A 131,977-nucleotide genomic window follows, 5' to 3' on the forward strand; every position below is an offset into this window, starting at 1 on the left:
TTTAGTAATGCATTCGGGGACGAATGCAGCTAGAGGGGGGGATGTCACGTGGTCAATGACCACGTTATGTGATCCAGTTAGTATGCAATGCTACCGGACGTGTGACGTCAGTGTTTTCCCCCTTATATAGTCCCCCCGTGGTCGTGTATCGGAGCTCAGTCTTAGTCTTGTGAACCCTCAATACAACATACTGTTACAATAGCAACAGAAAACCAATTGCAGAACCTTTTAAGGAAAAGAGAAGAAAATAACATAGCCGTTGAAAGAGAAGGACAAGAAATAATTAGCAAGTTTGAAGGTGAACGAAAACAACTAGTTTCAAGATTAGAAATCGCAGAGCAACAGATAAAAGAAGTCTTGGAAACAAACAAACAACTTCGGACAGAAACAGAAGAGACAAGAGAAATCCTTGAGAAAACCTTAACCGAAAAAGTCGGGTAACGAAGAAGCCGAAAAGGAATTACAGGAGTTAGTCATACAGGCAAGAAACTGAGAAGAAAAAATTAAGTATCTGGAAACAAGAATAATAGAATTTAGACAGCAACAGGTAACATTCGCCGAAACTGAGGACTTAAACGTTTCCAACGAAGCAGGAGAGATACAAAGCTAGTAAGTGGGATAAACGACCTAACTTCGTTAACAGAAGGAGGAGACAAATCCCTCCACTACGAGTTAGAATCCGAACAGATCGCCGAGCTACAGCAACGCAACGACGACCTAAAACACCGAATATAGATCCAAAACAATGACATTCTCCAACTAGAACAGATGTATGAGGCTCTAGAAAACAAAATGGGACTTACACACAAAGAAACTCCGATAGCTGACCGCGACACAACGGATGCAGATGACGGACCAGTATGGCTACAACCCAACCCATCGTGAAAGCGCTAGGAGAATTATTTTCGAGAGAAGATAAGAGTCAATTCCAGTCTTCAAAGGAAAAAAGTACTGATAAACTAATAACAGAATGGCTGAAGGACGCAGAACATGTAGCACGCAACAACGACTGGGATGACAGCCAAAAAACACGATTCTTCTCCGATAGACTAAAAGGTGATGCCCTAGAATGGCATGGAAACTACGTAGAAGAACAGAGTTACGAGTTAGACTACGATGAGTGGAAAAAGGCCATCATTGCAAGGTTCCAGGACGCTTATGACTTAGCAGCACTAGGGAAAAAGTTGTCCACATTAAAACAGAAACCTGAAGAAAAATGCAAAGCCTTTATCTCACGAATCAACAGCCTCTACGAGTCCATTGAAGGCAAAGAAGAAAAAACGGATCGCAACCAAACCATCGTAGAAGGCCGACTTATAAACACAGTCAAGGGAATGAGAGACTATACCAAAACCAAAATCCTGATGTAAGGCATTTTACCAAAACTGAGAGCTGAACTCTACTTTAGAATGCCCGAAGATCCTGAAGATTTCGACCAATTATGTAAACAACTGATTATATCGGAAGGCATTCTACATAGCAAAGAGATTGCAGAAGACAAAGAAATAAAGGCGGTAATCGCAGGAATAACGCATCACGAGAAACAACAAGACAACGAACTCTCACAACAAAAGACAGAAATCGAATTTCTAAAGCAAAAAATACGTGAACTGGAAAATACTAATAAAAATCGTGAATCGTCACAAGATACCGATATAACCATAGCAGCAGCAGATCGATACGAACAAAGATCTTCGCGATCAAACGATCGATATTCGAGACCACAAAATCCGGGAGTTCGATTTCAAGGAAGACCGAATAGCAGAGGTTCCAGTAGGGACAGAAACTTCAATCGTAGCAGAGAAAACAGCCCATACCGCACCAACTATAATTCACCACGAAGAGAAGGTACCTCCACGGGGTATAGACAATCCAATTATCACACTTATCAGCAATCACAAAGACCACCGTACAACAACAGACCGATACACTACAATCAACCAAGCTTTCAACCACACAACAATCAACAAGTGTATCATCAAAACCCAGCCTATTCTCATCAATAACAACAGCCACGACAAAATCAACCAAACACCACCGACACCCTTGGGAATAGAATTATTATCTGCCACGTGCAATAAAACAGGGCACATTGCACGAGAATGTTGGATATGGCACGTATCAACAATCCGAACCGCCGTCAAATGCAGTAAACACAATATCCCTACCAAACAATTCCTCAACATGTAATTTAGAACCAGCGATACCCAAACTAATACGCATACCCATTCGAATTTTTGGAAAAGAAATTCATGCTTTAGTAGACACAGGAGCCGCAGGCAGTTTAGTTTCAGTCAGCATATTTTTAACCTAAAGAAGAGGGAAGAACTTAAATAAATTAAAAACACTCCCTCGCCAATATTCAGAACGGTGTCAGGAGAAATACTAAAATCAATGGGGAAATTTCAATTTTCAATTATCATTAACGACAATCACGTCATTAACCATGATTTCTTTATCATGGAATACTTAAACGAAACTTGCATCTTAGGATTAGACTTTTTATCAAGCAACAATGTAAAACTTAATACCAGAAACAGGCAGATCAATTACGACCATTTTGGAATAGAACATAGCTTTGGAACCAACATACACCCAATATACAGCCTAACATTTGGCAAAGCAGGCATTCATATCCCAATTCTCCCAGACCGTTCAACAGAAAATAATGACAACAATGACCTTACCGAAGCAGATTACCGCAGCCTAGAATCTTTCTCGCAATCAGACAATACCAAGAAATGTAAGCGGATTAGACAAACCCAAGAAAGTGAAATGAATAACATCTCTGACGAGATACGCATTAAAATCGAAATTCTATTGAAAAAACACGAAGCTCTATTTGCAGAAAAGGAATCAGATTTGGGTTTAGCAACTGATGTAAAGCATCCCATTAACATAGGATACAACGCCCCAATTACTCAACGGTTGCGCAGGACCCCAGAAGCCTTAAAACTTATTGTCAAGACAAAAATCGAAGTGATTTTGAGTAACAAGATTATTAGGGAAATTCACAGCCCATTTGCAGCAGCAATTGTAATGGTACCCAAAAAAGATGGAGAAATGCGTATGTGTATTGACTAAAGGGCACTGAACAAAATAACCGTAAAAGACAAATATCCTTTACCAAGAATTGACGACACCATTGATGCATTGAGCGGATCAGCTTCCTTCTCGACATTGGACTTACTGAGCGGCTACTGGCAAATCGAGATAGAAGAAAGCGACAAACACAAAACCGCCTTCATCTGTGAATTTCAACAATACGAATTTAATAGAATGCCATTTTGATTAACAAATGCACCAAGCACTATTCAACGAGCAATGAATAACATCTTGAAATCAGTATTATTCAAATTCGCATTGGTTTATCTAGTTGACATCATAGTGTTCAGTGATAATATTACAGAACATGTGACACATCTAGGAACAGTGTTTAAGCTTCTTAAAGACGCAGGACTAAAGTTAAAAAGAAAGAAATGTGAATTCTTCAAGGAAGAGTTAGATTATTTAGGGTACATCGTCTCGAAAAAGGGAATAACACCAAGTACGAAAAAGCTAGATGCAATCATCAAATACACAACTCCCAAAAACGTGAAAGAATTGAGCTCATTTTTAGGGCTGGCTAGTTATTACAGGAAATTCATCCGGGCTTTTGCTGATAAAGCCCACCCACTGACAGCGCTAACGAGAAAATCAGCCGAGTGGAAATGGGGAGAGGAAAAAAGGGACGCCTTTAACTGTATCAAGAACTGTCTCATAACTAGACCTATCCTAGGGTATCCAGAATTCACGCGCGAATTTATCATCTACACGGATGCTTCAGGATACGGAATAGGAGCAGTCTTGGCTCAGATACAGACTCTACCTCAATCAGCGGATTCAGCGGAGTCCGACGTACAGGAGCCCCGTGAATCAGACGGCGCGGAAGTCGACATAGCGTACAGCTCTAAACATCTTAACGACCGCGAGGCCAAATGGTCAACCACAGAGAAAGAGGCTTACGCAATTATCCACGCAATTGACGTGTTTAGAACATATTTATACGGACGCAGATTTACCGTATTTACAGACCATAGACCTTTAGAATGGCTAATGAGCAAGACAGAACCCACAGGAAGATTAGCTAGATGGGCACTAAAACTCCAAGAATTTGACATCGCAATTGGGTACCAGCCTGGGATGTAACACCAAAATGCTGACACCCTAAGTCGTATTCCCATAGTGCCACTAGCACGAGAAGAAACAAGGGCAACGGAAAAAGAAAGTGTCATAAGAGAGCTTGAAAATATTCGAAAGGAAAGTGAAAGATTAAAGAACAAATTACAAATCGAAAAATTAAGGAAACAAGAACACCTTGAGAGAGAAAATAAAAGTATTCAAAAAGAAAGCGAAAGTGTGAAAGAGAAAGTCCTCAAAAGGAAAGCGAAAGTTACGAGAGGGAAAGTCTTCAGAAGAAGAGTGTAAGTTTCGAAAGAGAAATTGGAAGTGAAAGTAAAAGGTCTTGGAGAGAAAGCAGATGGATAGAACTACAGCAAGCAGATAAATATTGCCAAACATTAAGGAAGAAAATACAAGACGATAGCCAGAAAAGTAAAAATAGCAGATTCGAGAGCAAATTTATAATCAATGAAAAAGGTCTATTAACAGATAGGCAAGGAAAATTAGTAGTCCCTATACCGTTAATCACGGGGATTTTACGAGCAAACCATGATCACATGTTAGCAGGACATTTAGGAATCGAAAAAACAATAGCCAGACTTCGAGAGCAATACTTCTTCCCATACATGCGACAAAACGTAACAGAACACATCAAAAATTGCCTTAAATGCGCAAAACGCAAGGCTTTGGGAGGAAGTAAAGCACCATTGCAACCTATGCCCCCAGGCGAAAGGGTGTGGGAAAGACTTGCGATGGATATTGTGGGTCCAGTTCAAGAAAGCGCACAGGGACATTATATTTTAGTCCTATCAGATTACGCCAGTCGTTTCGTTTTTACAGTACCAATGAGAGATCAAACTGCCCAAACAATTGCTAGAGTCTTGGTTAATGATATTTTTACCAAATATGGACCCCCGAAGTTGTCTTAACAGATCAAGGGACTTTCTGTCGAGCTTAATCCTAGAAATTAGCAAATTATTCAAAATCAAACAAATCAGAACAACAGCATAGCAACCCCAAACGGACGGATTAGTAGAACGATTCAACAGAATCCTATATGACATGTTAACTTGCTACGTGACAGATGAACCAGAAAATTAGGACAAATATCTCCCATTCGTCACATTTGCTTACAACACAGCGAAGCAATCGACAGTGCAACAAAGCCCATTCTTCCTATTCTTTGGGAGACATGCAGTGCTCCCTAGCGACATCAAAATAGATAGACGGTACGAAACATACGAAGACACCAGTGTAATGTACTCACATCAATGGAAGAAGGCTCAGCAACTAGCGAAGGAACACCTATTTCGGGCACAGACAAAACAAAAAAGATATTACGACAAAGGAACAAAAGCAATCAAATACAACATCGGTGACTTTGTGCTACTGAAAGACCCACCAACTGCCGGAAAATTCATCAACAGGTGGAATGGACCATTCAAAATCACCAGAAGTTTTTCAGATCTCACTTACGAGATTCAACACACCAACAATGAAAAACTAAAATCGATAGTACTTGTCAACCGCCTAAAACTTTACGCCCCAGGAAACTTAGGAACAGAAAGAACATCACATGTGACAAGCGAACCAAAAAATGAAAAAGTACGACGAGGACCAGGAAGGCCAAGAAAAAACTTCAGTAGCTACGAAAGACGACTTCCTCCTAAACCACGTATATTTCAAGCAACAAAAGAGGAGTCTTGTATAATCATCGCGCCAAACATACCCGGTCCCATACCAGATAATCCTGCGCACAATAGAATGATGAATCTACGATACAACTTACGGCAACGCCACGAAGTATCGAGATTCTAAAAAAAAACCTTCAAAATTTTCTTTTCGTAGATGGAACTGATACTATTATTCATCCACTTACTCACCATCATTCCATCCACATACCCCATCTATTCAACCGTATGCGACTGTAACAACGTAAAAACCAGAGGAATTTTAGATATAGAAGCACCATATTACTGCAACAACAAGGAAACAGATACAGCACACTTACCTAGAATACCCACGTTGTGCACTTTAAAAACGACGCAGAAACCAGCAGCCTCCTGGAAGGCTGGACATGCAAACAATGGATAAAAACAAAGAAAATACCAGGATCATTTTGGATCGGATCCTTCACCACAATATATTCACAAGAAACTAAATTAATAACCCCACTGGAATACTGGAAAATGATGAACGACAAGAAATGTGGCGATAACATTATGCAGACCGGACCATCATGGCTAAGTTTTACAGCAACTCCAACAGATGAAGGAAAATGGTACGCCATCAAGGAATACCACACCCTCAATTGTGTAGCGGAACAAATCACGCTACGGCAGGAAAAACCGGATGACCCAATTGAAAGCCCTTTTGGATCATTGAACACCACCCAGCAGGAAGGACACTTCATTCAGAATCAAAACACAATTGTGTGGGGAGACAGAATAACAAATAACTCATACTCACAAACGCTGCTTAAGGGAAGCGGATATCTGGAACTTCCAAGGATGCTGGAACACGAAAACACAGCCGTCTCTATGACACCAATCGACAGATAGAGATTTCGTTCCTAAACAAACCAGATAGACATCACACCACAAGGTTACAAAGTTGTGGGTATACCGCTCACATACCTAATTTTTCCAACGGAAACTACAAGAAGACTGTACGAGATGCTCAAAACAACTATAAATACATGTATGCACAATACTCACCTGGATACATCAGTGTGCAAAGATTATAGGGAACTCTAATTAGCCAAACGGAAACGATCCATTCAGCAGGAAGTTACATTCTTGCTTAACGCTCCTGTCGGAGAGTCAGACGCCAGTAAACGCCTATACAGCATTTCGTAGGCCTGGGGATCAATAAGAATGGGATATCAACAGGCAATCGGAATCAAGGAAAAAGAACAGTTAATAGTATACAACGCCACGATATACGTTACCTACAAACCCGGAGAAAGTAACACAATAATGGCCCATTATCGTCTAAATAACAGTGACCCACTGCCGTCAGGATCAGAATTCGAATACATCGTAGATCAAATAATAAGACTTCAGATAACCAATATTTGCATCACTGAAGCAGAAGCAGATCGTCTAGTTGCAGCTACCTGTTCTGACTTTTCAACACGCTGGATTCTCGATCAACAAAATTATTAAATTAATTAAGTTAATTTCACAAGAATCGTATCTATGCATTACCTTAGGCATGGGCCAAATAATCAAACTGGCAGAATGCAAAGAAGGTGAAGCAAGTGAATACGCAAAACAACAATGGATCTTCGAAACTGTAAACACCAATCCTGATATCCTAGAAAATTTTCCAGATAAAACATTAGCAGAAATGCAGGAAATTCAGCAAGAACAACGGCAATCAAAACGGCAATCACAACCACGATTAATTGGCCACTATTCGGAGGAATTTAAAAAACTAATCACGGCAGCGGAAATATAATCTGGGACATGATTGCCTGGGGATTATTGAAAAATGGAAAAGCACCGAATGAAAAATGTCTAACACACCACGGAGTAAACAAACAAATGACATAAGAAGAATGTGACAACGAGTGGCCGAGATGTCAAGAAGAACTAAGAAAACTGGTGAGCAGCAACGATCCATTAGTGCAATCACAAACTACGGTAGCCAACTGTAGTAAAACAACAGAAGGAGGACAAGCTTTTGAATATACATCTGATTTCACCATCAGACCGTTCAACGCAAACACCTGTGTCAAAGCCAACACGACAATGCTAGTCCTTCAGGAATGCGCTAACACTAGCTCAATCTGGGGCACATTCGAGCACACAGGACAGCTCATGGCAACAGATAGAACTGGGTTACATTCACCTTCATCAGACAGGACACAGAGAGTAGGACGAGTGAGCCTGGGGCATTGTCACTGCTCCAGCAAGAAACAACATTTCAGCTTCGAATATCGGAATCCACACCAGCCAAAAACGCTTTCAGCGGCAGCCATCATTGCACTACACACTCAACAGTCATTGGACGGAAAAACACTTCCATCTCTACCGCCACTAATGAAAAGAGAGGTAATCAACCAATCAGAGACGCACAAAACTTTGGCCACTCCCCCTGCCACGCCCCCAACAGAAAAATTCCCAACAACGACAAGCACTACGACGACTACAAAGCCCACAATAAAAACAACATCGGGAACAACAACAACAACAACGGTAAAAACCACAACAACAATTAGGCCAGTCACATACACAGCAGCCAACAAGCCCACGACAACATATAAAACTACAACTAAACCCAGCATGACATCAACTTCGATAAAACCCCCACCAATTACAAAGCCAATAATCACGTCAACAAGCACTAAACCCACCACTACTACTAGAACTACGACAACAGCTAAAGTAACTTCAACTTTAACAACCATTACAACCACTAAGCCTACGTCAACGACGACAACGCCCACTACGACAACATCCACAACAACAGTGACAACGACAAAGCGCCAGCCAATATCAACTACACCGAGTAGGGCGACAGTGAAAGAAAGTTCGACGACCCACGCAGTCATAAACACAGAAAGCTGGAATGATTCCATTAGCTACAACGGAAACAACGTCTACAACAGAAGAAAACCTAATCCAGGCCATCGAGGACAGCAACAGCATCCAAAATTCGGAATCCCTGATAATTTCAATGGACCAGAAAACTGAAGATTCCTTAAGTGATGAAAAAACGGAAAATGGCCTACCCAAAAACATCGAAGAATTCAACGACAAAATTAAATACCAACTAAACAAAATGCACGAGCAATATAAAATTAGCATTGAAACAGAACACGAGAACAAACTTGCAAAAGAAATCCGAGACGTTTATTGTCAACTATTAGCAATCAAAAGAACACAAGCAGTCATCTTAGCTCTAATTCTAGCTGAAGCAGCAGTAGGTTTACCAATCGCACGAGACTACAAGGCTTCGGCCAAGCAATGACACTCCAACAATGTGAAGCAAACAGAATTTTTATATCAGGAAATGAAACCAAATGTGGATTTCAACCGTTCTTTACTTACGAAGGAAAGAACTGTACTATCGGAACAGATGGATGGTCAATTCACCCATACTCCGATTGTTTTTGGAAGACACCTTTAGTCAATCTAAATGGAAATTCACACACCTGGGTACACAACTCTACAACAGGAGATTGGATACGCCAAAAACCTAGCATTCACATGCCGAATTTAGACCTCATTACATAATTTGAAGAGCTCCACCTTAATGATTTCGACTTCTCGCTGACGAGTCATCCAGCACACGAAACAATGGAGATGGAGCAATTGAATATCCTAAAGGACCTAGTAGGAAAAATGCAAGAAGGAAATTCCAATTCTATTGGAGATATTGTTATGTCAGAACAACAAGATAATCAAATCGGTCACATATTCTCATGGATCGACAAACTGAAAATAATAAGTCTATCATTGGTTGGATTTGTGCTATTCCTCGTATGCTTACGGATCTTTATCGTTTGCAACCCTTTCTCAAAAATTAAAGAACGTATCCGTAGAAGTCGGAAATTTACAAGAAAATACGACGACAGCATAGAAGAAAAACATGAACTTTCATCAATGATACCAGCACGAGAGATCAGAGCTACCAACCTATCATTCAGGCATAGCTATCGAAGAACCATTCATACGAACATCTGCCCCGGCACAACTGACAACAGAAAGACATGTACACATACATCCTCCACGACCAAGTGCACCAAATCCATTAATCGACCCATCTATTGAAGAGACTGAACCATCCGAACGATGTACCGGAAAACATACTACTTGCACTTACGTAGTTGGATATGGTATGGTCTGGGAAGACCTATGTCGTTGCATGCCAGAAACAGACAATAGTAATAAAGCCAAAAAAGTAAATCCCCAAGGTCATTGAAATTAAAAGTAACCATTAACAAGCATCCATTAACTAATTAGTTAACGACATAATAAATTAGCACCCCTACAGTAAATACGAACTTACCAACAATTACAAGCTTCAACAATTAACTTGATCATTTTTTTTTTAAATCCACCAAATCGAAAAAAAACCCAGCCAACAAATATGTACAGATAATAACTTTGTATTGGAGACTAACACAACTACAAAATGAACAACAGAAACAAAACCAAAAATCAATAATGAAATCCTCAGGAGCAACAGCGTCCAAATAATCATGCTCAAAACGACAGGCGTTTTGAAAAAGGCTTGTTATCGGCAGCCAATAGTCATCGTGCTCTTGCTGGAGTTGCTCCTGCACCAACCAAGACGAAGACGGAGTAGGATGAAAAATATCAATCCCCGACTCCAGCCACCAGAGAAAGCGAGCAAACCTTAATGGGTAGCGGACGCGATAACGCGCATACCCAGGATGGTTCCTGGAAGAAATCGGATTATTATTATTATTTTAAAAAAATGTGTTAAACAAACACATACAAGTAACAGTAATCGTTGATCCATGGACGTTTGTTTTTAAAATGCACAAAATCCCCAACTCCAAAAAACATTCGAAATGAGCCAAAGAACATATCACGATCCCCAGGACGAAACCGCTGGAATAGGCTCACGGGAGTAGGGTATAGCACCTTATCAATGCTATACAACGCAGTTTCGACTTGTCGTCAATACCTAGAAACGTAGTTATAGTCAAAATTCGGCATAGCAAAACGACAGAAAAGAAAAACAGTGTTCACTACAAGAGAACGACGAAAACTAACTCACGAAGAAGAATAGAAAACACAAGAACCCCTATAAGAAATGACAATGACTAAACAAGGAATACAGAAAGTTCGAGACGAACGAGATAGCCGTAGAGTCGCCCTGCATGTCAGTGAGACATAAGAAGTAGACAACGATTTTTACTAAAACAGGTTATAAAACAGAAAAAGGATGATATGAAATGCATATTACCAAATTAAGAACACAGAAACAAGAACACAAGAGAAAACGAAAAAGCAATATGAAGATCTTTGAGCAAGCAAGTTTTTGCAAAATGCAAAAACTAAACCCTTCCCAGTGTCTCGACGACATAACTCCAACAAAGTTTCGCAAAGTAAAGTGCGCATTACAAACCAACAATTCATCTCAAAATGGCCCATAACAACATCGCTCAAGAGGAAGGACATACGCTACTCCACACAAGCCTACGAAGAAGTAGATACGACATCACAGATCTCGTACTATCTTTTGGAGCGAATCCAGAAATCCTATGTCACGGAAAGACAACTGGGCATATAGCAGCAGCTGAAGACGATCTAGTATTACTACGAATCCTAAAGCATAACAACTGCGAATTTACAGCTCGCAACACAAGTGGAGAAACACCTTTAATGTTGGCGATTTCACATGAAAACGAAGAAAGTGCGAAGTTGATATGGACACCAATAAATATCAACTTTACAAGACCAGATGGCAGAACCGTTTTGCACTATCTAGCCATGTATGGCCTAGAAAATCTTGCAAGCCAAATTTGCGCAAAGAGAATCATCAACATCAACCAACAAGATGATTCGGGCGAAACCGCCTTACACGTAGCAGTCGGATTCAACCGAATCGACATGATTGAGATATTACTTTTACATGGAGCAGATGCAAGGATAAAAGACTCCCATGGACGCACGGCTGAATCAGAAGCATGCAGTAAAAGAGTGCAAGCCATATTCCAAAAATGGGAACAAAAATATAACGGTAATTCCCTAACCGAGACGAGAAGAAAAGAACAATCACAATACCGCCGCGAGGAAAACAAACAAGCCATAATCAATACAGCCGAAATACTGGGACGAAAGAAAAACAAGAATAAAAGAAGAAAAGAGAGAAGACAATACACCAGCAACTTTATTCAAATCACATGCAATTCTTTTTCTTAAATTTTAGGTGGAGGAACAAGTATATTATTCAACCATAGCAGCAACTGCAGTCGGTGACGGAATATACAAATTGGAGGACCAATTCTTCTTATCGAAGAGGGGAAGGAATGTAACGAGCCCAAAGGCTATCCAAAGGAAGCCACACCTCATACATCCCTCAAGCGTTCCACAAGTGAAAGTGAACGTATCTCCTCCCCCTTTACCTTCATAATTTGTGTTCTGTAGTAGCATAAATACTTCATGTTTTGTTACTTGTAAGGCGGAGTTGTTAGGCAAATCCACTGACAATACACGAGGTTTAGGAAACTTTACAACATTCTGGGCACGACTTTGAATTGAAATCGTGTGAGAAAACTGTAGAACCAAGCTTGCGCCTATAATGACTTCAAAGGGAAGCCGAAACGTTTGATGATGAAACAAACCAACTAGCATTTTAATCGAAATGAAGTTGCTGGCTCATTTATTTTTAGTTTTTTTCTTTTCTTTTAATTAGTTTTTTCTTTTCTGTAGAAGAAATAGCTTGTTGTTTCTAGAAAACTATCCTTGCTTAGAAATTTTGATTATGTTTTGTGATTGCGGTTTTTTCAGTTGCGTATAGTACCGCTATTGGGTTTAGATCGGTCGATTTGGTGGGGTTAAGCTGGTCTATGTCTTATATAGTTTTCCCAGCTTGTTAAAAGCTTGTTAACCGGTGACCTTCGAATTACTTCGTTTACTTCCAGTGATGAATCATGACATGGTGAATCATGATTCATGATGCATCGGCATTCCTTCAGCTTTATGTTTGACTTGTTCTTAGAAGAGGCGAAATTATAGGCCAACTCTGTCCGACCTGACGAAGAGACACTTAAGCGGGTCATGTCTGCCCTATTATGTGGCCAAATGACACCACGACAAGCAGCAGAGACATTTTAAGTGAAGCGTAGTACACTAAGTGACTAACAAAAATGTGCAATGTTTTCATGGCAGAACTTTGCTTCCTTTACTTAAGCGAACGGAACATCGCGACAACTTTAAGCGTTCAAGGGAGGTCGAAATGGTGCAATATTTAATGCAATGTGCACGGTTAAATCATGGATTAACTCCAGTGCAATTCCGAAAACCTGCTTTTCAGTATGCCGAATCCAACGTCATTAAATTTCCAGAGCAATAGCGAATTAATGGAATGGCAAGTGAAAATTGTTTTTCCGAATTCCTGAAACGTTTCGGATAACTTTTAATCCGAGCACCGGAACCCACCAGCCAAGCGCGTGCATCGGTCTTTAACAGGATTTTCGTTGATCGCTTTTTCCGCCAACTGGAGCAAGTCTACGAGAAACATGATTTCGCGCATCACAAATTTGGAATACGGATTATATAGGCATCTCAACGGTAATGAAACCACCTCGCGTAGTCGCTCCAATGAAAAGAATCTACTTTCTGCTAGATAATCATGTCAGCCACCTGGATATCGAGTGTATTGGATTTGCGCGGCAGAATGGTGACGCTTACATTTCCGCCCCATTGCTCACATAAACTGTAACCGTTGGACGCGTCCGACTTTGGGCCGTTCAAACGTGCTTTGCGTAGAGAAGAACAAGACAATTGGTTGGCCACACATCCCGGTGAAAGAGTGCGGATCGATGATATTGCCCTCTTGACTCCAGCTGCTTTTATCGAAAAGTTTAACCCGGCCAACATCATATCTGGATTCCAGTCAATTCGAATTTGGCCCTTCACGGCACGTCTTTTCCGACAAGGGCTCCCTGCCATCACATGTCACTGGTAGGCAAATAGATAAGTAGAGTTTCTCCAAAACTTAATTATTAATTATTCAAATATCATTTGTTTAGTTCCGATTGCGGCTCCAACTCCAGCTACATCGTTAACACGAATCCGACCGAACCTACGTCGTCAACAGTATCATCCGCAGAAGCGCTCACAAGCTAATAAATTGTAGTTCCACATTTTTTTTTTTTTCCAAAAAATTAATAGGGAGCTTTAAGGACATTTCCCGCGCGTGAAAGCCATAGAGGAGCCCACCATGAGTAAACAAACTGGTTCATCGCGCGTAATAACGTCGAAACCAAAGAAAAAAACAGCGTAAAGTCTTCTTGTGTCAAGTTAATGATGACGAAACACAAAATGTAGCCATGCTCATTGCTCCGGTTTAAAAAACCCGTCCTGATCGGGGGGCCTATAAGTTAAAAGGACCTATTTGTAAAGGCTTTTTGCTTTTTTAAGAGCTGACCGGCATAACCCCAGCAATGGGGTTAGTCCGGTCACTCTATGCAAAATTTTGTATGACAATTGTGATTCAGAATTTTACTTGAAAAATATTTTTAAAAACCTGTTAAAGCTTGTTTATTTCTTCATGTTCTAAAACAGAAATCCATAAAATATCTGAAATAGTTGAAAAGTTATTGAAAACAAACAAAAACCGACCGGAATAGCCCCGGCCTCCATTAAGCACAATCAATAAAAAACGCAAGTAGATTTCAATTTAATACTTCTAGCATCAGTCATTTTTATCTGATCTTTGCAATGACACAGCTAAGCCTACTAGAGGCCCCACGTAGCAAAATTTTTTTTTATCAATACCCTTTCCTAGTTATTGCGGTTGTCCGATCTCGTACGTGTCCAGTTTGGGTCCACTTTCCTCAACTTATGATAGATTTCCGACGGTCGTACTTGAAAAGTATCGTTTCCTCTCCGTCCATACCAGCTGAAGTTTTTTCCGAGCTCTTTGCTGAACAAGCGCCTTATGATGAGCCAAACGATGGTTTTTATTTCATGCTCATCAATCCCGATGATGATTGTTCTAAAAAACCAAGTAGCAATGAATAAGTGAGTGGGCTAGCAATAACAAGAAATGAACATATCAAGCAATTTTTTAATCAAGGGTTTTTGAGGTCGTCGTAATTTGTTTTTAAATGTAAAAATGTTTAAATCCTCCATTGCCGTGAGAGGTTGCGTTTCTGGATACAGTTTATTCTTGTCATCTTCTTGATGCCTTTGCTTAAAAATTTTTTTTTTTTTTGGTGAGCCGGTCTGGAGCAGCTATTCCAAGAGAACTCTGATCGCACATCTCATGTAAAACAGAGACTTATGGAGTAATTGCTATAGTGAGCAATTACACAGCATGCAATTATACAGCATTCTGCCTGGTTGAGGCGCTTTGTTGTAAGTATTTCCAATAGGTGGTGATGGTCGCCCCGGATTATTCCGCATTGCAAGAATTCATCACGAAATTCTAAATTTAGAGAACTAGAGGATACAATAGTAACAATAAAAAATGTTCTTCGGAGAGATTCTTCTTCTAAATCAACGCTCACGAGCGAAAGGACTCTCTTTTCGACGAAGGGTTTTGCCTGACAAAACTACTGTTGTAAGATATTATGTTCACCTTCCCGATGCTCCTAGATCTTTTTTCCCTTTCCAATATGTTTTAAAAATTTCTCTTTAAAGTTAGTTAGTAGTAGTAGTTCTCTTTAAAAAATTCATCTTTATAGTTTTTGTATTCTTTTTTGCTTCTCTGTATGCTTCTGAATGCTTAAATAATAATTAGAAAATTACATTTGACGAACGATTTTACATTACGAAGGAAATTTTTTATGTGATTTAAAAACGAAACCACTACCTAAGCCTTCCCCAAGAGGGGCATGATGTTCTTTCCATTTTTCCTATTTTAGCTTGCACGCCGATTCTAAAAATTTTGTCAAATTTTTTAATTTCGGTTGCCACAAGCAGACTTCGGTGTAAAACCAAACTAGGCTATAGACACTGTTGCAACCCATAGATCGTCGCTAACTCCAAAATAAGAATTTTTTTGCATTTTGGAACGGAACAGGAAAACTACAGTTCATAAACATTACTCTATCTTCTAACTTATTGTAAGCAGTGGTTTTAAAATTAAATTCTAGTAAAGTAAACATACCCAAAATGAAATTGCGCAACTGTACAAGAGACTATATTTCTTTTCATCTAATAAGGTTTTCAAAGTTAAGGATCAATTTAACAGCGAAATTTTTGCCTAAAATGAAATCTTATTATATTGTGTATAAAAACAAAGGGGAAATCTTTGAGAAAGACACAATTATTGGGTACCTGGCAGCTAATAAAGCAGATGCCAATCCACATTAGCTTGTATTCTACAGCTGGTCTACAGCGCGGCTATCGTGTTGCAGCCTGCAGTAATGACCCCGGAAATCGATTTTAGATTTTGAGGGGTTAAATTTAAATTTAACCCTTTTGTAAGCTCAACTAAGCGCTTACAGTTTGTTGTAAAGCTTGGCTAGATTTTCGTAAAAGTTATTTCAGTTTTGGAAGAAAATTTCCTTACATTCATTAACAAAGATGATGCATAACATATTCATCTCCGGAAACCGTTGACGGGTCGGATAACCAAGATATCAGCAAGTATATCACGGCCAACATAATTGTTGAAAAGTCGAAATTTGGTAGCCGTCAACATATCTATATATTTGAAAAATTTAGTCCTTCTATTGGATTCTCGAGAGAAATATGCTCTTGTTATTTCTAATCAGGAGCTAATGGCTTCTGTCAGCTTTGCTGCTACGATAATTATTTTATCTTGATCGTCCATCCGCTCACGTTTTGTATCTGGATCGGCGATCGTATTCTGCTGATCATTTTTTCCCTATCATTTCTCAACGACATCTAGTGTTCAAAATGCTCTCTTGAATGAATTTAGTATTTTACAAATGAGAGTGAACGCTAAACACGCTATGTCCTTTGGCATTGATAGCAATAATAGCAAAATAATTACTTGGGATACAAAATCTACCGCAAGATGGTGAAAAATTTGATCGCTGAAAATGATCGTATCGAATCAAATTTTTGGAATAGCCGTTAAAATATTTTAGGAATTAAAGGTTACACTACGTATTTGGGATGTCCAATTTGAATCAGCTGGTCTATTATGAGAAAAAGCGGTAATTTTGGAAAATGACCGTGATATGCGAATAAATATTCAATTCGCAATCGCATTTACGAAGAGTATTACAATGGCAATTCCATTCTGAAAAATTTTGATATTGATTTCGTTTTTATTTCTTAACGATCTGATACATTTGTTAGATTAAATTGCCACTCGAAAATTGCTCTTTATTTGGATTCTAGTCAACTTGAAAGAAGATTGTCTAGAACGTTGATAGAGGCCAGACTTACCCAATAGCAATCGAAAATTAATCGTGATCCTGATCACGATAAGAAAATTTATCCGAATGGGAAAAACCATTTTTTGTTTCGGAAAAGCTTTCTCATCACCAAAAAAAAAATTCCGACTGATACACAACATTGATTTAATTGAAACTACTTTTAAGGGGAAATCTTTAAAGGATGTTCCATCAAACACTTTAGAAATCGTGTTAAGAAAAAGTTCCTTACATAAAATTGTTTAAAATAACATGGTTATGCCATAAGCCACCATGTGTTCGAATGTTTGTTGACTAGCATGCTACTCAGCAACCACTAGTGATAGACATTTTTTTATGGTCAGAAATACCCTGTTCTTAGATCAGCGATCGACCAAACTCTTATCAGCATGCGCCGATTCTTTCCACCCGTTTATTCGCCCACGCAAGAAATCCGCTGCCGGAAGAGTCCGCGATAAAAAATCTTTGAAAACGGTGGGTGTTCGGACACTAAGGGTGAATGCGGTATAAATTGTAGATTATCTATTTTTTTTCGTCCGCCGATATGTTGTGATGATGATCGTTTATGTTGCACAGTGGTTCGAGGTTTTACAAAAACCAAGGTAACTGTTGACGAAAAGAAACTAACTAAAAGAGACTTACTGACGAAGACTGAATGACAGAGACTCCTGCAATGCAACGACAGAAAAGAGACTGACTGTAGAGTGGCTGGACAGAAAAGACTGACCAATGAAGACTGACTGCGACAACGACTGAAATGAAACTGACTAACAACGTGAAAAAGGAGCAACATTTAATCGAAGAAGCAAGGTAGTTTAGGGTTTCGTGTTGCAAAGGGAACTGATATTCTGCGTGTAGATATGACACCAGTGCGAAGCATTGACAAGTTTGAAGCCCAAGTAGAAGGAAGGTCGAAGACTAGAGCCATTGGCAGATGATCAATTGACAGAGGAGCGGAAAGGGTAGTAAGCGTAGGAAAGGAGAGCGTTTTTAGGATAAAATTTTTGCACATCCAGTGGAATTCAAATGTGACTAGCTGACGAACACTCCTGGAACTACCCATAGGGGATGGGATATCTAAAGGATATCCAACCATAAATCAGGCATCCGACAGTAGAAATGTGCTATGTGAGAGAATGCTACTAGGAATAGGGAAAAATCTGACTATTGGGCATAAGAAAAGTTAATGCAGCTCTTTTTTGAAGATCTTGCGCGTCTTCGCAGCGCTAGCCGGTAAATCACAAAAGAAAGCCAAATTGGCCATATTTGCATTAGTTCCTATCGGTTTTCCCAAGACTTTAACATCGTATTTTAACCTAACCTTCCTATTGAAATTCGTAGAGTATGAATGAAAATACTAGTAGGAGGAGAACCGCGAAAACGACGTTTCTGCATTAGATGCTCTCTGGCTTCAAAAGCCTTTTGGTAGGTTCTGTATTACAATTTCCGTACTGTACCGACTATCCACCTGCTCAAGATGCCCATCGCTGTAAGAGCCCATGTTAAGAAGCTCTGAAAACGGTGGATGTGGTACGGTATGACGTGACCCGAAAATCTCAGTGAGCTACTCTCATGTACTGCACAGCAAGGAAATGTTTTTTAAACAAAGCCCGGTGTATTACAATTCGTTTATTTAGTTCATAGATAGGCTTCTTGCACTATCTGAATGCGACTTCTCAGTTTGTCACCATCGGACACACTCATTTTCTCCATATTTTTCATAAGGAAATGGTGCATGAAAAGAATTAATCCATCTTTAAGGAGACCGAGTTTGGGTGAAACGAGACAACCAAATGCTGATTTTACTGCAGTCTCCGACGGATGCAAAAGTATACCTGAAAGAGTTGAATTAAATTAAATTTTGCGAATTACGGGAAACATTTCCAGTCAGACTTCAAGACAATTTACCTAACAAAACCTGACGCAGAAAGCGGACCAATACCCGATCCATCTCCGAGAACTGAATTACTTTAAGTACAGAAAGACTAAGAGAACCTTCCACCGTCAAATGCACCACCAGTTTCGACAAATGAGTGACTTGCAATTCAGACAGTAACGCAAGATTTTGAAAGTGGTCCCAAAGAGCAAACTGCGAGGCAATTTGAAAACGTCGGTGGAAATGACATAACTTCTGAAGCAAATAAGCATAGTATTGGTTGAAGCTTTTTTCTTGTAAGCAGCAATCCATGACTACGTGTACAATTTCTCGTTCCTGTTGAGTTTTCAAGCCAAGACGCATTAGCCTATCAAAAGCTTCAAGGAAATCCTCTGCCGTCATAAGGATACAGAATATACTACGTCGGACCTGTTTTGTTTTTTTTATGAAAAAAAGAAATAATCATGAAAGAAAATGGACGACCAATTATAAACTTATAACAAAAAACATAATAAAAAATAATAATAAAAACGTACATAATAATAAGAAGAATTAAAACAATAAGTATAACAAATTGTAATAATAATTATTATTATAGTAATATTCTTACTTCGGTATTCATTCTCTGCTTGCGTGCCATTTCCAGCAATTCTGCACTGTATTGCGGTTCGTCTGAATTTTGTACTTCCGATTTAGTAAGCGAATCGGTAGCGTTGGGTCCTTGGCCCATCCATGCTGACCCCACTATCCACCACCTGCCTCGGTTAGTTGCGGCCAACAATTCAGCGTAAGATATATTCAGCTTGCACAATGCATCTCCTTTCTTCGTTATCGAACGTAATATTTTGCGCAGGTGTTCCGTGTGACTAAGATCAAAATTTGGTATTTTAGTCATATTGTTATTGCGGATGGCCAACAAGATTTCAAGCATAAAACGAATTCTGATTGGCTGTTCCGTTGATTGTCCAGCTTTTGTTTGTAAGGTAAAAATTATTTCCTTCAGCGATACTGGATCGTCTTTTCTCAATCCAAACCCTACCGTTCTCAAAATTATTAAAATTATTTCGATGTCTTTTTCCTCGAATCTTTCGGCAAGCATGTGAAGGATATCTTTTAGAAGAGAAGCGGTTACAAGTCCAAAATTATACAGGTGTGCCACAATTAAGATCAAATTATCCAGTTCTTTCGTTTCAGCCACATTAGTTTTATAAGCTGCATCGAATCTTCGTACAACAAGTTCTAAGAACTGGGCGCCAACTTCAGTTCCTACATTCGCATGTAGCGCTGCGATCAAAACGCAATGTTCCATTATAAGGCGTTCGGGAGAGAGAGTCTGACATACCAATGACTCAATAATAAGGGCGTTTATCGCCTCCTGCATATTATGTCGGGAATGGTTGAGATATAGTTTTTCTACAGCAGAAACGATACTTGGTAAATTACTTTCGGCAAGCCGATTAAATAAGCCTTTCATTTGGCGTTTCAGTTTGTGTGCGTCTGCATTAAACTCATTCGTAGTAGCCAATCGCTTTCCTGGAGGGATATATTTACTGGTCGGTTCCTCTGCTGCTGGAATTTTTATCAAATTCCCTTTTTTGTCCCGTACGCGACCGTATATATCTTCTTTGTACTCTTCTTCGTTGTCATTTGAAACCTTTGCACTAGTATTTAAACTTCCTTGGGAGTCTTCATTTTCTGATTGATTGCAGCTTTCGCTGGAGTCCCATTTTTCAATTTCTTCGTCCGTTTCACAACTAGTGCCAGATTCATCCAAGTAAGAAGAATCTTCTTGTAGCGTAGTCTTCGTCCTGGGTGCAACGTTATTCGTTGATGACGGCTTTTTTACCTTTAGATTTTGACATGAATCTTTTTTATTTGTCTTGCCTTCACTTTTTGCCTTATACAAGGCTAAATCTTCTTCAAACCCTGCATCATTATCTGCAAAATCAAAGTCTTCTTTGGCTAACTTACCCCTAGATTCAGGGTCACAGATTTCAAGAAGAAAATCTAGCCCATCATCTGTAAAAGATTTTGGAATACCCTTAGATTTCCGCTTGTGCAGTTTTAACTGCTTTTCTATTTTTTTTATGTTTTTGTCTTCCAGTTTATTGGCTATTTTAAGCTGTGTTCTTCGCTGTTTTATTCTTTCCTGGTCGGCTATTTCTTGTTGCTTCCTACTTCCCTCATTTTTTCCCTTAGAAACTGATCCCTTGGCTGAACTTGGAGCTTGGTATGATGTGTTTTGTTTGTGAATCTCAAAATCTTCCCTTGAGCAGTCATCTTTAGGTGCATGACTAAGATTATCATCTTTGAAGTCTGTTGTGCACTTATAACCTTGCTTCTTCTGTTTTTTTATTTTTCGGAGATTTTTGCGGAGCATTTTTCTTGTGACCAATCTACCCGGGCCTAAAAAATTGATTTTAAAAAATATTGGATCTCAAAACACGATTGACTTTCTCACCTAATCTCTGTCCACCAATTTTTGACAAGCCGCTTTTCTAGAAAGAAAGAATCTGAATACGAGGATGAAAAAAACATACCATAGACACACAATTACCGTTTTAGTTTCCACTGTTTCAGCTTTTCTGAGTTCACGTGGGGCCATTGTATCATAAAAGTTCTTATTGCGATATTGTATAACTATTGACTATGACTAACCAACTGAGATCAAAATCGTCTGCGTGACAGCATTTCCTTACTCAAGGCCTACAAGTAGGGATCGGACCCAATTCACTGTGATCGGGGTCCCCGCCCCGAAAAAAAAACTTTTGGGTTACAATCGATGTACGATTTCGTCAACCAGTGCAAGGCGGGGCAAAAATCAGAGGTTGCCTCGAACTTTCTTTAATTTCTCCCTAGTTAGGACTGAATACACAAATAAATAAAACAATATGCTTTCCAATATTTGCAAAAAAAGGTGAACAATAAACAACGCAAAAATTAGGGTTTCGGTGGCTGCGCTAATAACGAAAAAACAATATGCGCTCTGTGGCTTAATTTTTTTTTTAATACTTAAAAATTTTTAAAGAGTAGAATAAAAACGAATATGGTACCCAAAAATGCGCCGTTTTCTATTATTTAACATTTTTTTTTTTACTAAAGATGCCCTGAAGCAAATATTAAAGTTACATCATAAAACTAGGGTTCTTTCATAAGAGCCCGTGTTAAATTCATTATTTCGTTTTAAGTGCCTCCCATGATCCTGTTGCTCAGCGTAGGCGAGGCCAACGGCTCTCTTCTCGGGCAGCAGCGGCAACCAGCAGCTGATCTCACTTTCGTGGTTAATTGTTATATGGTTGATGATGCAAACGCCATCTGGTGACCAAAACTTGAGATGCTTGGCTAAATTTCGGGGCAAAACCCATGGTAATCGGGTAAATATCGGTGCAACTGCCTTTTATGGGTGGTGAAACCAGTTTGACATTCTCGTTACACACACCTGGAACTGGGACAGATTATGGGCAAAACAGTAGAAGAACCATTACCCATCGGATCCCATTCTTAAGACGAAAAGACCTTCCGCTATTGCCCAAAGACCTACCTGGACTGCCCAAAAACCTACCCGTGGGACACAGGGTCGAGCCCTGAACTGAGGCCGCCGTGTTCCTTGTCCTACGATCTACGTCATAAGTCTGTTGGATAGCCATGAGTCTCTAGTAGACAAGGCTAGGAAGCCCACGCGTAGCTGAAGATTATTACGAAACGAAAATAAATAGTGTCAAGTGCCAACCAAAGCCATCTCGTTAATTTTTGTATGAGTTTGCCAGTGAAGTAACATGGTGAGTGGAGGCTCTAATTTTTTAAGAATACTCCCTGTTTTTAAGCAAATTGTCTTCTGTTTCAGTCTGGAAGTGGACCAACTTCATCCAGTATGCCAACACCGGTAGCACCATCAGGATCCTTCACATCAGCATTACCGCCATATGCAATGCCACCTCCAGGTTTCATACCACCAACTCCTGGAATTCCTCCGCCGTTCGGAGTAGCTATGCCAAGCATGGCACCCCCTTCTGTATTTGGTGTATCACCTTTTGGTGCTCCGTCAGTCCCACCGTCAGGTTTTCTAGCATTTATTTCTACATGTTGCTTATCCCTTAAAACATTGTTTGGTTTGGTTTTTCTATAGGTTTTTTCCCTCATGGTATCCCAGCACAAGCAACTGTTGAGGGGTAAACTTAGAATTTTTTTTTATTGTGGTTTTCTATTATGCACTGATTCTGTATCATATATAAGAGGAGAAAGCAAACAAACTTGGACAGAACACAAAGCACCAGACGGGAGGACATACTATTATAACAATTTTACAAAACAAAGCTTGTGGGACAAACCAGATGAACTTAAGACAGCTGCTGAGGTATGAGTAATATAATAACAGTTTAATTTGCTACTCAAATATCATCTGTTGCTGTAATTTTTTTTTCTTCTTCTTCCTTTCTCCATGTGTAGATAATGCTTTCACAATGCCCATGGAAAGAATACAAAACAGAGGATGGGAAAATTTACTATCACAATGTATCAACTAAAGAGTCAAGTTGGACTATTCCACCAGAACTGGGAGACCTAAAAAATAAAATTGCTTCTGAAGAAACAACAAAGTAATTTTGTTATTCTTTTGGTCTTAATTATACAACTTAAATTCATTTTTTATTTTTTAATATGCCTTCTAGGACCACAACAAATGGCCAAGCAGTAGGTGATACTTTGATGCCTACCATACAAAGTAGCACAGCAACACTCACAATTTCCCAGTCAGTTGTGACGAACACGGAAAGTTCGGCAGCTCCCACCCGTGCCCCAATATCAGCTCTTGATCAAGCGATGGCGGCTACATTAGCAGCAATAACTGTGCCATCTCCACAAAATGGTAAGTCACTCATGTTGCAATTAAAAGTGTTGAAGAATTTCTACATTTTCCGATTTCCCGTACAGAAGATAGTATGGATGCCAAACCTAGTCCTACCAGCGACAGCAGAACGAGTACACCTGAACCAAAAACCACGTTCAAGGACAAAAGGGAAGCACTAGAGGCATTCAAAGATCTTCTGAGAGAAAAGGTAAGAATAGTTACAAGTCTTAGACGTAGATTGTTCTGACTATAATTTAATTTAGAATGTACCAAGTAACGCCAGTTGGGATCAAGCGTTAAAGTACATACAACGAGACCCTCGGCTAGCTGCATTGGGGAAGTTGACAGAGCGGAAGCAGGCGTTCCATGCGTACAAAACACAAAAACAGAAAGAAGAGAAAGAAGAGCAAAGGTTGAAAGCGAAAAAAGCAAAAGAAGATTTAGAAGCTTTTCTTCTAGTAGATTCAAGTATCAATTCAAGTACGAAGTATTTTCGTTGCGAAGAAATCTATGGAAACCTCGAGGTTTGTTCTGCTAGTGGTTGTCATCTGAAACCCAAGCATTTTGTTTTACGGTTTAATGTTCCCTCAGGTATGGAAAAACGTCCCAGAAGGCGAGCGTCGGGATATCTACGAAGATGCCATTTTTCACTTGAGCAAAAGAGAGAAAGAAGAGGAGAAAGCTCTGCGTAAACGTAATATGAAAAATTTAACCCGAGTGTTAGATTCTATCACCGATATTACACACAGAACGGCATGGACAGAAGCGCAACAACTTCTTCTTGATAACCCTACCTTTGCTGAAGACAATGACCTATTAGGTGCAGTTTTTTAAGGAATTTTTCTGTGCTGGCTTATCACTTTAAGACGTTTTTCTGGTGTTTTTCGTTTGTAGCCATGGATAAAGAAGATGCTTTAGTGGTTTTTGAACAACATATCCGTGAATTAGAGCATGAAGATGAAGAAGAAAGGGAGAGGGGGAAACGACGAATTAAACGACTGCAACGCAAAAATCGGGATTCATTCCTGGTAAGCCAATTGGAAATTCCTTTAATGACTTTAGAAATCATTTATCATTGAGTCTCTTTCTTGAATTAAAAAACCAACAGAACTTGCTCGACGAACTTCACGAAAATGGAAAATTGACTTCGATGTCTTTATGGGTAGAGCTTTATCCTATTATAAGTACCGACCTGCGATTCTCTGCCATGCTAGGACAGCCAGGTGCGTTGTAACGAACAGGACAATGATTCTAACGTCAAAGACCCAATGATGGCTAACTTTTGTTTTGCGTCTTATTTTAGGTTCAAATCCACTTGATCTCTTTAAATTTTACATAGAGGACTTAAAATCTCGATTTCATGACGAAAAAAAAATCATCAAAGAAATTCTTAAACAGAAATCTTTTGAAGTTGACGTAAGAATTAATTTCGTATATGTGTTATGAATGAAGAGTTTCCATCTGGACCGTCGACTAATTATCTTTAACCATATTCAGATCAAAACAACGTTTGAAGACTTTGCTACAGTAGTGTGCGAAGATAAGCGATCATTGACTCTTGATGGCGGCAATGTCAAATTAACCTATAACGCCTTACTTGAAAAGGTAGGTACATTTGCTGGCACATTGCCGGTGAACAGAGCTGGAAATGAAGTATCCCTAAGTGTTTTGCTTTTGTATGGTTAAGGCTGAAGCCCGAGAAAAAGAGAGGCTAAAGGACGATAACCGGCGATCCAAAAAATTGGAAAATGCATTTCGAAACCTTCTGAGAGCCAAAGAAGTGGATCATTTGGCTACGTGGGAAACCTCATTACCAAAGTTGGAAGGAGATCCTGCGTTTGAGTCGATCATTGCCGAATCAGACCGCATTCGAATTTTTAAGGTAATGGTTTTGTCCAAGTGTTATTTTAATCATAGGTTAAAAAAAAAATGCAATTAATTATCCCTAGGACTATCAACGTGACATGGAAGAAACTTGTGGCCACCATCATTCGAGATCAAAAAAAAATAAGAAAAAAGAAAAAAAACAAAAAAGACGATCATCGTCGTCTAGATCTCCATCTACCGCTAGATCGGAATCGAGATCCAAGTCACGGTCGAAATCTCCCTCCCGTTCCAAATCCGAAGAAAACGACTTGAAGCTGATCGAGGAAGAATTATTCCCGTTCTCTCATAAAAAGAACAAAAAGAAGAAGAGCAAGAAGAAGAAGGAACGTAGTCGTTCGGTACGAAACAAAAACATAACTTTTTTGATGCATTTTTTTTATTTTTATGGCACAAATGCTAATTTTTCAATTTTTTCTTTTATTATTAAACAGCCGTCGTCGGATTCCGAAGAGAATCGGGCAAAGGAAAAGAAAAAAGACAAAGATAGAAGAAATAGAGGCGACAATAGCCATGACAAGAAGAGTAAAGAAGACGGCGAATGGAGCGAGGATGAACTGGAAAGAAGAAGAAGACTGCTTTTGGAACAGCTGGCAGAAGAGCATCAATGACCGTGACCTACCTTCTCCGTATTCCTGTTGTAATTCTGCTTTTGGGTTCGTTTTCCTATCCGAGTTCTCATTAAAGTTCGAAATAAAGCGACTCGTTCCATCATTTTGCGGATTCCAATTCTAAGTTAGCGATTCATTTTATTTTCGTGTCATTATTTATGTAGTTTGATGACTTGCAGCTAGCCTTCTACGTGTGCTTCACCATTTGATTCTCAAAATTCTTCCAAAATCAGTGGAGAGCAATGGCGCATTCAGTTTTCTTGTTCTGCGAAACAGGCATGGAGAATTCTGGCACGCTGGTAGCCTACCTACTGTACCTGTGCTTATTGCACATACAGAAGCCAATATGGTCAATGGGTCCTAGGCCAAACGCTTAGCCCTGGCCGTTGCTGGAAGAATGGGATTAACCAAGGTGTTGCCATCATTGCATATTGTCATGTCAAAATGCCTCTGCGATTCGATTCATTCAGTATTTCGTCATTTCTTATTTAGACAAGTTGTCAAAGTCATTCTTGGTCTATCCACAGAAAGACCTTGGCTACCATTAAGATTAAGTTTAATATTAATGAACTAACGGTTCTCCTTTCCAGAATCCCAATCCCATTCCATCTAAGAATAAAGAAAATCGCGTTTTAAGAGAACTAGTCTAAATCCGATCAGTTATCAAGTGCTGGTTCTCTCCTCTTGTGTTTTTTAAACTTATAGTTGGTCTGTCTGAATAATTTAAACTGTTATAAGGAATTCATTAGATCTGCTCTCTTGTCATGTCTAAGCCAACGAGGGAAGGCTAAGCCAGTTAATTATCTCGCGTTTGCCAACAGCAGCAAGTTTGGTCTTCCCTTTTGGTTAAATTGTCGCCAGATCTATTCACTCCATGCCTGTATGCCCAAAATCCCGTGACAATATTTTCAACAAGCGTTTACCGTTTGCTTTTTAGTTTTATCATAGTCAGAGTCTTAACCTTTTTGTGACTGTGGTTTTCTCTATGCAATACAATGTATTTGATCTTCATTAAATTTAGTTTTAGTTTTTTTTTTTTTTTCGTATATTATTCAACCAAAAAATGGCATGGCGTTTCATTTACTACTGCGAGGGAGGAAAAACAACCAAAAATCGAAAACCTTTGCCACTTCGTCCGGACATCATTTTTATTTTATTTTTTTTAATGCTCTCTGGTATAATCTTTTATCCTCTTTATAGAGGGAAGGTCACGGTGTAATTTTAGTGTCAATTCATTGGTTGTTTAAATAATTCATAGTCTAAAGCTGCGTATAGAGTGCCATGAATACTAGAGCGACGTCACTAGCGGTATCAAATAACTGCAAAAACGAAAACAAAACGTTGCTTAGTCAAATAATACCAAAAACTAAAAAAAAAATACTTGATACCGATAAAAGTTATTGTACTCCATAGAAAAGTGTTTAATTCGTTAGTAAAATCTTGCTCTTTGCTGTGTAAACATATAGGCTGTTTACAGGAGCACTGAACACTAATACTGACATCTCTCTTTCGTTCGTTAAACATTTGTAAAAGAGAACATTCACGGCTTTTATACTAGTGCAGGAAGCAACTTTCGTATCTGCTTGTCGCGCTGAAAATCAATGGCTGCTGCTTAGCATGAAGCGAATATATTTGCAAAGGAAGTGAGATAACCTATAAATACAACGCCGATTCTTTCAACACACAACCGTACGCTATAAGTTGCGTTCGCTTACTTGTTAGCTGACATCTGCTAAAGAGTGCGAGTAGACTAAGTACTTGGCAAAGAAAGGTATACGGAATGTATGATTAGTTCCATTGCATTCCCATAGAACTACTTCCTTTAATTTCTCGAAGGGAAAAAATTCATAGCTAATCAGGAAAATGTTGTTGAGACATTCCGAGGTATGTCCGCACCTAGAAATGGGGAAAGAAATCGCATAAAACGCTTGAAGCAAAAAGAGTGATGATTTTTTACTCGTGAATGAATCAAACGTGTAGAAACAAAATGCTAGACAGATCTGATCGAATTGTTTAGGATAGAAAAGTATCATGTAACATGTAAGCTAATGAAATTGCAGGCGTCGTGGTTATTACTGTGTTACCGGAAAGATTGCTCTATAGGAAGACGATAGATTATTTTATCAAGGACTTAATATTAATTGATACACTATAAGACAAGAAGCTTATAACACAACCTCATCGTATCCTATAGAGCTCGGTAAACACTTAAACGTTGTTTATTTGATCCGTGCAAAACCATTGGTGGTCTAGTTCTTTGCACAGCCGTTAGCCGTTTTTTTTTTTCACCTTTCCTGAAGGCCTGTCTCCCAAACGGCATTCCGTCATTGATTTTTAGCTCTGTGTTTATGCGCTTCATCTTCGTTAACTTAAGAAATGGAACAATTAACATAAAATGTTAACCCACATATGGACGAAACATAATAATACTTGTAACTGCACATTGTACTAAAAAATAGTGAAGAAAAAAAAATTAGACGAATAGAATGTTAGTGGTAGTAGTTGAATGGTAAACTTAAAATATTTCCCTGTATTGTCTCAGTGAAAAGTTTGGCATATTTGAAGTAGGAACGCTTCTCGTAAGCATATGTCGAAAATACTCTTAAACAATAAAAATAATCAAAATATACTGTATATTTATATATTGTTTAAGCTATATAATTGTTTCTTCGTTTTTGGCCGGTGTAGGGTATATGTATAGTAATTGTAGAATATATATATATGTTAAGGTTAACATTTTCCCTGATAGCATCTTTCATACAATGACATTGTAATCTTTTATTTTTTAAGACGAATCATGAAGCACAGTTCGTAAGTTACAAGCGGTATGTATTTATGCTTCGATAATGGTTGCTTGGGCTTTGCACCTGCAGACGAAGATGAGTTCTATAGTTTACCTCTTGCGATATAATTTTGGTTTACACTTTCGTGCCTTGGAAAAGAGGAAATAAATCAGAAACTATTGAGATGTTTGGAAATGGCGGTGGAATAACGAGGCTATCCGCATAGAGAGATGAGCTTCCAGGCCTTTCATTTCAGTATTGGCCACTGTTCAACTGGCTTTGGATTTGATACTTGGCTTCATCCAATACGTCGCCTCCGCCATCTCGGAATAGCTACAAAATTCATAATAAATCATTTGTTAGCATTAGAAGCACTTGCTTATGATCAGCTTTTCGCAAACCAAACAATTTCGCATTCGTTTGCCAGCCAGTGATTAGTAAGAACTACGCGATACAAATCGCATAAACCATCTGTAAAACTAAGACAACACGCCGAGAAAAAAGGCATGCTATTTGCCTTGTTTGCAAAAGTATATTGTAACATTGGTAGAGAATAGCCTATATAACTTGCCCACCAACAAGAAATATCATAACATAGCGAATTGAAATGGCTGGTAAACAATAAAAAAGGAAAGAAAAAATTCTGCAAATACAAAGCTAGGCGAAAAGAGAGTGGCTCGAAACGACCTCTCTAATGATGTCGTAGAGACGGTCGAATCGTGGATCTTCGCCGCGAGGAGGCCCAATTGGTGATAGTGGATCAGATCGAGTGGGGAGATAACGAGCGTCGGCTCCCCAACTCGAGCTGGACGATGATGCCATTAGAATCGAAGACACCACCACAAGCGCAAGAAGCACTTTCAGCGAAATCGACCTCGCCATGATTGAACTGTGTTCCAGTAACTAAACAACAGGCTTCAAAAGTAAAAAAAAAAAAAAAAAAAAAAAAAAAAAAAAAGGCAATTTGTTTGAAAGAAAAAAATGAATAAAGACTAAAAAATGTAACAGTTGAGATGCGATATCTATATCAAGCATTTCGCATCCGGCTGTAAATTCTAGCCAAACTTTAAGGGCTGCATGGCAGTGCTTAACTAGCTATGGTTAAAATATGATAGCGATAGGTTCAACTTACCTTCTAAACGAGCGTCCTAAGGATTCAAAGACTGTCAAGATCTAGCTGACTGAACATCTTTATATACCATACAGTGTGCTAGACCGTAAGCCTCTTCATGACCATTTTCGCGCAATTCCCTCGTCTTCGTGCCGGCTGCGCTGGAACCTTCACGAAGATCTGACAAGTTACGGTGCGCACACTACTGCTAGGCGCATGAAAATGCTAATAAGACCCACGCTACCGAGAATTTCACAAGCATCGCTAATTGTTCGAGCTCTATCGTCTGTATAGATGAATAAGCATTTAGAGTAGTCTATAAATGCTAAACACATCGCCTTTCAAAGGGGTTGCACGTAAAAAAAAAAAAATCATTCATCTTGCCAGAAAGAGGTGTAATTTTAAACTTCAAGAAAAAATGCAAATATTCGGGAAAGTAGGGAAATCCGAAGCAAAGTAAGCAAACTGCTCGCAAACTCTGCCCCATTTATGATCGCAATTTATTTTTAACTAATTGTCAAATGCCGTAAAAATATACCATTGCAGTAACTCATTCTGCCAAACGCAAAACGCTTAATAGGTCAACCTGGTAGATATTAGCAATTTTTAACTCAACGATTGTCATTCAACTAGCCTTATACAAGCGTTTCTCTATGGCTAATCCCAGCCAATTGATTCACCTGGTGTAGCAGCCTGTTGACCCCATCCACTACAATGACAATTAAGGAGCTTAAACTGCGTCAGCACAGATGGATTACCAAAATCCGAGAACAATTAGCTCCAGTGTCGAATGTAGTCCGATTGCCCAATGAACTCCCTTACAACCCTAAATATTATTATTTTATAACCACTGTTATTATTGTTCAATATTTTTGTTATTATTATCATTTTTTTCGATTTCTTTTATTGATTTTTTTTTTCTCGTTTTTTACGCGAATCCGTCGATGGACCGGGCCGTATATAGTAGCTACGTCATGGCCTTCTATTTGTGATCCTAGTTGGTAACGATGAATGCTTGAAACTTGTATGCGACCCTAAGGAATGGCGCTGCATGAGACTGCTGTGTATCATTTCATCGCCTGCTACTTCTGCAATTTACTAAACAAATTGAACCTAATTTTTGTACTTTGTATTTTGGGCGCTATATTGCCATGGCTCGATTACTTTGGGACGAGGTAGTCCTTCATTAGTGTTCCACCAGGCCTGGAGAAAATTGGTTGGCTGATCGCCGTCATCGCCTGTTTTTAGCATCTAACTCGTAGCAAGGGAAGGTAGCGTGTATGGTTTTTTTACATTTTAAACTTAAGCGTTGTAAAGTATGGGTTGGTAAAAAATTAGATGAGCGGCAATTCGACTTTCTCCTCCTAATCTAATTAGATCACCGAATTGAAATTTAGAAATTATGACCCTATTTTTGAAAGATAAAGACTTTAAATTTGTTGGTTGTTGTTGTTTTTTTGCCCTCCATGAACGAGTAATCGATGAAAACTGCTTGTATAATGAAACTAGAATGGTTTCTATGCGTAGCAGTCAGCGTAATCAGCCGTTGAACAATCCCTTTCTTCAATGGAAGCACACGAAAATAATTTAGTTTTCCAGTTGTTCTGGCGCTGATGTATCCTTTCGTCAACAACGAAAAAAGGGACCGGCGCATTAGTGGCGACTAGCAATTGTTTCCCATCGCATCATATGCGGTTTTTATCAATTGAGTTACATGGATGATGGCGACAGCCTTCGGGCTGGAATTGTAGTTGCAGTGATGGTGGAGCCCGCATCTGCGCAACGTTTTTAAGGATGCTAGTCCAATAATCGCGTACCATTTCTCTTATTCTTCAAGTCACGTTAATTGGGAAAAGTTTGTCAATCAAAAATTGTGTTGAAGAAAAGTACTCCTCATTCAAGTTGACATTATGCGCGTAAAAAATGTGGGCGGATCTGTGATAGACGTGGGCTTAATACCCACCAGCAGAGCGTGCCTCTGCATTTACTTATTGGCCTATTTGTTTTTAGCATAATTGAAAGTTTTCGTGCGCGAGTTAATTTTGCAATGAAAAAAGAAAATTTTAAAATAAACGCGAAAAATATTTAACTATTTAACTTCATAGTAGACAAACAAGCTGCTATTGGCGGTTTGTTGAAAAAAGATGTATGGCCGCGACCCAAACGAAAAGAGGACAGACCATTACATAACCCTGTCGTCAGTTGCAAAGCCATTCTAGTCTCAAATGGAAGCACATAGAAGTTTTAATTCTATCTGCCAAATAAAACTTGACGAGAAACTGTTTGAAACAATTTGTTCAAACTGCAAGTTTTACATTTGAATGAAAAGATTTCCGGATAGGGTAAGGGAGTAAAGAATTATGAACACATGTGTAGCTGACACGTTGTACTCTGTGTGATCAGTGACATCTTACAATTAAAAGAGGCTACCGGCTACCGTACCAAAAGTGCTTTATGGGTGTCAAGTAGCAAAAAAGGATACACTTTTGCGCCAATTGATGAACGTATTGGTCTCCACGTAGACACGGAAAACCCTTCTCGAAACAGCATTGTGTCCTTTGACATTTTCTGGAACGAACTATGAGCGACAAATAGAGGCAACTAAGCAAAAGCACAACTTACGAAAGAAAATCCTAGTCTCAAAATAGGTTACCTCATGTCATCTAAATAAAAAAAAAGAAACCGCAGTGGAACATTACCTTACCCTTCGTACACGAGTCGTGTAGCCGATTACTATACTTGTTGTTTTGCCAACTCGTGTACTGTGACATGGATGATATGGATGAACCACGTTATTGAAGTGAGGACTGAATGAAATCCAACACTTGTTGGTTGATGTTGAGACAAAATAATGCTAATAGAGGGTGGTTTTAACTTTGTACAAGCTGTCAACACAAAATATACCGTAGTTGAATTTCAAAACGATTCTTTTCCGCGTTTTTTTCCGCAATCGTTATTGAATGTATACCGAACGTCTTTGAACGTGGTTCATATAGTACTTAATATTCGAAGTGAATACTAGCAAAATACCAGTATTTTAGGGAAAAAAACAATAACTCAGCTAGACACAAATTGAACGGCAGAAAAAAAATCTAACTATCTAACGATGTTGCTCGCTACTGTAAAACACATCTTGTTAGACGATATGACTGACTGACTGTAGTCGTACAGAGGGAAAACATGGCTGTTTTTAAAGGCTAAAGGCAACCTTGTGCCAACCTTCAAAGAATGGAAATTCATGTTGTATATAGATCAATTTCGCAAAGATTGAACATTTGTTGTAGGATAGATCGTTGTAGGGCGTCACAAGATTTTCCAATTGAATTTTGAAATCCCTTATAATGAACAATGCCTTTTTAGCCAATGGTTGTGTATACATGTAATGGTATTGTTCAATTGGGGTGTTTTCAGGCTTGATTCGTTCTTGTTTTTTTTTTTCCTTTTATTAAAATGTCGTTTTATGGACTAAAACGAATCGCCATGCCAGAAGTAAGAGTAACCCTTGCAAAAATAAGAGTTCGATGTTTGGCAAATTCCTTTCGTAGTGACTTAGAGAGACAGCAGCGTTAGCGTTTTTGTTCTTAAATTATTTTTACTGTTAGTCGGCGTACAATGTGATAGGGGTGTTTTGAAAGAGGTGCATATGCATTTTTTGTTACGTAATTCGCCTAATTACTAATGCGTTTTTCTTTGGTAAGCATAATGATTTAGCTGGAGTGTCTGCCAACGGTTGCGTTTTCGCATATTCTTCGCTTAACACAATACTTTTTCAGGGCTTGCAAAATCGAAGATTTTCCTAAACGCCCTTGAGAAAAAATACATTGAATTCCTATGCTCTACATAAAGAAAAATCTTAAAACACACCCAAATATGGCACAAAAAGAGGATCGTCGCACACGATCAGCAAGCGCTTTATTTTTACCCTCATGAGACGATCTTTTTGCCCGTTAGGTATACGGGAAATATGAGATATCAAAGCATTCGACTGACGACAGCCAGGTCTCCAAAAAAGAAAAAATTTAAACAAAAAAAAATGAACAAACAAACAAACTCTTAATTTGAAAATTGGTTATTATTATTATTTAAATTAAACAATAATGCAGTATTTCTGAATTTTCGTTTAAATTTCGTTTTTAAAATAAGAACAAGACTAGCTTTCCATGAGAGATTTTGTTATTTTTTACACAAGTGTGGAAATTTGAAAAAATTTATACGAATTGGGGAATGGTGTAAGATAATTAAGGTTCTCAAATGAAGTTCACATAGTACCATAACAAATATTATGAATGTCCATAAAGCGCCGAATATGTTTAAAAGGCGTACAACCACGCCTTACTGACCGAATTTCCTCTCTGTCTTATGGTTATGGCGCTCAACGCGGTCTTCACTTCCTCTAATTTGCCGTACTAATATTGGGCCTCACTTTTACATTAGCTAGAAGGAATTGCCGATAAACAGTATTTTCACTGACCATGATAAAATTTGTTCGGCAAACTAAAAAAAATGTGAATCGTTAATGTATGAGACATCAATGTATTAGACCGAAAGTTAAGAATGCACGACATTCGCGGAAAATAAGGTTTCTTATCATATACCCGCCTTCACGGCATAATGCAGAATTCCTTCTATTTCCTTTTCTTCTCTGTCAATTGGTCACCAGCTTGATCTGGTTAGCGCAAATCTAATGGAAATTATGATTTTAATGCTTTCTAGTTGTTGCGAATGCCCAAGGCTTGTTCCAATTCAGCACGTTTTTGCTGTACTTTACTATAAAAATATCGGCAAACTGCTTCTTGTGTCCAGCTTTGCTCGTAAAATTCTCCGCGTCTTTCTTCCTCTGGATTTCCAACAATGTCCGTCATGGTCTGAAACAAATAAAAAGTTAATTACAAAGGAATTTCATAAGTAATAATTAAAGAAAACGTATTTACCTTTAAATCTCTTGTTTGGGAAACAAGCCACTTGTTTATAAACTGCTGAGGATCTCTGGCAAAACCAAGGAAAAACTCTCTACTGATTTTCAGTTGATTAATGCTTTCTACAGTTTCATGTATCTTGTTGTCTAAACTCTAAATTCAAAAACAAAATTAAGAAATAGTTTCTTAAGCAACTGGAACGGGCGAACCTGAATTTCTTGCTGGCTAGCAGTGGAAAGCAAAAAGTTATTCATCTGAGCTTTAAGTGTATCATCCACTTCAACGTCGATGTCGTAGCATGCCGTCTTTTTTTGATCAGCACTTTCCACACTGCTGTAAAGCGTAAAAACTGATCAGTATAGATTAAGCTTCTTATGCTCTCCAACTGTAAATTAGCACGACCTTATTAAATGGTTGATGACGATGGGATCAGGAGGATGCAAGAGGGGGTTCAACCTTTGTGGGATTTCAGCAAATTTCATTCTAGGGCATCCAAATATCTGTTCCATATATTTGTCACAGCGTATAAATTCTCTTTCTTGATGATCCTGTATGAAGTGAAGCTGCATTACCACTCTTGGAAAATGACTACCTGGAGAATACCTGAAGTTTATGAGTCTTGATGTATTGCCACAATGCAGATATCACCATTGGTCTTGTTTGTGTGTGAATACCGAGAAGCCGGGCCAAACGTGAATCAAGACGAAATTGCAAAGGTTGATAATCGAGCAATAGCAGGATGGTACATCTAACATTTCGATCTCCTGGTCTTTTTACTTGGAAACCATCTGTTTCCTGGGTAGTAGATGTTCGATGCCATTCTACTAGGTGATTATCAGGCCCATACAAGTCTTTGTCTAGTTCAATAACCAGTGATTTGAAAAAAGAGGAGAACTTTCTTTTAACTTTGTTAGGGTCTGATTTGGAAGCATCATCCAGAAGTCGTCCTTCAACTCTAAGTTCCCAAGAGGCCACTCCACTTCCTCCACCAACATCATCAGTAGTTTCAACTTCTCTAGCTGGATAAAATGTGTTTGAGATGAAAATACGTAACTTTCGCTTTTGTTTCATGGGTCTTTTCAAAGCCTCCTGTAAACTGAAAATCCTTAAAATAAGTAAATTAGATGTTTAACAACTATACATGCCTGAATATCTAGACGTTTCCTCATAATAGTTGCATCTAGTTTTCTTTCAAAGGCCAAAAGGTCCATATATGCTTGAGATTCAGGAACCAAATCTCTTACTTTTTGTGGCAATATTTTGTCTGCAAGTTTTTTCTTCTTCTTTGCATTGTTAGGACCATATTCCCTAAACAAATCATTCAGATAGTTAAGAATTAGGTATATAACAGGAAAACAAAATGAAAATAAGAAGTTTCATACATTTTCCCTGCTTGATTTGGTGCTCGCATATCACCTGGCCTTTTCCCTGGTCCTACCGTTTGGGGACTCATTCCTGGTCCACCTGGTCTAACAGGCTGACCAGTATAGGCATTAGTGGATGTAGGATTCCCTATCATATTGGGCCTTTGTGCAATCATTGCGGGACTTGGAGAAGATGTAGAGCTCGGCGAGTTTTGAATTTGATTGAATGCTGGGCGCTTTCATTAATGGCAAAAAGATAATCCAAGACAATGTAATGTAATGGGGAGTAAACAAAGACAAATGAAAGGTTTCTTACAGGGTATGTAGGAGAATTAAATCGCATAGAATTCCCAGGAGATGGAAAAGGAGGTCTTCCTGAGGTTGCGTTGGTGTTTTGCATCTTGAAGTTTGTAACTTTTCAAACGATGAATACCAACATACAACTTTAACAAGCGGCCACCTTTATATGCTGTGACCGTAATAATTGTTGGAAAGACTTACTAGCATTTTTTTACGCCATCTACTGAGCGCGTCTACAAACGTTTACTTCATTACCACAAGGAGAGGAAAACAAGATACCGTATATAAAAACAAAAGCAAAACAAAACAAAACAAAAAAAAACAAAATAAAAACAAAGAAGAACAAACAAAATAAAATTTAAAAAAAACCAAGAAGTGACACTTTAAAATTATGCATCACTAAGCTCCGTTGTATTTCTGAAATGTTTCACACAGCACAGCACATACTTTATTTAAGAAAGCATATTAATGATGTTTTCTTTTGCATGTTTGCTTTTTGCACATAAACCTTTCTGCATTCACAATTTTAATTCAGAACCGACAATTAAAAAAGTGTTGAAAGCAAACCTTTTCGGCACAATGCTGAATTCGGGAAGTGAGCCGTTAAGGGTGCCTAGTAAACAAGCACCCTTAAACCTTTCTAGCGCTTACTTGAATATGAAAGTCATTACATTTCCCTATAAAATTTCATCGCCACATAAAAAAATAAAGCAAGTTAAAAAAAAAAAGAAATTAACGAAACGTTGAAATTTAATGTTTTTTTCTTTTTCCAATTTTCTGAAACTGGAAAAATACATACTGTAAGTAAATTAATAAATAAATAAATACTGTAATCCACAGGTGTTCTAATGTAAAGAAAACTATTTTGCTCGAATTTCCTACGAGGAAATCTTATTTCTACGAAGGCCAATGCGGATGTTTGTCTTAATAGGATGCAATAGGATATATTTTGAATTTGAAAAACTTGAAAAATTCCTGGCGGTTAACTACTCAAGCGTTTGTGTATTTTAATCACGAAATCTGCGTCAAAATGTAGGTAAATTTTTTTTCTGAGTTTGAGAAACGGCGTTTGTTGTCGGGTCAAAGCTATCCGGTTAAATTCAAAGATGGAAAGATTGGTCGCGGTGTAAAACGAGGTTGGCGACAATCGGTCGCTCTATCATTTCGCGGTCAAACGCATGATGTTCTTTTCTACTTTCGATGATAAGGATACCGATAAAAAATGGACCTTTATTCTTTTCCAGCTTCATCTGTACGCTTGAATTTTTGGGGACAAAAAAGAGGTATTTATTTCTAGGCTTTAGGAATAAGAGTTCGCACCAAACAATGATTTCATAAACGGTCAGTTGGGGAGGTAACACGGTTTTTGCCGGATGTATGGCTGTAACAAGAAACGGTAAAAAAAATTATTATTGATCATTAATTCAAATTTTTGTTCAAAGATCTCCCGCTGTTCAGAATCCCAAGATGTTGGGCCATCTGTGGTTCTTCCAAATCGCCTCTCTAAAGTAGACTTAAGATAAATAATGTACAATAAGCAGTAAACATGTGCCTTCTAATATGCTTTTATGGAAAGCCTTTTCTAGTATACAATAAGAAAAAACTTCCAATAACAAGACGAGCGGAAATCTTTCGCCTCTTGGATCACCCTCCATGGAAATATGTCTCGCAAAAATGCGATTACTTGAAAGAAAAAATCTGGCAAAGGTAATATGATATTACGTATAATTTTCGTCCAAGCTTAGCTATCCATACCATGGACTTGATTAGATAGCAATTACTCTTTTTCATTTTTGACATTTCAAAGTTGCTTGTAATCATGCCAATGCCGAAAACTATACCACTTTGTGGCTTTATCACATTTATCAACTTACAACGGGACTGATCGTATGAACGATTATGACACCAAGTGGTGGTATTTTCCCAACATTTTACTGAATGACGCATATTTAATGTACATGTACAGAATAAGTCAGGAAGGAGCATACGGTTGCAATAAAAAACAATACAGGTTATTGTATTATAATTCTGTTCGATTATTTTTCCGCATTAAACAAGACAAGGGCATTCATTCGTACTGATAATTATGGTTGAGTCATGGAGGGCAAACCGGCGATTCGGGGATCTACCATCCCGTTAGTAGTTTCCAGATTTTTTAGCAGTTGTGCCATCCACTGTTTAGTCGATTTGTCATCTTTCAGACAGGTTGAGAACGTGTTGTCCCTTAGCTGATCGGGTAGACACTGCCGTAGGGCTTCTCGAGCTCTAAGAAAAATTTAGTTTTATTTTTTTTTTTTCAAGCGAAAAGACTTGCAGTGTGTTATCTTACCTCGGATTGTCAGAAAGACGGAGATAACAACGGACGACGTGTTTTAAAAGACGAGCTGATTGTTCTTTGGCCAATGATAAGACCATTTTTCCTAATATCATTGCCACATGAGAAAAGCGCTCATAAGTTTGACAAATATAGGCCAATCCTGTCTCATCCAAGAGAATTTTCTGAAGTATAAAGGTTGCCACTGTCTTTGATAATTCAGATCCAGTCTCCATTATTCTCAAACATAAGGGAATGATTTCTGTTGTCAGGAGAAAGTTGATCACTTCCTGCTCATCGGTTTTCACCAAAGCACCAATAACTCCCAAACTGGTCAAGCGCAGGTATTCAAATGGCCGGGTTTTGCTCACAGTATGCAAAAATGGATAGAGAAACAATGGAATATGGGCTTGCAAAAAAGCAGATCTGGTTTCTTGATGTGATGCAACACATTGCAAAAGAGCTAGGGCATTGCAAACTCTGTTTGACTGTTGAGCTGTTAAAGTAGGTGGACTTACAGCTGGATATATGCTAACAATATCTTGTAATAGGGCTGCAATAGTTCCGAATGAATGCCATAGCATAGGGGCTAAGTCAGGAACCACTTCTCGCTTTTTACTGAAACAAAAGAATAAATAAAAAGAATTGTATGAAATGGTTATGGAAAATGGTAGGCTTGCTCTTCCTATCCTTAGTAACAAAGACTTCCAATTTACTGACAGTTGATTGAGACTATCATTGAGCGAATACGTAATTACTAGCAACACAGTGATTCAACTTTTTCGATTTAACGGACAGCAGAATACGGCAAAGCAAATGTTTCTCATCAACAAGAAAGCCATAACAACGAATCTCGTTTTCATTTTGTAATACGGGTTGTATTAAAAATCATACCTTAACTCGAAAAGAGCACTTTCACGAGTTTCGGGATTTGTTAATTCGGTAATCCACAAATAAATTTTTTCTCGGTCAACAGATTGTAAGTTTGAGTTTGCCAGAGCAGTCGCCATTTTTCAAAGTGGTTTTTGTTTAAAGTAGGATTTCTTTCCGACACGGGTTGTACAGAGCAGACTCAGCGCTCTGCCCGAGTGAACTTGGGTGGTTGGGTTCCTTATGGTTACAGCGCACCTGGTGGCGGTCTTCGACAACCAAGACTGTAAATATTCAGTACTGTGTTTCGTCTGTTGCTTAAAGCCAAAGTTTTTTTTATTCATGTTTTAGTTTCTAATATAGTTATTCATTTAGAATTTGATATCCATAACAAGATTAAAAACGAAGTTATTAATAGAATGTCATTCTTGCGTGGTTCTTCTAATTACGTCTGGTGTACGACAAGTGTACTGGGGAAGGGAGCAACAGGTGCTGTATTCCAAGGAGTGAACAAGGTATTTCAATTATTGTATAAGCAATTTCTTAAAAACGGCTGTTAAATGATAACTACATAGCATACTGGTGAAGCTGTTGCTGTGAAAACATTTAATCAACTAAGTCACATGAGACCACATGAAGTTCAAATGAGAGAATTTGAAGTACTAAAGAAGGTCAAACATGAAAATATTGTGAAATTGTTAGCAATTGAAGAAGAACAAGATGGGAAAGGGAAGGTTATAGTAATGGAATTGTGTACAGGTGGTAGTCTTTTTAATATATTGGATGACCCTGAAAATAGTGATGGACTGAATGAAGATGAATTCCTGGCTGTTCTGGAACACTTAAGTAGCAATTCGCTTTGAAGTTACATACCTTTTTAAGATAACATTAATAAAAAATTTTTCTTGTTGATTATGCGAATAGCTGCTGGAATGAAACACTTGAGGGATAATAACCTAGTCCATCGTGATCTGAAACCTGGCAACATAATGAAGTTTGTTGCACTGGATGGAAGCACAGTATATAAGTTAACTGACTTTGGGGCTGCAAGAGAACTTGAAGATGGTCAGCAATTTGTTTCTTTATATGGAACTGAGGAATATTTGGTATAAAGACAAGGGAGAAAAAGGACGCCAACAAAAAGCAAGCAATAAAATTTTTCTGATATTATTTATGTTTTTTGCTACTTAGCATCCTGACATGTATGAACGAGCTGTGTTAAGGAAACCTGTAGGTAAAACATTTGGTGCAACTGTGGACCTTTGGTCAATAGGTATGCTCTTATTTGCTGTTTTATATTACATATTTAAAAACAAAACAACTTTTGCTTATGATTTAAATTTTTTATTGTTCATATGTGGTCAAACTAGGCGTCACGCTCTATCACGTTGCAACAGGAAATTTACCGTTTCGTCCATTTGGTGGAAGAAGAAATAAAGAGACCATGTATTATATCACTGCCAAAAAAATGCCAGGTGTTATTTCTGGAGTTCAAAACTCGGAGGCATGCTAGTTTACTGTATTCGAATTGAATTCTTTTGTTATAATTTTTAAAAGTTTACTTGTATTTAGAACGGAGAGATCATTTGGTCGTGTGAATTGCCGGACACGTGCCTTTTGAGTGTGTATGATAAACTTTTTAATCAGCAATCCGAATAATGCTATCGATAATAACAAATGTACACGTATTAGGGGATTGAAAAAAATTGTCACACCCCTTTTTGCTGGCCTTTTGGGTGGTGAAATGAACTTCGATCGTTTTTTTCAGGAAGTCACAGCAATTGTAATTTCAATCTGTTTAGGTAATGTAAGTGAAATAGTATAATCATTTTTTTTATTCTCTTTAAAGACCACTAGAAAACCAGTTCATTTTTTCCACGTTAACGCCCTTCACTCCATAAGGGTATACCTGGTACCAACTGATTGGTAAGAATCAAGACGAAAGCTCTTGTCTGTATTTAAACCTCCAGCTTTTTTAAATTATATCAAAAGTTATTGCTAATCCTGTAATCTGAACTTTTTCTTGATTTTCATTTGGCTTAATTACTTTTTGAACATACAGCTCCGAAGCTGGCAGACTGATAGAGGAGCAAACTGGAATGGCTCGAACAAGTCAGTTAATTCTCTCCAAAACTGCTCAGTGGACGGAACAAGAAAAATTTCCATTGTCTAGCAGTGGAAATCCGTTGTTTATCTTCAACCGGGAAAACAACAACATTGTTTATCTGAAAGATGGCGGATCACGTAATTTGTTATTTTTTTTTTTTCGGGGAGGACGGGGGGGGGGGGTAGAGGTTTGAAAGGAAATAATATAGTGTCCGTGGTTTCTAATGAAATTCAATTTTGATACAGAAAAATGCCCTCCTTTTTCGTCCACTGTATCTGTGGAAACAGACGCTTCAACAGCGAAGCAATGCTGCAGTGTGGGTTATGGCATCAAGCGGCGAATAGAAGAAGCCACCGGTTCTTACAATCTGATGCATGTTGCCGTCGAAGCATTGACGTATTACACATAATCATGTTGTACTCGTTAAGTTATAATTTTGTTTTCAATCGTTCTTTAGGAACTGGTTAGTTAATCAGCTTCAGTCTCTTTTGCGTCAAAACGCTCATTGCGAGGAACAACTCTTGGCTTGGAATCGTCAGTTACACCTTTGGCAGAAATTCCATGTTATTATCAAGGATATGGCTCGCCTGCTTCCGGGTGAAGAGATTACGAGCTCGAATTCGCTAGAAAGTTTTTTACAGCTTTCCAGATCACATTATAGCGATGTATCTAATCAAATGGCATCTGTTACTCCAAGTGTAAAACAGCTTTGTCAACGAGTGATCCGAGATGAAAGCTTGGCCAAGGAATGGGCAAGCACCAATCGAGCAATTGGCGTCATTAGTGGCGTTTGTGGAAAATCATCAACTTATGTAACTCGCCTGAAAGACTCATGGCAACACCTGCTTCGTGATAGAGCTGCTAGAGGTAAAATCTTAATATCAGATTACCTTTTTGCCCACTCTTATCTATTCTGTTACTTATTTTACAGTTTTAACATACAATGATGAGCAGTTTCATTTATTAGAACGTATTAAAATGACAGAAACATTCAAAAGTCTTGAATCGCTATTTACGGCAGAATGCGTTCCTGTGGTGACAAATACCGCTGATTTGCTTGCTGACTGGTATAAGTATGGCATCACTTGTTCTCTTCATTTTTTGTGTGCACATTTGAATTTTTTAATGTTATTTATAGAATGGCACAAGCAATAATTCTTCAAACTGAAATACTGGCAAAAGACGTGTCAGCGGTCGATGCCCTTTGGGTTGACACGTTAAAGAATCAGGAGCGGTTTCAAGTTTCCTATTCCAATAAAATTCACGAACTTTTTGAAGCAGTGAAAAGAAGGCAAACTTTTTCAACAGGGGAAATTATGTCCCTTGAACCAAAAGGGAATGCGGGAGTTTCCGACTACAAGCACAATAGGAACGTCAATAATGGGTTAGTGTGTTAGCTATTATACTTATATTTACAAATCTAATTTCTAAATTTTTAGACTGAAAAAACTACAAGCAGTTCATCTCGAGGTGGCTAAACTTATTGAAGAAAATATGCACATGGTTTCAAGAGTAGAGCAAATGGTAGATGTTCAGAAACCCAAATAAAATGAATTCTTAAAATATTTCTCGCAGAAGTAGTACCATATTATCAATCAAACTCCCTGTAAGGCACTGTAGAGTTAATGATGCTATGATAAATCTAAATTACTAAAACACTATCTTTCCAGATGAAATTAGAACAGTATTTTTTTTTAAATCCCCTCGAGACGAACGCGTAACTAGCGTTCTGAATAAGTAATATTTAACTGATTGGCAAACATTGTTGTACTACGCCAGTTCAGGTACATTAGCTAATTAATAATAGTAAGAATAATGAACTAACATTCGTAGAATTCTAACCCGAGGTTGAAGCAAATGTGGGAACTTGAAAATATTGTGGCAATGAAGCCAATCCTAGACACCCAGGAAAACTGTAAACATAAAATTTAGCGAGGGTAGCGCGGTAAAGGTAAATCTAAACGTAAAATAGAGATTTTACTATAGACATAAAATACCCTCCCTTAGTGTCGAAACACCCACCACTTTCAGAACTTTTTAACACGGGATATTACGTCGGTGGGTATCTTACGCGGACGAATAAACGGGGGAGAGGGGGGGAATAATCGGCGCATAGTTATAAAAATTTGGCCTATACTTATTCTAAGAACAGGGTATTTGCTACACTTTTTTAAAATTTTTATTACCAATGGTTGTTGAGTAGCATGCTAGTCAACAAACATCGGAACACCGCGTTCGGCAACACGGTGACCTATGGAATAACCATACAATTTAAAAAATTATTTACTTATGTAAGGAATATTTTTAAAACGCAATTTTGTAAACTATTCGATGGAACACCCTTTAAATATTCCATCCCCCGATAAATCATTTCAATTAAATCAACATAGTGTGTTAGGAATTTTTTAAATTGGTGACGAACAAGCATTTTATCGCAAAAAATAATTTTTCCTGTTGCCGACAGTGGCACTAGCAACGAAATTCAGCAAAAGAAAGATAAAGCACTATACGTGTTCGATTCCCCTGCCCAAGTTCGACAGAAGCGGGTAAATTTAATGGAGAAATTCATGACCATCATATCAGAAACTCATCATCATTTTATTATTTAAAAACTAACACAATGTCCGAACGCGGGTCCCAACTTTCTAAATTTTTGTTGTTTTCCCGCTCCTCCCAGTATTATATAAATTAAAAATAATGATTATCGTGGAAACTACAAAACCAAATTACAGACATTTTACAGAAACGGGTAGCTCTCATCAAGAGCTATCTGTAAAATAAAAAAGCAACTGCAATATCATTCATTCTCAAAATTTTTAGTTTATGATAAATTATTCTATTAATTTTACAGAAATAGAAAGCGCTCATCAAGAGCGATCCACCCGTAGAAAAAAAAAATTATTTTGAGCTTATAGTTTTATCAATTCGAAATATTTCAATTTCATTTAATACAAGGAGAAGGGGATTGTCTGAAAACCGATGAACCGCATCGACCTATCCGAAAAATGATTCATCGATTACTGCACCGAAATCTTGGGGCTTTTGTTTGGGAATTGTTTTTGCTTTGTGAATGATAAAACCAAATTATTCCATTTCTCTTAAGACAAGCAATATCACAATGTAATTTAAAATGTAAACCTAATTATTTATGATTAAAATTACGCATTGAGGCGTGTGTAACTATACCGGGAATCGCTGAAGCAATAGTATCGACAATGTACATAAATGTAAATAAAAGCCAGCAGTTCAAACCTCCTCATCTCTAGTGAGTAGAGTTCTGACTGTGGCTTGTAATTGTGTAATTGTATAACATGGCTTTGTAAATTGTATAATGAAATAGTACGGTATCTCCCGTTCAATCTTTACAAGCGTTGAAAACCATTTCGTATTAAAAATTAAATTTAGCAAATTATTCCCATTATATCAATAACGTTTGATAGAAAATGCATGCAAGTTGATCCCTTACAAAACAGTATTTTGCATTTTTATACATCAGAAATGTGTCCATAAATGCAGACCTTATATAAAATTTATACACATAATTATTTATACATTATTTATATACACATACTTTATATCAGAAATGATAAAACGGACTAATGCGATAACAAGAATAATTAAATTTGATGTCACGAAATTACCAAAATACATTTTGATTGTAAGATCTTGTACTTAAAAGGGTGTTGTAACTCAGAGCTAGAGTGTTTGCTGTGCATGTGATTAGTCTGGAGTTCAATCCGTCGCAATCTAAACATAGTTTGAAGGGTACATTTACAAATGTAAAGCAAATTTATCTAAATTATTGTATAAATTTTCGATCGGTAGCAATTAAATTCAAAACGCACCCACTTTAATAACGATCTTGAAGTGCTACATTCGATTTAAAATTGTAATTACCGATTGCACTATTACACATTCGAAATTTTACCATATATGCACACACTACATTGAAAATAAATATAGTAGCATACTACAATATTTCTTTTGAATCGGTGAACAAACAGTAATTAGGATGATTGCAATTTTCGCTGAAATCTAAGGAAATTCGTTCTCGTCTGTCTAAATTATAGCAATTTATTGAGTTGTTAGTCAAGGGTTCGGATTGCATAGGATCAGACCAGAGTTCATATCTCTGCAACTCCAACAAATAATTTTTATAACAATAATATAAAAGCAACTTATATAATGAAGTATCCTCGGTTTTCCCGGACTAATTTTAGAAGCATTGAAAATGATTTCTTAGTAAAAATTAAAATTAGCAGATTCTACCAATAAAGTCAATAACGTTTGACAGGGACTACATCCATACTGATCCCTAACAGAACAATATTTTTCACTACGCATACACTAGAAATGTGTCCAAAACGCAGACCTCGCATAAATTTTAATATAATTGATATCCGAAAATGACAAAATGAGCTAACGCGACAATAGTAACAAAAATAATTAAATGTGATATTATAAAACGACAAAAACCCTTTTGTTTTCAGTAAACGATTTTAGCAGGGGTAGTAACTCAGAGGTAGAGTGTTCGCTTCGCATGTGAGAAGTCCGGAGTTCAATCCTCCGCAGCTCCAGGCATAATTTAATTGTTAAAGACTTAACGACGATAATTTAAACTTAATTTTTTAAATATTTTAAAATTTTAATTTAAGCTTCTACCTTCACCAATGTATAAATTTATATCTGTTTGTAGTTTGTATAATGAAATAGTACGAATTTTCCCCGTCCTATTTTTAGAAGCGTGGAAAATCATTTTCTAGTAAAAATAGCATATTATTCCAACAATGTCAATGACGTTTAATAGAGACTAGATCCAAGTTGATCCAACGAAACATTATTTTGCAGTGTACTGTCGAATAAGAAAAAACTTGATTCGTTTGTAAACGAATACGAATAAGCAATGTAAACGAATACGAATAACGAATAAAATTTCGAATAGAATAACGCAAAAAATCGAATATTTTATTCGTTATTCGTCGAATAAAAATGTCCTTATTCGTATTCGTTATTCTTATTCGTTGTAAATTCGTATTGTATAATTTCGAATACAATTTCGAATAAGTAATATTTTCGTACAACAGAAAGTCTTGTTTTGATTGCTGTCCTGTTTTTTTTTCTGAATGTGGCTTAATGCCATTTTTATTCGATATTTGATTCGAAAATTTATTCGTTATTCGAGATTATACGTATTCGCGAATAAAACTTCCAATTTTATTCGTTATTCGTTATTCGTATTCGTTTACATTGCTTATACGTATTCGTTTACAAACGAATCAAGTTTTTTCTTATTCGACAGTACACTGCATATTTTTCCCTTTCTATGTTTTCTTTACATGTGTGGCGATCTTACTCTCCCCTTTTGGCAGTTTGTTTATGTTGTCTGGGGACTAATGGCTGTCAAGTGGCTCAATATTGTAAATGTCAGTTTTTGGGCTACAATACCCGAAATTGTGTCGCAAGGAAATAAGCATTTTGATGGAAGGGTTCGGGCCTTGGTGTAATGGCAAGCAGGTCTTTTCTTTTCTTCAGTTTTGAGGGGTAAGAAATGGATTTTTTTAGTTAATATAGAAATCACGCTTGGAGGAGTCGTTTCAATTTTCAATCGTCAAATCTTGCAAAAGGGCCACGAAAATCAGCATTGATTGCTTCGTCACCGATCGAATATTAAGGACCATCGTCGTGGAAGTGGCAACTCTTTTAAACGCCCGGCCGTTTACACACCTCAGTATGGATCCAGAAGACCCGGATCCTTTAACGCCAAATCACCGATCGAATATTAAGGACCGTCGTCGCGGAGGTGGCAACTCTTTTAAACGCACGGCCGTTTACACACCTCAGTATGGACCCAGAAGACCCGGATCCTTTAACGCCAAATCACTTCTTGTACGGTGGAGCTCGACCGAACCTGCCCGTTCAGGTGTCAGACGTGGAAAATGTGTACGTTATCACAAAACAATTCTTACAAGTCACGCTATCCTCCAACATTTCTGGAATAGGTGGCTACGTGAATACGTTCCCCACCTGACAGAAAGAAGAAAAATAGACCAAACGTCACCGTGGAAGATTTGGTGCTTGTTATCGAGCCAAATACTTTACGTGGACATTGGCCGTTAGGCAGAGTGCTCGAATTTATTCTCAGCCCTACTGAAAATGTTGTTTGCGTAGTGAAAGTAAAACTTAGTGACTACCCGCTGTAATGTCCTGTGTTATATCAATCCAACAACTAGTCGGATGCCAATGATTCAATTTAGATTAGGCGGATAGGTTGTGACCATGCTCCTTGGCTGGCTATCACGTACTGTATTCGTCTCTAGTCCCCCCACATAGCAACAGCGCTATCTGGTGGCTGTATCAAACATTACATCACATCCAACCTTTAACAAATGAAAACACAAAGAAAAAGGACACATACTCTGTATCACATGGATGGATGACCAAAATTTCTAGGTTGACTGCGTTACGAGGGTAGCACTGAGTTGCAAGAATAGTCATACATTACGACAAGAAAAAAATTGTGATACGAAATTTGACAACAGGTAGAGAACACAGCTACATGAGCGAATCAATGGTTTTCGGTTGCTAGTTGACTTCGTAATCTTCGAATCTCTTCGGGAGGTTACAGTTGCGTCTGGGGCGACCGGTTGGCCTTTGGTGACCGATGTGTTCTCCTGGATCTGGAGTGTTGGAGTCAACAGGGCTTTCCGGTTCTGTTCTCTCCCTGTCGTTGCTCGGCACATTTCCTAAAAGATTTTCGTTATGCTGATTTTGCTGATCAAGTTCTTCGTCTTCTTCGGGGTTGCAATGAACGTCTGGGCTTCCGACTGTTCCGGTTACTTCTTTGAAGTAAAAAATGTTTCGAGTGACTGTGTGGGTCCCGCGGCTTGCTGTGATCATGTTCCCTTTGACAGCGACTACAGTGTAGATTTCCGGATGGAAGGGAGGGTCAATCTTGTTGCGGACGCTGTCTTTTCGGAGAAGAACCTTGTCGCCTAAGTTGAATACACGGAGTTGAGCGTGCTTGTCTGCGTGTTTTTTCATGTTCGCTTTTTGTTGGGCGTCTTTCAGGCGGATTTTGTCGTCTGTTGCGTTAGAGTTGGTGAATTCTGGAATCCGTGTTCTTAGCGGCCGGCCAAATAACGCGGTTGCAGGTGGTACTCCTGTTGTTGAGTGGGGTGTTGCCCGATAGTTTAAAAGGAATGTAGAGATGTTCTCTTTCCATGACAGATCTTCGCCGGCCAAACACCGGATTGTTTTCTACAGGGTCTTCATAAAACGTTCGACGCCACCGTTAGCTTGTGGCCACAGAGGGGTGACTTTGCGATGTTGAAAGTTGAATTCCTCCGCGAAGTCTTTCATATTCTTGCTCGAGAATGGTGGACCGTTGTCACTTTTGAGTGTTGTTGGGATGCCAAACTGGCGAAAACCTCTTTCAATCTGGGGATTACGACGTTCGCCGATGTGCTGGAGACTTTTTGTATGACCGGGTAACGTGAGTAATCGTCATAGATTACAAGAAGATAATTGTTATCGGGCAATTGTGCAAAATCCACGCTGATCTCGGTCCATGGCCTGGACGGGAGCTGTGACATCAGCAGAGGTTCAGGTCGCACAGTTGGGTTAGCTGCCATGCATGGGATGCAAGAGCTAATCCTTATTTCGACCAGCTTGTCTATTCCAGGGAACCACACTTTTTCTCTGATCAGGCTTTTCGTCTTCCCAATTCCCGGATGACATTGGTGCGCTGTCTTTATTACGCGATCAGTGAGCTCTTGGGGAATGACCAGCTTCGAACCCTTAAGCAGTAGTAGACCTTCAGTGGATTGTACTCGTGACAGTTGGTTCAGGACAAGTTTGAATGCTCTGACGCGCTCGGACTCACCAGGCGTTAGGTTTTCTTGTTTGGTGTCACGTTTGCGATCAAGTATTTTAGCTATGGCCTGGATCGCTTTGTCTCGTGCGGTAGCTTCTGCCACTTCCTTGATGGTAACGGCTTTTGGTGCTGACGTCATTGCGATGTGGTTGACATAGTTCTCAGCGATTACTTCTTCTCTTGACGGGGTCCTGTTCTGATGGGCTGGATGGCGTGAGATGAAGTCAGCCGGGTTGTTCTTACCGGGTTGATACTTGACTTCAAACTCGTATTGCTGAAGCTTGAGTAACCATCTTTCAATTCGGGCTGGAGGTTGAATCAACGGTTTGTTGAAAATGGTTTCCAGTGGCTTATGGTCCGTTATTACTGAGCACTTGGTACCTATGAGATACAAATGAAAATGCAGTATTGCCCAGGTGATTGCGAGAGCTTCGCGCTCTGTTTGGGAGTAGCGAGATTCGACGTCGGTTAAACGTCTGCTGGCGAACGCGACTGGGGTTTGACTGGCGTCTTTTGATGTTTGCGCTAGGATCGCACCAAGCCCGGTTGGGCTGGCGTCAACAATTAAAGAAGTCGATTTTTTTACGTCGTAGTACGCTAGCGTTACTGCATTCTTTAGACGGTTCTTGAGCTCCTGAAATGCTGTTTGTTCTTTGGTACTCCATGCCCATTCGGTTTTCTTGTGGGTGAGTTTTCTCAAAGGTTCACTGATGCTTGCAGCGTCCGCTATGAACCTACTGCAGAATGTAATCATGCCGAGGAAACTTGATACCTCGTCCGGTCCAGATGGAGGGGCGGCTTCGTCGATAGCCTGAACCTTGGCTTTGTCAGGGGCGATCCCGTCTTCGCTAAAGTGAAGACCAAAATACGTGACTTCCCTGTTCCCGAACTCACATTTTCCAAAGTTGAGGGTGAGGTTGCGCTCCTGGAGCCTTCGTAGCACTTTCCGAAGATTCTGGTCATGTTCACCTCTGGATCTTCCGGTCACGAGTATGTCATCGCTGCGGTTGACGACACCGGGAATGCCACTAATTATTTGCCTTATGACATCGTCGAAGATTTCTGCGGCGCAGTTTATGCCAAAGTTAAGTCTCTTGTAGCGGAACAGTCCACGATGGCTAGCGAAAGTTGTGATGAAACGAGATTCCGGCATGAGCTCTAACTGATGGTAACCTTGGTTCATGTCGAGCTTTGAAAAGAATTTGGCTCCATTTAAATCGACCACGAGGTCTTCGATGGTGGGAATGACGTGGCGGGTGCGCATTATTGCCTTGTTTGGAGCACGCATGTCTACGCACACACGAAACTTGCCGGGCTGCTTTGGTTTTGGAACCACAATACAGGGTGATACCCATGGGGTTGGACCTTCCGTAACTGGTTCGATGATATCTTCTTGCAAAAGCTTTTGAATCTCCTCCTCGACGGCTTTCCTGAGATGGAACCCAACACGCCGGTGTTTCTGCGTGACTGGAGGAACGGATGGCTCGATGTGTAGTTTCACGGTGCAATTCTTCATTTTGCCAGTGCCTTTGAAGAGTGAGATAAATTCGCATTTTAGCTGTTCGTATCTGGCTTGTGTATGAGTTGTGTTTATGATTTTGACGAGCTTCAGGTCTTTGGCAGTTTCACAACTCAGTAGGTTGTCGGCATTGTTCTCAGCGCTTACGTACACCGCGTAACTTTCGACTCTGCATGCTTGGACCTGATGATTGTTGAGAATTTCCCTTTAATATCAAGCGGTTTGTTTCCGTACGCATTGATCACTGTGTTGGTTGGTTTCAGAACGGGCCTCGGATTTAATTTTTTAAATGTTTTCAACCCGATCATGTTACATGTCGATCCTGTGTCGATCATCATTGCGATTTTGGTTTCGCCGACCTGTATTGACGTCATCGGTCTCTTCTGGTTGTTGATGGCGCAGACGGAAAACACCGACTCATCGCTTGATTCGTCGGAAGAGTTTATCGCTTGGTTCTGTAGCTTTGTGTGATTTCTTTTATCTCCTGTGTGCCACTTGAGGGGTTGCACTGATTGGAGCTTCTGCACATTTTCGCAAAATGATTTGGCTTGTTGCATTTTGTGCATGTTTTGCCTATAGCTGGACATTGTACTCCATCCGCGTGTGGGAATTTCATTCCGCAGTTCCAACATACATTTTTGCTTGGACAGATTCTGTTTTTGTGTGGCCACTCTTCCCCGCAATCCCAACATTTGCCAGTTTCTTTGCTCTGAAGTGGTGCTTGCCAAGAAGTTTTTCTTCGTTGTGGATACTTTTTTTGTGTGTGTTTCATTGCGTTTGCGGACTTCTGGTTGTATTTCTCTATGTTTTCCTCATAGTGATTAGCTGCTTCGGCTGATCTAGAGTGTTCTAGCATCTTACTCAGGGACAGCTGATCACGTAGACAGAGCTTCCTTAATGAGCTTGACAGGCATCCTTGGATGACTTGAAACTTGATTTCACGATCGTCGTCTGGGAAATCACAGAGTGTTGCTTGCTTGCGAAGCCTGGTGACATAAGCGTCCATTGTTTCACCATCTTCCTGTCGCAGTTTCCTGAACTTGTATACTTCAAGCTCAATGTTCTGTTTAGGCTGGAAGTAAGTTTGCAGCAAGGGCTTCGTTTTTGAGTATGATTCTTTGTCTTCGTCTTCGCCCGATAGGGTGTCATACACGTCGGCCACTTCAGATCCGGCGTAGTGCAGCATCAGGGCGAGTCGTCGTTTGTCGATTGCTGCTTTCTGTGCGTTTGTATTAGAGTCCTCTTCTACAATGTTCATGGCCAAGAGCATTGTCTCGAACCTGGACACCCATTTCTTCCAACGTGCGCCAACGTTTTGAGGGTCGTCACTAATGGAGAAACTTTCGAAGGCTGGTAATGCGAATGCCATTTCAGTGGGCTTAGTTTATTCCAGAAGCACTATTTTCACTGTTTTCCTTTTATACACTTTCACCTCGTCGCCAATGTAATGTCCTGTGTTATATCAATCCAGCAACTAGTCGGATGCCAATGATTCAATTTAGATTAGGCGGATAGGTTGTGACCATGCTCCTTGGCTGGCTATCACGTACTGTATTCTTCTCTAGTCCCCCCACATAGCAACAGCGCTATCTGGTGGCTGTATCAAACATTACACCCGCGACCATATATTCTTCCAGAAACTAAACTATGTGTTATGGTTACGGCTCAAGATCATGAAGTTTATGCAAAAGAAGAGAAAACCGGGTCTTCAATAGCGTAAATGTTTAAACTTGGTATTGTAAAAATATGTAAATGTTGTATATACACTTGAGCTACAATCAAAAGTCTCTAATCGTAAATTTCAAATTGTAAATGTAACAAGTGCAATTATGGAAAGTCAAATACCAGTGTAAACAACGTAGAAAAATTGAATTCATACTTAGTGGAGGATTCACGAAGCTCAGCGCCACCTATATTCGAGTTCAAATACAGAGCAAAGGGCAAAAGTTGGGTTGCTTGCTGTTTAGCACTATGTAACTCTGGAAACCGTTTAGCCTACCCGGTTAACAGACGACATTCACCTGACTTACCATTGCCCCGTTAAAACGTCTGTAGTGAGCTCTCAAGTGAACTCAAGTGACATGGTCGACATCGCCTCCATCTGCCGTATCCGCAAAGGAAAAATTTTAAGTGAGTCATGAACGTCAGGAGGGTTGCGCCGGCAACATTAGGGACACGGTAGTGAACATCCTACGAGCGAAAAAAGAAGCCGTCAACAAGGTATATGCCTACCAAAGGGCCATCATACGCATCGACGTAGAACTTTAGATGTCACAAGATCTGGTGAACGTTCACGTTCACTTTAGAGCCGAGCGAGAGACCCTAATGAGTGGGTACATTGGGTCTCTCCTACGCAAAGCTCGGGAAACGACGACCGACTCCCAGGTACCCAGATCGGTCGCCACCCCAGATGGGTCTACGTACGTGGTTCCTCCCCACACTCCAGTCATCACGTGTTTTTGGAAAATACACGTCGAGGGATCGGCTTTGTGTAAACGGAAGATAGCAGACTGTGCAGAATTTATGCTGCTTACTAACCAGGATCGGCTGGAACCTCTCTTCCAGCAGCGCAGATGCTCGGATGTTCCGTGTCACTGACTGTTGTAGGACACACTATGCTCGCTGTCTGCCCCCTCCCTCGTCACTGCGCGTTGTGTAATTCCCGGGACCTCCACTAAATCCTCTGCGGAACCAAGAGGCGTACAATGATATGTTTCCGAGTCATTAATCACGTTCCCTCACCTACGTTGGAAGTTTGCCCCTTTTGTTTCATCTTTGTTTATTTCGAAGTTTGAGTGGGTTTTTTTGTTCGACTCTTTTTTGTTATACCTGTGAACAGGTGGGCCTCGCTGTCACCTACGGTGCTGCCCTCGTGGGCAGGTTTGTAGGGGGCAGGGGTCTGCCTTTTCGCAAGCAAATATGCATTTTGATCGAAGGGTTCAGGCCTTGGTGTAATGGCAAGCGGGTCGTTTCTTTCGTTGAGTTTTGAGGAGTAAGAAAGTGAGTTTTTTTAATTAGAATAAGTCACAGCTGGAGGAGTCGTCTCCATTTTGAATGGTCGTAAAGTCCCCCCATTGTTTCGAGGTTCCCATCCACATTTCAATCAATAAATAAAGCTTGTCATCGTCCCATCTGTATCCTCTCTCATTAGTTTCGATCACCCTCATCACTATCATCTCTCTGGTACTCTCCCACACGAGGAGTTTGTAACAAAATCAGTTCACTATAATTACGTTAATGTCAGAGGCATACACCTCAAAGTTTTTGTTCCAACGCAGTGGTAATGATTAAAAAATTATGAAAATGATTTAAAAGACGGAGACAATTACAAAATTTCTGGTAGTTATACCTTTACCAGTAGATCCCATTATTTCCAACGCCCTTCTTGAGTATGGATTGCAAGATTCACGCTCAGGGGAGACTCCCAGGTTAGAAATTTCCTCCTCTCAATTTACCGTTCACTCCACAGGCAACGCCTCATGACAGATTTCATCTCCCCATAATGTAATCCTTGAAACACAATCTGATGACTCTGAACCAATGATAGTTACCATGGACTCAATGGAACCCAACAAGGGGGAATTTGAGAACATGACTGGCAAAACAGCAGACCACCTGAAAGTTCCCAGTGTACCACGAAACTAACGTTTTAAACCAACCTTGAGAACCCAAAATTCGAAACCGATTTTGCCCATTTTTAAACATTAAAAAATTTACCACAGGCCTATAAGCTAAAAATCCATTCCACCAATATTGGAGGTATTAGGTCAGTCAAGCGACATCAAATGCTTTTTTACCTCTGCAAGGACGGAGACGTTAGTTATCGTTGGACGATAAGAGGTAGTATTTACTTCTTGTCCAATTATTGGAAGCCGTTACCAGATGGGTCAAATTTCGGTATTAGCCAAAGTAGAACAGCCATTTTCATTAGACACAGTCTGGATTATTCTCGATTACATCTAGAACCCTACGGTAGGCTCACTTCTATTGTCGTGCTGAAATGTTTCACGTTAGTTAATATCTATGCCTCGTCATATAGACATGTAAAGCCTGAGACTAGCAACTTTTCTCGTCAAGCCTTTCCTGCTTACATAATTACTACCCAACTTTTCTTCATGTTCATGTTTATGCGTTTTAACTGCAACAACCCTTCTCTCCCTTCCCCACGTAAAAGCATCAGCTATGCTTTGAAAGAGATGGTTCTGATTTTGTTCTGGTAGGTACCTGGAAAAAGCTACTTTTCATCACGCTTTTAGTTCTTCCAGGCTTGATAGAATACTGCTATCTGGTCTTTTGTAGAAATTTTTTGAAATACTTTTTTTTGTTACCAGTAATGAGTGATCATCTGTCGGTACAGACCACCCTTACTTGCAACCTAGGTCTCTGTCATCGTAGGAGATCTCCTGCTGATTTGTGGAAATTAAATACATCCATATTGTCAGAAAAAGGTTATCAGAAATATGTCACTAATTTTATCAAGGAATCTCCCATCTTCATATGGAAAGCAATGTAGCAACTTAGTCGGAGGGTGTCATGAAACCATATTTCAGAGTTGAGGATCACCAGTAGAGGAAATTCTCAAAGGTTTGGAAGGAGAGCACACTGAAACGGTATGGAATTCGTTCCCGCTGCTTAGTGGGCGAAGAAGTAGAGGAAGCCAATATTTCCCTTGAAAGTGGAGCTAAAATTAACTATAAAAAAAGTCGCATTGACAAGATCATTGCCCCTGGCACATGCTTATCGACCAAAAAGGACATTTCAGTAGAGATAATTTCCCATTTCACAAAACATTAAAAAAATTAACCTTCCCTTTAAGACATTTTTCTTCTAAGTCTGAGGTTGGGGGTCTAACAAAAATACAATATACACTTTTTTCCAGACATTTTTCGCATCACCTGAGACATTAGAAAAGGTGTCTAGACTTAAATTACCCATCACAACTTCTAGTCCCTTTAATAAATGCCATCCCCCCGCTTTACTACAGTTGCCATCTCACTTTGCTTTTGCCCCCAAAACTAATGCTCCCCCTAAGTAATGCCCTCTTAACTAATTCCCCCTCTTCAACATAACAATAGACCCCCGTTCATAGTCATTTAAGACAAAAACCATGTTTTATTATTGCTGTCTTCTGCGGGTACACTGGAGTCGCATTGGTCGATAAGGAGGAGCAATTGGGGAATCACCGTCTGCTGGTAGGTGACGAGATATTTGTATGGCACGAGGTGACTGGTATATGAATATGTGACTTTGCATATCATGCAGTATGTAAAATCACTCGATTTCACATTTCGAGTTAAAAACGTCAAATTTTTATATTTACATTTTAAATCGTAGGGGATTTTAGTGCCCATAGCGGCTAATGCTACCGTCGTAGCAACCTAAAATATTTCCCCCTACGATTTGAAATGTAGATATTTAGAACATCGGTAACTACGCGGGTTGGGAACTAAGCGGGAATGTTCTAGAAACAAAAATTTGCCGTTTTTAGCTCATAACTAGAAGGATTGTGCATATGGCGTGATACGCAACACCACATGTGGATTATAGAAAAACGATGTCTTTTTTAAGCCCTTGTGCGCTCTCATAGCCCTATTTATCGTCCCCTATAGGAGAGCCAAAGTAGCCCCACTTATTACTGGCCCTCTCGACTGTCTAGAATCTTAATCATCCAATTTAAAAGGGCCCTTCCTGTGAATAAATATTCGGAAAAAAAACCTATATAAAACTTATCTTTACGAATAACTTCATTCCTAGAATCATCTACGTCAGATGAGTACTGTTTTTTCTTTGCGGATTTTCAAAAACCGGTTTTCCATAAGCTTCTTTCGGCTTTCCGGAAACTTTGGGTAGGTACTGCACAAAAAATCTGAAAAATTTATATTTGTTTTTTTTACGAAATTGTCCGCTTACTCTGGATCGACTACTGGCGATTTAACAACAAAAGTAAATTCGTTAAAACAATTTTATTTATACTGTTCACCTTAATTTTTATACATTTAATCTCAGTTAATTAGCTGATAAATAAAAAAAAATATTATGAATACGGATCTACTTGCGAATACTTTATTGTCACGTGGAATCGAAGGACACACACGTGTTAATGGATTTCACGTGCAACTCTTCTCTCGTCTTGAACTGTAAGGTCAAGTAGAGTTATCTACTTGACCATCTTAACTACTCCTTCCGTATACACTTTCTACTTTACCCTAGAAAAAGGGTTAGAACGTCGTAGCGGTCATCTAGGTGTTATCTAGATGACCATCTTTTCCTAGATTCTTCCGGCGTCACCCGTAACAGGGTGATCCTTGCCTTTAAATACCCCGAGCCTAAGTAGGTTCGGGGTTCAGTCTTCTTCAGAAAGTGTCTTAGATTGTTCCTTCGAAATACACCCCGTTCTCCTCTAATTACTGTCTCAAGTGTTCTTACCCTCTTACATCGGCTTCCCCGCAGTTCCCCGTCACAATTGGTGGAGATACAGGTCGCATTTTGTTTTTTGTTCTGTTTTCTTGTTTATCGTTCTTCTTCTGTTGATTTTTCCCCCAAAGGAGGAAATTTCACATTTCCTTTCGCTTCCTTCATTCGACTCGCTTGTTCTGATTATTGTTTGTAGAAATCCTTCCTTACAGTCCGTTTACTCCTTATAGCAAATTATTGTTTTACCCCGTTCAAATCATCTATGGTTGAGCCCCGTTCGTATTTTTTTTTAATTTATTTTTTTTTACTCAACTCGTATTCCCGTTCACCCCATTTAATTCACCTTTCGCTGAGTTCTGTTCATATTCCATATTCAACCCGTGTTTCATTTCCTTTCGCTTCCTTCATTCGACTCTCTCGTTTTGATTCTTGTTTCGTAGAAATTTTTCCTTACAGTCCGTTTATTGCGTATAGCAAATTATTGTTTTACCCCGTTTAAATCGTCTTTCGTTGAGCCCCGTTCGTATTTTGTACTCAACGCGTAGTCCGTTCGACCCCGTTTAAATCATCTTTCGTTGAGCCCCGTTCGTATTTTGTACTCAACGCGTATTCCGTTCGACCCCGTTTAAATCGTCTTCGGTTGAGCCCCGTTCGTATTTTTTTTTATTTTTTTTTTTTTTTTTTATTTTTATTTTTTTTTTTCTCTTTGCAATTAATTTTTTATTACTCAACTCGTATTCTCGTTCAACCCATTTAATTCAAGTTTCGCTAAGTTCTGTTCGTATTCCCTATTTCAACCCGTGTTTCATTTCACCTTACTAAAATCGTCTCTCGTTTCATGTACTTTGCTCTTTTATCTCGACGATCAATTTTTGAAAACTACGTAGTTTCCGTGTGTTTCTCTCGGATCTACGTTGCGTGAACTTGCTAAAGTGGTATCCCCAACGGATACATTCTCGTGAGGTGTTATACATGAGTGAAATAAAAAAACGATCTTCACGATATCCAACGTGTGGACGGCCCCCCAGCCGGCGACTTCACCCTGAACTTTTTCTTTCATCCCGACTTCCACAACTGGAAGACGCATACACGAATACGGAGCAAACAGTTGCACGGGGGACACCTCAGACGCCGTCTTCCTCGAGTTCGGTTTTCTCAGAAGAAGCTTCACTGGTACAGCACGGCACTGACGAGGAGTCTTCAGAAAATTCATCAGCGGATTCCGACGACGATTCCTCGTCCAGTAGAGCTTCCTTACTGCCTCCTTTACGTCTATTCTCTTTGGCGAACATGGCGGCAAGTGTTCAAAAGTTCATCGCACCCCCCATCTTTTCAGCTACGCTGGAAGAAGACGCAGTGGATTGGCTAGAACGGTTTGAATTAGCTGCGACATATAATCGGTGGTCAGATGCTGATCAAGCGAGAAATTTCGTGATGTATCTAGAGGGGCCAGCTCGTAAATGGTTCCTCGTGCATACTCATCCGAATCATTGGGAAGATTTACCGGCACGTCCAGACCCAACTGATCCCACATTACCCAACTTACCGGCGGCTACCGGTCTCAAATCACAATTTTCGGCGGCTTTTCGACAAGCAAATTTTTCACTAGTTCAGGAGTGCAAACTCAGACAGAGAGAACAAGGAAATGAGGAAGACGTAGTGGCATATTTTTACGACATAATAAATATGTGTCGCATAGTCAATCCGACTATGTCGCAGGAGCAGCAGCTCCAGCACTTGTATCGTGGATTGAAACCAACATTGTTACAGAAGATCTATCCCCTACAACCAGCATCGACGACGGAATTCCTGGACGTAGCCAAATTACACGCCGAGGCCAACAGTTTAGTAAACCGAAAAGTTCTTTCACAATCGCTGTTAGCCGTGACTCCAGACGTTCCTGATTCGTCAACAGCGGCGTCGACGAAACTGGTCAAGGAATTAGCGGGATTGTTAACCGGTCTTCAACAAACGATTGAACATCTCAGTAAACCTCAAACAGCCGTCTCACCGCGATCGCTCAACGTTTCGGGAGCATCCAATTGGAATCAGTCGGGTCGCAATAGGAGGACGACGGAAGGACGTTTTATTTGCGGTTTTTGTTCAAGAGCGGGACATACGGATTCACGTTGCTTCAAAAACCCATCTTCCTCCTATTATCGAGGACAGGATTTCCGATTTCAACAAAACAATAGACAAGAACAACCAGTTAACAATAATCAGCAGGGACTTTCAGGCCCACGAAACAATGTACAACACCGACCAGTTAATAATATTCAAACGATGCCGTCTGGAGACACGCAAAATTGTTCAACTTTTCCAGTTCATCACATCGATTTTCCTTTTCCGGATCACTATCTTCAACAAGAGACCGATGGTGATCTTGTTTCACCAACGGTTCCGCAACCTAACACCTGCCATCACCAGGAGGACAACGGAGCTTGGAGGTCAGATACGTCCCACTTAATTAAAGAAATTGTAACGTGTGGGCCAGTGACTACCAATGCGGTGGTTGATACTGGTGCAGCGATTAGCGTTATGTCTCCAACACTTTTACATCGTACTGGCTACCTTCTTCAAGAATGGCACGGACCGGCCATTGTCCTAGCAAATGGAACTCGTGCTGTGCCACTAGGAGGGGCACAGATTTCCATCACATATCGCAATAAAACGGCTTCAGGAACAGCAGTAGTGTTGCCCATGAATGAGATTGAGTTTTTAATGGGAAACGACTTTTTGCGACAATTTGGTCACCTTCATGTGGATTACACTGGCGAACAAGCACACGTTATTTTGGGGGACCTGCCATCTTTTGCGTTGAACTTCCCGGAACCACCCGTTCGACACACTAAACTTTGGTCGCTGGAAGAGTGTATAATTCCGGCATTTTCGGTCGTACCGGTTCTTACGACCTTGGACACTCAGTTTCCCGGGGTTTTTCTGTTTACTCCGTCGGAAAAGTTGCTTTCAACTAAATCACTGTCAGTGGGTCATGCAGTGCTGTCTAACACAACACGATCGCTCCCAGTGACCAATCTGTCGGCCATTCCGGTCTGGTTAAACAAACATTCTACTCTAGGGACTCTCCAACCTTATACGGACGACGTGGTAGTTTGTGATCTCCCTGACTCGTTCGATGGAGTGAACCAAGTCGTTTCAAATGATACCCTACCGTCAAAAAAAAACATGTCAGAAACCAGCCTCGAAACCAACATTAACCCTGACTTGAGCCCGCAACAAAAACTCTCTCTGATGGCTCTACTACAAAGTTATCGGCAAACGTTTGCATCATCAGATACGGATATCGGTTACTGTACCATGGCAGAACATCCAATAAATCTGAAAGAAGGTACAACTCCAGTGTGTCAACGTCCATATCCTAGTGCGTGGAAAGCCCGAAAAATAGTTCAAACTTTATCCGAAGATATGTTAAAAGCAGGCATTATCGAACGATCCGATAGTCCATGGGGTGCTCCGGTGGTGCTCATTAAAAAAAAAGATGGGTCATGGCGATTTTGTGTGGACTACCGCGGTTTAAATGAGGTCACAATTAGGGATGTGTACCCGTTACCACGCATTTCGGATATTTTAAGCAAGCTGGAAGGCGCCGAATATTTTTCAATAATGGATCTCCAGTCGGGGTATCATCAGCTTCCTTTGCGTAAAGAAGATCGAGAAAAAACAGCCTTCATTACAGCGGATGGACTATATCACTTCAAGGTACTGCCCTTTGGTCTCTCAAATGGTCCTAGTTCATTTCAACGAGCAATGGACATTATATTGGGCGGTCTTCGATGGTCGTCATGTTTGGTATATTTGGATGATGTGGTGGTATACGCCCCTACCTTTGAAACCCATCTACTTCGCCTTATTTCGGTTCTGTCCTGCCTAGACAAAGCGGGTTTAAAATTGAAAGGATCTAAATGTCAGTTCGCTATGACTACGCTTAAAGTTTTAGGACACATAGTGTCAAAACAAGGCATTGCCCCCGACCCGGACAAAATAGTAGCGGTTCGGGATTTTCCGGAATGTAATCAAGGAAAAACTACAAGTACCAAAATCAAACAGATACAAAGCTTTTTGGGATTATGCTCATACTACCGACGACATATAGCAGGATTTGCAAAAATCGCTCAGCCTTTGACGGCTCTGACTAAGAAAGGGGCGACATTTCTCTGGGGAGATGAACAACGAAACAGCTTTACGGTTCTCAAAAAAGCATTGACATCAGCACCCATATTGGCACATCCAGACTACGAATCCCCAATGATGATAATGTCAGATGCGTGCGGCTATGGCATCGGAGCTGTTTTGTCACAATCAAAGGAGGGAAAAGAATTTCCCTTGGCGTATGCCAGTCGGCTACTCTCAAAAGCCGAACTAAACTACTCCATTACAGAAAAAGAGTGCTTAGCGCTTATCTGGGCCTTGCAGAAATTCCGAGGATTCATATGGGGGTGTAAGATCATTATCATCACGGACCACGAAGCCCTTTGCTGGTTACGCACGAAGAAAGATTTGGCCGGTCGATTGGCACGTTGGAGCCTTTGTCTGTTAGAATATGAAGTAGAAATTCGATACCGCAGTGGGAAATTACACACCAATGCAGACTGCCTCTCACGTTTTCCGCTCAATTCCGAGGACACAAACGACGAAGAAAGATGCGTTACAATTGGAACTCTTAGTTACGCAAACAACGAATCATTCACGAACAAAGACTGGGACGAGTTGACTGCTAAACAACGGGACAATCATTTGTGGAGATCGATCATTACAAAACTGGAGAATAACCGATCGGCGGGTAGACGATTTTGCTTGAAAAATGGGAAACTATTCAAAATTAAACACTGTTGGGGTCAGACATATCTTCGCTTGTGCGTTCCTCCAGAATACACGCATATCGTTCTGACTAAATACCATGACGACCCTACAGCTGGACATTTGGGGATTCACAAAACTCTTGCAAAAATTGGACAACGCTTTCATTGGCCCGGGTTAGAAAAGGAGGTAGTGTCTTACGTTAAATCTTGTAAGCTTTGTCAATCCCGGAAAAGTCCAAAAATCAAGCCTGCAGGACTATTACAGTGCATTCGAGTGTCTCGCCCATTTCAAAATGTGGGGATTGATCTACTGGGGCCGTTCACGATATCCCACGGCGGGAATAAAATGATCATTGTAGCGGTTGATTACCTCACTAAATGGGTCGAACTTTCACCATTGCCCTCAGGGAAGGCGGATGTAGTATCAAAATTCTTGGTGGAACACATTGTGTTACGTCACGGAATGCCGGAAAAACTCATATCAGATCGAGGAAAGTGTTTTATGGCTGATATCACACAAACCGTTCTACGTACCTTAGGGATTCAACACAAAACGACATCTAGCTACCATCCACAATCAAACGGCCAGGTTGAAAGGATGAACCACACATTGGCAACCATGATTTCTATGTATATTTCCGAAGACCAAAAAGACTGGGATGCACAACTAAAACACATTTGTTTTGCATATAACACTTCACGACAAGATTCTACTGGGTTTTCCCCATTTTTTCTGCTATATGGGCGAGAGCCAGTACTCCCAATCGATTTGCTAGTAGGTACATGCCCGCAGGCCTGGGTACCGGAATCACAGGAAGTGTTACCATACGCTGAACAATTATTGTTGAACCTGACACGTACAAGAAAAACAGAAGAAAGGGTATGATGCCCGACATAACGACATCACCTTCCAAAAAGGTGATTTAGTTCTAATTTACAAGCCTATCCGAAAAAATGGAAGATCAGAAAAATTACTCCATCGCTGGATTGGTCCTTACATTGTGCTACGGCAAACAACCCCGGTAAACTATGAAGTGCAGCTACAACATAGCAAGAAAAAAACGGATATTGTACATGTAGTGTGCATGAAAATGTTCGTCGAACGTATCGTCGAGTCAGATCCACGCACTCTCTCCGCGTCGTACAAACTACCTCTACCAGATCAAGAGGTGACGGAACACAGACAACTACATTCCCTGCCTCCGCAATCGCGCTCGTTAGATGTTGCTCCCGAAGCTACTGTTGAAGTTGCAGAAGCTAGGACGTCCCAACCGCCAATTCCAATAACCGAGCAATCGACAATAAACAACCGAGGCAACCCAATTGACTTGCCCCCACGTATTCGGCGCAAACCAAATTTTTTCATGGCCGGACTCATCTATCTTTTGTTACTAGGGTTTGGTAACGCGCTGCCGTCGAAAGACGGCATTATCATCCGGGATACGGCAATCTTTAAAGAACAGCCCAGCATTTCTATCAGCGAATCTTCCTGGACGGTAGTTACGGACGTCCTGCTCCATGACGCCGAAACATCAATTGCAGCAGTAGAAGACCATCTGGCGAAACTTTCTCGAGTAGCACACGCTCATCACATGGATGGCATCAAATTTGAAAAAGACGACGTGCGTACAGCATGGAGGGACACCACCAGCTTTATGGCGGCCAATAAAATTGATAACCAAGTACGATTAATGGGGCGGACATTGAATGATTCTAAGACTCGCCTGGCAACATGTGCTCTCACATTATCGGGGGCACGGCGGCCAAAACGGGGTATCCTGGACCTGGGAGGTGCTACGTTAAAATGGCTATTCGGAGTATCGACTCAAGCAGATCTCCAAGACCTCAATTCTCGCATCGAAGCTTTGTCGAAATCGGATAAAACCGTAATACACCTGCTGGATCAACATGCGTCAATTATCAACGAGACTCTACAAATCACACGATCCAACTTGGCCCTTTTGACAGAGCTACAAAATCAGTCGGAGATTTTAACACAAAGAGTAGATTACATCATGGACTACATTAAGTCTTATGAATTGATTCATGTACAACAAACGCAATACTTCGTAGAATTAGACGCGACATTTAAAACCATGGAACACATTTTAGGGTGGCTACAGCAACAAATTGAGTCATGGGAAATCGGGTTATCTGCCTTGGCCAATGGACGACTCTCGCCACAAATGTTATCACCAACAATGCTTCAAAAGGTAATAGCGGACATCAATATTAATCTCCCATTGGGCTGGGCGATTCCATCCGAAGATTTATGGGTTATCTATCGCGAAGCACGAGTGTCAGTTGCAGTCATTAATAATCATTTTCGCCTGTTCATTGATATTCCTATCTATGACCATGCTCAACACTTCAATCTGTTTCAGATCATTTCCCTTCCCAAACCAACAAAAAACGGTTCACACGGGGTGCGTTTTACCAACATTCCGGATTTTTTGGCGGTTGCGCCAGATCTCGATACATTCATCGAACTTTCCAGTATAGAAATTTTAAATTGCCGTCAACTTAACAAACAACTTTGCGCTTTCCATACTGGATTCTCCAAACGGGGGGCTCGTACATCCTGTGCTGTTGCCTTATTTACGAATGACGTGTCACAAATTGGTTCTTACTGTCAAACCCAATTTGTACAGTGGAATGGCCCAGAAGTGGCATATTTAGGCCAAAACCAATGGGCCTTTTCGGCCGTAAACCCTCATAGTGTGGTGTTCTCCTGCCCACCGGATAACAAACGACCTCCCCCGCAAAGATTACAGTTACCTCCTATTGGATACTTCGAGGTTCCCTCGGGTTGCACTGCCAGAACCGATCACTGGATTTTTCCAGCCAGTTTGGAAGGTTCCACGGTGTCCACGGCTATCGCACTCCAAATTCCGAACTTACCAGACTTTCGTCCCAATATCACGTATAATAAAGCCGCAACCGTAATCCCATTCCCGGTTACCAACACCTCTCATTTAACTCGCATGAGTGAATTATTGTTACAACAGGCAGCTGTAGAAGTGAAAGCATCGATGACGCAGGACCAGATTGTGCGTTTGCTGGACTCTTCCAGTCCAACGGTCACCCATCAATGCGCTTACCCGTATGAATGGGTGGTAGCGTTTACTCTCTTAACCCTTGGGTTAGGTGGGCTTACTGTGTTCACGCTGCTCCTGTCCCGACGGATGATGAATCATCTTCGCCAAAACAACGGAGTTTACGAAATCGCCGATTATCATCCCGTACGGCCCTCTGGACCGCCGACGCTGGAGGAAGACAACTGATTCTTTCGTGTTGAATTGGCCCATCGGGTCGATGGCCTCTTCGTGGGGGGGATCTGTCACGTGGAATCGAAGGACACACACGTGTTAATGGATTTCACGTGCAACTCTTCTCTCGTCTTGAACTGTAAGGTCAAGTAGAGTTATCTACTTGACCATCTTAACTACTCCTTCCGTATACACTTTCTACTTTACCCTAGAAAAAGGGTTAGAACGTCGTAGCGGTCATCTAGGTGTTATCTAGATGACCATCTTTTCCTAGATTCTTCCGGCGTCACCCGTAACAGGGTGATCCTTGCCTTTAAATACCCCGAGCCTAAGTAGGTTCGGGGTTCAGTCTTCTTCAGAAAGTGTCTTAGATTGTTCCTTCGAAATACACCCCGTTCTCCTCTAATTACTGTCTCAAGTGTTCTTACCCTCTTACATCGGCTTCCCCGCAGTTCCCCGTCACATTATCTTAAATCAATCTGGAAGTCCATGCTCACTGGATTGGGAATCCATTTGTCGCTGAGATGAGAATATTGAGAATCCCTGTCGCGAAGTGAAAATGAAATAAATAAAAAATAAAAAGATTCCGAACATCGGTAGACCGGGAGTCCACTCGTCACTGATACGGGTGTCTTTTTGTCGCTGGCATTTGAGTATTCTAATGTCTTTATCTGTAGTACGTTTTTAATTTTTTGTGTCCCTGTAATACTTCTCTCGGTGTCTATACAAAAATAATCACGAAAACATCACGTTCGCAATAAAACATTTTATCGCAATTGCGAGTCTTTCTAGTGATATAGGGTGTCATAGTATAATTTTGAAAATTAAGTAGAGATTTGAACGTAAATAAAATACCGTGAGATGTTGGCGCAATAGTAGTAATAATTTGCATTAACTCTGGTGAACAAACACCGTTGATTAGTAAACTCGTATTTTATAAATGAAAGTGATTTAATAAATGTAAAAATCGTTGCTTTTTTATGGCATGAATAAAACTGAAAAAGAAGCAATAAACGTTTATTAAAATTGGCTCGACGGCAATGCCTTGGTTAACTCTATGCTTTTTACGGGGGGAGGGACTAGAAATGATGTATCCTACAATACGTTAGGAACCAAGGCGACCGATTGAGAAAGAAAACGCACCTTCTTTAACATGATTGTTATTTCCTTAACATATCGCGGCGAAAGAACAGATCAGGTTGCTTCATGTAGTCATGTCAACGACACATAGTTTATATCGCTGATACAGAGATGGCAACAGTAGACGTAAAAACAGATTTCGTTTCTCATCTCGTTATCTCTGGTACCTTTCTTGTTGCTAGCTAATACATTTAGTTTACACTGCACGTAGCCAGGCGTCTCTGCCGGCGTGTGTCTCATCTCTTTATCTCTGGCTCCAAGCTTGACAGAAAATATTTTAGAAAAAAACACCGAAAGCTACCCTTTCATATCTAGGAATATCATGTTTATTCTAAAGCATCAACAATTTTAAATGAGCAGTTGATATCAAATGATTTTTTAAAAGTGTGATTGGAAAGTAATTTTTTTTTCTTTTGCGCATTGTAAAGCTTTGTTAAATAGTTCCCATCGTCAAAAACATTTGCCTCAATTGGATCTAATATTTCGTCCCACCAACCGCCGTGATGTGACGTAAGTTGAAGTACTTTTAACGTTTGCAGTAGAATAAATGGTTTTCTAAGGAAAACAAATTATAATTAACACATAATTCCATGTAGGTAACTACCTTAAGATCAATTCAATATAGTTTATATTTTAATGACATTTTCTCCCCTTTGAAATATTATTTTTTAAAGTAGGTTTTATTTCCTTTACATCAGCTTCAAGTGGGCAACAAAAATGGGCAGCAGTGATGAAGGGCTCTTCGATAGGTCTCCTACTTGCCTGCGGAGCAAAGACAGAAAAACTCATCGAAAACCAAAAAAATCAAGGAGCAGTAAAAGGCACATGAAAGACAAAGGTTATCTTAAAGGAAAGCATGGCAAAAGCTCCTCAAACAACAAAACCCCTGTTGAGTACAGTGATGTCAGTTCTGAGGCCTTCAGTGAACCTGAACAAGGTGAAATAACAGATGACAGCCAAGTAAGTCTCAGTGAAGGAGAAGTCAGTCCTGTGAGGCAAAGAGCCATGTTTGGAAATCAAGTGCGAAGCAGAGATCACAGCAATGCAGGAGATTATGTGTCACAAACGTTTAACAAAGACTACCAAACTTTGGAAGAACCTTCTGAGCAGAAGTCTACCAAGAAAAGTAAAAAAGATCGTAAGGATAAGAAGCATAAAAAAGAGAAACGCAGAAGAAGATCTCGTTCACCCTCACGTTCCCCTTCTTGTTCTCCGTCGCTGAATCGTAAAAGAAAGAAGAAACATAGACATCGTTCACCTCCTTCGAAGTCGTCATTCCCAGAAGGAAGTCCGGTTAGTTCAGACGACATGGTTGTTTTACCGAAAAGGGATACGGCCGTCTGTAGTGCCCGCTACTTATCTAGCCGAAGTGCTAGTAGCCGAGAAGAGCACATGCATCAAGAATCGCGTCTCTGTGAATCAACGTTTGAGTACCGTAACCGTAAATCGTCAGTCATAGAAGGACCACCAGTTCGAGTAGTGCGAGAATTATCCTCACCTGAAAACTCTCCTACCTATTTTGCTTCGTCTGCCTCTCCTCCTCCGGCCTCAAGACCACGAGAACCGCAAACGAAGGAAATTTTTTTGGATGTATCAGTCTCCAAAACAAAAGGATCTTTGTCTGAAAGGCAACGGTCTCGCTCTCCACGCACCCCTGAGAAAATTTCACCTTTGAAAGGTGACGGTGATTTATCTCCTCATACGCCACCGCTTCCCCCGAAAGCGTATGAGAAATTCAAGGTTTCGAAAGAAACAGCCAAGAAAAGTCCAGTGAGAGTCAGAACTCCTCCTTATCCTCATCCTGAAACCAATAGGAAAAGGAGAAAAACGAGAAGCCGTTCTCGTAGCCGTGATAGAGAAGCGAATCGCAAACGTAGAGCCCGTAGCAGAAGTCGCAGTCCGAGTCGGAACAGAAAAACTGGCCCACGCTCGCCACCTTCTAGTGCAGGACGTATTGTCCGCCGTTCGAAATCGCGCAGTTGGTCTCCAAAACGACAACCTAACCGATCTCGCGACCGCTCTTACAAGGTGAGCCGTAGTCGAAGCCCACCACCCATTCGAAGCAGCGAGCAACGTCGGCCCCCTGTCCCAGTCCCATCCCCGGCCCAAGTATCGTCTGGGATACCCAAAACGTTGGTTTCAAATCGTACGAACATGATTGACACTAGCTTGTTTGCCGAAATGGTCAAAACCAAATCAAAGAAAATGCAAGAACTTGACAAACAGCCAAGGCAACGTTTCGAATCTAAAAGTGAATCGGATGGACCTTTGCCTTCTCTACTGGACATTCCTATTCCGGTAGAATCGACGACGCCCCCTCACCCTACTCCTGCTGTTTCCGCCGGTGGTTTCATTCCTGTTTCAGCTTCCGTGTCGGACATTAAAGGCAATCAACATTCGTTGAGTAAGATAGAGTTACCGCCTTCTCCTTCCAGTCAAGCATCATGCGTCAGGAGCCCTCCGCGGAAGAACAAAAGCCTTGTCAAGGATTTGCCGATGCCTTCTGTTGTATCTGGCGCCGAAGAATTGAGTCCGGATGAAGACATGAGTGGTATGACGCCTCCTTCCAACGTGGATGGAATGGCGGTTGGTGGAGTAAAAGGGCCCCGCCCCAAGTCGCTTCGCCCAATCATCTACGGGAAAAAGTTACTGGAAAGTATGACGGCCAAGGATTGGGGTGTCCGCTGTGTTGACACTTTTGAAATGGTGGCTCAGATTGGCGAAGGAACCTACGGACAGGTGTACAAAGCCAAAGATAAAGCAACAACCGAAATGGTGGCCCTGAAGAAAGTACGACTAGAAAACGAAAAAGAAGGATTTCCCATCACGGCCGTTCGTGAAATCAAAATCTTGCGTCAGCTCAATCACCGTAATATTGTCAACCTGAAGGAGATAGTCACCGACAAGCAAGACGCACTGGATTTCCGAAAAGACAAAGGCTCCTTCTATCTTGTCTTTGAGTACATGGATCACGATTTGATGGGTCTTTTGGAATCGGGATTAGTTGACTTCAACGAGCAGAATAATGCATCTATTATGAAGCAACTTTTGGATGGGTTAAATTATTGTCACAAGAAAAACTTCCTTCACCGTGATATCAAGTGTAGCAACATTTTAATGAATAATCGCGGTCAGGTAAAGTTGGCCGATTTCGGATTGGCGCGTCTTTACAATGCCGAAGATAAACAACGTCCCTACACCAATAAAGTAATTACTCTCTGGTACCGGCCTCCTGAGTTACTGCTAGGTGAAGAACGATATGGTCCTGCAATTGATGTTTGGTCTTGTGGCTGTATTTTGGGAGAACTTTTCCTCAAGAAACCCGTCTTTCAAGCAAACGTGGAGATGATGCAGCTTGAGCTCATATCTCGTTTGTGTGGAACACCTTGTCCAGCTGTTTGGCCCACTGTCGTCAAACTGCCCCAGTGGCACACGCTCCGTCCTAAAAAGACCTATAGAAGAAGGGTTCGCGATGAATTTGCTTTCATGCCGTCTGCAGCACTGGATCTTCTCGACAAAATGCTTGAGCTCGATCCTGACAAGAGAATCACAGCAGAAGATGGACTAAAATCCCCGTGGCTCAAAACTGTTGCACCTGACAGGTATACCTTATGCAAATTAACCTTCATTTCGTTTGCTGTAAGTTATTATTTGTGTTTCGCGACAGTTTCCCTCCGCCCATTCTACCAACATGGCAAGATTGCCACGAATTGTGGAGTAAGAAACGACGACGTCAAATGCGGGAGCAACAAGAACAGCAACAACGTCAACAAGCTGCAGCCAATCATGCTCCTGGTAATGGTCGAGCACCAGAGGAATCAGCTGAATCTACTTTGACTGGAGGGTAGGAAAATGCGTATATATTATGGCTCTTTGTAAAGGCTCTGCTGACGCAGTATCAACCTTATAATTTCAGTTCGTCGCGAAATCTGAAGTTAGAGGCCGGTGGGTTCAGCGTTTCTCCTCATACAGCATATCGGTACCAACAGTCGCGTTCGGCTGAACACCCCACCACACCTCCGATTCCCAATAGAGGATCTGCAAATAATGCTGGAGGTCATGCTTCGTTGTCCCTGTTGCAACAGTTGACGTCCATTAAAAAGTTGCTCACGAGCCAGCAGACGGTTCGCGTGGATCAAATTACAACTCTTCTCAATGAAAAGGTAAAGGCAGTTTCCTCAAATTAATTGGGCTATTGGTTGTTCACTTTCAAAATCGAACATTAGGTTGATGCGGAATCCTTTCGATTGGTACAGAATCTGAATACCCAACTAAAAATGGCAGCGTCTGTCTCCAAGAACTCGCAGCCCAACGTCAAAGCGGCAAATGCGTCGTCTTGTAGCCTTGATCCCCATGAAGCCATTTTTCTTCCTGGAGGTAAGTGTCTTGAGTTTTTCATTCTGTAAAGATACGTACCGGTCTGTGTACGCATCGGCTTTCTGCCTAAGATGCATCGAGAACCATAGAAATGTCAGTTTGTCTGTTCGAACTCTTTGCCTATTGTTTCTGGCAAATTCAAGTGGATTATAACTGTAGGGCATTCTTGGTCTAATGGTTCAGATTCCGCAGCCGCGGATTGTTCCAATCAAGTTGTTGGTGGGAGCCTAGCTACAGAAGGAGTACGGACTGCACTGGCTCAACTATTAAATCTTCACGGAATGCATGTCAATGGCCTCGAGCCTCTCGTCGGCCATCCTCCAACACAGAATTCCGGCGGTAAGTGGTATTGAAAAGAAAAGCAGAGAAATAACTCTTTCTTTCTTCAACGCTTGACTTCTACATCCGTTGTTCTTTAATTTGTCGTACCCTATCCTTCCACACTTTGCAGTGTGTGACGTTTGCCATTATTTAATGAAATAAATGGATTCATATGAAGCGTGTAACGTGACCTAACAATCTTCGCGTTTTAGCCATGGGGTTGCGTTAGGTATGACGTGCGGTTTAGTTTTTTTTGTATGATGAAAAATGGTCAGAACAATCGAAACGTTTGATGTTTTCCTCTAAGTAAGTCACGTTTGACGTCGCAGTCTCATTTATATGTAGTACTCTGAATTCGATTTTCAATTCCATTGTTTTTCACCTTTCAGTTGGATCTCAATATCCCTTTAGATAGATAATGTGAGATGGAGTTTTTAGTTTTTCTGCGGAGCCACGTAGTGCGTAATCGCCTTACTTGGCTGGACAAACTGGGATAGCTATAGACGAATTGCTGGCAACGTGTAGTTGTCTTCGTGTACCATTCTTGAAAAAGAGGAAAAAGAACTAGGAAAGGTGACACGTGTTCTAATGTGGCATATTTTAGGGTTTATGGTGAAGCCGGCACCACTGACGACAGCCCAGTAACCAATAGCGTTGCACGCTTGTCAGTAATCAATTCTGTGTCCGTGCACCTAGTCGTACTGACCTCGCATAACACAAAAGTCAACGAAAAAGTGAAAGGGTTACACCGGCTAAACGATTTGTCATAGTCCACGTAGTCCTGACATAAGCTTCCATAAACTAGGCATGGGCTGTAGTAATTGACTGTAAAAAGAATTAACTTATTGCAAAATTTTCGGGGTATTTTTTATTGCCAGAAATGCGTTTTATCTGCAATAGTAGAAAGCCAAAACAATCAGTGTAGTGTTAATGGAAAATCGAAATTTGGCTCAGTTGGTCTACTTTGTTTTACAGTATCGACATTCACATGACTCCATTTATTTTGTTACTTGTGTTAATTGTCTAGATTATGCTAGCACTAACTTTGAAAATTACCTAAACCATTACCACAAATTAAACAAAGCTTCAATCTTTTTAGATCCACCTTGAGCTGCGTAGGCTACTGCGTGTCACCAGAAACAGCAAGGCCGTGTTCGTTTGGCTGTAAATGGTAAGTAGGAATCGAACGCGAAAAATTATCCGATGCGTCAAATGAACAAATTTGATTGGGTTTACATTCTTGTATATGTAAACGAAATTGCTATAAGCGTGATATAAATACCATAAACTTCTTCGAGTTGGATCTCTTTTTAATAGTTTGCGTTCGCTGTCCTCTGCGCTCTTGGTTCTATTTCTGTTTAACGGTTTAGTAGTGCGAGTTGAAGTTCATTGAAGATTTTATTTACTATTTGTACCGTAATATATTATGGGCATTCTATATTCGTATGTTTAATACGTATATACGTGGTAGTATTTCTCCTTTTACTTATACACTGTGTTGAACCAATTCTCCATCTATTGAGATATTTTGGGACTGAAACCGGTAGTGGTTCCACTGGTGATGTCAGATGAAAGACGACATTTGCTGTTAGAGCCTCTACAGGTTTTTCTACAGCTGATAGTGTATGAAGTAAGTAGGTCATTTCGACTTAAAGGAGGCTGATGCATTTTTCTCTTTAAGTGTGCTCATAGTTATTAAGAGCAAGTTATATTTCTGATATTTAAGAAAACTTATGGTGAACTGGCCTAATGTAAGAGAAGTGCCGAGTTGTTGACAAACACGTTAGAAAGCCGAACTTAATTGTATGTGATATTTTGTAAAATTATTTGTTTAATCCTTAATGTTTTTGGTAAATTGTGTCATTCTCTGAACAGGTACAAACTCTTTAAGACAAAGACTTAGCCAACATGGCTGATAAGTTGGGGCTTGGGCCTGAAATTAAGGAACTTCGTTTGGGTAGCAGTTTTACCAACCCAAGGGGATCAGCATTTCATACCTTTCGATGTAATTTCTTTACTCATCTTTTCCCATTAACACAAAAAGTTTGACTCTATGTTGCTTTTCAGACGATTTTAAGCCAGCAAGTGTGGATACCAGTAAAATGGCCACTGTTGACATATTACCAAACAACGAAGTTAATGTGACTGTCCCTCACTGTGATGGTGCAGGAACTTCACAAACTTCTGTCTTTAGAGGTCCCAAAAAACCGTACACAAAGGAATGTGTACTAATAATTGATCACAACACAGGTGAAATAACATTGGAAAGGTTGTCCCACAATATCCAGCTAAAAAAAACAAGGTATCTTGCCACCTAGTTTCCTTTTTTAAATTTTTTATTATAGAAATTACCTTTTGAACATTTAGGGCTGAAGGCACTGGTAAAGCCGGAAGATCATCATCACCAGTTGATCTAACACCACAGCAACCACAGTACTATTCTCAGCAAAAGAAGTCATCTCCATTGCAGAAATCACCAACATCTTCTTTTTCACCTCCCACTCCCTCTCCCCCATACAAGTAATTTTTGTCTTTTTAATTTTTTGCGGGTGTATGTTTTATTTCATTTTATTTTAGAATTTTTTTTTTTTTTTTTTTTTAAATTTATTTATTTGTTATTTGTTTATTTGTTTGCCTGTTTCTGATATGGATAGGCTTTTGTTTTGTTTTTTTTTTTGTTTATTTTACTTTTTTTTTTTTTTTTTTTATTGTTGTTGCAGCTGCTGCTGCTGTTGCTCTTTTGTCTTTTTGTGCACCTTAGTAATCAAATCCTTATTTAATGCTTTTCAGTCCGACGCAAAAAAATTCTCCCAAACATGTTTCTGGATTTCCTATGAAGAAAAGCAGTTCATCTCCACACCAGCTTGTAGCTAATTCCAGTGTAGCACCAGCGTCAGGTAGCATGCCTCTATTGGATGACTTAGACCTGATAACGGAAGGGCCTCGACAAGAGGTTAGTGTTTTTCATTGTTTTGAAAATCACCTGAATATCAACGACCATGCATGTTTTAGGTTGCACCGACAGTTGGAGTGTTATCCGACAGTTCTAGCGACAGTGGAAGTGATTCAAGTTCGGATTCTAGTGAATCGGATTCTGATTCTGACTTGGAGGATACTCATATTCCTAATGAGCGAAATAATGGAAGCCCGGTTATACCGAAGGAACCCATGTCCATATCGAATTCTTCCCTAGCGCATTTGTCGATGCCTTCCCATTTGCTTAGCGAAGATTTGAGGTTGTCGGATTCCGGGTCGGAGAGTGACTGAAAATAAATTCAAATCCGTGTTGTTTGAGACAAGAGATTGCCATTGCTACCTCTTCCAACATGGAGACGAATCCCAAACGTCATCACATTTGCTATATCGTGTGGGCTCATTGTGAAGTTGTAAAGCTGGAGGCAACGGTCATCGATTTCATTTTTGTGGAATACGGATTATTCTTCAAAGAAAATGAAAACCTTTGTGCCTTTGGAATCGGCGATGACCTGCACATTCACTCATTCGTTATAATGGTTTATCTGCTGTTGATTGTGGTGTCTTTTTATGTGATCGCGCTGCTTCTATCTTTCTAGTGTGATTTACCTCGGGATGTGGTTTGAATACATGAATGGATTACAATTTCTTATATTAACAGGAAATCTTTCAGAAATAAACTTTTTAAATAATACTGTTTAGGTATTAGCATGGGTTGAGTGTAGCCATGAAAAAGCTAGTCGAAAGGGAAGAAATGATTGTTATAAGGACACGGAAGCGTTATTGGACCGAACAAACTAAATTTCTTTCGGGATTGGTTTCGAGAATCGTGTACCAAAAGACATGAGTCTATTGGTAATCCAATGGTGTGGAAGCCAACGGTAATAGTAATACGTGATGTCTCCAAATACATAGAACTAAAATAATAAGGTCTAAGTTAACCTAGTAAGTTGTACGTTTTTTCGGCTGTAGGAAACCGGCTTGCATTGTTGCTGGAAGGCGAAAAGAGAGCGGTTGAAAGAAAGGACCCACTGCTGTCCAATGGCGCGCGCTCTCTGCCTTGTGCTAGTAAAAATGCTTGCCTGATTTATTTATGTTCATGGAATTGACGGTGGTTAGCAGCAAGACTGTGATTCCGGTCAGACGCTGATCCAACTTGTCGGATAATCGGCAACGCTGCCTTAGCATACCTGTGGAGCACGGAAGGGCCATACTTTACGGCATGATACTTTGTCCCTCATTTAGCAACGATACAGTCGTGTGTATTGGTTCTCTGCTGACCCCCAAGTGTTTGGTCGCAGCATAGCTGTTATAGCTCGCACACGCTCAAGCCTTGTCCATACACTGGTGTCTTTCTTTTAAATCGGTGTTTACAGACGACATTTTCAAACGAAAATGAAAGTTTTTATGTTGGTGTCTCTTGTTTTAATCTGGACAAATTGTAAGTACTGTGATTCGTTCCGATTCTGAATTTACATAATAAGAGACATTATTTCTATAAAAGTCACTCTTTCTAACTTGATGGAAGCTCAAGTTTTATAGCACGAGTAATAATACATAGCGGTGTGTTGTGAAACTAGGGAAAGAGGAAAACGAGGTCAGCTACGCATCTTAACAAAAACTCGCTTTCCTACATCAACTTTCACGATTTTGATCATTCCATCTAAGATTCGTCGTCTGTCTAACATTAATCCTTGTTTCCATTTCAAAATTGTTGTTACTACACTAAGGGTGAAAAGTATTTTTCTAACTCTGTACTGTTCATAAAAACAAGGATTCCATTCTTCAATTGCTGAATTTAGTTCTAGACAAAATCTACTTTTCATTAATTTTTATTGCGTATGTTTCTGTTATTTAAATTTTTTCTCGTTGCATAATAGTTGGAGCGTGTGAAATCAAACGAAAACGACGACAAAGCGAAGACTATGTGTGTCCTGGAAGCAGTGGTAACTACGCTGACCCCAAATCCTGTCGCCGATTTTATCAGGTAAATCGCCTTTGTGGTCTGTCAAGGTTATGAGCACACAGCTTTCACATCAAAATATTGCCCTATGGTTAAAAGAACTGCATTACCCCCATATTGCTTTCTGTGTGAATTTTGCGCTTATTATCGTAGAGCATGATACTTTCTTTTACCTTTTACAAAAAAAGGGAAAAGCGTTCCATGGGAAAGTGGTAGAGGGCTCATTGAAAATTGTTACGCAGTAAGCCTAACACACACGCAAGACCAATTACTCGGTAAACCTTCATTCAAAGAGTTTTTTAAATCACTAAATTTCATTTGACGAATGGAGAGTAAAGGGTACTAGTGTGTACGTGCATTCTCCTAGAAGATTATGATAGGAAATGTTTCCCCGGGAATGGTGACTTTCAGCTGTAATGCCGACTCGGTGGCGAAGCCTCACATTAAAATGTGTTCTAAATTTACCAAACAAGACAACACGAAAATTTCAGAAAGTCATGCGTATTGCATGCTGGCCATGATTCCTATTTAACATTTAAAACAACGAGGTCATTTTAGAAGACCTTGCCGCTATAATACAAAGTTCCGGGTTTGCTCCCTTATTGATGGCAGTTTAAGGACAAGGTTAGGGCTACTCGGTTCCTGGCGACAAAACGGTCACAAGCATTGTGAAAACGATCGCGAACATATTTAGCTACTTAGCAGGCTAATAGCGATACCAGCTACGAGTAGGAAATAACGGTGTTTTGTGGTTTTGTTCGCTAATCGCTAGCATTTATAGCGATTGCTTAACGTTGCGATTCTTTGCTTCTTCACATACAGACTGACGCATTCAATTATTGATATGTTGTGGATAGGCTAACTGCACATCGAACAATCGAGGTTCAGTAAACAAAGCCGTGTAGTGTGTTATGCAGCTAATGAGCCTTTTACTATAGCCTGTACTACACCAACAACAGCAATATAAACGGTCGAAAGTGGAAACTCTGTTGCATCTAATAATCTGATCAGTGCTCACGTCTCCACGTACACCGGATGCATTACCAATAAGGCACTTTTTGTTTTCGAACCATCGACCTTGTCGCGAAAGATTTGATATCTCTGACCTTCCTTCCTTTCCTCTTCCACCAACTGAGGATTTAGCTTAATTTAAACACACACGGAATGGAACTGCAAGGACGTAAAGGAATCACTGTTCTATGTATGTAATACTTTGAATGTTTAGATGCTTAACAGCCATGGATATAAAAGAGCCGAAAAGGAGTATAGCATAAATCCGCATAACGAAGGCCACTGGTAAGCGGCACTGCCGCGCCAGATAGCATAAGGATTCCAGATAATTGTGCACATTGTGGTCGATTTCCTTGAAAGACTAACTAGTTCACTTTCACCTCAATGATTGCAGTGTGTAGAAGGTCATCCGTTTCTGAGCCGCTGTCCCTCCTCTCTCTCTATTTTGACGACATCCAAAAACTTTGCACCTTCAAAAACGAAGCTGTTTGCGGTCCAGTTGCTACAAGTAAGAACATTTCGATTATACATGTTTGATTACAGAGTTGCGTCGTTTTTTTCCTAGAAAAAGGCTAAACATAAAAATGAAAGAAAAAAGCATTGCAATATAGAATTAAAATTCCTAGGAATTTTTCCGCTGTCATCTGCGAATGGCGCAAAATATGCTGTATCAAACCTGTTTCAGTTTCAATTAAATGAAATGGGAAGAGTTCATTATCATAGTTTTTTTAATGAAACTTCGAACTCCAACGAAGCATGCATAAATCCAAAGTAGACCCTCATGGACTAAACTAAGAACTTTTATTCCTTAAACAGCTCCAGCCCCACTTATCGTCGAAGAGGTCGATCGGGCTCGTAAATGTGATCCAGCTAATTGCGAATTACCTAACTGCTTTTGCTCAAGCGATGGGTAAGTGCTACAATCCTTGTTCTAACCAGCTACCGTACACCAACATCCGACAGCACTTGTAAGAAGGAAATTAGCATGCAAGGAAAAGTGAATTAATTCCTTTACCTGGACTTGATTTCCTTCAGACGGTTATTGGTGGCCACACAAGACTGTATATGAAGTATACTCGGTTCTGTAAAAACATTAATTATTGGTTACCACGGAAATGAAACGAGTCAGCAAGGTTGATAGTTTCAGAATCTGAACGAGTGGTTTTTGTCGAATGTCGTTCCTCATCGACGCCCTTTTGTAAAAAATTAGCAAATTTTGTTACCGTGGAACCAGTTTAATGGCCGTGTCTAATCTGAAATAGCTTAAATTGAAGAGTCACACGTGAACATTAACCAAACTTTTAGCATGGGGAGTAAATAACATTTTATTTTTTATTTTATTTTTCAGGACACAAGTGCCCGGCGGATTGAATCCTAAAGAAGTAATATTTATTTATTTTTTAAGTTATATATTTATTTTTTATTATTGCCATTTTAAGATAAGCCTAGTTTAGTTAATCGCATACACCGAAACCAGAAATGATACGGGTAATCAGAGTTTTTTAAATAAAATATATAGATTCCGCAAATGGTACTGATAAGCATGAGTGACACAGTGAACAGCAACAATTATGTGGATTTTCACAAGGTAAGAAAATTGCTACCAAAATTATCTTTAGAGAATTCACAATGAAACTAAACAGCATTTTGAAAATAGGTGTTTGAAAAAAGACTGAATCCAAATGGTTGTCCGATTTTTGGTACTTTCTTTGTAGCTCATGGTAATAGCAAGAATTACATAAGGTCGATGTACTATATTAATCACGATATTCTTTTTTCTTTTCTTTGTAATAGAATTCTCAAATTACCAGAATATTCAACAGCTGCACCATGAAGGTTTCTTTCTTTGTTTTGTGTTTTAGCAGACAAAATTTCTTATGACAATTTTTTATTTTATGTAGGACACGAAATCGCTACCTACAGTATTAGGTCAGTTAGAAATCAACCATGCATTTTCAAAAAGACGCTTTCTACGTTTTTCGTTACCTTTTTTTTCCCACAGCCATAGGAAAAATTTTGACACCTTGGGATATGACGAATGGGTACAGGAACAAATTGGAATGAGAGAAATATTACAGGTTTTCACAAATTAATGAAAATTCGTACCTTACCGCTTCATTTTGGTGGTTTAACTATTTTTACGTTGTAAAAGAATTTCGCAAACATTTCAAAACATGACATTTTTGGAATGCGAAGTCCCCATTTGAAACCGGGCTACAATACGCAATATGAGGTGTTGGTTGACTACGGATACGTCTGGGACTCATCTGCCTCGGTACCGCCTCTAAAACTTCCCGTCTGGCCAGTATGTACAATATAGTTCAATGCAAAACAAAGTTATGACCATGTCCTAAATTATAATTAGTAACATTATATTCTGAATCATTTACAGTATACATTAGACTATGCTATCCCACATGAATGTCGATCTGGGACATGTCCAACTCGCTCATTTCCTGGTACGTATGTTATCCCTAAAAAGCAAACAGCAAGCCCTGTCTTGTTATTAGTTAACAAAAAGTCATCCTCTTCATTTCTCTGCAGGAATATGGGAATTCCCTCTAAATTCTCACTATATAAGCTCTTTCGACGGCGGATACTGCCCATTCATGGATCAGTGTGTCCTTCATAATTTGGACGAAAATGTACTCCAGTTGATTTGACTCGTCTTTTGACTCACTTTTGATGACGAGATATCTTATTGTATGCAGGATATTGTCATTTGGTTGAAAGAAGACTTTCTTCGATATTACGACGGTAATCGCGCGCCATATCTGATGGCTTTCCACACATCGTGAGTTTACTTTCCATTGTCACCTTTACTAGAGCTTGTTTCGATTCGTTTTTCCGTTAATGTCAAGCTGCTTTAAATCGTTCAGCACACTGCAGAAAAAAAATATCTGAGTTCGTGTAATAACACAGCGGAATATTTTCGTTCATTTTTTCTCTAGATGGTTTCAACATAAGACACTTGTCCGTGGGCTCCATCTCTTTATTGATTGGCTGGTTGAAACGTATGTCGATTTTTCGTTTCTTGGTTTGTTTCTTTAGTTTTAAAGCAGACATTTGTTATCTTAGGCCTGACGTATGGTTTGTGACACACACCCAAGGTATAATAACACCAAGTTTAAATTTTTAAATAAGAATTTTTCGATTACCGCATTGGTTTTCAGCGCTATTTTGGATAACGGAACCGAAAACGATTAAGCAAATGGGAAGCGTTTATCAACCATGGGATTGCAAAGAACGCCTCGTGCCTCCTCCACCGTGTAATCTAGCAACCAGCTGTCCTTTATCGTTTAAAGGCGAAAACGTTACAGAAATCAGGTAAGTTCCAACCTTTCTTTCTATTGCAATTGGATTGTAAAACAGACTACTCCTTATTCTTTTTATTTAGATATATGGCCTCCTGTTCTCCGTGCCCGAAAGTTTACCCTTGGTACTCTATGATACTTCTTTCACCATAGCTTCCCATTGTTTAATCAAGTTTTATTTTATAGGTTGGGCGATGCAAAAGGAGCAGGGTTGCCTCAGAAAGACGTTTACAAATCAGATAATCCTAGTCTTTAGGAATTTTAGAGATTGACAAAATGTGGAGATTAAAAGAAGTCGGACAAGCAAAACATGCAAACATTATGTATTGCTGCATGTGCAAGATAGTAAATACACTTTGAACACTACTAAACGTCACAGCCGAACACCTCAGCTAACGTCTAGGAAGCCATTTTTCCAGAACGTCTTTATACTTGACCCTCTCTATAAAAAAAAATTAAATAAAAAATAAAAATTTAAAACAAAAATATATGCAAGTTTACAAATTCTCTTTTTTCACATATTAACTTATTGGATAAGAAAAGTAAAGAATGTTAAAGCCTTTCCCCATAGTTTTCATGAGCGCATATCACACGAATAGACTATTAAACGGTAATACGACTCTAGCAAGAGGCTTTCGCTAACTGTTACGGCCCAAACAAAGTTTCACTCGACATGAAAATTACACTTGGCAATGATTGGCGGGTCGATGGAATTCACACAATCGCTTCAAGTGGAGACCACTTCGTCTTCCCAGAGCCACAACAGGTGTAGATGTGTACGCTACGTACAACTACGTAGGCTACATCTGTTAGTTGGGAATTTCAATTACCTGGTTTTCATTTTTTAACTGGCTCTGAAAATTAGGATTACTTACCAAATTTTAAGCAAACTATGAATCACTTGACCCCACTTTTCCAAAATATATTGTAATTGATTTAACAAACACGCTGAATACGGAAACGTTAACGAAGAGATAACAAGAAATTTGCTTTCACAAAGTTAAAGAGTGTGTGATATACAAGAAAATGAATGTTTTTGTGAAAACTGTTTCACACACTGTTGTAAAAATGCTGTAAAAACTTCATACCAGTTTCAGGAAAATCATCCGGATGGCTTCGCAGGTAATGAACCAATATGGCGTCGCGTTTGGCGTTACGGTTCTCCAACATTTGGTCTGCATATAGTCCAACTGTGGAAATGTTATTAAGCATATTTAGCATTACAAATCATTAAGTATGCATGATTTTTTGTTGTTTGACACTGCAATATTGCTAGTTTACCATGTATGTGTGGGCATACTAGGGAAATCAGAAAAAGAATTACCTGGTACACCGATAGCAATAAAAGCAATATGGCGTTGGATACCTATAAGAAAAAAATAATTTGTATTGACGTAAAGGGTTCCATTACAAGTAGAAAGAAATCAAATAAAACAGAAAGCAATGTCTCAAATTTTGCGCTTTTAGTATCTAGCAAGCCAGTAACTTATACAAAAAACTGTTCTTTTTACTTACCACTCATGACTGGCCTTCTTTGGAAATAATTCGTGATTACCGCAATCCCAAAACCCAATGCTCCGAAAAATGTGGGGCTGTAGAGTTTCGAAATAGTTGTACGACTGTCCCAAGTCAAGTTTCGAGTAAATAGTTCCAAATCGGAACGTGTTGAGGGGTTTTCCATTTCTAGAAGACCAGGGAATTAATGATTTTCTTGCCATATAACATATTATTTTTAGTTACCAAAAAATAGTTGCTATATTTCGACACTAACAGCCTAAAACCTCAAATATAGATCCCGATTTACAAAGAATGGTGTGTCGTCTGCAACTAGGACTTTGCGAACGCATAGACCGTTGCCGTTATTTTGGGAGATTTACGACATATTTAAAATTAATAAATACATTGAAGCCTTACATATATATTTTGTATTAGATCTCTTTGATATATGATAAAATTAATGAAAACGAGTTTAATGTTGAATCAGCTGTTATCATGCCACGCTGTTTCCTTCTTGGCGGGAAGGAACACAAAGCACGTGTGATATGTCGTAAGATAATCGCAACTTCCCTGTCAGTTAATATTCAGTCTGTTCGTATCCTCTGAGCGCAGTCAAACGGTTTACGCTGTTTAGTGTGGCAGGACATTGTCTACGTTTGTGCCTCTCTCTTAACCAGAACAATAATTGAAAACGTAAATATTTAGCGGAAGCTGAGCTTTTGAAAATGGTTGGAGGAGGATGTAAAAGGATGTTCGTAGTGAAAAGAGGTATGGTTTACATACCCTAGTATGTTAGCGTACAATTTCTCATCGTTATGTGTTACTTCTCCAAAAAAATTCCTAATACTTCTACCATAGCTAAACTAAAGAATAATTCATTTCAGGTGGTAGGCAAGAAGATGTCCATTTTGACAAAATTACATCAAGAATTCAAAAGCTTTGCTATGGACTCAACATGGATTTTGTTGATCCTGTATGTATTTTATTTCATCGCCATAAGTCTGCAACACATAATAATTCAGTTCCTTTGTTTAGACTTCCATTACCATGAAGGTAATAAATGGTCTATACCCAGGTGTAACAACTGTGGAACTGGACAATCTTGCTGCTGAAACAGCTGCAACAATGACGACTAAACATCCTGATTATGCAATCCTGGCAGCTCGAATTGCTGTGTCCAATCTTCATAAAGAAACCAAAAAGGTTTTTTCAGGTATGTAGTCAGATAAGAGAATATCTTTTGAATATATATGTATATGTATTATTGATTGCACTCCTATTCTAGAGGTGATTGATGATTTATATAGAATGAAGGATAAGAAGACCAACAAGCCCACACCTATGATATCAGACTTTCACCATGGTGTAATTATGAAGCATGCAGATAAACTTAATTCTGCCATCATTTATGATAGGGATTTTAATTTCAACTACTTTGGATTTAAGGTTTTTTTTTTTTACTTAGCCATCAGAATTATTCTTTAGTTGGTTATTTTCCTTTTAATCAAGAGACTTTGGAGAGATCTTACTTGTTGAAAATTTCTGGGAAACCTGTAGAGCGACCACAACACATGATGATGAGAGTGTCAGTTGGCATACATGGAGATGATTTAGAAACAGCCATTGAAACATATAACTTGTTGTCTGAAAAGTGGTTCACCCATGCCTCCCCAACATTGTTTAATGCTGCTACACCAAGACCTCAACTATCAAGGTAATTTCTAAACATATTTTTACATTCCCATATAGCCGATTGTTTACCCGATTTTGTCAGCTGTTTCCTTCTGACCATGAAAGATGACAGCATCGACGGTATTTATGAGACATTAAAGCAATGTGCCATAATATCTAAATCAGCTGGCGGTATTGGCCTCAACATACATTGCATACGTGCTACCGGGAGTTATATTGCCGGAACAAATGGAATATCGAATGGTCTAGTCCCAATGTTACGCGTGTACAACAACACTGCGCGTTACGTAGACCAGGGTGGCAACAAAGTAATGTATCGTTATGATATTTTTGGAAAAATCCTGTTATATATGTGTATTTGTATTATTTTTAAATTTGAATTTTTGTCCGATTCAGCGCCCCGGGGCCTTTGCTATTTACCTGGAGCCTTGGCATTCGGATGTTTTCGAGTTCCTTGATTTAAAGAAAAATACTGGCAAAGAAGAAAACCGTGCACGCGATCTGTTTTACGCTCTTTGGATTCCGGACCTTTTCATGAAACGTGTGGAATCTGACGAAGATTGGTCACTTATGTGTCCGCATGAATGTCCTGGATTGGCCGATACTTGGGGGGAAGAGTTCGAAGCTTTGTATACTAAGTTAGTTCGAAAAACACTGTTGCTAAATAACGTTAACGCTCCAATTATAATTTGGTTATTCAGTTAAAACTTTTAATGTTTCGTTGCTTTTTAGGTACGAAGAAAGTGGATTATATAGGCGGAAGGTAAAAGCGCAACAACTCTGGTTTGCTGTAATCGAATCTCAGATCGAAACCGGTACACCTTATATCTTGTATAAAGATGCCTGTAACCGCAAATCAAATCAACAAAACCTGGGCACTATCAAATGCAGCAACTTGTGCACTGAAATTGTTGAATACAGCTCTCCAGATGAAGTAAAATTATATTTGCATAGTATGTAGATTAGATTCCTAATTGGCGTTATTTTAGGTCGCAGTCTGCAATTTGGCCTCAATCGCACTGAATATGTTTGTTAGGCCAGACCGGTCGTTTGACCTTTCAAAACTGAAGGATGTAACGAAAGTGATAACGCGAAATCTCAACAAGATCATCGATGTTAATTATTATCCTGTTCCCGAAGTAAGATTAGTGCAACATTGGCGATAGAGTATCTCATTTCACATTTATCTTGTAGGCCAAATTGTCGAATTTTCGCCATCGTCCGATAGGAATTGGAGTTCAAGGCTTGGCTGATGCTTTTATTCTAATGCGCTATCCATTTGATAGTGAAGAAGCGCAACTGCTAAATAAGCAAATTTTCGAAACGATTTATTACGGCGCACTAGAATCTTCATGTGAGCTCGCTCAGCAATTCGGCCCATACGAAAGTTACCCTGGATGTCCTGTTAGCAAAGGGGTAAAACGAAGTTTTACAAAAATGATTGTACTTTATTAGAAAATGGCGTTTGTTCTGATAGATCCTCCAGTATGATATGTGGGGCGTTACTCCCACGGACTTGTGGGATTGGGCTTCGCTGAAGAAAAAAATTGCCGAATTTGGAGTTCGCAATTCACTTTTACTAGCACCTATGCCCACGGCTTCAACGGCACAAATTTTAGGTAACAATGAATCGATCGAAGCGTACACTTCCAACATCTATGTCCGCCGAGTCCTCTCAGGAGAATTTCAAGTAAAGAAACATTATATACATTTCTTCAATTCATTTGGCTATTTCTTATGTTATAAATATGTTTTGTTTTTTTATTTATTAGGTTGTAAATCATCATCTACTTCGTGATCTTACCGAAGGCGGCTTATGGAATGAAGATGTGAAAAACGGTATTATCGCCCATAATGGTTCCATTCAAGTATGTTGGAGATTGATACGTTGCATATTGTTGTATGCAATATTGAATTTGATACTTTTTTAAAATTAGGAAATTGATGGAATACCAGACGATGTGAAAGCTTTGTATAAAACAGTATGGGAAATTCCGCAGCGCGTCATCATTAAGATGGCAGCTGATCGTGGTGCTTTCATCGATCAAAGTCAGTCATTGAACATACATATTGCGGAACCGAATTATGGAAAATTGACTTCAATGCACTTCTATGCCTGGAAATTGGTAATTGATCTAAAGCTGCTATTGAAAGATAGCAAGTTAGCATCATTGATGAATGTTTTCTAGGGACTGAAAACGGGAATGTATTATCTCAGAACAAAACCCGCTGCAAGTGCCATTCAGTTTACAGTTGATAAGTCCAAACTGAAAAAATCTTATGTGGGTGATTCATCTGCCACAGCGAAATCGGCAGACGAAGAGCGAAAGAACCGTGAAGCAATGGTATGTTCGCTGCAGAACAAGGACGACTGCTTGATGTGTGGATCATAATCTCGATTCATTAAACAAGTTTCTTTTTTTTTTTTTTTTAATAGTTAAATTGTTTTTTTTTTTCGTAAAATACATCACTTCTGAAGAAGGAATGAAATGATTAGTTTGTCAGTGATATAATTTCTATGGTTATTGGAAAACGCGAAATGTGGCCAGAAATTTTGCATTTGTTTAACGAATTGAAAAACTGGTGTAGTGTTTTGCCTGTTCGTTGTGCTGATCGTCACCAGCTACGAAGGTCTATGATTGTCGAACTTTGCCGGTTTTGCTATTTGTTAGACCTAAATGCTATCAGTCTTGCATATTGTATGCAGATGCAGTAATAAAATTATTATGTTTGAAGAAATAACTTACAGCATTTGATATGTTCTGCAATCTTAGGAAAAGAATTCTGAAACAATATATATATATGTTGGCCGGATTTATACTGCCCATCAGGGGTTTATCACAGTTTCATTTAACAGGCATACTCACAAAAAAATGCCTCATAAGGTGCAGTACAAGTACAATGCTGTTGTTTTCAATGGAATGTTCTTTTCTTCTCTGAATAAAATGCTCGATTTACAATTGGCAAATAATGGTTGGGAGAGTACTAGAGTATATTTGCATTTGGCGAAATCGTTTAAAATAAACGCAGTGGTACGATGCTATGTCGTGCCCAACATTCCCGCGCCGATACCTTTTATTCCGCCATAAAAACCACGGATGTGCGCGAGCTTGTTCAGAGAGGGAGAAGTGACTTAAACATGCCGCGGGCAAGATGTGAATTCCAGGTGATCAGACGCCCCTGTTCGTCATAGGATGTAAAACCCTTTTTCCATAATATCGCTAGCTCTCCCTTGGACCCTTGCTCGCAATCAGCCGCTGCAGCCATTACTTGTGGTTAAAAGCATTGAACATGCATGATTTTCTGGGATTTTCTTTTTTCCTTTTATGTTTTCGTTGTTTTTGTTTTCCGAACCGGCACAGCCAAGAGAAAAGATATTTTTAAGCTCTCCAACCTCAAACGAGAAGTGTAGGTATAGATTGTAATTGCAAGTCATCAGAAAAACGAATCAGCTTGGACTTGACTGATCTCTTGAAGGTTGCCCCGTTGAAGAGCGCACCGTCTTGCGCCTGGCGCCGAATCATGTCTACCCTGTTTTGGCTTGGCCCTCACCTTCACCTTTCTCTCTGTCTCTCTTTTACCTACTTCTGTTTCCCCCATCTCCTCCCCTCCACCTTCCCCTTTCCCCTCTCTCTCTCTTTTTATCCCTCTCTCTCATTCCCTCTTTTTCGTTCTTCTCGCTCTCCGCACTCTTGAGGAATGAAGGTAAAAGATAGATGGTTTGGATGCTTCCTTGTCCCTACCTGGGTTGAACAAAAGGCTTGCCTGCCTCCCCTCTGGAGTCTAGCCTTGAAGCATTTCGCTTGGCACTGTTTTCTTCTTCGGCAGCAGCAGCAGGCCACAACCTGAAGGCTAAGAAGAAGAAGAAGCAGAAGAAGAAGCAGAAGAAGAAGAAGTGAGGAGATGAAGGAAAAACGAAAAGAAACGAAAGACTTTTTTCGTCTTTTCGTCTAGTTGGTTCCTATTCTCCATCACCTTCTTCACCTTCTCGCCCCTTCTTTTTCTTCCCCTCCTCTGCTCATACCTCTGTCCTTTCTGACTCGTCTACCTGACCATGCCCCACAGCTCCTCTGAGGAGGATTTGAGGTTGGTTCATTTACCTGTTTCCTCGCGCCATTCTCGGGCTCTTTACTGTAGCTAGCTTCTGCCGTCTTAGCCAGAGGGCCCTATGATAGAGGAAGAACAAGATAAGTTACTTCAGTTCTTGATGGGACGCATTGGCGGTTGTCCGTCTCAGTCCTACCTCTTGCAGGACTAGTGTGCTTTCAAACAATTCGCATCACTCTTTTTTTTTTTTTTCGACAACTTTTCGTCGTTATTGTGGGTGCGTCCAATTGCAATTGCATCCTTCATTTCATTTTTGGATAAAACCATTCCTTTGGCCAGTTCTTCGAGAAGGTTTTCGTTTCGTCCATTCAGCCGCGTGTTGTTTTTTCTTTACCACATTCCATAAGTGTGTGCTGCAAAGCGTCAGGAACGACAGAATTTCCTAGTGATCGCCGCATATTGGCCAACAAACTTAGTGCGTGTGTGTGTGTGCATTATTTTGTTGGTTTGTTTTTTTTGCGTGTGTTTTCTTTTTTGCGTTGCGCTTCTGTTTTTGTTTGCTGCTTGCCAGTTTGGGACGAAATACGCGCCGCTGCTGCTGTTACTTTTCGGTCTCTTTTGATCTGCAGCCATGCCTCGGGGTATCTTATTTCATTTGCTGGCTATCCAGGCTAGACACCAAGTGTAGCTTGGCCCAGCCGCTTATTTTCCAGCCCTATACCTTCCGTCCATTCCTTTTCTCTCTCTCTCTCTCTCTCTCTCTCTCTCTCTCTCTCTCTCTCTTTCTCCCTTTCCGAAGAATGCACCATTGATGCCATCGTATAGCTCCACCAAAATTTACCCCACTGATCTGAGTCTACCGTTGAGCTAAAAAGTCAAACCGTTCACATCGGCTTTCCAACCTCAAACCAGATCGACACGAGGAAACAAAAAACAAAAAAGAATTCTAATTAAAAAGAAACAAGAACAAAACGAGAAAAGAGAATACTTTCTTTTCTTGGGAGGGGTAGGAAGTGGGCTTTGCCAGAACGCATATGTGTTTTGTGTAAGGTGTTGAAGCAGTAGCTATGGTAACTTGCAGCTCTTAACTGGACGCCACGGTGGAAGGTGTTTTTCGACCATGGCCAAAGAGCAACACCAGGTGCAGAATAGTGTTGACGCTTTCAAGGAAGAATCCAGTTGCAAAACCAACACGAGCTTGGCAACGGCAAACACTTTGAGCAACATGTTACAGTGGCCATCTTTGAAGACGGTGCGATGTTGGCATCGTTTGACGTCACAGGCCGGTGCTTCGACAAGCGAATTAAGTGAGACGACGGCAGCAAAGTGCAACAAGAGCAAGACGACGAGATGGCGGAACACTGGGCGCCGCAATGCCACCATCGATGCGCTGTGGTGTTGCACGGTGGTCGTGTTTTTGCAGGCGCTGCTGGTTCACGGTCAAGGGCCCGGACCAGGGCCCGGCCGGAAATCGTTCGATCGCCTGATTAACGTGGCCAATCCGACGAACATAATGCCCGATCAGTTGATGCAGTCGAGGGCTGTTGATATGAGGATCCAGTTGGAAGTGGCCGAGGAGAGGCCAGCCGGAACGGTTGTTGGCGTCATTCCGACCAAGCCCGGTTTCACGTATCGATTCAACGAGAATCCTCGTGAATTCCGTTTGAACGGAACGAGCGGCGAGATCGTGACGGCTGTGGTCCTCGACCGCGAGGCACTCTCATCTGATCGTTTCGATTTGGTGATCTTGTCGAGTCAGCCGACGTATCCGATCGAGGTGCGCATTCTAGTGGTGGATATCAACGACAACGCGCCAGCATTCCCCGAGCCGACGATCGAAGTTTCCTTCTCGGAAAGCGCCAACGCCGGGACGCGCGTCATCCTGGACACGGCTACCGACGGCGACGCTGGAGACAACGACGTCACCACCAACTACGAAATCGTGGGTGGCAACGAAGAGCTCAAGTTCAAACTGGCCGTGACGACGAATCCAAGTGGAGAAACGCCTTATTTGCATTTGGAGACGACGGGCAAGTTGGATCGCGAAACCAAAAACCACTACCGGCTCAATATATCAGCGCAGGACGGCGGGCAGCCACCCCTCTTCGGCTATCTCATCGTCAACATCACCATCGTCGATGTCAACGATAATCCGCCCATTTTCGATCACAGCGACTATGTCGTCTCCTTGAACGAAAGCGTTGCTCCTGGTACCCACGTCATGCAGGCAAGTTCACTTATTTTCATTTTACGCTCTTTATTCTTTTTCTTGTTTCTTTCTTTTTCCTTTCAAAAGAACATGTCAACACCTTTTTTTATTCCGTGTTTTTTTTTGTTGGTTTCTGTTTTGTTATTTATGGTTTTGGTCTTTTGGGTTTTTTTTTTCTTTTCTTCTTCTTTTTTTTTTCATTTCTTCCTTTAGACCAAGACAAAAAAAAAGGAATCTATATTTATATCAATGGTGTGTTTGCGTGATGTAGGTGACGGCCACTGACAACGATGCGGGCGAAAACGCTCGCGTCACCTATTACATCTCCGACACCGAGACGCAATTTGCGGTCGATTCCGAAACGGGCGTCATTACCACCACGGAACAGTTGAATTGTCAACGCAGTTGCCCGCAGTTGGTCTCGTGCAACAAGAGCTGCGTTTTCACCGTCTTTGCTCGCGATCACGGCAGCCCCAGACAAGACGGACGCACTTACGTCACCGTCAATTTACTCGACGCCAATGACCACGATCCCATCATTCGCTTTCGATACTTCCCAGCCACGGCCGATTTCGCTACGGTCGACGAAAACGCTCAAAACGGATCCGTCGTCGCCGCCGTCTCCGTCATCGATTTCGACGAAGGCGCTAACGGTGAAACGACGGTGGAAATCAAAGCCGGCAATGAACTGGTCCACTTCCGTCTGGAGGAGACGCCCAGTTTTCATATCGTCCGTGTCAACGGCGTCCTTGATCGTGAAAAAATTAGCAAGTACAATTTGACCATAGTGGCCACCGACAGCGGGACGCCAGTCAGGAAGGCCATGGCTTTCCTTATCATCCATGTCAACGATGTCAACGATCACGAACCCATTTTTGAGAAGAGCGAATACTCGGCCGTACTCAGTGAACTGGTTCCCATCGGGTCGTATGTCGCCGGTATCACGGCCACAGACGAGGACACGGGCATCAACTCCAACATTTTCTACGCTATCGTCTCGGGCAACGATCAACAGTGGTTCGAAATCGACATGGTCAGCGGATTGATAACGACGCAGGCTCAATTGGATCGCGAACAGCAGGATTCGGTGGAGTTGCGCATTTCGGCGAGAGACGGCGGGCCGAATCCTCGTTGGGCCTACACGCACATTAAAATCACCATCTTGGATGAGAACGACGAGCACCCGCAGTTCGTGCAACAAAGTCTGAAGCAGGTCAACTTGTCGGAGAACACGCCTCCCAACACGCTGGTTGCCTTGCTGACGGCCGTTGATCACGACCAAGGAACCAATGGCTCCGTTTCCTACATGTTTGACAGCGAGATGGATCAACGCTATCCAGGGATCTTTGCCATCGACGCCAGCACTGGACGGGTGACGACAAGGACCAAACTGGATCGAGAAGTCATTCCTGAATACGAGATCAAGGTCGTCGCTCGTGATCAAGGCAATCCACCCCTCTCTTCCACCGCAACCATCGTTCTCCGTGTCCTGGACGCCAACGACAACAGCCCCGAGTTCTATCCGCAACAATATCTCGTGGCCGTCAGCGAAACTCTACAAGTCGGCGAGGTAAGTCCTGCCATGTTTTACGTGCTCTTCTTATTGCGGTTAGCCACAAAGTTAATCTTCTTTTTACTTTATGATTACTATTTTATTTTATTTTTTTCCCGCTCACTTCAAACTGCCTTCTCGTTCATTTGAACAACAGCCGTATGGTATTTGTCCTATCTGTTAAGATCTATTGTCGGTCTAATTTTCATTGAAAAAACCAAGTCAGATTCATCCAATTGTAACGGCTTACTTTCACGAGCCTTGTCGCTCTTCGGCTTTTGTTTTTGGCATAGTTTAAATTCGATACGAATAATGTATGGACCGTGTGTTTAAATAAACAGGCTGTTGTGACGGTGACGGCTATGGACGAAGATGAGGACGAAAATGCTCAAGTGACGTACAGCATCAAAAGTGGGGCCGAAGGTGCCTTCGACATCGAAGAGCAAACTGGAATTATCCGCTTGCGGAGCCCGCTCAATAGTGCCCGAAAAGCTCACTACAAACTCAAAGTGGCTGCCAAAGACAGGGGTGATCGCAAGGCGGTCGAAGACGCCGTCGTCGAGATTCTCGTCGAAAACAGTCCAGCCAATTACCTGGACTTCGGCAGCAGCAGTTATCACTTTGTCGTTGTCGAAGATCCGGGCAAGAAGGAGCCAGGCATCGGGCGCGAAGTCGGCCGTCTCAGTGTCAACAACAAACAAGTGCAATCCAGTCCGAAATATTCCATCATCGGCGGCGATCCGTTGCGAGTGTTCCACGTCGACGAGACCACGGGCGTCTTGACGACGGCCAAGCGCATCGACCGCGAGAAGCAATCGCACTACGAACTCTTGGTTGTGGCTCGTTCTGGTTTCTCCTACGGAACCGTTTCGGTCAATGTCACCGTCCAGGATGTCAACGACAATCCGCCTCGTTTCGACAAAGCTCGTGCAGTCGCCCGAGTCGTTGAAAACTGGCCAGCCGGTCACGAAGTCTACTTGGCCAAGGCCGAAGATTTGGACACGGACAACAACAGCCGCATCACTTACAGCCTCAGTTTGAATCCGCACGAGCTGTTTACCATCTCCTCGACGCTGGGCATGATCTATCTCAATCGGCCGTTGCAGAATGAACTTTCGCATTTCGATAGTTCGCTAACGTTGGAAGTGACAGCCACCGACGATGGTGCGCCACCGCTGTCTTCTCGCCAGTTGGTGACCCTCAATCTCGAAGACGTTAACGACCACACCCCCGTCTTTGAATACCTGTCTTATGAAACCTCCCTCTTGGAAACCATATCAGGTACGTTTCAACATATTCGGTGCTCGTTTTTGTTTTTGCTTTTACGGTCCTTTTTCTTTATTATTTATTTACTTATTTTGTTGTCATTTATTTTTAAAAGCAACCATAATATAAACACTGTTGGTTTTTGGGGGGTTTTTAGTCAACGAGCGATTTTTCGCCCTGTCGGCAATGGATCGGGACAAAGGAGTCAACGGACGCGTTTCGTATTTCATCAGCGAAGGCAATGAAGCCGCCAAATTCGGAATCTTCCCTGACGGCATGCTGTACGTCAAGAGTCCGCTCGATCGAGAAGCCAAAGACTATTACGCCCTGACTGTGGTAGGCAAAGATGGAGGAACGCCCGCAAGGAGTTCTTCCGTCTCCGTCACCATTCACATCATCGACGAGAACGATAACGCGCCCAAATTCAGCAACGAGACCTTCTCTTTCTACATTCCGGAGAATGAGGCCCCAGACTCGTACGTCGGACGCCTGACCGCCTCGGATCGCGATGTCGGCCGCAACGCCGAGTTGACCTTCTCTATAGCAACATCGCAGAGTGACTTTACCATCGATCCCAAAAGCGGATTCATTAAAACAATGCGCTACTTTGACCGCGAGCGACTCGTGCAAACCACCGGCCAAGACTATGTTGTCCTGGAAGCTGTCGTGTCGGACAACGGTGTCGTCCGATTGCGAGATCGCGCCCGCATTCACGTCTACATTCTCGACGTCAATGACAACGCGCCCGTCTTTTCGCGGTTGCCCTACAAAGCCCAGGTGTCGGAAGGCGCCTCCGTCGAGACTCAGGTGTTCCGTGTTGTCGCCACCGACGCCGACGACCAGCTCAATGGTGGCATTTTCTATTACATCACGGAAGGCAATGGCGACCACAAGTTCCGCATCGATGAAGCCACGGGTCAGTTGGTGTTGAACCGACCGCTCGATCGAGAAACGACCGATCGCTACACGTTGAAGATCGGAGCGCGCGATGCTGGAGTTCCCAATCTGAGTACGTCGACGACAGTCGTCATCGACGTGCTCGACGAGAACGATAACGCACCCGAATTTATGCACAGCGAAGCCAAAGTGTCGGCATTGGAAACGTTGGCTGTCGGCTCTGAATTGGTGACGTTCCAGGCGACGGACGCCGATCTGGGTATCAACAGTGAAATCGCGTTCAGCATTGGAGCGGGCAACATGCACGACACTTTTCGCATTGACCCTCAATCGGGTACATTGTACCTGGAAAAGCCATTAGACTTTGAGATGCAGCGCTCCTATCATCTCAACATCACGGCCAGCGACCAAGGCAGCCCGCCTCTCGTCTCCAGCATCACTTTCGTCATCACCGTCGAGGATGCCAACGATAACGCACCCGTATTCCCCAGGTAACACATCCGTCTTTCTCGCTGTATTAAAAATAAAGACATAATTAAAGAAAGAAAACTACAAAAATAACAATAATAAATGATAATAATAATCTACGAGCAACGTCATTTAACGAAATGAAATAAAAATTCCCGTTTTTACAGCACGGCGATCGTCCGGCAAATCCAAGAAGGCATTCCGTTGAACACGCCCATCGTCACCGTTACAGCCGAAGATCCCGACTCGGGGCTAAACAGCCGCATCCGCTATTCGTTGATCCAGCAGGAACCTTCTGTTTTTATCGGTCTTCCATCGCGAGGTGGTTCCGGTCCGCATTTCGCCATCCGGCCGGATACTGGCGTCGTCTACGTCGTCCGTCCCATCGACCGCGAATTTGCCGACACGTTCCGTTTAACGGTGGTAGCGACGGATCAAGCAGAGCCGGCCAGCAACCGGATCTCGGCTGAGAAGTTGGTGACGGTGATTGTGGAAGACGTCAACGACAACGCTCCGACCTTCACCTCTGTCAACGCCGGTCTTTTGCCGAAAGGCGCTGAACGTGGACACGAGATTCTGCGCGTTCACGCGGCCGATGCCGACGCCAACACCAATGGATTAGTCACTTACGAACTGGTGTCGGGCGATGCGGAACTGTTCGCCTTAGAGCGGACCACCGGCAGGCTGACCCTGCGCAGAGAGATCCCTGCCGCCGAGATAACGTACCAGTTGAGCGTGAGGGCGACAGACGAAGCTGTTCACTCGCAACGCAAATCAACCGGAACGCACATCACCGTCATCAGCGTGACAGACGATATGACCGGACCGCTGTTCACCAAGAAACTTTACGCTGGATCGGTTTCGGAGAATGAGCCTGCCGGCACCAATGTGCTCACCGTCAGCGCACGTTACACTGGCAATCCGTTAGCTGACGTCGAGTATTTCATATACAACGTGACCGCCGGCCAACGCGGCGTACCGTTGCTTTTCGAAATTGATTCGGAAAGCGGTGTCGTATCGACGTCGGCCATCCTCGATCGCGAGGCAGACGCCGAAGAGTACGAACTTGATATCATCGCCGTCACTAGAGGCACTGCTTCGCCACAAACAAGCGTTTGCAAGGTAAGAAAACAAACAATTTGTTTTGCACATCTTCTTTTGATTTTCTGGTTTGGTCTTTTCAATCGCCGTACTTTATTTTCCGCGTTTTTATCTCAGTTGGTCAAGCCAACATCCAATCGTAGAAAAATGGCTTAGAAGCCCTTTGCAAAGAGTCAATAGGCCCACAAAGAAACGCGAACAGCTCGAGACTTCTCCCTGATCGAATCATTCCCTTTGGTCAATGGCCGAACCAAAGTTTGGGTTAACTGGGTGGCAATAACGACTGTTAAAGTTGGGTTTTTGTGGCTGTGTCCTCATCAAAATCAGACCGAAGAACCTTTTTCTTGTTATTTTTTTTTTTTTTTCGTTTTCTAAATGAATCCGAATGCTAGCACTGCAGCGCCACATGTCATTTTGTCAAGGCAGCTTTATAAACAGCTCAATCTGCAGATGTAATCAATGGATGATCCTCCTCCCTTTGATCCAACTGGATTGTATATATATATAGACATAAAAAGAGTTCGTACTTTTCATTTCGAAACAAGGCCACATTACTCGACCGACACCATTGCTTAGTGCACGCAAATACGTCGTAGTGTAGTGCCCCTGTCAAGTGGTCTTTTTGCTTCCTCTCTTTCGTTTTCAAGGTCATTCCCCTCCCATAGAAACAGAGCGCGCCAAGCCAAGGTCATTTGCAGCGCTAGAGAACTCTCTCGCTGAGGCGTGCTCGAACAGGTAACAAAAGAATACCAGCGGAGAATACGGGGAATGAATATAAAACAGGTACAGGAAAATAGGGAAGAAGCGTGTGTGCGGCGAGAGGGGGGCACCCAACGAGAAGACTCGACGCTTTCTCGATATGAAACAAAACACAAAACAAAAGACATTGAACGTCGAATATGATCTGCCGTGTTAGCGTGCGCATCGCTGTGTCGCATGTCGTCTTTTGTTTTTGCTCGTCTTGGCTAAATTGACAGGAGCCAGGAGATGTTTACTGGAAAACTAAACACGAGCCCAACTGCTTCGCCTCTTACTCTGATACCTTTCCTTTCGGCTTTAGCTTCACAAGTTGTTTTTGTTGTTCAATTTGCCATAGCTCTTACATCGTTTCTTCGTTCCTTCGCTGCTTCTCTTTTTAAGGAATAGGGCTCGCTATGTTGCCTAAGGCAGTAGAGGCCAAGGCACAACTATAACATATGATTTTTTTTTTTCGAACATGCAGTCGCTTACAGTGTTCTCAGACCAACCGTTTTTGCCCGCCGAATTTCGGTTAATATATATATATGTATATATTTTTTGCCCCTTCTCTTCTTTTTTTTTTTTAGTGAAGGGGGGAGGGTTCAAGAATTCATGCCGCTTCTGTTGGTTTCGTCCAAGAGCTGTCGAATGGTTTAGGTCTACTGGCCTTAGGAAGAAAATCATTTTCCCCGTTTTCTTTCTTTCTTTCTTTATTTCTCTCTTCTCTATTTTTTTTTTGTGTTTTGTTTTTATTTTATTTTTCTTTCCCCACCGGACGAAAGGTCCTAGTTTTGAATGGTTCTCGGTTGGTCCCTTTGCTCGTCTGTAGCGTGTGGCTCTCAATCCAGTCAGGGGTCAGATCAAAATGCATGCCTTGGGCGTTTCTCTCATACACGTTCCCACGCCTAAAGCTCCTGGCCCTCTGCTTCACGTGGTACTTGCCTATGCAATACGGGCATTTTGAATAGGCCATCACTAAAGTGTTTAGACTCGTCTTATTATTTTTTTTTTGCTACTCAAAAGGTAGCAAAATCATAGGTGAGCTATATACCAACGACTTTGCATATTTGTAAGAAAAAAATAACAATTTAGGCGTGCCACTGAAGCACGGTTCCAAACGAAAAGAATTCTGTGCGAGTTAACTACAAACCGAAAAACCTGAAAAACTCGAATGAACGCGTTAAAAATTGATCGACGCAGGGATTAAGGCTATGCCGTTGGGTATCGAGCCGTCAGATGCATCGCTACTGGCTCACAAGTTGACAACTCCGAAGTAGCCACCTGGTACTCGGCCCCTTCAACATTGCAGTGATTTCTTTCTATTTCTTGTCCTCCCTGTTTTTCCTATCTATTTATTTTTCAGGCAGCTTTTTAAGTAAACGATTTGTAACAACTCTTCCATTACGATAGGTGTTACGTGTGACACCTTTCCAAGTCGTTGAAATATCTAGTCATATTTTAGCCACTGTTGAACTGAGAATATGCAAAAACGTATCCTTCCTTCATATATAAATTAAAATATTACACGTCAACATATTACGTATTGCATGTTATACGTCAACTTCTTTATTGGCTCAACATATGGCGACAATTCATTAACATGGCTAATTATTGTTCTGCTTTAGGCTCGCATCAAGATTGTTGACAAAAACGATAGTCCGCCTGTATTCCGTGACGACGATGCCATCATTTCGGTATCGGAGGACTTAATTATCGGGCAACCCATAACTACCGTCACAGCTACCGATCTTGATAAATCGGGCACTGTGACCTACACCCTCGTCTCCGGCGATGATGGCAAATTTACGTTGGACTCTTCCAAAGGAATCCTGACTCTTCAGGATACTCTCAACAGGGAGTCACAGAGTCAGTACAAGTTGACCATTAAAGCTGACGATGGGGAGCAATTCACCGAAACTGTCATCGTCGTTAAGGTAAGCACATCGCATGTCAGAACTCAAGATGCAATGTTCATCGAATTGCTGGTAGTTATAATTAATAATGTGTTAAAATAATATAATCAACTCCGATTTCCAGGTTATGGACACGAACGATAATTCTCCAACTTTCAGCGAGGCAGCATATTCGTTCGATATACCTGAAGACACTGGACGAGGAGCATTCGTGGGAGCTGTTGTGGCCAATGACATGGATGAGGGAATCAACGCTCAAGTTTCTTATACGGTTCTTTCTGATTGGGGCAACGACGTCTTTTCGCTTAATCCTCAGTCGGGTGTTTTCACGTTGACTTCTAGGTTGGACTACGAACAGGTAATGATGAAACTAATTCACTGTTGACTGCGTGCCCAGTTGTATAACATCGGGATCACGTGGGTCACTGGAAGATTATTGGCATTACTGTAGCACCCCCTTTGTTACGCTATCGCAGGTGCAGCACTACATTTTCGTGGTGCAAGCCCAGGATACTGGGCGTCCCAGTTTGTCGTCAACTGTAACCGTCTATTTCAACGTTCTCGATTTGAATGACAACGCACCCCTCTTTGACCCCATGAGCTACAGCGACGAATTGTATGAAAATATAACAGTAGGATCCAGTGTCATTACTGTGAGCGCCACTGATCAGGATTCCGGTAACGTCATTTTTGGCCGTACATTTCGTCATCATTTTTACGATTCTCTGCCTCACGAAATGCGTTTGATTGAAAACGAATGCAGGAGACAATGGCAAACTAGTTTACAGCATCATCGGCGGAAACGAAAACGAACAGTTCCGCATCACTCAAAACGGCACGATAATGACGTCGCAGTCGCTTGACCGCGAAACGCAGTCGCTCTACAACCTTGTCGTCATGGCTACTGATCAAGCCAAACCACCGGAAAAACGCTTGTCTTCTACTGTGCAGGTACGTGTGCCTTTAAAATAACAAGACAAACCGTCCGTCGGTGTGTCGTAAGGGTTGCCATAATTCAGATGTTCTGATGCCCCCCCCCAGGTTACCATCATCCTGAAGGACGTCAACGACATGGCACCAGAATTTGTATCCTCAAACGAGACTACGGTGATGGAAAACATCCCAATAAATACAGTAGTGATGGCCATGAAAGCCATCGACAGAGACGAAGGGCGCAACAGTTACATCGAGTACTCGTTGGCACCGATCGACGACGGCTGTTTCACACTGGGCCCTGTTGATGGATTACTCAGAGTGTCGGCATTGCTAGATCGTGAAAGTCGTGCTAATTACACGCTGCACGTCATGGCGTACGACCGCGGCCTGCCGTCACGCTCACAGTCGCTCAACGTTTTGGTGCGCGTCCTAGACGAGAACGATAACAGCCCTCTCTTTGACCCCAAAGTGTACAGTGCCAGTGTTTCCGAGAACGCCACCATCGGATTGAGTGTCCTTCAGGTTTCGGCCACTGATTTGGACGAAGGCCTCAACGGTCGCGTCCGATACACTATCGTCGGCGGCGACATCAACTTTGATTTCCATATCGGCGAAGATTCGGGCATCATTCGAGTGGCCAAGAACTTGAATTTCGAGCGGCGCTCACAATACGTCTTGACGGTTCAAGTCGAGGATTCGGGAAATGACGTCCGTTACGATACCGCTACGGCTACCATCACCGTTATGGACATCAACGATAACGCCCCCGTGTTTTTAGACTCACCCTACGTCACCTACGTGATGGAAGAGAACAGCCGACTACCTGCGCCCATCATCACTGTCAAAGCCCACGATGCTGATTCGCCACCCTTCAACAGGGTTCGATATCTCATCAAGGATGGCGATAAAGGTCTTTTCCGCGTCAACAGCACCACTGGAGAAATAACCGTTCTGCGCTCGCTTGATCGCGAATTTCAGTCACGTTACGACATTGTCGTTGTCGCAATGGATTCGGGTAAACAACATTCCTTATCCTTTCTTTGTTTTTTTTTGTTTGTTTTTTTTATTTTGTTTTTCCATTTTGTATTCGTGTTCAGTCATTTGAGAAAGTTTCGGAATTAGTTACGTACGCAACAGGGAATATCTCTTCATTAACAATGGGATCTCGATTAATTTTTTAGCGATCTTTTCTGATTAAAAAAGAATGGGGCTAGAGTATTCTACGACTGCATCTAGTCTGATGTGCCACTTCGAGCGCTCGGTGATAGGATTTTGTGTACCAGCCATGCCTTTCAAAAAACGTGGCATGCAATGGAATAACCAATTTATGTAATCAACGACGAGGAAAGAAAACTCGAAAACCAAGAAAACTGATTAACATACGGTGTAAAGCGAAGGATTCGTTATCCCGCCCATCGACCCCCCTCCCTAAAAAAAAAAAGAAAAAAAAAATGAAATCCAGACAAAGACATTCGTCGTGCTGGAAAGAATGAAAACTAAAGCTAAATCTCATGATTTAGTCTATTGAAATTTGCGTATATTCTTGTAACGCGAGATGAGATAGTGTGTTCGAACGCTCGATAACATATTCGTCAATATGCAGTGAATTGTTACGAGTTGATTGCCGGTAAAGGCGAGGTGAGACAGCTCCAAGGCCGCTAGATGATGGATGTCGAACCGGAATCGAAATCCCATTCCATCGCGCTCTTACCTTATTCTCCCCTACTTGCATTTCACATGAAATCTCTTAATGTCATTCGTCTGGCTTTCTGGCTGGCTCCAACTGCCGTAGTCTGGCACTCTATTTTCAAAAAAGCATGCCGGCCTGAAGGATGAATATGATTAAAAGCTTCGAGCCGAGATGAATGCATTCTTGGCAAAAAAAAAAAAAAAATTATAAAATAAAATAATAAAATAATAGTAATCATAATAATAAAAGAAAATGTAATATCAATAAGCCATTTCCTACAGGAAAACCAAAACTTATCGATATATTAACAAAAATACTTCTAAATTTCGAACTGTTGGCTAATTGGAAATTCTTTTCTTATGTTAGGTGTCCCCGTTTTGACTGGAACTGGAACTGTGATGATTTTTGTCGAGGATGTCAACGACTACAGTCCAGAATTTTCCCAGAGTCAATACAGGAGCGAAGTGATTGAAAACGGCCCTGTGGGTTTGTTTGTGACGAAAGTGTCTGCATTTGACAACGATGCCGGCGAAAACGCAATCATCAGGTACATTAAACAGTAGACTATTCGCGTGTTAGCGCCAATCACCAACCGAAGAGATCAATATCAATAGCACTTGCTGACGTTGCATCTATTTTCAGGTACGAGCTAAAGAATGAAAAGGAAAAATTCCGCATTGATCCGAATACTGGAAACATCGTGACGAAGGCCAAGTTGGATCGCGAGGAGCGCTCCGAGTACGAGCTAATTGTCGTAGCGTCTGATTCCAGTTTGACCAACGCCCGTACGGCCCAAGTCACCGTCATTGTGCACGTGAACGACGTGAACGACCACCCGCCCGTTTTCAAAGAGATGCTCGATATTGTTTACGTTCCAGACAACATAGAGCCGGGGCAATTCGTAGTGGGTGCCAGCGCAGCTGATGCCGACATCGGTCTGAATGGCAAAATCATTTATCAATTGTTTGGCGACGATGCCGGCAAGTTCAGCATCAACCAGGAGACTGGCGTCATCAAAGCGTCGAATTCCCTGGCTACGTCGGTTTCAAAAATGACCAACTTCAAATTGGAAATACGCGCATCAGACAGTGGAACAAATTCATTATCCTCGACTAGTGTTGTCGAAATCCGATTGCGCCCTGCCGACCAGTTCCCCGTCGTTCGCAGCGAAGCCAAGTCTTTCACGTTCAGTGAACAAATCGAAAATCGAGTCTTCACCAGCGTAACAGCTACGTCACCTAAACCTGGAGCCGCTGGAGAAATTCAGTACGGCATTGCGGGCGGCAATACGGGAGACATTTTCCAAGTGAACGCCAAAACTGGCGAAGTTTCCATCGGCAAAGGGTTGGACTTTGAAATCACAAGCCAATACGAATTGTGGATTGAGGCTCGAGATTCCGACGAGACTTCGCTGGCCAGCGTGACTCGTTTGCTAATCAACGTCACCGACTTTAATGACAACACTCCCGTGTTCGATCACGTCATCTATTACGCTAGCATTTTGGAAGAACAGTTCCCTCCGTCTCCACTGATGGCCTCAGCTTCTCCGCGTAATGGCGCTGACCATGGTGCATGGGACAATCGGGCGTTGCTACAGGTTAGAAACAGTTTTTTTTTTTTTTTTTTTTTTTTGTCCACCAACGATTGGTGGAGTGGAAAACGACACTTGGCAGTCCACTTCTCATGATTGGCTCGGCTGTAACCGAGGAAAACATAACTCTGTAACCAAAACAGTTTGCAATGCTTTTATAATGCTGAAACCCACAAGTTGAACACACCCAACATTTTGTACATGATTTAATGTAATTTGTATTTTTTTGTTTCTACTTTTCATTTCTAAACCAATAGGATGGGAAAGCTGGTTTAGGTTTTTCGCACGGTGGTTCGCGTCATCCGACAAGCGGTGAGTTGCGGTCGAATACGTGATTAAAACATACATTGGATTGCTGGACTAAAAACTGTTTGATTTCTGACATAGGGCACGAGAATTTCGCCACCAACCAAATCGATCGAGTTCGAGGTCACAATGCGACCGACAAGATAGTGCTGACGGTGCACGCGACTGATTCGGACTCGGGGCGCAACGGTCTTGTTCGCTACCAGTTGCGAAACAGTGGCGACCTGGACAATGCCTTCAGCGTGGACGCCGAATCAGGCAAGATTTACACCAACGTCAAACTGGACCGAGAAGACGTTGGCCATTACACGCTGATTGTTGAAGCTGTCGATCAAGGTGCACCTCAGCGCACGGGCACGGCCACCGTTTCAGTCACGGTCGCTGATAAAAACGACAACCCACCTCGTTTTACCCGCCTTTTCAGCGTGAATGTAACAGAGAACGCGGCCATCGGTACGTTCGTTATACAAGTGACAAGTTCCGACCGTGATATTGGTGTCAACGCCAACGCCACCTACAGCTTTACGGAAAACCCGACTGGCAAATTCCGAATCGATCCCGTCAGCGGCAATGTCACCGTTGCAGGCGTCATCGATCGTGAATCCAAAGAAGAATATCTGCTGAAAGTATCGGCAGTTGACGGCTCATGGCGCGCTGAAACTCCGCTGACCATCACGGTCCAAGACCAGAACGACAACGCTCCCGAATTCGAGCACAGTTTCTACAGTTTCAGCTTTGCCGAGTTGCAGCGTAACGTGGCCTTTGTGGGCCAGGTAACGGCAGCCGATCGCGACAAGCAAGGACCCAATGCCATGATAACATACTCGCTGAAACATCCTTCCGAGTTTTTCTCGGTCGATCCGACCAGTGGAGAGATCCTGTCGAAGCAAACGGTTCGCTACAAACACACGAACAAAGGATCGTCACCCGAGAACATGTATACTTTGTGGGTAGTAGCGGCAGACAACGGGAAACCGCCGCTTTCATCCGAATGTCTCGTAAGCATCAACGTCGTCAACGCCAACAGTTACGCGCCTCGTTTCGAGAAACCCGTCTTCTTCTCGCCGGTGCCTGACAGTGCCGTTTTGGGTCAGAACATTCTGCAGCTGGTTGCCGAAACGGGTCAGTCTGACGCGACGGGCGGCGCCGTCGTTCACGCCAACGCGATAGAGTACGTCAAAGTCGGCGGCAACGGATCCGACTTCTTCAACGTCGAAAAAGATACGGGATGGGTGACGGTGACTGGTCCACTGTTTGGCCGCCGCGACATGGAGTTCGTTCTGGTCGTCCGCGCCCACAGCACGGGCGCCCCGCCGACCCACGACGAAGCGCTGGTGCGTCTGGTGGTCACGGGCGAAAATCGTCACATACCCGTGTTCACGGCCCTCAGCTATCAAATTATCGTCCAAGAGAGCGAGCCACTGGGCTCAGTTATTGTCAGCGTCACGGCATCTGATAACGACAGTGGACCCAACGGTGTTGTTCGCTACGCCATCGTCAGCGGCAATGACGAGAACAAGTTCGCCATCGACGCCAGCACCGGAGCCATCAGCGTTGCCAACACGCTAGATTTCGACACTTTGCAGAAATTCACGCTGAACATCACGGCGACCGATATGGGCTTTGAACCCAAATTGGCAACAGCCACTTTGACTGTCATATTGACGGACGTCAACGACAATCCGCCGCGTTTCAATCAGTCCCATTACGATGGTTATGTTCGGGAAAACTCACCGCCCGATACTTTGGTCATCGATTTGGAAGCGTTTGATGCCGATTCGGCCAAGAACAGCGTCATCCAGTATTCAATTATTGGCGGCAGCGGCAAAGAATTTTTCGCCGTCGATTCCGAGACTGGAGTTGTAACCACAAAGAGCTCATTCGATTTCGAAGAGAAAACGTTTTACGACTTGGATGTTCTGGCTTCCAACCCGGACTCTTCCATGTTTGGCTCAACAGTCGTTCGCGTTCACATTACTGGGCGCAACGAATTCTTCCCCAAATTCGTCCAGCCAGTCTTCCAGTTCACCGTTTCTGAATCGGTGCCGGTTGGGGCCAGTGTTGGCATCATCCAGGCAACCGATAGGGACAATGGAGAAGACGGCGAAGTCTTTTACCTCTTCGTGGGATCCAGCAACGATCGCGGATTCCACATCACACCTGAAACCGGAGTCATCACTGTGGCTCGTCCTCTGGATCGCGAATCGAACCTTCATTTCGTCAGCATCTTGAAAGAACAGTCGCCGTTGACCAGCGGCCAGCGTGGCATCGGCTCCGACTCCAACAATCAAGACGTGGCCTCGTCCGACTATTTCGTCAGTCCAGTTGACCACGCTCGCATTGTACTCTCGGTTATGGCCAAGAACAGAGGCGGCATTAGAGGGAACGATACGGACGAAGCGCAAGTCATCATCTCCATCCAGGACGGCAACGATCCTCCAGTCTTCGTCCAGCCCGTTTACCACGTGCAACAACTTGTGGAATCTGCACCAGTTGGCACTAAAGTGGTGACTGTTCAAGCCATCGACAAAGACGTCCGACCACCGAACAACGAGTTCACCTACTCGATCCTGGGCGGAGAAGGCAGCAAAGCCTTCAGGATTGATCCTCGTACCGGCGTCATTGAAACGGCCGCTCTTCTGGATCGCGAGCGTCAAGCCGTCTATAATGTGACGGTGGGCGCCATAGACAGGGGCTCGCCTCCGCAAACAGGCACGGCCGAAGTGCACATCGTCCTCCAGGATGTCAACGACAATGGCCCCACTTTCGAACCGGCGCGCCCAGCCGGTTCGGTTTTCGAGAACGAGCCGCCGGGAACGAGCGTCATGATTTTGAGGGCCATCGATGCCGACCAGGCGCCCAACGCAGAGCCTTTTACCTACGCGATAGTAGGCGGCGAACACAAAGATTATTTCATTGTCGACAAAGATACGGGAGTCGTGCGGACAACCAGTATCCTCGATCGAGAAGAGGCTGCTCAAATGACGGTCGTTGTCGAGATAGCTGACGGTGGAAGCCCTCAGCTCAAGTCGCAACTCCCCGTCACCGTCAACGTCTTGGACAGGAACGATAATCCTAGCACGCCCCGCACCGTCCGACTCATCGTCAACATTTTCACTGAGACTTTCAACGGCGGGCGGATCGCCGACGTCAGGCCCAATGATCTGGACATCTCCGGACAGTACCAGTGCCGCATCATCAACGGCCAATCGGCCAGTGCCACCAATCTGTTTAGCATACCGAGAGGTTGCAACTTGCACGCTTCGCGTGTTCACAAGCCCTCTGAATACAGCGTGAAAATTTCCGGCAATGACGGTCTCCACCCAGACGTCACGTCGTCCGTCTCAGTTTCTTTCGTACCATTCGACAATAAGACGTTGCAACACAGCGTCACACTGCGCCTGCTGAATACGACGACGGAGCGTTTGCTTGTGCACCACTGGAAATCGCTAATCGACGGCCTGCAGGCAAGCGTTTCTTTCGGCACGGTTCACGTCTACAGCATTCGCCAGGAAGGCGAGCACGTGGACCTCATTTTAGCCGTGCACAAAACGCAAGGAGATTACTGGGATCAAGACAGCGTCGCCACATTTTTGGATGCGGCCAAGGAGCTGACGCAGAAGGCTCTGGCTCCACCCACTAAATTCGTCACAAATTACACACCGTGCCAGAACATGCCTTGCGAGAACGGCGGTGTGTGCACATCCCATTTGCGGATGACCGAAGAAATGGAGACAGTCGACTCTCCGTCTCTGATTTTCACCTCGCCCCGACTGGAACAGCAGTTTGTTTGCACTTGCAAAAATGGCTTTAGTGGGCCTCGGTGTGAACTACGCCAAGACCCGTGCACCCCTACGCCGTGTCGCAACGGAGGTTCCTGCACTCGGCAAGGCTCCGATTTCCAGTGTAGCTGCCCACTCGGTTTCCAAGGCAAACAATGCGATCAAGAACGAAGCCGAGCGTGTGAGCTCACACCGTCGCCATGCCGCAATGGCGGATCGTGCCAAGAGACGCCCGAAGGAGCTTATTTTTGCCTGTGCCGACCTGGCTATCGGGGAAACCAATGTGAACTGACATCGGATTCGTGTCGACCCAATCCTTGCTTGAACGGCGGGCATTGCGACAATCGCAAGCCGGGGTATCGTTGCGTCTGCTCCGACAATTACTTTGGCACGCATTGCGAGAGGTCGTCTTTCGGATTTTCGGAATTGTCGTACATGATGTTCCCGCCGCTGGAAGCCAGCACCAATGACATTTCGATTGTTTTCTCGACCAATATGGGCAATGCACTTCTGGCCTACAATTTCGGTCAGCAGACTGGCGGACGATCGGACTTTGTAGCACTGGAGATTTACCAAGGAAAGGCCCGCTTCATGTTCGGTGGCTCCCAAACAGCCATCGCTTCTATTAGCGTCCCGAAACAAGTGGCCGATGGCAAATGGTACCGCGTCACTGCGACTCGGAACGGACGTATTGGGTCGCTGAGCGTCGGCGAGTGCTCGCTTACTGGTGAAAGCTGTAGAGATTGCCGATCAGGTGACAGGACCTGCTCTGCTGACTACACTGGACCTACAGGGTATTACTATAATTAATTTATATAATTATTAATTATTATTATTATTATTTATTAATTATTTATCATTGTTATTAGTATCTTAAATTGATTCTTGAGTTATGGTTCAGCGTTAATGACTCATTTTCTTTCTATCAAAATCGATTTGTAGCACTCTGAACTTCAGCAATCAGCCAATGTATTTAGGCGGTGTTGCGACCATTGAGGCGATTCAAGATCGACCTGGTCAGGTGCACAGCGACGATTTCGTCGGCTGCTTCCAAAGCGTGTCGGTCAACGGCCGCTCGCTAAATCTTTCCAGCCCACTTAAATCGAGAGGAGTTACGAGCACCTGCCAACGTCGTCGAGATATCTGCAATGTCCATGCGCCTTCTTGCGGAACCGGTGGCACATGCGTCGATGGCTGGAGCAATGCCACGTGCGTTTGTCAGGGAGGACTTCAGGCTCCTAATTGCTTTGTTGCGTTGGAACCCCTGTCTTTCACGGCCGGTAGTTATGTCGAGTTCCATATCTCTGAGCGCCACCGACGGCGGCAGATTCTTCAGACCCTCCATTCCAGTGGCCAAAAATGGAAAAGGGAAATACCGGATGAAAACTCTTGGAGCAACACGCGCCTAAGTCGAGGCCGGCGTGAAATCGGTGAAGCCGTTTCCATACACAACTCCGTCTCGGTCAGTTTCAGAACGGTGACGAAAAACGGCTACCTGTTCTTTGCCGCAACCAACAACGATTTCACTACGTTGAGGGTAAGTTTCGTAGGAACGGAACAAAGCAAATCAGTTTAAATTGACTTATAATTTTATTTTTCTTATATTCTTTATTCACTGTGTATAGTTACAAGATGGTCTTTTACAATATGCCTCGCGATACGGATCTGGATCTTTGGTTAATATGACGATTGAAGATAAGGCAGTAGCAGACGGATCGTGGCACAACGTCACCTTGACGTCCAAGTTTAGGGCTTTGCGTCTTTATCTGGATGGCGTGGAAGTTGGCGACGAGCTTGACATGTCTATCGTTCACGATTTCGTGGATCCTTACTTGACATCCGTTTTAATTGGCGCCGCTAATAAAGACGTATACAACATGAACGAGGATATGTTTGGTGAGTTGGCTGTTAACATTCGCGCACCTTCTAGAATTGATCGTAATCTTGTTCGTCATTACAATGATTGATCCTTGTATTCTTTCAGAGTTTGAGGGATGTCTGGCCAATTTCACAGTCAACGGTGAGATCCAGCCGCTCAACGGTTCCGGTGGAATCTTTGACAGAGTCATTCACCACGGTCGCATTTTGGCTGGTTGCAGCAACAGCATCGCGGGCGCCTCCACTGCCCCTGATCCTCTAAGCATTGGCATCACGCTCGTTATCGTTTTCTTCGTTATCCTCCTTGTGGCGATCCTCATTAGTTTCGTCGTTGTACGCGTGCGCCGACAGCAACGCGATAAAAAAGCAGGATTGCAGATCAACAAACACAACGGAGGTGCCATGATGGGCGGCGGATCGGTGAACGATCCGTCTCGAACTTTAGCCGAATCAGGTTACATTGAAACTTCTGACGTTAGCGAAGACGGATGTGTCAGACCATCGTTGACGCAGGACTTGACATCGAAAAAGTTCCGCGAACGCGAAGTGGCCGACCACCGGGAAAGAGACAGACCACAACGACCTGACATCATTGAGCGCGAAGTGGTGAACAAGTCTCCAGGCGTACCTTTGCGAGTTGAGGATTCGCATTTGGGGGATCACAGTTCCATGACCGGCCTCGGCGGCTTAGGTGATTGCGAGGCCCCTGAACATTACGACTTGGAGAACGCCAGCTCAATAGCGCCATCCGATATCGATATTGTCTATCACTACAAAGGCTATCGCGATGGCAACGTCCGCAAGTACAAGACGAATCCTCACGTTCCCAGCTACCACAAGCACAACCATCGTCATTCGCCGCATAGCTTCGCCAGTCCTCCCCATCGCGAGTCCCCAAGAAACATGCTGAGATCCAGTCCAGCACCCGGATTGCCTGGAGGGCCACCAGTAGCACCTCCTCGTGAATCTCCAGGAGTTTTGAAAATGCAAAGCACGCCACTAGCTCGTCTCAGTCCAAGCTCTGAGCTCTCGCAACAAACTCCTCGCATTCTCACACTGCAAGACCTCAGCGGAAAGCCGTTGCAGACGGCTCTTTTAGCTACATCTCAAGTAGGTGGCGTCAAGGATGTCATGAGTACGAGCGAGAGGAGCCTCAACAGTCCCGTCAGTCAGCTGAGTCAGAGTACGAGCTCGATACGGAACTCGTCCCAGGCTACCAAGAAGAAGAAGAAGACAGGGAGCGATATGGGAGTTGCGCTTGGCCTCACAGCCGAAGAAATCGAGCGCCTCAACTCTCGGCCACGTAATTCCAGCTTGGTCAGTACACTTGATGCTGTTTCGAGTTCAAGTGACGACCGGCCAAGGAGTAAGGAAAAGCTGGCAGAATTAATGGAAACGAACACCGAGTTGTTGGAAACGGCCGAGAGTTCCACTGACGAGAGTGGCAACGACTCGTTTACTTGCTCAGAATTCGAATACGAGAATAACTACGAAAAAGTTTCACGGGACTTTGGACCAGGAAACATGATCTTCTCGAAGCTTGCCGAAGTTGATAATGAAAACGAACATGACAATGAATCGGCCAAACACTACGACGGTTTCGACTCTTTCCGCGGCTCTCTTAGCACTCTTGTCGCATCCGATGACGACCTGTCAAACATCAGTGCATACAAACCTCCCAATGGATCATCGCTGGGATGGGACTACCTTCTCAACTGGGGGCCAAATTTTGAGAGCTTGGTTGGTGTCTTTAAAGACATAGCCGAATTACCGGACTGCAATAATGGTAGAGTAAATGTGACTTCTCGTATGGTCGTAGGTCCTAAGGCAAGTGAAGAGTACATATAAGTATCGGAATCTATCACTGCGTCGTTGGCTTCATGGTTAAAGAAATGAGAAAATTTCTTTAGCAACATCAATAGCCGGCGAACACACAAACAAGTTTTGAGTATTTTTGGATACTAAAAAAAGGAAAATAAGAAGAAGAAGAAGAAAATAAAATAAAACCGAATAAAAAAAAATAAAAAAAAAATAAAAAGTTAGAAAAAAACCTTATTTTTCTTTCCACCGCAGAATTACATTTTGAAAGTGTGAATGTTTTTGGCGGCGAATAATTTACCTCTTAAAAATTATTGAATGATATGTTAAATTCGCGTTAGTTTCGTGTTTAGGCTTTTGAAATGTGTAATCTGCTCTCCAATAATGTGTGTACAGCTTTTTTTGTTCTATGCTCATTTTGTGGGATTTGCAATTTATTCTTTGCATGTATATAGAGCAGATTTGGCAGTTGATGTACGCATTGCTCCGTGTGTAGTGCCAAATAAAGTGTGGTTTATCATTTGCCAAATTTGTTTCCAGTACTAGCAAATGTCCCCCTCGTGCTTCATATGCCATAAGGGGTATTTACCATTGCGTGCATCAGGTATATATAGCCGACACCATTTACATAAATGTTACATCATCATTTGGGAGGATATAACAACGCTCAGCTTGGCGGCCCATCGATTTAATAGACCGAGCTTAGACTGCTATTCTCGTAATTAAAGAGTGAATTTCTACTTCTTCTCTTTGTTGGCATTTCGTTACATTACTATGCTAGAACAGCCTAGCCAAAGCAAGTGAAGGATAGATTTTCAACGTGTCGTATTGCAATGAAGTTCAGTGTTCTTGATGTATAAATTTATTATCAACTTGTTGTTTTACTCCATACTATATACCGAAGGCCATATATTCATCGAACTTCTATTTGCTTGTAGCTTATTTAGCAATGTAAAAGTCATTATTGCGGTTCCTCTACAAGTTTTTGCTGTGTACCGGACCCAAAGATAAACCGGGTTTAAGTTCCATTTAAATTTGTAGAACCAAATTTGGTGGACTAAGTCGAAACAAAATTTTGAAAGCTAGCGTGACCGAGCAAATTTTTAAATGACGTCTGCGTTATACCTCGTAGACAGAGCAGGGATCAATTTTGTAGCATTGTGATTGTGTAACCACTATTTTAGTCCCAGTCAAGGCCAGGAGGCATATGTGTGTTCTGTTAACAAAGATAGGAGTGTGTACCGGGGAGTGCTATTATCTGCTGATCTTTCTCTTGACTATTCTCTCTTGCTACTCGATGGATGCATCCCTGCGCAAAAAAAACAAACAAACCACGGTTTTGGTATCAGCTGGTCTAGCCACCCGGTGTAGCTTCCCCAGGGTTGGATAACCGCGTTAAAAAAAATACCGCGATAGTACCGCGGTAATGCGGTATTACCGCTACCGCTACCGCGATATTTTTTTTCCAATGGTTACTGCTACCGTTACCGCTAGTAAAAAATACCAAAAATCGGTAACGGTACTTTTAAGCCATCTAGCGATATAACTATTAATTTTCCTGTTTTTAGCAGACTGCATTTCAAGTAAATATTTCAAAACGTTTTTTATTCCTATTTCCCTAGTTGTTCACAGGGTTTGAGGGACCTCGATCAATCAAATACGTCTAAATTTCGGACAAACGCTACTATGGTACCCATCACAAGTTGCATTCTCACTTTTGCAGGTTTATCTAGGCTAGTACTAGGAATGTTTTATGGCTGCTATTGCAGCAGTATAAAAAATTTTTAAGTATTGCAGCCATCCATAGAATATTGTAAGAAATGTTGCTATTATCTGTGTGTACTTCAAGTTATTAAAAAGAGATAGAGGTTATGATAGTCTAGTTTATTTGAGCCTTATGTTTAATGAACTTTTTTCTATTCAAAGTTGGTTATTTTGAATTTCCTACTAATGATAATTACATATCCGAAGTTGATTCAAGTATGGATATTGTCTCTGAACCATCTCTTGACATGTCCACTAACATTGGTGAGGCGAAAACTAGTTGTACACGTTCAAAAACAAAAGGGAAAAAAGGTGAGAAAATGAAACATGAAACAAACCTTAAACCAACCAAATTAATACCCATTATAAATCCAAGTTCAATTTTAGATGGCGAAAAACGTATCATTCTCTATCCTGAAACGCTTATCAAATAAGTTGGACCAGGCAAGAGAAAGGGAACTTCGTATGATGAATGCCTTATTGGACAGTGCAAAGTAAAGCCAAAGGCACTATTAGCAGTAGACAATTTAAGAGGCAACATCACAAAACACCTTTCAATTAAATATAACAAAGAAAATTTTGAAAATTTCAATTTTCTATGCAAAGAAACTGACATTACCAAGTGAAACGAATTTCAAAGTGAAACGAAGTAGTTCTTTCCTGAAAACACAAGGAACTGCAGCAACATTAAAAGAAACTCAAACAAAACTATCGTAAAGTGGCAACGTACGAATTTTAGGTCTTAATTGCATTACGAGACCGAAATTTAGATTTTTTTTGTGCATGCTATGCACTCGTCTTGGAGTCAAAACAAAACGATACTGTGAGAAGTGCGATAAGTGTTTCCTTCGAAAGAAAAAGATAAGGCTCAAAGGGAACCTGAATGAAGCACAATGGCTCTGCAATATGGCTGAATGGTTTTAAGGGCCAACAGTTCGTTATAGTAAATCACATCAATGCAGAAGTGATTTTCATGAAATTTGATGGTATTATGCAAAAAAAAATTTTTTTACCGCTACCGTTACCGTGCGTTACTTGGAAAAAAATTACCGCGGTAGTACCGCTACCGCGATACTTTCTGCGAAAATTGAAGTACCGCTACCGCGGTACTTTTCAAAAGTACCGCTTCCAACCCTGAGCTTCCCGTACTTAGCTGGTGCAACTGCCCATCAAGAACTGCCCATCATTCCATAATAGTAACCTCTTATTCGCCCAATCATTGAAGCCGTCGTCCCCCTAGCATGACATCTGGTCGTCGCTTCATCCACCGAATTCAGCCAGTCAAAGTGTTCTCTAATTTATTTGATTTTCAATGCTCATCCATCTTCCTTTGTAGTTGCCAACCTGTTTACTAACCGACGTGTCGTTGCTGCCCGTCATTCCACCCGGTTTAGCTACTCTTGAATTGGCAAACTTTATCTGTCAGTCGATTCGGCATACTGTATTTGCCATGATTTCATTCATCGCCACCAGCGTTAGATGTGACTGACCGTCGACTCAACATTTATCATTGCGAGTCGAACCAACAGTTTTTTGGCTCTACGCATACAAATAGTTATAATTTGTACATTCACGTGGTACCGAAAGTATTCGGACAACGAGAGAAACATAACTGAAAACCACGTTTTCAAAAATTCCCTAAAAACTGAATTTGCCCAACCCAACCAGGATGAAAATTATTTTGCGAACCTTTCTCAACGTGTGGCTAAAACAATTTTTTTAAACATATATTTTTTTGCGGTATAGTGCGTGTATATGGGCGTGAAAAATATCTGGATATTCGAGCGGGACAACAGTGTCAAGGTCGTCTACAAGTGGCGCCACTGACCTCCGGCAACTCAGAGGGGAATCTTCTGGAACAATAAACGGGCAGTCTCGTGCCTGCACTCAGAACTGCAACATGGTGTCAGAAGTCTGTGCTGTTTGTGATGATGGATGACTTGTATTTTGGGTGATGGTGGACGATAAAACACGAAACACTAAAATGCTTGATCACTCATCTATTGCTCTCAGCACACATACACTTTATCCCCTTCCAGAGCCTTCCACCCTTTAGCTCTCTCCGTGCCGCCTGACCTCTGGTGGATACTACAGAAGTCTATTACAAAGTTTGTGAACCACGCGACGACCACGTGTTGAACAGAGTGTAACGTGCCTTTTCAGTGACGATCAGCAAGATGGTCAGTGCGTTAAAATCCACCGAACCTTTTGACTTGGAGTGGAGATAGTGGAGATCTAGCCAGTAACTGGACTACGTATAGAAACGCGTTAAAAAAACGAAACGAAAAAGCGCATAAAAATCAGGCGGATGAGAAAGTGTTAGTAGGAACGTTAATAACAGAACTTGGCAATCAAGGGCTAAAAATCTATAAGAAGTTCCAGTACGAAACAGCGGCAGATGCAACCAAAATCAAGCCGTTCTTAGAGAAGTTTACGGCTCACTTTGAGCCTCGTCGAAATGACTTTTCGAAAGATTCAAATTCTAAAACGTCGATAAGCGCCTGGTGAGTCATGCGAAACGTGGCTAGTCGATTTTGGGTTTTTAATAAAGAATTGTGGGTACGGAGTTAGCGGACTCTATACTACGCGATCAGTTGATTTGGACGTAGCAGACCCCGATATTCGAGAGAAGATGTCGTTCGAGAACGAGTTGACCCTTCAAAACGCGTGCGAGATTCTAACAGTCAGGGAGGCATCGAAAAACGCAATTAATAGAAATGCGAGCAGCCGGACAACACAGCGCCGAGCTTCCACACCGCTTACAAGACAGTCAAAAGACCAGTGGAAGTAACAACGCGGGCTGATATCCATCTGACAAGGCATCGTCATCAGGTACAGCAAAACGGTCGCCCGAACATCACGCATCATTTCCGAGTGCGACAAGTGCAAACTCCGCCACGCGTCTGGACGGTGTTTTGCCTTAAACCAAGAGTGCCATAACTTTGGAACAAGGGCATTTTTCTCGTTGCTGCAAGAAAGCTGAAAAACTTCAAGCACTCACTCAGCAGGAGAGTGGGCCAACTAGGTCACATTCCCAAGATGAGTTTGAAATGAACGAAATTTCTTTGAGCTCGTTCGCAGACGAGTGGATCGAGTCGATCCAGGTTGAGGGGAAAAAGATGGACGTAAAGCTGGACTGTGGCGCAACCTGTAACGTTATTCCCAAAGAACTGTTTTTTTACATTCCCAAATAGCGACGTCACCTACGCATGGGCCCAAGAGTACGTAGTTATGGAGCCTCTAGCGGCCATTTAACAGTGTTGGAAGTGCAAACATGCAAAGTGAAGCACTCAGGCAAAGATTGGGTAGTGTACTTTGTTAACATGGATGAGCCCGGCCAACCCGCGATTTTTGGCCTGCCATCTTGCAGGTCAATGGATCTCGTCACGAGGGTGATTTGCCCCTCAGTTCGTGATCCGTTTCCGTGATCACGGAAAAAAAGTGACTCAACATCGTCAAAGAAAACCTGGGGGTCTCGGACGGCTTGCCAAACTACATGTCATTAAACTCAAATCTGGCTCCGTTCCGGTGGCTCATGCAGCTCGCAGAATTCCATATAGTCTACATGGAATCCACTGGTATCCAGTGTATTGGATTTTTGCCTGTAATTCAAATCTAATGCAAATCAGATTATTTACTGAATTGGATTGGATTTTAAAACTTTTTATATTGATGATTTGGATTTGGTTTGAAATATCGTCTAAAATCGAAATCAAATTCAGATCATTACATACAAAAAATTGCTTTGCAGATGTCACTAGGGACATTTGCGATCCGCACATTTTTCGATGTTTCAGGGGTAATAGTTATAGGCCTATTAAGTAGCCAGTGGGGTCCATTTCGTCATTCATAGTCACTGGCAGTCATTGCCCATTGTCACACGCAAGACAACAAGAGTTCTCAGTGAATATATCGTCTTTTCATCCTTATCTCATATCTCATCTCTCCACATCCTACAGATACCTTCCATTTCTGATCGGTAAGTTACTTATTTGCTACATTTGTTCGCATATATCTTATTGTTTTATATGGATATTTTACTTCCAGTTGTTGCTGAATTCACTGTTGACAAGCTGTCTTCTTACTTGGCTGTGCCTCTAATACATTCCATTCATGGGCACAGGCAGTGATTGTCAGTTGGCAGATGCAAGGCAGCAAGAGTCCTCAAGTGAGGTTATCGTTCTGTCATCCTCTTTTTATCATCCTAAATATACCTTCCATTTCTGATCGGTAAGCTACTTGCTATTTTTGTTTGCACCTAACTAATTGACTCACACATATTTTTGATTTCCAGTTTTGGTGACCTAGCCTCTAATACGTCCCATAGCCACAGACAGTCATTGCCAGTTGGCACATTCAAAACAGAAAAAGTCCTCGAGTGAGGTTGTGGGTCCTCATTCTAACCGCATTTCTCATCTGATCTTTGTATAAGACTGAAGTCCCCATATTTATCAGATGTCATTGTTAGGTGATTAAAAAATGGGCGGTCCAGGTGGTGGCACCAAGCGTGGTGCTTCAAGGGGATCACGAAGTGGATCAAGAGTTGAATCAAGAGATGCATCAAGAGGTGCATCACGAAGTACATCGCAAGTTAGAGAACGTAGCCTTGTAATAGCCTCTTCCATTCAGGATCCATTATTGTACGAAGAGAAAGAAGAAGACCGTTTTATAGAATCCCAATATGAAGGGGAGGCAAGTGGCTCTGATGAAGATGAAATTGCCTTGGAAGACGAAGATGTTCCGGACAAGGGAGTAAGATCCATCCCAGTAGAACTACCAAAAAACGCTGTTAAAACGCCAACCTTTGATCAAACGAAGTGTCCTCTCTGGAGAACTAATTGCTGGAAGAACTGGCATACTGATTACGCACGCGGAAAGATCTTTGCGCAATGTAAGTATTACAAGAACGGAAATATCATCACGGCTATGCAGATTATTTTTCCAATTTCATTTATTCTGACATTTAAGAAGATGGCAAGAAGACTATAACAAAGTAAAAGGAGGAGGGAAACCATACCTGTCAAACCAATATTCCGTGAAGAATTTCTTAGCAACACCAAAAATACCAAAAGATACTAAAAAAATTGACACTCTTTTAGGTGAAATGATTGTTCGTACAATTTACCTTTAACAACAGTGCAACGAGAGCGATTTCGGAAGATGATCTCATTTTTTGCACCTACATATCCAATTCCGAGCTATGAAAAGAAAAGATATCATGATGAAAGATGGCAATGATACCATCAATCTACTCTAGGACTACGGAAGGAGTGAAAACAGTATTGAAATCTTGTTATGTTGTTACCGTTATGGGACCTTTAGTGATCAACCAGCATGACTGGATTTATGGGGTCTCTTGTTCTTCTGTAACTGCCGACTACGTTCCACTTACCTGCTTTTTAAACATGAAGGAGATGCCAAAAAATCCCACAGCCGCAGCAATTCTCTCAGAGTCCGTATGCGTCGTTTCCGACTGGGAACTTAATGGAAAGGTTAGTACCTCATCTTTCTATTTCTACGATTCTGTCATCGGTCTTGCTGTCCCCTAACCAGTTCTCCACTTTTGTTTAGAAATTAGTTTCTGAGGCCCTGGGTTTGTTGCGTAATATAGTAGGAGGGGTTCGACGAAGTGTCGTAGATACAAAGGTTCTGTTAGATTCCATCGGATTTAAAATACCAATGATGAATTTTACTAGATGCAATTTGTAATTTTCAACGGTGAAGTACTTTCTCAACGACATCGATATTGACCCGACCCTTCAATCTAAATTGAATGCTTGCAAAGCGCACGGATCCCTTTCATCTCTGCAACTGAAATGTTTAAAAGAATTCGTAACCCTACTAGAGCCCTTCAAAATTGCAACGGACGTTTTCCAGAAGGGATACGGAAACAGTAGGATTGGTAATTCCATTTTATTTGGATTTGGTAAATCAATGTTCTTCGGACCCAAAAGTGTATTAAGAAGCAAAATTCATAATTTCTTGCAAAAACATGGCGGATGTTTTAAGCAAATATCTCTCACTAAACGATTGTGATTGGTTATAAAAGACACTATTTCTTATTTTAAGTCAATGAAATGGTAATGCTACTATTTCTTTAACTTTCTGAACTATTGCAGGATCACTGCTTGACCCAAGAATAAAGGGAGCGTGGATAACAGCAGCCGGAGAAGAAGAAGATGTCATTGCTACTGTTAAAGAATTACTTAGATTGCGCTATTGTACAGTCAGGAAGAAAACCACTTTTACATTCATGCGTCTTATGCACATTTGTGTCTTAGGTAAGCTGATTTATACGGTTGAAATAATTTTTTGAAATTTTAGGTGGTAGCGAAGAGGGGGAAGGCAATGAAGACAAGCTCTGGCAGTGGTGCTGAAGATGATAGAACACGTAAACCAAATGAAAATCCATTAGCTACCCCTGTTCATAAGCAAGCAAGAAAATCTATCCGACCTATACTTGCCAGCTTGCTCGTTCGCCCTCGAACTTTGTCAAGGGGTGTATCGAAAGTGCCCATCAGGCCCACACAGTTCTAGATGCAGTGGTTCTGACAAGGTGCTCCCGGTACGCAGCTGAAACCACAGTGGACCCCTTGCCTCCAGGTTGTTCGAGATGTAATGTCACACGGCTGGCCAGAGCATAAACGGCTGTGCCCAGAACCGGCAAAACCATTTTGGAATGTCCATCATGACCTGACCGAGGTAGAAGGCCTACTTCTGAAAGGAGAGCGGTTGGTCGTCCCTAACTCGCTGAAACAAGAGGTTTTGAAGGGGGTGCACGATGGTCATTTTGGCTAAGTAAAATGCGTCGAACGCGCCAAGTCGGTGGTTCACTGGCCAGGGTGCACCGAAAACATACGGAATTTAGTTGCGGGATGCGCGATCTGCAAAGAGAATCGGAACCGAAACCCGCTCAACCACTATTTTCGGTCGACATCACCGACCACCGGTTTCAAAAAGTTGCAACAGATATCTTTGACTTCCAGGGAGCCCAGTACCTACTGCTAGTAGACTGCAACAGTAAGTGGCCGTGCTGTTACCCCTATGCAGCCTCACAACGTCGGCGGTGCTGGTGGAAATGGACCGTTTTTTTGTAAATTTCGGAACCCCGAACAGCTCGTTTCAGACAACGGTCCACGCAGAGTTCCGAGGTTTCCACAGGCGCTACAAGATCCGGCACACGTCGTCGAGCCCTGAGTACCCTCAGTCTTACGGAAAGGCGGAGCGCTCGGTCCAAACAACAACAAAAAAACGCTGCTGAAGATGTTTGATGGCGGGAGTTTGCTATGGCAAGCTATGGTGGCCATCCGGTCCACACCTGTTTCGGACAAATTACCGTCACCAGCCGTGTTGGTGATCGGAAACTTCGTAGAGCCTTGCCATTTCTTCCAGAAGCCCTAAAACCACGTTTCATCAGTGCGTGAACAGTGAAAACCCAGCTTCAGCTGCCCCAAGCCAACGCTAGTCTCCAGAAGAGTCACTCACCGGATGTGCGTGGAACGACTTTATCAGTTGGACAGTCCGTTAGAGTGAGGGTAGCACAAAAGTGGATACCAAGCAAGGTTAGTGGCATTTGCGAGCAGCCACATTCTTACCAAGTTGAGACGCAAGACGGACGCTGTCTCCGCCGAAATCGATGGGACATCAACACTAACAGGGTGGGTACAACAGCTCCCCGGAACCAGGTACTGAGGCATCGTCCCCACTTCGCCGTTCTCCATCTCCGTATTTCGCTTCACCAACGCAGCCGCCTAGCTCATCAGCGCTAACTAAACACCAAGAGGAGAGCTCACCACCATCTTAATGATCGCTGGCGTTACCCGAAACTCCGTTTTATTGGTTTTTGCCAACCGCCCTGCGGATGGTCCCCAATGCGAGCCCGGACTAGGAACGCCTAGTGGCACCGGAGCGCGGCCAGCCGGCGCAGCCAGAACGACGCGAACCAGCCGACCATACCTGGCACCACAGAAAAAACTATAGCTTATGTTTGTTCATTAGTACACAGAATTCGTGTTTTCGCTGTCATTTTTGCGATCCAGAATGGCCAAATTTTAAATGTTACATCTCATAAACCACCGTGTAAGAGGGAGATGTGAAGGTTGACCACAAGAGGCGCCACTGGTTTTTGGCACCTTAGAGGTGGAAGCTTCTAGAACAATAAACGGGCAGTCTCGTGTCCGCATACAGAACTACAAAAAACAGTAAATGAGGCTATCCTGTCTGCCTCTTATGGATTAAAAAAGTTGGATTACAATTACCCGAAAGGTTTTAAACAAAAAGAGTGGTGATACCCTACCCCACGTTAAATACTTACTTTAAATCGTTAAACCCTGCTTGGTTCCTAATTTTTACAAAATATTTAGTTTTAAAGTAGATCGGAGGAAGTAACCTTCCACACGGATTCACAAACAGTGCTACTTTGGATTCACTGGAAGACCTGTGGATTTGAAGTCTTCGTACACCATCGTATTGATAAAATTCTCCGAAACGCAGATCGTCGACAATGCCGCCCTATTTCTGGAATTGTAAATCCCTCAGATTTCTGCAGCCGTGGCATCGACCCAAAGGACGTTGACGAGTTGGTCGAATTTCTCGAAGGGCCCCAGGTCCTGAGTCTTGATCCATCGAAATGTTACACTTGGGAAGGGATCACAGAGCCAGAAGAACATGACTGAACGTTAGTCGTGTTTTGGCCGTCAAAACCGCATATGAAAATCACATAATCGATTGATGTGTAAGTGGTTTATCTAGTGTGTTGAAACTACAGCAAATTCTAGCTTGGAGTCAAAGATTCGCCAAAAACACTCGAGCTAGAATACGTGGCGACAAGATAACTGTTGGAGAGCTGATGGCTGAAGAAATGTTAACGTCACTAGTGCTGTACATCAAACATGCTTAAATATTGGCCTACGTGGAAGAACTGTAAGTCCTACGTCAGAATTTGGAACGACCACTTTAGGCAAGGGCTTTCCTGTAATTATCGTGGAAAAATGTCATGCCGTTTTTGAGACAGAATTCCAGTAAGTTCTTTAGACGGGACATTGTAGCCGCTTTTTATTTCCCTTTGTCATTTTTGCCCTAAATTGTTGAAATAAAATACAAATCCAATTGTCAGCAATCATGTTTTTTACTCTCATTTAATTGACCTCTCATTCCCTCTCTCTGTGCCACTCTTCCCATGCACGTAGAGTGCTGCACCATAACCCTACTCAGTTCGTGAGTGTGACAAGCAATATAAGAACGATTTTATGTTGGTGTTTCTGTTTAAAGTTGTTGCAGGAGAAGGCGGACCCAAACTGGACACGTACCTGATTGGACAACCGCAATAGGTAGGAAGGGTATTTAGAAAATTAAATTTAAAAATACTGTGATGTGAAATTCCATTCCACACTTTAGACATAAATTTTAAAAAATATGCAAGCTATTCGCGTAGTTATCGCAAAAATTAAAAATACAGCTATTATTTTCATCTTTCTTGATTCTACATTTTTTCACATTGCTCGAAAACTACTTTGAAATTGCTATGGTAATTTAAAAAAAGTTAGTTCTTCCCATTTCAATTCGCCGGTTTATTTTAATTTTTAGGATTAGAAGTTAAAGATTTATAAGCGATTTAAAAAATGACCTTCTGTTGGGAGATCGTGGACACAGTTTTGGGGGAGATATTGGACGCAAACGGTATTTTCGGGGCGGGCCTAGGTTGCTTAGTTACGGAAGAGAATCGTAAACAAAGGCTGAAACCCGAGAGTCCAAAAGTGTTGTCTGCTATCTCCATTTGATAAAGGCAATCGATAATAAATAAATACTTTGTTCTTCATAAGCTCCTCCTATTCTCACTTCAAGCCCACACAACAGCTGTAAGCCTGAAGTCATTCAAAATCCGTCCCACTAGGACAACCAGGACGGGACTGACATAGGCGCGAAAATAGATGTACTGTAGCCAACTTTGTTGTCAAGGAAATCACTATGTCTGTTCTTGACGTCTTTAGTCCCACATTTGGCCAAATCCTGTGTTGTAAGTTTTGGCATATATGAAATTCAGACGTAGTGTTCAAACTTTATACTTTGCAACTAAACTGGTAAGTAAATTGATATTGTAAATTTCAGTGAAATGAGGGAATTAGGAAAATATATTTTATTTAGCATAAGCAATTCCCAATATAAGCATTATTTATGATAGGACTTTTATCACAAAAAATTCTTTAAAAAAAATTACTTATCATACTTAAGTTTGAAAATATCAAAAAAATTTGCCTAATTGGTTTAATTATTTTTGAAGGTTCTAACTTAATTTTGAATTTATCTTTATGGTTTTAAAATCCTTTTTGTAATCTGTTATCGAAAAAACTTATGAAATCAAGTATTTTTCTACGTTTGTATTGTATTGTTCCAAAATAATGTATTTCAATAATAGAATGGTCCAGTGGAAAGAACGTCCGACTGTGATGCCGAAAACCCGATTTCGATACCAGAATCATCCATATCTTTTAAAATTATATTATTAAGCGGTTCAAAACTGGTCCGGTTTTTTTAAGAATTTCGCCGCGTTTTATGTACGACCTCGTGGTCCAGTGAGGACCAAAAATCGTCGTCTAAAGGACAGCAGGTTGCTGTGTGAGGGGTCTCTATACCCACCCATCCCTCCCATAGGCGTTACGGAGGTAGTGCGCCATACGTTTCATCATTGTATATTAACCTGCAGTTCTCAATCTCGTCCATCCAGGCGTGGAGCAAGATATTAGCCGGGTCCCTAATGGATAAGCAAGATCAATTTCAAATTTGTTCACTCTGAGTTGTCTTCTGTGTTAATTTTTTCTTGGCCTTTATTTCTGGTGTCACCAGTTTTTTGCCACTTGGGAAGCTGACAGTTTTTTTGTTCTTTTGTTACACGGTTTTGTGTTTTTCCTGTTTGTAAGCAAATTCTGGTATTTGGTATGTTGTTTGTCATCATCATTTGTTCTCCTCGCCACCTTGTACCTGCAACTTGATTATTGTGCCCTTCTCAGTTCTCCGTCTCATTCGATAGAAAACTGTGTCATGGGATCTCTCTGAAAATGTTACCCTTAAAAACGTATACCTAAGAAGAGCCGTTTGAGAGGTGATCGAAAACTGTTCACCCTCGTACAATGGTACTGTACATAAAGCGGATATGGTATTGTAAAGAAGCAAATAAATGTTTTTATTCGATATGCCTTCCCGTTTATTCTTTATATATGACTCATGTGTTACGCCATATAAACTGCGCAGTAGTGTATTATATTACATCGGCACCTTGCCGCTTAGCAACATTTGTGATTGGCTGCTTAGGCGTTGATCTGTATTGCACCATCAACTTAATATATCAAATTTCATTAGTTGCGACATGTAATTGCGCAGTTGTTAATTGCTGTGCAATATGCGAGGTTTCGTGGTGAACCAAGATCTGAGTAAGTTCAGTTGTCGATGAGCCTCTGACTCTTACAGGCGGAGTTCAAGTTCAGCTAGTGCTTCCCCATTGATAAATTGGTGCAAGTGAATTGAGCTGTGTCACGTGCTTGTCTGAGTGTTCGGTTCACCCATATTGTTTACCCACGTGCCGACGAACTCCTGTTAACGCTGCCTTCTCTTATATCCTCGCCCGTGCTCCGTTCAAGCCACCGCGGTAAGCTTATACTACAGTATCATATTACACTCCGACTTCTCTTTCTTTAGTCTGACTCCTCTTGTCTTATCCCAACTGACTTCTGTACCGCTTAGCCCTACTTGGATAAATATAAATCATCGTGTGGGTAAATCGCCTCCGAGTTCGATTCATTTCAATTTGTCTTAATTCCGTAAAGTACATCCTCTCACAGAGAAGATGCTTTACATAATGGTGGCAGCGATTTCTCGGACTCACCCACAATGACTGATAATATTTTCCACAGTAGGCCTAAACTTTCTCGAACGCCTGTTGCCGCTACTAACATTTCTGTTGAGGCCACTACACCTATTGACGAATCTGTAGCGAGAGCTATCAATTTTGAAGCATTACCCACTGCTAAGTCTGCCGTTGCTGATAAGTTTACGGGGTGTAAGACTTCCAATAGGAAAACAAACGCTATTAAAAAGTCCGCTTCCCCTGTTTTAAAACCAAGGGCGATTCCTGATAGCTCTTAGAAGAGGAAGTTAAGATCAAATTCCGCATACGAGTCGGTACCTGGTCTAGACATTTCGAACGCTCGCAAACCTCAGGTCCAGCGCACAGAGAAAACCTCGACTTTTACGAAGTCACCCTCCCTTTTAGACAGAATTGTAGGACATCTTTCGCCAAAACGAAGGTCCGTTTCCCAGCAAACTTCTCCCACCAAATCTTTCTCGATTGCCGTTTCGAATTTCTTTTCGGAAAAGAGAGCAGCCAATGGAAGAACAGCTCAACGTGAGTCTCAAGCATCTTATGCAAGAAGTCAAAAAGAACGAAAACAACATCTTTCAGTCACCGAAAAGCCAGCTGCCGTTCCTATTACTAACCCTCCAAAGCCTCAAGGAGAGGGAGAAGGATTTTCAGTCAAGCGACCCGAAAATCTGGGATCACCTTGTCCAGTTGATGCTCGACGTCCAGAGGAATTACCACGTGGAACAGCCGACGCAGACGAATTGGAAACAACCGAGGATTCTCCTGAAGTACCTGACATCCATTCTGGAAGTGAAAGTCAGTGGACCGATACCGAAGAAGACGAAGAAGCAGACAGGGGAGGTTGTGACGGAGCTCAAGGGGATTTTCACCCGGCACGCGAGACAGGTTTTGACTTGTCTACACGGTCAAATCTACAATCTCATCGATCTGCAAAAGATCACACCAACGAGAGCGGGAAGAATTTTCGGGTTCGTTCCGAGAAAAGATATCGAAACCACCGACGAGGACGGCAGATACGTGGAGATAATCACCGTAGTGAGCGACATATCAATCCATCTGGAAGAAATCTTACTGGCATCACAACGAGCATTCTTGAAGGAAGTGAACAACCTAGCGTCGTACCTGGAAAAACTAAACTTAATCAACAATTTGGAGGTGCTGCAACCAGAAATTCAACTTCTCTTGGACAAACTGAACAATTTTCCGGAAGCCAACAACCCAGTCAACGCACAGGAGGCCAACAACATCAAACCACTAATCACGCAAACGGAAATACGATTGAAACAAGCGCTGTTGTGCATACAAACGAACATTACCCAACTACAAGCCACACCGGCCCAACACACATCGCCGCTGTCGGAAACAACCTCGCAAGAACGGCGGACACACAGCAGACGCCAACGTTGCAGACGATCAATCAATCGAATCGTTCCTCACATCCAACCCTCCAGACGACCGGAAGAGATACCAGAGGGCATCAGGCAATTTCGAGTGGCATTCCAGAACTCCCTCCGAATCCACAACGAAGAACAATAAATTTCCCTTCATTTAATCCAAACATGGCTAGTTCTTCATCCCCATCACGGACAGCCACGGTCAACGACTTGAACGATCTTCAGACTACCCAACATACCTTCGCGCGCTTACAACTGCTTCCTTCTTTTTCAGGGAGTCCAATTTCTCGTTTTGATTCCTGGATCGAATCCTTTGAAAGCGTAGTTGAGGGGTTAGGATGGTCAGAGGAGAAGGTTATTCAGATGTTGCGAGCAAAAATGACGGATAAGGCTTTTTCCGTAGTGCAAAATATTGTCAAAGATCATCCTCATGACTATACGTCTATTAAAGAAGCTTTACTTGATCACTTTCACGGGGACGAAAACGTTGACTTGTATATTAAGAAATTTAATAAGGCTAAACGGAAACCGGGAGAAAAAATAATTGATTATGCTCATCGTCTTCAGGAAATCTTTAAAAAAGCGTATCCTGTAGGCCATATCGAGCGTTCCTTTTCAATTATTCTCATGCAGAAATTTATCGAAGGTTTGGATTCCAAGTTACAGGCGAAAGTTAAGTACAAAGAATTTGGCGACTTTAACGCACTGGTTGCAGCGACACGCGTTTATGCTGTTCGCTTGGAAGCACTCGAATCTGACCGTGAAAAACATGAGTTTGTTAGGGTGATCGACGAGTCGAAAGGTGCAGAAAATACAGAATTGCATGAGATTAAGCAGATGTTAATCGATCAGAAAGCAATAGTCAATCAGGCCGTCGCAAATATACGTCAAGGGAACAAGATCGTAGACACTCCGAAATCGGAGAAGGATGAAATTAAAGATGCGCTGCGCGAGCTCAGTCAGGCGGTCAAACAACTCCAAATTAATAAGAAGGATAATGTTTCTTCTTCGGCGGGTGCCCCATATAAAAAAAGGGTATCATTTCAAACAGGCAACGGCAATCGGGAAAGGAACTGGAAGACAAACCCTCCACCTTTCCCCAAGAGTAACACCCACCCGTATCAAGGGGATAAGAACCAAAATAGGCCTACAAATTATATGCCATCTTCGCCAAGATCTGGTCATAATCCGAACAATGGGCCTATTGAGAATGTAATAACTTGCAACTATTGTGGGTTTCGGGGTCACACACAATCGGAGTGCCGTAAATTTCAACGGTATATGTTGGAACAAGCACAGCCCCCAATTTGCTATTCTTGCCGTGAGATCGGCCATAAATCAAACAATTGTCCCAAGTATAGGGCCAGTAGGCCTAATATTCCGGGTCCCCCTCAGCATCAGGGAAACCAATAAGTATCAACTGTAACTTCGGGTCAGTTGATAGGGTACCTCAGTTGAAATCCCGACAAGTTGCGAAATTAACAACAATAATAAACGAATCGACCCCCAGAATTCCATTACAAATTTTTCAGATCCCTTTACAGGCATTATTTGACACAGGCGCGTCTAGAAGCATAATTCACGAGAAGATATTTCAAAAGCTTCCCTCGAGAAATCAAGTAACCTGCAGTCAGCTTGATTTCGATTTATACGATGTGGGAGATAACAAGTTGCATACGCTGGGTAAAGTTACATTGCCCGTACGTTACGGAGAGTCCGTTTTACGGCAAGAGTTCATTGTTACAAATGGTGTTTCTGAAGACTGTATCCTTGGATGGGATGCAATCCAGAAACACGGGTTTCGGCTTGACGGAGAAGCCAAACGTATTTACTTAGCCAGGGATGAGCAGGGATCAGCCATCTCTAGGGCACCAGACATGGCAATTACGACGGTCAAAAAGACGACGCTAGTTCGTCAGACGGCGCTCGTAATCGCAGCGCAAATGACAGGTTCATTTCCGTATGTCCCCCCTAATAGCACATTTATTTTTACCCCAGCAGAGGATTTGCCGGCCGGTATTTTTATTGAAGAATTTGTTGGAACTGTATCGGGAGATGGGAAATATCAAATTATGGTCGAAAACCATTCGTTAAGTCAAGTCATACTTCCTAGGAATACAACCTTAGGCCAAATCGAAGTAATTCATAACGTAATTGGTAAGATTGCCTTATGTCAACCAGAGGAAAAGCCTACACAAAAACGGGAGCTAGCTTTGATTTCGGAAGTCGACGCTGAATTTCAAGCTCCGCTCTCAAGTTTATTTAATGACTTTCATGACTTGTTCGCAACAAAAGACTCAGAATTAGGGAGCACTAATCTCATTAAGCATACGATCGATACCCAAGGAAGAGGCCCTATCCGGCAACGACCCTATCGAGTTACGAACCACCAAAGAAAGATACTGGAGGATAAAGTGCAGGAAATGATGGACGCAAATGTAATACAATATTCTCATTCTCCATGGGCGTCACCTGTGGTTTTGGTTGAGAAGAAAGGCGGAGACGTGAGGTTTTGCGTTGATTATCGGAAATTAAATAGCATTACAAAAAAAGATTCATTCCCTATGCCAAGGATTGATGAAACGTTAGATAAATTATATGGGAAGAAATTTTTTACGACCCTCGATTTGGCCTCCGGCTACTGGCAAATTCAAGTGAATGAACCAGACATTGAAAAAACGGCTTTTGTAGTAGAAAACAATCTTTACGAGTTTAAAAGGATGGCGTTTGGCTTGTGCAATGCACCCGCCACATTTCAAAGATTAATGAATTATGTACTGAAAGACGTTTTGGGACATAAAGCGTTAGTTTATTTGGATGACGTCATTATATTTTCGGATACTTTTGATAATCATTTGAAAGATATTCGGGAAATTTTTACCTTATTGAAAACTGCCAATTTAAAATTAAAACTTAAGAAATGTCAATTCGTTAAACGTTCTGTAAATTATTTGGGCCACGTCATTTCGACTGAGGGAATTAAACCTGATCCTGGAAAAATCGACAAAATATTAAATTACAAAACGCCTACTTCTGCCGATGAGGTGAGGTCATTTCTCGGGTTAGCAGGTTATTATAGGAGATTTATTCCCAACTTTGGTTCAATCGCAAAACCTCTGACTAGGTTAACTCACAAAGATCTTAGTAAAAGACCTTTTACCTGGGGAGACGAAGAACAAGTCGCGTTTGTAAAGTTGCGGACATCCCTGGTTACACCGCCGGTTCTCGCATATCCAAATTTTAATGAAAAATTTATTCGTTTCACTGACGCATGCGACTATGGTATTGGGGCCGTCTTATCTCAAATGCAAAACGGCCAAGAGCACCCGATAGCGTACTCCAGTAGGCAGTTAACTAAGGCGGAAATGAAGTATAGTACAACCGAAAAAGAAGCTCTGGCAGTCGTGGATGCCATTAAACATTTCCGTCACTATCTCTTGGATAAACCCTTTGAGATAATTAGTGACCATCGTCCTTTGCAGTGGCTTAAAAATCAGAAGGATAATAATGGAAGGTTAGGGAGGTGGGCCATTTTATTGGCTGCAACAAATTATGAATTAAAATATAGGCCAGGCCGTGTTCACCAGAACGCGGACTGTTTGTCTAGATTAAAAATAGCTAGCATTCAAACTGGGAAGGATATTAAATTGATCTGCGAAAAACAACAGGAGGACGACCTCTGTATAGCCATCAAGAATTATCTAGAAGAAGGAGAGCTGGATGAAATTTTTACATTGTCCAAACCCGAGTGGGTAAAGGAAATTGAATATTTTGAGGTAATTGAAGGAATACTTTATAGACGGGAACTGCCATCTCAGAGTAATAAAAGGAACGACACCCATCATCAATTAGTTTTGCCATTATCCCTACGCCACCTAGTGCTTAAAGAATTACACGACGCACCGATGGGTGGACATTTGGCATTTTATAAGACCTATATGAAAGTCAAAAATAATTATTATTGGCCCAACATGAGAGGCGATGTTAAAGAATATTGCCGGGCTTGTGAAGTTTGCATAGCCAACACTGCTTCACCCTATCGAGCACTTTTGCATCCGCACGAAATTGCGAAGGCTCCTTTTGATGTAATTGGAATGGACTTTCTGGGTCCTATTACACCAGTTTCGCCCAATGGTAATAGTTACATTTTAGTTATTACAGATTATTTTAGCCGTTGGGTTGAGGCTGTTGCTTTAAAAGATCAAACTGCTCAGACAACAGCAGAATGTGTATATAAAACTGTTATTGTTAGACATGGTATGCCTAAGGCAATTATTTCTGATCGTGGGACAAATTTCACGTCCAAGTTATTTCGCTATTTTTGTAAAAAATTGAAGATCGATCAGAGGTTAACCACCGCTTATAACCCTGCTAGTAATGGGGAGACGGAAAGGTTCAATCGAACTTTAACGTCTATGTTAAGAAAAGAATTAAAAGACGGCGAGCATGCCAATTGGGAAGAAATATTAGATGATGTTTTATTTGCGTATCGTAGCTCGGTCCACTCTTCGACATTGGACACTCCATATTATTTACTTCACGGTAGGGACCCAAACATTCCTATTAACGAATTTCTTAATGCATCTCCCAAAACATTCAAATCTTCTTCTGACTATGTTGGGAATCTGACAGAACGTTTGCGTTATAGTTTTCAAAGAGTTAGAGAGGAAAGCGAAAAAGCTAGAAAGCGCCAAAGGGAACAATATAACAAGCGCGCGAAAGAAAAACGATATGTGATAGGCGATCGGGTGTTATTGGATATTCGAGTAGTCAAGGAAGGAGATAGCAAGAAATTTACTTCGAAATATAAAGGGCCTTATAGAATAGTAAACGTTTATTCAAATAATACTGTAGACATTGCTGATAATTCATATATATGTCAGCGTACGCATGTAAATAGATTAAAACCCTTGTATGAAACAATGCTGTGGAAACATGAGCATTGTCCGCCACTTGAGACCCCTTTGGAATTCGAGAGCCGAATCCGGAAGTCTATTGCGACTCAAACTAATGTGCGTGAACACGAGCACGATGTCGAAACCGCAAGGCAACAAAACACCGAGTCCGAAGCCGTATCAGAAGTGGTATCAGACACTTATTCGGCAAATCATCAACTTGTGCGAGAAGACAATGTGATCGGCCCGTCTCATCTGTCGTTCGAAGGACGATTAACCTCGAGTGACAATTGCGATGTGACGAATGATGCTCAGCATCCAATGCCACTTTCCGAAAATACTCCTATATACGCTGATAGTGATTCCGACCTTCAACAAGTAGAGCCCAAAGATGATGTGACAGCAGCGTTATTGCATCAAGAAGTCACCCGACGCCCTCAGCGAAATCGGAGAAAGCCGATTCGTTACAGGGACGAAATGTAGCGTCATCATACATCCTAGTTCGATTGCCGAACCAATACCGAGTGATTACTATATAAACCGTACGTTAAGTGAAGGAAGATACAACTTCTTGTACTCTCTGAGAACAACGACGACAACTGTTCTGTCTGTTTTGCCATTTCTTCACGTACAAAGAAGCGTTAAGAAGCCAACATGGACAACAAGTCTGAATCCATCTCTGAGCCCGTGACCAACGACTGGATACCTATGGTGTCCATCCCACTCCCCGTCGCGGAGGCCCTCTTGGTAGACCTCACGACGTCGTCCGGAGACGCCTCGACGGCCGAACGTGACGCGCCGGATTCACCAGATCCCTCACCAATCGACGACGAGGAGACCGCGGCCCGAAACCCGCCGGGGACGTCCGAGATGGAGGATGCCATCGATTTTAGCCGCGGCAGACCCCGCACCTCGGACTGGCACCTCGATGCAGCCTGGGAGCAGAAGCAGCTGGAAATCAAGACAAATCAGTTGATCGCCCGTCTTCTCATCACCCTGTATGACAAGAAATGGAGTGACGCCGTCTTCACCCTAAAGGCGATCCTCGACCTGGACCCCGAAAGGCGCCATCCACCGCTCTATGGTTGGACATCGTGCCACTGGGACTTGCCCGAGAAGAGACCCAGCACGGACGATCAACAGAAGGACCCCAACGCAAAGAAGCCGAGATACTTCTAAGTCGTACGAGGACAACCGAAGAAATCGAGGAAGGAGGAAGCTTTTTCATTCGACCCTCTTTCAGTCCTCGTTATGTGTTATTCCTGATATTTCTCCTTCAATTTTTATGTTTACATTTACCATACTTTAATATTTACCTTTATTTTGATTTCACATACCAATATTCGCTTTAACTCTCCTTGCTGCTATTCATCGAAATAAACTCATTGGTTGCTTAATCGTTTGTCAAAAAAAAAAAAAAAAAAAAAAAAGAAGAAAAGAAAAAAAATAGAAACAAAAACATGATAATAAA

At 41.6% G+C, this 131,977-nt stretch overlaps 11 protein-coding genes and 1 long non-coding RNA gene across 18 annotated transcripts; 7 read left to right on the forward strand and 5 right to left on the reverse strand.

Annotated features, from left to right (window-relative positions):
• Window positions 1-18,835: 18,835 nt before the first annotated feature.
• Window positions 18,836-21,775, reverse strand: LOC130698724 (nucleolar MIF4G domain-containing protein 1-like). Its single transcript, XM_057521411.2, has 5 exons — window positions 21,655-21,775; window positions 21,559-21,595; window positions 19,708-21,503; window positions 19,130-19,526; window positions 18,836-19,056 (listed from the first exon to the last, which is right to left on the reverse strand). Exons 1-5 carry the CDS (start codon window positions 21,700-21,702, stop codon window positions 18,860-18,862), a joined length of 2,475 nt encoding a protein of 824 aa, XP_057377394.1. The 5' UTR covers window positions 21,703-21,775; the 3' UTR covers window positions 18,836-18,859.
• Window positions 21,776-22,724: 949 nt separating this feature from the next.
• On the forward strand, window positions 22,725-26,541 carry LOC130698723 (pre-mRNA-processing factor 40 homolog A-like). Of its 2 annotated transcripts, XM_057521410.2 has the most exons (16): window positions 22,725-22,876; window positions 22,942-23,155; window positions 23,224-23,266; window positions 23,331-23,451; window positions 23,544-23,692; window positions 23,765-23,961; window positions 24,027-24,151; window positions 24,207-24,467; window positions 24,535-24,763; window positions 24,838-24,971; window positions 25,052-25,166; window positions 25,247-25,359; window positions 25,441-25,548; window positions 25,631-25,825; window positions 25,893-26,168; window positions 26,262-26,541. In XM_057521410.2, the coding sequence occupies exons 1-16, from the start codon at window positions 22,874-22,876 to the stop codon at window positions 26,436-26,438; spliced, it is 2,460 nt and encodes an 819-aa protein (XP_057377393.1). In that variant the 5' UTR covers window positions 22,725-22,873; the 3' UTR covers window positions 26,439-26,541. The 2 variants fall into 2 exon arrangements, with proteins under 2 accessions (XP_057377393.1, XP_057377392.1); XM_057521409.2 differs by having other exon boundaries at window positions 25,893-26,541.
• A 2,709-nt stretch (window positions 26,542-29,250) lies between these two features.
• LOC132088139 (uncharacterized) lies at window positions 29,251-30,121 on the reverse strand. Its single transcript, XR_009421397.1, has 2 exons — window positions 29,909-30,121; window positions 29,251-29,554 (listed from the first exon to the last, which is right to left on the reverse strand). It is a non-coding gene; the product is annotated as an uncharacterized LOC132088139 (long non-coding RNA).
• A 4,724-nt stretch (window positions 30,122-34,845) lies between these two features.
• LOC130698732 (brahma-associated protein of 60 kDa-like) lies at window positions 34,846-37,108 on the reverse strand. The gene is made up of 8 exons (XM_057521422.2): window positions 36,929-37,108; window positions 36,631-36,848; window positions 36,394-36,556; window positions 35,852-36,337; window positions 35,651-35,796; window positions 35,458-35,581; window positions 35,264-35,401; window positions 34,846-35,197 (listed from the first exon to the last, which is right to left on the reverse strand). Exons 1-8 carry the CDS (start codon window positions 37,010-37,012, stop codon window positions 35,042-35,044), a joined length of 1,515 nt encoding a protein of 504 aa, XP_057377405.1. The 5' UTR covers window positions 37,013-37,108; the 3' UTR covers window positions 34,846-35,041.
• Window positions 37,109-38,902: 1,794 nt separating this feature from the next.
• LOC130698729 (CCR4-NOT transcription complex subunit 9-like) lies at window positions 38,903-40,314 on the reverse strand. Its single transcript, XM_057521418.2, has 3 exons — window positions 40,121-40,314; window positions 39,242-39,844; window positions 38,903-39,177 (listed from the first exon to the last, which is right to left on the reverse strand). Exons 1-3 carry the CDS (start codon window positions 40,234-40,236, stop codon window positions 38,997-38,999), a joined length of 900 nt encoding a protein of 299 aa, XP_057377401.1. The 5' UTR covers window positions 40,237-40,314; the 3' UTR covers window positions 38,903-38,996.
• A 120-nt stretch (window positions 40,315-40,434) lies between these two features.
• On the forward strand, window positions 40,435-43,766 carry LOC130698725 (serine/threonine-protein kinase TBK1-like). 2 transcript variants are annotated; one of them, XM_057521412.2, is made up of 14 exons: window positions 40,436-40,611; window positions 40,672-40,942; window positions 41,021-41,202; window positions 41,288-41,369; window positions 41,467-41,600; window positions 41,669-41,721; window positions 41,789-41,879; window positions 41,946-42,022; window positions 42,159-42,340; window positions 42,449-42,599; window positions 42,661-43,070; window positions 43,135-43,276; window positions 43,342-43,587; window positions 43,643-43,766. In XM_057521412.2, the coding sequence occupies exons 1-14, from the start codon at window positions 40,516-40,518 to the stop codon at window positions 43,749-43,751; spliced, it is 2,226 nt and encodes a 741-aa protein (XP_057377395.1). In that variant the 5' UTR covers window positions 40,436-40,515; the 3' UTR covers window positions 43,752-43,766. The 2 variants fall into 2 exon arrangements, with proteins under 2 accessions (XP_057377396.1, XP_057377395.1); XM_057521413.2 differs by lacking the exon at window positions 43,643-43,766 and having other exon boundaries at window positions 40,435-40,611; window positions 43,135-43,270; window positions 43,342-43,474.
• Window positions 43,767-67,475: 23,709 nt separating this feature from the next.
• Window positions 67,476-72,113, forward strand: LOC130698722 (cyclin-dependent kinase 12-like). Of its 3 annotated transcripts, none has more exons than XM_057521404.2 (6): window positions 67,476-67,748; window positions 67,913-70,840; window positions 70,906-71,082; window positions 71,155-71,401; window positions 71,465-71,615; window positions 71,775-72,113. In XM_057521404.2, exons 2-6 carry the CDS (start codon window positions 67,956-67,958, stop codon window positions 71,966-71,968), a joined length of 3,654 nt encoding a protein of 1,217 aa, XP_057377387.1. In that variant the 5' UTR covers window positions 67,476-67,748; window positions 67,913-67,955; the 3' UTR covers window positions 71,969-72,113. The 3 variants fall into 3 exon arrangements, with proteins under 3 accessions (XP_057377387.1, XP_057377388.1, XP_057377389.1); XM_057521405.2 differs by having other exon boundaries at window positions 67,916-70,840; XM_057521406.2 differs by lacking the exon at window positions 67,476-67,748 and having other exon boundaries at window positions 69,242-70,840; window positions 71,799-72,113.
• Window positions 72,114-73,034: 921 nt separating this feature from the next.
• LOC130698727 (ELL-associated factor 1-like) lies at window positions 73,035-75,554 on the forward strand. 3 transcript variants are annotated; one of them, XM_057521417.2, is made up of 6 exons: window positions 73,035-73,107; window positions 73,812-73,941; window positions 74,004-74,238; window positions 74,304-74,456; window positions 74,727-74,889; window positions 74,949-75,554. In XM_057521417.2, exons 2-6 carry the CDS (start codon window positions 73,845-73,847, stop codon window positions 75,201-75,203), a joined length of 903 nt encoding a protein of 300 aa, XP_057377400.1. In that variant the 5' UTR covers window positions 73,035-73,107; window positions 73,812-73,844; the 3' UTR covers window positions 75,204-75,554. The 3 variants fall into 3 exon arrangements, with proteins under 3 accessions (XP_057377400.1, XP_057377399.1, XP_057377398.1); XM_057521416.2 differs by lacking the exon at window positions 73,035-73,107 and adding an exon at window positions 73,463-73,566; XM_057521415.2 differs by lacking the exon at window positions 73,035-73,107 and adding an exon at window positions 73,513-73,739.
• A 550-nt stretch (window positions 75,555-76,104) lies between these two features.
• Window positions 76,105-81,568, forward strand: LOC130698726 (chitin deacetylase 1-like). Its single transcript, XM_057521414.2, is given in 20 exon segments — window positions 76,105-76,350; window positions 76,790-76,896; window positions 78,278-78,316; window positions 78,319-78,391; window positions 78,700-78,793; window positions 79,232-79,265; window positions 79,403-79,471; window positions 79,541-79,604; window positions 79,678-79,719; window positions 79,785-79,812; window positions 79,886-79,961; window positions 80,036-80,188; window positions 80,276-80,342; window positions 80,428-80,528; window positions 80,595-80,677; window positions 80,835-80,897; window positions 80,962-80,993; window positions 81,057-81,210; window positions 81,281-81,322; window positions 81,384-81,568. Coding segments are annotated over 20 exon segments (1,437 nt in total). The 5' UTR covers window positions 76,105-76,304; the 3' UTR covers window positions 81,454-81,568.
• Window positions 81,505-83,025, reverse strand: LOC130698730 (NADH dehydrogenase [ubiquinone] 1 subunit C2-like). The gene is made up of 5 exons (XM_057521420.1): window positions 82,938-83,025; window positions 82,713-82,880; window positions 82,522-82,563; window positions 82,286-82,387; window positions 81,505-81,639 (listed from the first exon to the last, which is right to left on the reverse strand). Exons 2-5 carry the CDS (start codon window positions 82,876-82,878, stop codon window positions 81,590-81,592), a joined length of 360 nt encoding a protein of 119 aa, XP_057377403.1. The 5' UTR covers window positions 82,879-82,880; window positions 82,938-83,025; the 3' UTR covers window positions 81,505-81,589.
• Window positions 83,026-83,308: 283 nt separating this feature from the next.
• Window positions 83,309-86,809, forward strand: LOC130698731 (ribonucleoside-diphosphate reductase large subunit-like). The gene is made up of 14 exons (XM_057521421.2): window positions 83,309-83,462; window positions 83,579-83,667; window positions 83,730-83,907; window positions 83,980-84,140; window positions 84,206-84,408; window positions 84,469-84,694; window positions 84,783-85,024; window positions 85,119-85,320; window positions 85,376-85,525; window positions 85,581-85,802; window positions 85,864-86,076; window positions 86,159-86,254; window positions 86,324-86,512; window positions 86,576-86,809. Exons 1-14 carry the CDS (start codon window positions 83,420-83,422, stop codon window positions 86,777-86,779), a joined length of 2,418 nt encoding a protein of 805 aa, XP_057377404.1. The 5' UTR covers window positions 83,309-83,419; the 3' UTR covers window positions 86,780-86,809.
• Window positions 86,810-88,500: 1,691 nt separating this feature from the next.
• On the forward strand, window positions 88,501-111,107 carry LOC130698720 (cadherin-related tumor suppressor-like). Its single transcript, XM_057521402.2, has 17 exons — window positions 88,501-90,660; window positions 90,914-92,212; window positions 92,536-93,475; window positions 93,618-94,848; window positions 94,993-95,947; window positions 98,290-98,598; window positions 98,702-98,935; window positions 99,054-99,255; window positions 99,341-99,528; window positions 99,619-100,528; window positions 101,570-101,750; window positions 101,846-102,800; window positions 103,052-103,106; window positions 103,182-107,676; window positions 107,825-108,419; window positions 108,508-108,778; window positions 108,867-111,107. Exons 1-17 carry the CDS (start codon window positions 89,554-89,556, stop codon window positions 110,606-110,608), a joined length of 15,669 nt encoding a protein of 5,222 aa, XP_057377385.1. The 5' UTR covers window positions 88,501-89,553; the 3' UTR covers window positions 110,609-111,107.
• Window positions 111,108-131,977: the final 20,870 nt, after the last annotated feature.

Source organism: Daphnia carinata, chromosome 7 (genome assembly GCF_022539665.2).
Source record: "Daphnia carinata strain CSIRO-1 chromosome 7, CSIRO_AGI_Dcar_HiC_V3, whole genome shotgun sequence".
NCBI classification, from domain to species: Eukaryota; Metazoa; Arthropoda; class Branchiopoda; order Diplostraca; family Daphniidae; genus Daphnia; species Daphnia carinata.

What these genes read in the sequence shown, in the direction of transcription:
- LOC130698730 (XM_057521420.1), bottom strand. Translation starts at nt 82,878, where the DNA reads ATGGAAAACCCCTCAACACGTTCCGATTTGGAACTATTTACTCGAAAC. An exon ending in AAGAAGGCCAGTCATGAGTG is followed by an intron (nt 82,564 to 82,712) that starts GTAAGTAAAAAG and finishes TTTTTCTTATAG; the next exon opens with GTATCCAACGCCATATTGCT. An exon ending in TATTGCTATCGGTGTACCAG is followed by an intron (nt 82,388 to 82,521) that starts GTAATTCTTTTT and finishes ACATTTCCACAG; the next exon opens with TTGGACTATATGCAGACCAA.
- LOC130698725 (XM_057521412.2), top strand. Translation starts at nt 40,516, where the DNA reads ATGTCATTCTTGCGTGGTTCTTCTAATTACGTCTGGTGTACGACAAGT. An exon ending in GACACGTGCCTTTTGAGTGT is followed by an intron (nt 41,722 to 41,788) that starts GTATGATAAACT and finishes TACACGTATTAG; the next exon opens with GGGATTGAAAAAAATTGTCA. An exon ending in GTTGCCGTCGAAGCATTGAC is followed by an intron (nt 42,600 to 42,660) that starts GTATTACACATA and finishes ATCGTTCTTTAG; the next exon opens with GAACTGGTTAGTTAATCAGC.
- LOC130698723 (XM_057521409.2), top strand. An exon ending in GCTTCTGAAGAAACAACAAA is followed by an intron (nt 23,693 to 23,764) that starts GTAATTTTGTTA and finishes TATGCCTTCTAG; the next exon opens with GACCACAACAAATGGCCAAG. An exon ending in AGAAATCTTTTGAAGTTGAC is followed by an intron (nt 25,360 to 25,440) that starts GTAAGAATTAAT and finishes AACCATATTCAG; the next exon opens with ATCAAAACAACGTTTGAAGA.
- LOC130698720 (XM_057521402.2), top strand. Translation starts at nt 89,554, where the DNA reads ATGGCCAAAGAGCAACACCAGGTGCAGAATAGTGTTGACGCTTTCAAG. An exon ending in CCTCTTGGAAACCATATCAG is followed by an intron (nt 93,476 to 93,617) that starts GTACGTTTCAAC and finishes GGGGGTTTTTAG; the next exon opens with TCAACGAGCGATTTTTCGCC. An exon ending in CGTTGTCGCAATGGATTCGG is followed by an intron (nt 100,529 to 101,569) that starts GTAAACAACATT and finishes TTCTTATGTTAG; the next exon opens with GTGTCCCCGTTTTGACTGGA.
- LOC130698722 (XM_057521404.2), top strand. Translation starts at nt 67,956, where the DNA reads ATGGGCAGCAGTGATGAAGGGCTCTTCGATAGGTCTCCTACTTGCCTG. An exon ending in AAAACTGTTGCACCTGACAG is followed by an intron (nt 70,841 to 70,905) that starts GTATACCTTATG and finishes GTTTCGCGACAG; the next exon opens with TTTCCCTCCGCCCATTCTAC. An exon ending in GAATCTACTTTGACTGGAGG is followed by an intron (nt 71,083 to 71,154) that starts GTAGGAAAATGC and finishes TTATAATTTCAG; the next exon opens with TTCGTCGCGAAATCTGAAGT.
- LOC130698731 (XM_057521421.2), top strand. Translation starts at nt 83,420, where the DNA reads ATGGTTGGAGGAGGATGTAAAAGGATGTTCGTAGTGAAAAGAG. An exon ending in TAGACCAGGGTGGCAACAAA is followed by an intron (nt 84,695 to 84,782) that starts GTAATGTATCGT and finishes TGTCCGATTCAG; the next exon opens with CGCCCCGGGGCCTTTGCTAT. An exon ending in ACTTCTATGCCTGGAAATTG is followed by an intron (nt 86,513 to 86,575) that starts GTAATTGATCTA and finishes AATGTTTTCTAG; the next exon opens with GGACTGAAAACGGGAATGTA.
- LOC130698732 (XM_057521422.2), bottom strand. Translation starts at nt 37,012, where the DNA reads ATGCAAAACACCAACGCAACCTCAGGAAGACCTCCTTTTCCATCTCCT. An exon ending in TTAATTCTCCTACATACCCT is followed by an intron (nt 36,849 to 36,928) that starts GTAAGAAACCTT and finishes CATTAATGAAAG; the next exon opens with CGCCCAGCATTCAATCAAAT. An exon ending in CTAGCCAGCAAGAAATTCAG is followed by an intron (nt 35,402 to 35,457) that starts GTTCGCCCGTTC and finishes TTTTGAATTTAG; the next exon opens with AGTTTAGACAACAAGATACA.
- LOC130698729 (XM_057521418.2), bottom strand. Translation starts at nt 40,236, where the DNA reads ATGGCGACTGCTCTGGCAAACTCAAACTTACAATCTGTTGACCGAGAA. An exon ending in AGTGCTCTTTTCGAGTTAAG is followed by an intron (nt 39,845 to 40,120) that starts GTATGATTTTTA and finishes CTTTTGTTTCAG; the next exon opens with TAAAAAGCGAGAAGTGGTTC. An exon ending in CGTCTTTCTGACAATCCGAG is followed by an intron (nt 39,178 to 39,241) that starts GTAAGATAACAC and finishes AATTTTTCTTAG; the next exon opens with AGCTCGAGAAGCCCTACGGC.
- LOC130698724 (XM_057521411.2), bottom strand. Translation starts at nt 21,702, where the DNA reads ATGGCCCCACGTGAACTCAGAAAAGCTGAAACAGTGGAAACTAAAACG. An exon ending in AAACAGTGGAAACTAAAACG is followed by an intron (nt 21,596 to 21,654) that starts GTAATTGTGTGT and finishes CTTTCTTTCTAG; the next exon opens with AAAAGCGGCTTGTCAAAAAT. An exon ending in TCTGCGTCAGGTTTTGTTAG is followed by an intron (nt 19,057 to 19,129) that starts GTAAATTGTCTT and finishes CAACTCTTTCAG; the next exon opens with GTATACTTTTGCATCCGTCG.
- LOC130698727 (XM_057521417.2), top strand. Translation starts at nt 73,845, where the DNA reads ATGGCTGATAAGTTGGGGCTTGGGCCTGAAATTAAGGAACTTCGTTTG. An exon ending in AGCATTTCATACCTTTCGAT is followed by an intron (nt 73,942 to 74,003) that starts GTAATTTCTTTA and finishes GTTGCTTTTCAG; the next exon opens with ACGATTTTAAGCCAGCAAGT. An exon ending in CGGAAGGGCCTCGACAAGAG is followed by an intron (nt 74,890 to 74,948) that starts GTTAGTGTTTTT and finishes TGCATGTTTTAG; the next exon opens with GTTGCACCGACAGTTGGAGT.